We start from the raw sequence: 119,507 nt of genomic DNA, 5'->3' as shown, positions 1-119,507 counted from the left end.
ACAATTATATATCCAAATTATTAATCCGAAAAATGGCCAAGTTAATGGTAAAGTACATCGTTTAGAGCATGTGAATTTAGGATTGTGATAAACAAAATACAATAAAATTGTTAATGTTAATATGACTCATATATAATGTTAACTTGAATCTGCGTATATGTTAAATGAAATTTTAAGATCCATGATCAGAATAAATATGGGTCAAATAGGGTGAGAGAGAAATAATAGTGCAATTACAATTCGATCAAATAAGTAAGACGTAATACGGAGGGATGAATGCGAAGTGAATGAATCATGTATAGGGAGATTAATGATGTTTAACCAATAATAATAATAATAATAATAATACAAAGATTTATGAATAAAGATAACAGGAACAATTACAATTGACTACGAAAGGTCATAATCAAATTGGGTCATTCAATAGTTAAGATTACGATTGATTAATTGGCCTTGATGTTGGCCAGGGGAGGAGGAGTGGCTGAACATATTTCTTCTGTACGCATAGCTCCGGTTTCTTCATTCAAATATTAGTCTTTTAATATGACGGGGATCTGTAAATGATTTCATTGAATTAATTTGTCTTTTTTTTCAGTGATATGTCAAACAGTGAGTACAGTTGTTTTACGTTTTTCTCTTCTGAGTAGACAATAAGAAATAAATAATTGTAGTGTAAGTTTGATAAACGCAAATAGCTACGTATGACTGATCAAAAGAATGAGCATTCTAATATAAAATAACAAAACAGACGATTTCATCATTTTAAAGAAATATTTCATTCAAACATATTGTAAGTGTGTTTAACTCCGGTAGATATAAATCTATACTAATTCCGAATATATCAAAGATGATCAACATTCATTCGTGTAAACCGATGTAAGAATTAAAATTTTAAAAAAACATTTTACATTTATTCAAAATTTATTTTACATTTGCGTAATCTAACTGTCCGACTAAATATTTCCATTTAGTAGGTCATCTAAAGAAGTTTTCTGTAAAATCTAATTTATTACCCGTCATAGACAGAACATTGTTTTCTAACTTTCTTAATATTCTAAAATATAAACGACATATACTTTATAAATGTCCCATTGTCAGTAGAAACTTATATTTCACGTTTAAAGACTAGAGTTAGCTTCATTTTTATATTTCTTTCGTACTGGTACACATATTATTAACACTATAAATAACAAGGACTAGATTTACCGGGACATTATATGATTTTGTATTTCTCAGTTATAAAAAAAATGTTCTTTGAATAAAACCGATCTTTAGAAGTTCAAGAATAAACTGTGCTTTTTGTTAAAATCTTATTAGAAAAGTAACTCTAGAGCTTGTTTTTTTTCACTCAAATTATATTCTTTGATATACCTTGATTATAATAAATAAAAATCTGTTTATTCAATAAATGGTACTTAGATTCAAGTAACTTAAATTTTATAGAAAATTAAAAAAAAATTGATCCAACAAATTTCATGAGTAATCTGATCTGTATTCCAAACTGATTTTAGTATAATAGTCTATCATTTGATTATTTCATAATTTTTATTCTTTATCAAAATTAGGTAGTTGGAGGTAATCGACAGAAAACCTTGAATTTAGGTTCCGTGTTAATTGGTCGATGGAGTTCAATATTGTTATGCCCAGAAGTGAATTATCGATCGGACCAAGGACGCGTAAACCCGTATGAGCAGCCTAGAGTCCTGATTGGTCTTGCCTTCCGCCTAGCCCAACCACTTAGGTCCAGAACACCAGTTACAGCCATTGCAATATGAATCCTTATATTTCAAATATACTGAGTTTATATACCAATCAAACAGACCACAACGTACCATATAATAGAAAATTACATTTGTACAAATTTTGGACAAATGTGGCTGTGAATGTGGGAGGCAGTGAATAATAGACAGTGATTAACAGACAGGGAATAATTCAAGAATGGTAAAACGTATAATAATGGTTCATAGGTCAAAATAAAGTTTATAATAAGAGGAATATGATTATGAATAGTTTAGTTATTTAACAATTATACGATAAAAATATACGTTTAGTATTGGTCCATCAATCGATCTCAAACTTACCATTGATTATGTTTATTGGGACCTAACAAACATGTACAAGAAAGGGTTAAATAAACATAGTATTGATCACTAATTAATGGTCAGCCAATATTATGGCTGGAGATAATCTCTACACTTCCAAGTCATCTATGAATATCGTAGACATTGTAGATATTTTGGAATAATTTCTATTATGGAACTAATTTGAAGTATGCCTTTAGTATGCTGTAATTTTTCTTCTATCGTGAATGACCGTACGATGAACACATTCGTAACTTGACGGAACGGAATTTTTATCGTACAACACTCTACATCTTTCATGTACGCCAGTGGAAACAACCGAGTACGAAGCACTCGCTCCATCATGGATTACGGTAGTGGGGATAATATTTACTTCTTCATTCTGATTTGTTGCCGGATGCACGTTAAAATTGCTAATGAAAGTGGAGTTCATTTTCATCCCAACTATATTATTATCTATGAATATTTGATTATTCTACCTCATAATCAATAAATATATAAATGAAATTTTCCCTTTCATAGTAACTAAGGTACATTTTAATTGTAATTAGCATAACTATAATATAAAATCTTAAACTGAAAACACTTAACGATTTACTTATAATTCACCTTTATACTTACTGAATTCTGAATTATAATTAATTGTCAAGCCAGTGAATGGCTTATATCGTACATAAGTATTAAAATATAGTAAACATTCTTATGTATCGTTTTGTGAACAAACTCACAGGAAACTTAAATGACTCAAAATCATTAAAAATCTGACTGATTTTTACTGTTATTTGGAATTCGAATCCAAGGCTCTCAGACTCGCACGTGAATGCTTAACATACTGGACCGCTGAGTCTGGATCCAATGGTGTCAGTGTCTAGTATCAACCAGTCCACGAAATTGAGCGACCATCATCCACTGTACTGAAGTATATATATATATATATATATATATATATATATATAAATGGAAACAGAAAAGATAGATTGTATGAAAATTATAAAAGGTTGTTAAGAATTTAAATAAGATTAAAATCATTAAAAATAGACAGAAAATTTGAAGTAATGAAGTGGTGTTTGTCTAGAATTAAAAATTAGACGGTTTCATAATAGTTAGGGAAGATTTGAAGAGGTTGAAGAATTGAGTGAATGAAAAAGCTGATGAATAAGGAAAGCATGATTTTAGTGTATGTAAAATAAGAATTATATTAGCAAAGACCTCATATTAAAACAAACAATAGTAATAATCATAATAATAACAGAAATAATAATTGCATATGTTATAAGTCAAATCTGTGTCAGGAAGTAGATAGGAATCAAGTTTAGTAAATTTAAAGCTTTATTCAAATTCTCAAAGGGAATCAAATATATGAAGCAAACGATTACATTAACAATATGATGCGAGTTTTTCCTTTTGACTAATTAATACTTTTACAACAAATACATTTGTGTTTAGCAAGAAGCTAATTTTTAACAAACACTCCACAGAAATGTGCATCCACCATCCCTAGAGTGGGAATCTAACCCAAGATATTCGATTTCGTATGAGAACGCCTAACCTCCAGATCACTGAACCAGCATTCAACGGTGTTAATGTCTAACTCCAATCAGTCGATGATATTGCGACCATCCTCCATCATCTTTGGTGGTTAACTACCTCACACCGGACACGGTTGGACTCTACTGGCGATGGCTTCTGACTAGAACTCCGGGAACGACCGTTCAGTGCTCCTATATTTTCACTGATGGTCTAACATTGAGCGGTATTTCAGTGAAACTCGACAATCTCCACAAACTTATACTGATAATAAAAATTAGCTTAAACTTGTGATTTGTTTCTAATGAAAGTTAATCGCATTATGACATTATCTAAAGCATTACTTGCAAATTGTATTGCTTCAGCACGTCAAGTTATTACTTACAACTAGAGATATGAAATTTTAGTAATCAGTCATTTTTTGGTAACTACTCATCATATAATGTTTTGTCCACTTTACAAAATTCTTGATTGTATGTGTTTAGAATTTCTGCAATATATTACTACCACACATATTAGAAACAAATGAATTATTTAAGATAAATCTAACATTTACAGCACTGGTGTTATTTTTCTTTACTCATTTAATGAAACCATATTAGCGATATCATTGTAGCTTTTGTTAAAATAGAGGTTGCATCTGTGATATTGTTTGACTTGGTTCGGCGATTTTTAAATAAATTTTAATGTAAATAATGATTGACAAACTTTCGTAAACGATAAAGCATTACAAATTATTAAAGCGAAAAGTACAGCTATTAATTACGCCTGTTAACACTCATGGAGGAGAATAGGCCGACCACCAACATTTTCTATCCAACTCTGTCCTGAACAATCCTTTCCAGTTGTTTCCAGTTGCTATTCATCCTTTTCATGTTTAGTTCCAACTACTGGAGCAATGTGTTCTTTGTTCATCCTCTTTTCCGTTTGCCTTCAGGATTCCAAATGAGCTCTTGCTTCGTGATGCAGTTTGATTTTCTCAATGTGTGTCCGATCCGCTTCCAGTGTCTTTTCCTGATCTCCTCCTCAGCTGGAAGTTGAGTAGTACAACTATACTGATTTAAAATTACTTTTCTTCCCAAAATATTACTTGAAAGAGGGAGAATTTTATTTTAGTATCTACAATATATTAATAAAATACTTATAAGTATAAAATTAACAAAAGGTTTAGAATAAAAGTATTCAGAATCAATGTTTACGAATAATCTAGACCTTTTCATTAGATTTGGTATTTATTACCGATTATCGATTGATAGATTGGTATACACATTCCATGATTAAATAACTAGATGAAGACAAGTATGATGCATTTACTTAGAGATGACAAAAATATGCTTGATAATGTGTACTGAATTCTATCGTTGACCTAATTCTGAAGCTGTCAACTTGAATTAGTCTTCTGGGACTGAAATTGAAGTTCTACATGTTTAAGTGTTATTCATTATTCTAAGTACTTGAAAAGATAATCTTAGGTTCCAATTTAAGAGAAGCGATTCAATGAAATTCTTCTGCCTTAAACATGTATCCTAAAGCATAAAACATACTATAAGCTTTTAATTGGACATATTATCATTATGCAAATATCACTTTATCTTAGTGAAAATAAAGCAAATAAAAGTAATGGAATGTAGACTTGGGATTAACCTTAGTTTAACTCAAATGTCAAAACGAATATATTTTTCTATGAAATATTATAAGTACATGAAATATAAGAGGCACGAGACTACAAAATTAATTAACCTCTTGAAGAGTTTTTTTCGAAACAAGCACATTATATTTGAGTTTTTAAAATGTAAAAAGCACGTTTCTCAGTTCTAGTGAAAACAAAACAAAATTTACATACTTTATCAAGATAGGTAATAATAATTGGAAGTGTATGAATGTTCAGATATTTTAATGAATTCAATAATAACATTCGGAATGAATAGATATTTAACTAAAGTTTATGTAGATAAACTTCAACTGGAAAACTGTTATGTTCATTTTACAATCAGAATTTTTCTCGACTAAACTTGCTTGTCAACAATTTACACGAATATTCGTCAAGATTTGAACGAATAGTTTGGTAGAAATTGAGCGCCGAGTATATAGAAGTCATTATATGTGAAAATTATATTTGAAATAATCTCAGCGATTGCAATTTAAGTAATTCCAACGTTTCGTCCAGCTAACGTGTCTGGACTTCTTACCACAGTAGAAGAAGTCCAGACACGTTAGCTGGACGAAACGTTGGAATTACTTAAATTGCAATCGCTGAGATTATTTCAAATATAATTTTCACATATAATGACTTATCAACAATTTCGTAAATGATCAGTGTATTTTATTAAAGTTTTGTCTCTTACTCAAAAAAGACAATTATTTAGAAAAACTCTAGTAACTTTTACTCAATATGTTGTATTATGAATGAACTGATTTCAGTTACTACCTTACAGAAAATACCAAAGTTTGTAGGCATGGGATTTTAATCAATAGGTTTATAATATTTTAAATTACAAATCATACAAACCCCTACGAACTTGATTAATTTTTCTGTCCAAATTTTTCTTTCAAACTTTATTCAATTAATATTATTGTAGTAAGAAATGTAAAAATATTTGCACGAAAAAACGTGACGATACATTCTTATCCATCAGATGATACCATAATATTATAAATAAATAATAAATCGAAATGATTCTTCACGACTTGACAACTCAAATATATACCTACAGTTGAACAAGATCATAACAGTAGGGTATTTTTTCCAATTGATTGATCACTGGGTGGTGATCAATGTCATGTATGTCAATCCTTCGTAGTGCAGATCGAATGTTATCAGCCAATTTACAATGTAGCCACCAGTCTAGGTGACTTGGTCGATAGGATTCGATCTGCACTAAGATGGACCTGACCACCCAGTGATCAATCAATTGTAAATATATTTCAGTTCTACAGGAGGTCAGTCACGATCCGAATAGCTCAGTGGTAACGTCTCTGATTGTGAATCTGGGTGACACAAGATTGAATCCGTCATGAAGGATCAGTTCCCTCAAGATTACAGGTACACCGCGCTGACGAATGCCGAGTAGCACGAAACCTAAGTCCACGGTTTCATGTTGACTACCTCCAAACACCATCCTAGAGTTTATTTAATTTTACATTTTCATTTTACATACTGGTATATTTGAGAAACTCTCAATACACTGTGATCTTGATATTTTGATGTTTCAAATATTTTTTCCACTAAGTGAATTAAATGTATCACAAAATCTGAAGACCGTCCAAATAGAAAGTTATTTATACAACTTAATATCTGTAATAGTTAAAAATGGTAAAATAAACATAAACATTTTCTGATGATATAATAATATAATAATATATTTTACTGTAATTTATTGTTTGAATTCTTGAGTCAATTGAAGCTAGACCACCATGGAAAACCTGAAAGCACTAGACGGCCGTTTCATCCTAGTATGGGACTCCTCAGTAGCGCGTACCCACAATCCCGCGTCTCGAAATACGAACCCAGGACCTATCGGTCTCGCGCCGGAACGCCTAGACTTTAGACCACTGAGCCGGCATACAACGGTGCTAATGTCTAACTTCAACCCGGTCTGTCGTGAGATAGTAAATCACTTAAGGTAGTGCTGGACGGTGGCAACAACCTTCACTTATAATACAACGACATAAGCTTTGATCCAGATGGGTGTATTCAATCAGCATCAGCTAAATGGTAGAATGAATGTCCATTGAGGAATCATATGCAAAATACTGAGGCTATAATTTTGGAACAGTTGATACAACAAATGTGCTGACGAAAAGCAAAACGAGTTGAGTCTGAAACAGTAGTATAATACTATCATTACTATATCAGTTTCACAAAAATTGAGAAAATATTAAAAATCAAATGACTGCGCAACGTTACTTCGTTGTACGTTACCGTTGTACAGTGTCACAACAAAACTTACCGAATTTCATGAAATACTCGTCTAAAATGTAATTTGTTCCAAATATTCCAAAACGGAAGAACTACGAATATCCATTGATTAAAAGTACCTAACTATTCAAGTATCCTGTTAAATAGAAACTATTCAATAGCCTATATCCAATAAGTAACGCGAAGACATTGTTATTATTATTGATAATATATTTTATAACCCGCGGAATCGACCATGAGAATTTCTCAAATATCTCAGTCTGCATACAAATAATCATTTTGTATAAATATATCGTAGATATTTTTTCTGGCTTTCAAGTCGTTTATCATTATCTTGTGTTTTGTAACTAAAACATTATACTACTGATAATTTAAAAGTAAATAAATACTCGTTTGTAAATATCATAATTCCTAAAACGACTGCATCAATTATTATTATTATTATTATTATTATTATTATTATTATTATTATTATTAATGGCTTTATTCAATATTATATTTTGGTACAATATAGAATTCTCAGCACAGGGTATTTCAACAAGTTACTTACTGAACAACGAACAAAAAGGCAGTAGCAAATACAAAAAGAAATAAAAAAAACTACAAACTTTTAAAATTAAAGACATGTTAAGAATGTAAGTTATTGACTAGGTTAATTCTAACAACCTGTTAGTCACAGAGTATATTTGCTAGGTAAGGTATTATAGAACTTTTATACTTTTCCTTGCGTGCATGGATTTTAATGTAATTACATCTCGTTCTACCAGAAGATGCACAAGGAGAAAGATAAGAGTGAAGGGGATGGCTAGTATCTGATAAAATAACACCTGCTAGGAGTTTGCATGATTTTAAATGTCTATCCACAACCATATTAATTATGACCTCGAAAGATTCACCACACGTCTTGCTAACTGCCTTCGGCACTCTTCGCAATACAGCAAAGTCTTTTCTCAAAAGCCCGGGAAAGAATAATGGAGAACAGTAGAGAATAATAGGTAATATCCAAGAATTGACAAATTGTAAGAGTAAATGACGAGTAATTCCAAGAGCATGCAATCTCTTTATATAGTAGGTCAGACGGAAAACCTTCTTCGATAACAATAAAACGTGAGAAGACCAAGACAGATCAGAGGAAAAGGTGACACCAAAATAATTGACCTTCGACACTGAGTTTATCAAAGAGTCTCCGATGGTACAAGCACTATGGGATCTCAAAATAGTGTTTATATTCCGTTCATGTCTCATGCTAAAGTTAACAGCTTGACACTTAGACGGATTAAGTATGAGACCATTGCCAACAGACCAACAATCAATACGAGACAAAAACTCATTCATTTCTATGGGATGTGACATAGAAGAGTGTACTCTTCCCATGCTTTCCATATACTTTGGGTAGAACACGAATTATACAGTGATCCGAGCTAGACAATGGAGCACGTTTACGAGTCGCATATATACCCACATCATTAATGAAGACGAAGTCTAGATGAGCATCCACACGGGTAGGAAAATCCATTACATTTTGGTGACCTAGTGACGTAAGGAAGCTACAGTCACATGAATTGAAATCACCACACACAACTGAAAGTGAATCACTGAAGGCAGTAACAGCGAACTCAGTGAATTCATCAGCAAAAACAGATAGTGCAGATGATGTGCAATCTGGAGTAACGTAGATATTGGTAACATAAACATATTTGTATTTATTCAGATGTTTTGGACGACATCTTAGAGTTAGACAGTCGATAAAGTCATTTGAAAACTTAAACACACAAACGAAGATCGACACCAGTTTATGTTTACAAACGTAGCTACACCGCCACCACACCTCTTTTTATTGTTCGATCGATCCTGACGATAAATTTTAAAATCACGTAGTGATACAAGGCAGTCATCCTGTAAATCATTCAACCAAGATTCTTGAATTATGATGACACCACAATTACGATACATATTTTGACTAAGTAGGAATTGCAGATAGTCCACTTTGTTGATTAGTGATCGGCAGTTAGAATTTAGTAGCTCGGGAATCGACATACGATTAATGTTCATTCTCTTTAACGCATATTGTCAACCACCACGATGCCTTTTATAGTACTTTATCGTAACTTGTGCAGCGAAAGGTCGTAGGCTTTTTATAAAAGCGCCTGAATAGGTTAGGCGATTAATGGACATAATTATAAATTAAAACAAATGAAAAACAAATAAGTTGTTGAAATAATCAGATGGCAGAAACAGGTAGCCCATATATTCAAGCAGGCCGCCGTTTATATGGTTATATGAAGTGGATCGACCATTTCTCTTTAAAATACAAGCCATATGTTGATCACAGAAAAGATCTTCTAATGTCTTTGAATAGATATACTGAAACCATTTATCACGCGCTGTGCAGATTAAGTTTAAGCATTCGAACATAATACTGAGATTCTTGATTATAAAATATGCCAAAATTATCAGTAATAAATCAGATAGTTCTAACTATGATCCCATATAGAAAAAAACTATTACTTTGGTAGATTTTCTAACCAAACAGACTATTGTAGTTTTACACCTTTTCATTGAGCACACTGAAATTTAATAAATTCGTATGATGTTTCAATTTGTCAGAACAGACTACGAGTGTCGAGAATCTACAACATTGTGAGTTCATGAATAGACATATTACCACACGTTTAATAGATGAATACAAATCAAACTAGTATAATATAGCCAAAAAGATAATCAAGGTTTCTTCTTCTACGTTTATTCGGTAAAGCTTGCTTCTTGCATACATTCAAATATTCTTTTTATCCTAATAGTTACAAGTAGGTTTCAGAGTTTTATTAAATCTTCATCTAGATATTGAAGATATACATTTGTAAAGTCTTTTATCGATAACCATCTTATTCACATCTGTTTATTCACATCATTCTTATTGAGATAAAAATATTTTTTCCAGCAGTTGTTTGAATTACCTATCAATTATTAAATCTATTGACCATTTACGTTAAATTTTATTTTCCCATCTACGAAAATGAAATAAGTATGAAACATTTATTTCCTTATAAAAACATCACTCTTGAAAATTTCAACGGATTTGACACTATCTATTGTGTCCCATATAACCTTTATTTGCCTATGTAAAATAACTCTCTATATATTTTCTTTTATTCTCTATGAATTCGGTCATTTATCACCCTTTATGATTTCATATGCCTGAACTTGACAATATGGGATTAAATTTAAATTAAAAAAGAAACTTGAATAAAATCCTTCTAGATTTAATTTCCTACATTGTCCCAAGAATAAATTTTAGTATAATTATTATCAATTTGGGTTAAATAGGTCTCTAACTCTCTTTTTATTTATAACTACAAAAGTATGTTTATTAGTTAATCTTGTTTTAAGCTTTCATTAAAAAATTCATTGGCCTTAACAACACCATTTCTGAATATTGAAGATTCCGTTTGCGAATATTAAAACATAACATTAGCCTTATTTTCACATCTAGTATTTGTTTGTAATTTTCCGCCTCTTTCCGTTTGTATTCTTCACTATCTAATTATTTACACACATCTTATTACGTAATGATTTTAATGTTTTATGTTGACTATTCCAAGTCTATTTACCCACATTTGACCTTCGATTTCCAACGTTTAACTATTGATAAGACTTTTGTTATCGTATTTTATTATTGTTACTACTATCAGTACACCTGTCTTCCTACTATCAACTTGTATTTTTACTTATTGTGTGGTGGCCCATTCTATTTCATTGTGATTATTGACCTATATTTCCTTGATTGGTTTAACATTTTCGTATAATTATTCATGTATATTCGAGTAAAGCTTGATGACGATCTAATTGAAAACAATTGTTCGCTTATATATGTTATTATTTCCCATTTATAGTGTACTCAGTATTCCAAACTCATGTTGTACGATTACGGCTGTATTTCATGATGATATAGTTATTAAAAGTAGTTAAATAGTATTTTTGAACTTCCTTTTAAATTTTAAGTCTGATAAATCACTATGAAGTTTTCATTGTACTGTCGATATATGGATGATACATTTATCCTTTGTAACGAGCATACGGACTTGATAAGAACACTCGAGCAATTCAATACAGGTCACCCGTCCATAAAATTCACATGTGAGAAAGAAAATGGGGGGTAAAATAGCCTTCCTAGATGTTCTGCTTACAAGGAGAAAAGATGGATCGCTAAAAAGAAACATAAACAGGAAAATGACCTGGACGGGTCAATATACTAAATTTTTCAGTTTCGTTCCTCTACAACAAAAAAGGAACCTTATCAAGACACTACATCATAGAATCAAGACTATATGCACTATGGATACGATTGAAGATGAAACAAAGACATTGTTTACAACCCTGAAAGAAAATGGATATCCAGAGAAATTTATAAATAAAAACTTAGCCAATAAAAGACAGCTTAGAGAATGCCCAACGATAAATAGAAAGCCTCTATATATACGCTTACAATTCAGAGGCGACGCGCCGAGTGAAATGCTAAGTCTTAAGTTAATTAGATCAATTCAACGGACTTTTAACGCAGCTAAACTACAACTAGTATTCTTCACACGACCAATAATCACTCCAAGGTTGAAAGATAAATTACCTAGACTAGTCACCTCCTTCTGTATCTGTCAATTCAACTGCTCCTGTGGAGCAAGTTATATTGGCAGATGTTCTAGGAATTTGTACATTCGGGCTCGTGAGCACCTACCCGTGTGGTTAAGCAAAGGTGTTGTCAAAACTGTTAACAGCTCCATCTTAGACCATTTAGTCCAAACAGGACATACAGCCAACATGGAGCAATCTTTTGCAATAATCTATCGTGTCAACAGCAGTCTACCTAATTCCGTCAGACTGCGAATCCTACAGACGGCTGAAGCAATTGCTATTCGGATCAAAAAGCCAGAGCTTTGTATCCAAAAGAAGTATGTTCAGCCACTCCTTTTACCCTGGCCAACTAGCTAATAATCAATCTTATAATGTGGTGACGTAATCTGATTAATGTTCATTTTATGTCCCAAACTTATTATTATTACTGTTATTATTATTATTACTATTATTGTCTTTACACTTGATAACCCCTTTTTGAGGAATTTATTCAATATCCACCCCTGAATCTACTATATTTGACCTAATTATTTTACATATTACGCAATTTCCGATTTGTAATCACAATATTCTCTCTCTCTCTCTCTTACCCCATGTTGACCATATTTATTCTGATAATTTATCTCACAATTTTATTTCACTTATAAACTGATTCAAGTTAACACTTCATATTAGTTAGCCCCAACATTAACGATTTTATTTATATAACAAATAATTCCTGATTCACATATTACAATTTCCAAATGATGATGTATTTTACCTTAAATCTGGCCAATTTTATGGAATATTAATCTGGATTTATAATTGCAGAACCTGATGAGAAATTATTGAAAAGAATATTCTTCGTTCATACAATTGTGTTTTTAATATAATGGGAATTTTTCATCACTATAAAGTTCCTTAAAATAGAGTATTTAAAGCAGAAGAAAACCTATAGTTAACAGTATATTTCATATTAGTGCGATATTCGAATATCTATGAAAGTGGAATATACAAAAGTTAAATCTAGTTAATTCACAGGTGATAGTCATTATTATAACATAAGAGTAAAGTTATATTCAGTGGATTTAGTAAACATTCCATGGCCATTCAATCTACTTGTATCTTATTTAAGTAAGTGAACAATTATCTCATTTATCCAGTCATTAAAACTTGATTTTTCATCAGTGACATTTTATTTCATTAATTTGTGATATGTGTATCTAGACGATGTTTTATGCAGCATCTATGGAAGAACTAGTGGAAAACGATCAAAATTCACATAATATTGATTTTTCGAATAAATTTATATCGAAAAACAGATGTAGCAACGGAATCTCCATTTTCCTTGATTGGCGTGGTTTACTTTAGGAATTTCTTAAATGAAAATACTACCATTTAATTTAAGTTCCCAGAAAATGTCTGATCACGGTTTGTGCAAGGTACTCTGTTAATATGATAAGACAAAAGATTTAGAGCACATTTAAAACATGTAAAGTGTACAACATATGGCTTTAGTTTAACCCAGGAGATATGATATATTACTCACAAAACAACATTTGTTGACTGCTGAATTGAAAGTTACTAGAAATCTTTAAAACGAAGTTATATATTCTATCAAAGATACAGAAGACGAATAGGTTAAATGAAATTGAATCACATCTGTACTAAAGTGATTTCTTAAAGATTCTGTAGATAGAAAAATTAAAGTTGAATACAAGATAGAGTCAAAATACCAGCCATAACTTTTATTAGTACTCTCAATTCGTACAGTATAGATACACTGTAGTGAATTTTTTTATCATTGATGAGTCCGCCTTTTGTTCGCATAGTTAGTCCAAAATATTCCGAAGAACCTGAAAAAGATATATTGTTACTAATAATAAATACTTTGCATTTGAAGGATTTTTCAACTTTTGAAAAAGATTCACGTACTGAAATATTCTCAGGAATTATTTTACAAGGGAACTAAAACTAGTATTTAAAAAACTGGAGTTTCTGATTTCAGTAGACCGACTGTTACTCATAGGTGATTGAATATCGTAGAGAAAACCTTCACTTAGGAATAAATATGTCACGAAATTTCATGAAGAGACTACTGGAGAAGAAAACACTCAGAAGAATGTGTGACACGATTTTGAAGAATATAATTACTCCTAATGTTTATTCTGTATAACATATAATAAAGAAGATTACTGTGTGTTGGTTGATGTTAAACAATAACATAACTTTTGAGTCCTTTCAATAAGAGTATGAATTAATTATTCATGTAGTCAAGTTCGTTAGACATACACCGAAATAACTCATTAAACATCACGATTGTTTCAATATTTACAAATCCCTGACAATATTTTAATTGATTTGATCTCAACAAATATTTTATTCCAATTTCAATCAATAGTCACTAACTTGGGAGTAGATTTCCAACATTTCCAGTGACTAGCAGTAATTACTTCAGCTCGCCTGGCATCACGGCTGAGTGGTATTAACTGTTGATCAAACCATATCGTTAACTAACTAAAGTAAAAGTTTGAGCTAACTGGTTTAAACTTACCAGAATAAGTGTATTGCTTTCACCCAGAGATTTGGAACTTTAAGGCTCGATTCCATGTGAGATAGCATAGATACTATTAGGAAGTCCCAAGTTAAGATAGAATATTTCTCATGTTTTATTGGTCTTCTAGATTATGTTAGTCAACGACAAGTTTTTCCAGCCTAAATATGATAAATAAAATGGATATATTATGAAATTAATCTATTGGAGATTTGTCACGATTAACTCATTTCTCACAAGGTTAAAATGTATTTTGAAATAGGAATCGCAAATTTATTCGCCAAAATTTATAAATTTCATATACCTCTTATCTGATTTATTTCTTCTCATACTCCACAGGAATCTTTTACCTTATTTGATTATAAAATAGTCACAGCTTCAGAACAGAAAAAATACCGATGCCCCAGAATATTTAACGGAACTATTGTTTTTATCTTATCTTTTGAGATCCTAGGTCAATGATTAGGATAATTTTTAATGTTTCGATATTAGAAAGTAAAACCCATAGGTTCTCCAAAATGATAAATATCTGTCCTAATCGAGTAAAAGTCTACACACTTCGTCGGTGCACATATCTCAAACTTACTCTATTCATTTCACTTGTAGTCTATAGTATAGTTTTTACGAACCTGGAAATCCCCTACTGTAGTGTTTGCTACTGACATCAACAGATATAAATAGTATGTATCATCAATCGAAAGTGAAATACCTGGCAGCAGAAGGTTAAGAAGAGTGAAGAAAACAGGACGAGAACAGTGAATAATTGCTATGGAAATGAAGGAACAATAAAGTCTGTGACGATTGATTGACATTTGAAAAAGGAACAGTCAAGTTTGAGACAATTGATTAACATTTTCCCAATAAAGAACTTACTGTATGGTTCTCAGATTTTACTAAGATGTTCTGTAATTTTATGTTCAAATACATTTGGTTGTGCCCACTTATGTTCTCCTTCACTACATTACTTCTTCGGTTTGTTTGATTGGATTTACAATAATATTACGTAACAGTTTCTATGATCAAATAAGAAGTAATCAAAATATTTATTATTCCCATTGGTTATCTTTGATAGAATGTATATACTTCACCGTATATATCCTATATATTTAGGGTATAATCCTTAGAAAATATAAATATTTCCCATATCATCTTCTTTATAATTATTGAGTTATTTAATTAAATATAATCAATAATGTTGTGAGAATAGTAAAATTACGAATCGCAATTACCGATTCGCCTGTTACTGTTGAGAAAACTGAATTGTTCGTTTTTATGAACAGATGATATTCATTAAAATACTTTTTTTTAAGAAAACATTTTCATTTGTTCTTTATGATGATGAGAAATCAGTAATTTAATTAACTTTTATAAAAATTTCTTCAAGGTAGTTCCCACTGTTTATGGATAAATATTATTTGGGAAATCATTGATGATCAAGGATCTCTTATCGTTGTAAATGTTTATTTCATAGAATAGTTTCAGCAACTAATAGCTTTCCAAATATCGATAAAGCCATTTACTAATAGGATCATAGATTCACTTTTATTTAGTTTAAAATTATTTGTTGGAAACTGATAGATCAATATTTTAAATAAAATGAAGTCAGAAAATTTAGATAATGGGACTTAGTGATTTGATATTATTGTATTGATCTTAAGATTGTAAATTTGTCTTCTAGACGTATCAAATATAAACGGAAACTATGTTTACTGAGCAAAAATGGATAGTGGCTAGAAGTGGGATCCAGAACGCACATTTCGTCCTATTTGGGATTCGTCAGCTGGGTGCACCTGCATCACAGATTTGATGTTCACTTTGAGACTCGAACCCAGTACCGTTCGCTTCAAACGCCACCACGTTATTCACTTAGCTACTGAATCCTGGTAGCCACCTGCTTATGAAATGGGGTGAAGTTTAAATTCACTTGGCGTTGTTTTACTTGTGTCTTCCCAATCGCAGTCAATTGCAGCCTTAAATAACAGTGGGAAGATACAAGTAAAACAACACCAAGTGAATTTATGTTTAGTGACTTTACATCTTCACCAGGTTTTATAGATCTGATATTAACTGAGTATGGGAAACACATTCACATCGCACAAAGTTATTAAATTAAAAACAAAATCACTTTTTCATCAAAAGGTTGACCTCTAGTCTTAATTGTATGTTAGAAATTAGGTGCTTTGCTATTTATATCTTATTTGGATAAGAAGCATAGAAAACTGAAAGGATTCTCGTGCAGGTTTAGTGGGCTTAACAACAGTTGATCGTAATTCATCCAATTTTAGAGCACGAATTATAAAACATTTTGTGTAGGGAATATTTATGCATTATTACTTACGCTTGTTAATACCCATGGAGGAAGGTAGGCCAACCACCACCATTGTGTATTCAGCTCTGTTCTGGACAATCCTTCCAGGTGTTTTCAGTTGTTATTCAACCATTTGGTGCCTGCTTCCGATTCCCGATGCAGTGTACTCTTTAGTCTTCCCTGAGATTTCCGAAGAATCTCGGCTTTCAACATGAGGCGTCATAATTCTTCTGAATAATGATCCTTCAACTTCCGGGACATAACTTAAATAGTTTAAATTGTTTTTTTCTTCTGTTAAGTGTTTGTTTATCAAGGTTGTTTTCTACGGGATGGGGTTACTGACCCAATACTCAACCCTCCTTTACGCGAGCTTGGAGCCGACAGTAACCCTAGAATAGCTACGGGCGGAGTTATTTATGCAGTATAATGCATTTTAATTAAATGAAATTTAGTTACATTGTCATTTATCTCAAGACTTTTAGTTCCATAATTTTATTAAGCAGTTGATGAATAAGAAGGTTGTATAGAATATTGTGAGTAAATATGTCTAGTCATATAACGAAAGTGGACAAACTTATTCAACTGCTTTCTCTTTCACCACAGAATCCCTTCTATGCAAAATTAAATTAAAAACCATATATTCATTTTGTTTAGATCACAAATATATGACTCTATTTTTCTTACTGAGTAATAACTTAATGTTGATGTATGTGAATAAAGTACTTAATGTATCAATAAACTTTTATTAATTTAACAAATAAGGATCATTTTGAAAGGGATTATCACGAAATAAAAATAGTTTCCTGGAGTTCTAGTGGGAAGCAGTGACCAGTGGGGTTCAACCGGGTCTGTTGTGAGATAGTAAATCACTGAAGACAATAATCAACGGTGGCTCAATTTTGTGGATTAGTCGAAGTTAGACATTAACACCGTTTGATGCCAGCTCAGTAGTCTAGAGGTTAAGCGTTCGTGCGCGATACCGACAGGTACTGGATTCGAATCTCGCTGGGGGCTGGATCTTGGATGCGCACGGCTGTAAAGTCCCACAATAGGACGAAATGGCCGTCCAGTGCTTTCAGGTTTTTCATGGTGTTCTAGCTTCAATTGACTCATGATGTCAACGAATAATTTACAATAGTAAAATTTAAAGAAATCAGTGGCTTGCAATTAATTATACTTACGTTAAGTAAATATAAATGAACACTAGTCTTCAAATTTTTAACTTTTGTTATCAACTTAAATAAAAATCAAAAATAGTTTCCTTAAGATCACGACGTTTTTGCTTACATACTAACTGAATATTGTTTCCAAATGTCATTAGTTAACGGTTATATCGTTTAACAATTATTTTACTTTTAACTAATTTTTTCTTCATTTATAGTATGCATTATTTGCATATATAATAAATAAACATTACACTCTATTAACTATGTAACACTTTACATGGAGTTCTAGTGAGAAGCAGTGACCAGTGGAGTTCAATCGGGTCAGTTGCGAGATAGTAACTCACTAATGACAATGGTGGATGTGTCGCTCGATTTAGTGGATTAGGTCAAGTTAGACATTAACACCGTCGGATGCTAGCTCAGTGGTCTAGTTGGTTAAGTGCCTGGCGCGAGACCGATAGGTCCTGGGTCCGAATCCCGAGGCGGGGGCGTGGATGCGCACTGCTGAGGAGTCTCACAATAGGACGAAACGGCCGTCCAGTGCTTCCAGGTTTTTCATGGTGGTCTAGCTTCAATTGACTCATGATCTCAACTGCTGAAATTAAGTAAGTTCATTAAACTTCAATTATTCGGATGTACACATACAGATACAATAGAATCTCAGCTATTCAGCTAGCTTAAATTAGAATATATTGGCGGTGATAAATTCTCGACTTCGAACAAGGCTAGTTATTCACCAAAGAAATCTATTTTCAATAAATTTATTATCTGGTTGTGTATAATAATGTATTTATTAACCAGTTTTGAGGCTTAATTTCATTTATATATATATATATATATATATATATATATATATATATATATATATATACGAAAACTCCTTCTAAAGCCCCTCTGGGGCTACTGCCGGCTCCAAGCCCGGATAAACGAGGAGGGTTGGGTATGTGGTTAACGACCTCATCCCGTAGAAAACTAAATCGCTATAATAATGCTAACCAGAAAAAATTATTCAAGTAATATATGTATACGATTTTACAGCTTGATAATAAATTTGCTGATAGTGATATATTCTTTGAAATTTGTATTCGCTTCGATGTTCTTATGTTTCTTTTTTATACTTGATACAGTTTAGTGAAAGTAGAACACATGACATTAAAAAACACGCCTTTATGAACATTTTTTTCTAATTTTGCTTGTGAACAAGTTGACAGTTATTGGGTGTTTTTTTTAAAACACAACAAGAAAACTCTGATCTATGAAACTAGATTTTATCTAAATAATTTTGGACAATGTATGTTCATTTATTTACAAATTAGTTTAGTCTCTTCTACTCTAATAATTTTACAAATTTAACAATACAACAGTCAGAATTTGTCAGACAAGTAAACACAATTCTCTTTCAGTATACAAATAACGTGCACGTATTCAATATGAAAGTATCTACTTTTAAAGATTGAATATGCTTATTGTGTTTTTTTTAAATCAATAAATACATTCTGCATAGCAACCACATTTAATATTCACATTATGATCACCAAATAGTTTTCATCAGTAAGTTATTTTATTTCGAAAAGATACAAATTAGATAATTTAATAGGTGTCATTGACTTTTGCCATGTTAATTTTCACGTGAAAAAATGGCCAGTCAGAATATCGACATACACGACTTTATCCATGTGCAATACCAATAACGCGTTGATCAACACGTGCAGCCTAGAGTCAATTCATAATCTTTATTGGTTCTTCTTGCTTTGCTCAACACGTTGAGTTCAGAACTTAATCTCAGCCTTCACTGTATGAATCATGTATTTCAGACATACGCAGTTTACATACAAACAATTCGGATAACATCATACCATAAAATAGAAAATAACAATTATAAAATATCAAGCCCAAAGTGGTTGCGAATGTGAGAAGCTATAACTAATATATTGAGAATAACTTATGAATAATAAATTGTATAATAACAATCAATAGGTCAAATGAAAGCTTATGATCAAAGAATACTAATATATACATATATAATCTAGTTACTGAATAATTATCCAATACGGATATTTGTAATAATAGTCTGTAAATAAGTCCTAACAGTTACCATTCATTTATTTTTTGTTAAAATATAACACTAGGGAAAAACAATTCACAAATCATCATTAGAATAGGATAAATCAATGACATTTCATATAACATTTTATCCAATCACTTTAGGACAATTATATTTTTGGTATAAAATAATTCCCAAACATATGACATAATAAAACTATTTTCAGTTTCTATTTGGAAGAAACTGTGCTACCATTAAATATTTGAGAAAGGAATTTCCTCTTCTAAATTTAAAAGCTTTCATGTGAGTTTTTATTTATTTATTTATGGTTTTAAACTTATGTTAGGTTGTTTAAAATGATCAATTTCAAATTGTCCACATCTAATTTTTATTGAGAATACTTCTTTTTTTACCACGAATCAGAGTTATATGATCAGCTATTACGCTACACACAGAACAATAAGCTTTGAGTAGCTAGAAATAAATATTTTCTTTTTTCTATTGTTTTTGTATTTGATCTGATAAATCTATATAGTTATTCAGAACCTAGTAACTGAATACATAATACCAAGTTCAATCTTTACCTAAACTATCGGTTATAATTTCGTTGGCATTTTCATATATAAAGCAATGCTACTTATGTAGACATAAATAGTATACATCAGTCAGAAGTGAAATGCCTGACAGCCTGACAGGTTGGGAAAATTGTATCAAAGTGAACGAGAATGTAAACCGAGAGTAATTGTAATAACAATGAAGGAACGACAAAGTTTGAATCAAATGATGGAGAGTTTGCAAATGAAGTATTTAATTTACGGTTTTCACAGTTTATGAAAGAACTCTGTAATTTTGTATTAAAGTAGATTGGTTGACACCCTCCCCCAAATGAATGTTCATTCACTACAATCAAATGTTTATTTTACACCGTTAATAGAATAGCTTATTTTAAAAATAACTCAATGTTTTTCAATGTAAAAGTTATCAGTATTCACTAATATGCCTTGAGTCGACATAAAGTTTCTACAGATGATGCTTATATATACAATGAGCATTTTTATTACTAACGGTGTTTAATAAATAAGACGTTTATGAATGTCCATAAAAACAATGTCTAGACATCTACTGAGGTGGTTATTTTGAGAAATGTCTCGTATAGTTTTAGATAACAGTGTAAACCAGTGTTTTTAATTATTATGTTGTGATGGGGCATTTTTAAAAAATAGAATCTTTGGTCTTGTGTGTCAACATAACATGATGAACTGATCAATCACTTCACCATTGTTGTGATAACTGGTTAGAATTATCGACTAAGCATTAAATTGTAATTTAAAAATTCCTTCCACAGTGCTACGTAACTTACAGAATTCTAGTGATACTCTTCTTCAGAAACTCGATAAAACATAGAATGACCTAAAATAAAAACGTTAATTCTATTTAAAAATTCATTTTTCGTTAGAGGTTGGTTTGAAATGTTAGCTAATGTAGAAAACTGTTATCCGTAGTCGTTATATTAATTTTAAGAGTTGACTAAACTAAATTGCTAGTTTATTGAAGTCATGACATTTTCGATGAAATCATGAACAGTCCAATCCTAGACTTCTATAAAAATCTAGAAGCGATGGACGGCCATTTCATCTTAGTATGGGACTCCTCAGCAGCACAAATCCACGACTTCGCACGTAGGGATCGAACTTAGAACCTTTGGCTGCTGTTATGCTGGCTGTCTTGGCTTACATTTTTTGGTGTGTAAGGGAGAGAAGAGTTAGGCAATTCGCGAAGTTCAACTTGTCTAGGTGCAACCAAACTGCTCATTGTATTCCGTGCTTTCTCTCAGATGCCAAGGCCTTCATAATCCTGTCGACCACCAGACGAAAGAGATAGGGCGAGAGTAGGAAGCCTTGTCTGATCCCGGTCCTCACCTGGAATGCATCTCTCAGCTGTCCTACATGTACAACTTTGTAGTGTAGTGCGTCGTATGAATTTCGTATGATTTTGACGATCTTCCCAGCTACCAACTCCAAAATGTTGAAGAAGCTTCCATAAAGTCCTCCTATCCACACTATCGAATAGTTTCTGATAGTCAAGGAAGTTGATGTATGGTGAAGAATCCCATTCAATGATTACTCAACGACGATCTTTGGTGTAGTGATTTGGTCTGTACACGACTGATCTTTACGGAATCTAGCCTGTTGATCTCGAAGCTGGACGTCTACTGAATCTTTCACCTTGATTAGCAACACTGTTGAAAATGTTTCCTGATACTAACAGTATTATTGATTATAATTTATTTATTTTAATTTTTTCCATGTTCGGATTTAATAAACTCATTAAATAATTATGAGAGCAAATTAGTTCAAGTATAGGTTTTAATAAAGTCTTGATTGTTCGATTTATAATTTGACTTTAGCTGGTGTTGAAAATGTCTGACTCAGTGAATAAATGTGTTTTCTTGCATTCTTTTTCGTTGATTTACTAAAATATTTTTTTTCTGTTCTATTCCGAACTATATTTGGAAACAAATAAATTAAATGGAAACGCAAAAAAACATTCCCCGTTATAAATATTTAATTAGTTTGTGTGTAATTGTATTGAAATATATTTACTTATATTTATTAATTTAAAGAGTCAGTTACGTCAAGTTGAGACAAAGTTAGGGATCGTTCTCTGTTAACAACCAAAGCCAACTCATTTGAACAAATTTAAACGGAACTGGACGTGAATGAACATTCACTTCTTCTTCCATGACCTTTAAATACTGAGTATTATGTGCTGTACATAATCTTCAAGCCAGAAATAACTAGGGACCTAAATAATGTTTGAACCCCCATTGCCATTTGTATAGTTCAGCAATAGTGAATTGCGCTCACACTATATAAAATATTTTAAGTGTTAGGCCGATTTTTCTCTACAATAATGTGAGGTGAAATTTAAAGAAAAGTGGATTAGTTGTATAATTTGCATCAGGGGCTTCTAAGTAATGGACTTTAGAATTCACTGTTTATATTACAATACCCAACAAACTATAGATAGTTCGAGATTAAACCCCTTTTTTCTAGTAAACAGAAAATATCTCTGCCATTAATATATATCTCATCCAAAACAACTACAAATTAGTAAATCATTCTATGCCTACAACCAGCTGATGGGTTACTGTCATAAAATTTCAATAAAATATTAGAAATTTTGCACTGACAAATTAACCTTACAAGCTATAATATTATTTTCATAAATTTGTAGACAGATTTTAAAATGATTACACAGAAAATATGTCAACATTCATTTCATCTTTATTCGTTGTTTTCCTATAAACCTGGTTCAATTTATCATATGAGCATCTAAATAAATGAATAGAGATTTTAGTGGATATCATCCTAGTGTACTATATTTATGTTGTTATAGAATGTAATTTCAGCTTCCATTTTTCTCAGAGCACAACACATTGAGAAGTGAAACCGACTTTAGATCAACAGAACCATATATAGCTACATTTTTAGTAAACTAAAAACTTTAACGAAAGTGATAATTTATTTTGTATCCAAACATGACAACACTATGATATTTTGTATACACGTGTTGATTCAGTTTCTTTTCTAGTTATCGAAATCCAGTCTGTTTTAATTGTACCCTACCTAGAAAAATGGTAAAGTTTAGTAATGAATGAAATTTATGATTTTATTCAGAAATACAGAATATATTCTTTCTCATATAGTAAATGGTGAACATCACATTTGATTAGAAAAATCTCTCATGGTTTCATGTCAAATACCGAACAATCTATTAAAATTAGCATGATTAAGCATTTTCTAAATAACTGACGTTATCAGGATTAACTCCTTCCTATGTATTCAAAAAAAGCTTTATTCACCATTTCTGTTTATCACGATCTATCTGTGGGTCACCCTCTACATAAGTCATATGTTAAATGCTCTTAACTCCTAACACTTTTAAATTTATCTCTGCCCTTCTCTTATTTTGAATTGCGTGTTAACTTTCCTAATTTCAGGTGAATTACTTATGATCATTATCATAATTACACGGAAAATATTTCTCTTAATACATATTATATCTAGACGACCTTATTAATGTTATTAACATTACTACAATTATCTCAACCATCGCGATACAGATTATATTCATGTGATTTATCATATTTCACTGATTGCAATTCAACAAATTACAGCAAATTTTACTACCCCTTGCTAGAATGACATTTGTAATGAAGGCATGCTGGACATATTGAAGCATTTACATGTCCTAACTCATAACTTATTTGTGTATACGTTATTTTGTCCAATGTAATTTGATCATTTTTACTTTAAAAATTGTAAAATCTGTTGATAAATATATGGAGAACATTTGTTCAGTCAAATACTCCTTGTTATTAGAAATAGTAAATTACTTCAAAAGTGAATCAAGATTTGTGCCTGTTTTATTAATTATAAATCCTTCATTAACAAATAAATCACTCTGTAATTAAAAATCATATCTTTAAAAGGCGTTGTTACCTTAATTAGCTGTTTTCTGAAATTCTAATTGTGTGCCTATCAGGATTCAGTAGCTAAGGGAATAACGCGATGGCGTTTGAAGTGAACAGTACTGGGTTCGAATCCCATAGTGGACATCAAATCTGAGATGCAGGTGTCTCCAGCTGATGAGTCTAAAATGGGACAAAACGCGCGTTCCGGGTTCCACTTCTACCCACTATCCATCTTTGTTTATAATGCTTGTGAATTAGGGCGATAATGAAGCCATACGCATAGTATGCACATATGCCAATAAGAGACTCATCAATTACAGTCCTAAATATCAATGGGAAGATTCAAGTAAACAATACCAAGTGAATCTATTAGTGTATTTATTTACAATTTCTACATTTTATTAATTCATTCTAAGTTAACCAAAATTTTGTAGGTATTTTTAAATTAACCAGTTTTTATTTATAATTAGTTGGCAGAAATTTTAAAATTATAAGAAATTTGAATTAACCTCCCAAAATGATTAGTTATGCTTTATCAAGATTAATAAAGGCAGAAGGCACCATGGTCTTAGTTAAGTTTGAAATTTTAAAATTTGTGATTTTGATTCAGATCATGAGTAACAAGTTCACTATATTAATCCAGCATTTATCCAATCTCATTCATTTATGAAAAATGTACTTTTTTACTGGTTCGTTACTAAATAAGGCATATAGAGAGATGTAATTGCACTATGTTGTTGAAGTTACTCACTTTGTGAAGAAAAGTATTTCTATGGCAAATGTGGAGTTATATGATATCTAACTATTTATTACTAATCCTTTATAGTTTTAGTGTTACTGGTTTCCTACTTTCAGTAACTGAAAGTATTTCTTGCATAATAACTTTATTTTCCTTAAACATGCCAGTCATTTCAAGCATCCATCAAACTTTACGTGGCTTTATATCCTTTTCATAACTCATGAAAAAGTTAATTAGCATTTCGCATACTAATAAAGAAAATTCTAGAAGAACGAAACTGAAAGATTATAATATTTATTTTACTTTGTTAATTAGGTCTCAACATGTTTATAGGTTGCTGATGTTTTAGTAGATGGCAAATTATTCCTTCCGTTCATGAGTGAAGTATAATTGGTCAAGTCCTAATCACGATCGAATACATTTTTAGGAAGAATATTTGTTATACATCTCTAGAGCAATTGTAATTACACTAAGACCACATTCGAACTATGTTTAAAACTAAAAACACCATTTTTCTTAGTGTATTTTAATAATGGTACTGCCGTTTCGGTTATTATGTTAAGCCTACATACCTTATTCTGGCTTTCGGACAGGTCAACCTATTCATTCTATATGAGTCATATTTTGACCTTGTTAATTATTCGCTTACTAATCTTGACTGTTTTTGTATAAGTGCTTAGGTGTGTACACTTCCTATCCTATTCATCACATGTTAGTAGCTTATTTTTGTGTGACGATAAATATTAACACTTGACTAAATGGAGTTGGCTCATGAGCCTTCTTCATTGCGCGTCATTTCAATTCGCTCTCTTCTCTTCGCTTCTCTGATATTTTGTCTGGATCAAAGATCGTATGAAATATACGTATTCGAGATCCATTCTCGTATTTGACCTATTTAATTCCGTTATTGACTAACTCGATTTAAGTCGATGATTATATACGAGGATTGACGATATGTATATCTCAATAGCAATCAAAAATGATCAAACTGGAGTCAGATCCCTGGCCACTAAAAGACAATAGTTTTTCCATTCTTTTTGTTCCAGGAAAGGTCATGAACATACATTAGTGAAAACCCCTTCAAAATCATGTACAAATAATAATGAATGCATTGGATCACACATAACTCCCAATAATTCTACGAAAGCCTATAACACTGAAGTGAGTCTTATTAGTTTTAAAATGAGTATACTATTTAGTTTAATGCCGAATTTTAAGTTAAGTTTCGTCCTTATCACTGATAAAGTATATCAGCTGTATTGTGGAATTATTACTTTTTTATGAGTAACTCATATATTATAAAATATCATAGCTTGAAAGGGAAGAAAATTACATTATTTTTATATCAGTATAACATTTTGAGAAAGGATTAACCACAATTCATGAAAACAGGAAATTATGTATAGCAGAGAGATTACATTTTTCATTTATATAGTGAGCTTAATAAAAAAAAAAGCTACGTAATAAATACATACTGATTCTATTTGTATTTAATGATTGTTTATTTAGTTTATTGAACTAACCAGGATTATCTGGACAGGAATTGGGACAGTTGGTTCAGTAATTACAATATGCAGCATGTTAATTGCTATATTGATATATACAGTATATCCGTAAGTATTAGTGTTACGTAGGTTATATATGTTTATCTTTAATATTACTTACGGATTCCACAAAATTTTGACAAACAATTTTTTTTACAAACTACGGTTGTTAATATTAAAATTTGTCAATAGGGAATTTATGAAGATTGTTCATCTTGAATTAAGTCTTCATCACGGACTGATGTAAGTCGTAGTTTCGGATTTCCTATTAGTTTGAACTCAGGAATTCACATAGTATAGAAATCGACATAGTCAGGTCAAGCTAATGGCACATTTCTATGGAAGAATATTTAATTAATGGAGTTTAATCAGTTATACAGTGAACAGTTCATCATCAATACATTGAAATGATCTCAGTGACTGAAATTTTAAGAAATTCCGACGGTTCACCCACCAAATTTGTCTGGATTCCTTCACGGTGATAGTCAAAATCGGCATCCAACATATGTCAAACTATTCGTTTAAATATTGACAAATATTTGTATAAATTCATCATCAGTGTTCCCCAGTAATATCACGAGATGGGAATGTATACAACTGAATATCATCTGGTCTCACATTCACCGTGAGACATACATCTTTTGAGTGCTATTCTGAGTTGGATTTTTACAAAACAATAACGAAATAATTCACTCTTCCCACCTGTTTCTTAGTGGCTCTCAAGCGGATGTTTGATTGCGATTAAAAACGATATAAAATGAACCACTATTTAATCAAATTTACGTTTTAAAATGTCCTCTGAAGATAAAATACTCCGAAATTTATTTACATACGTCTTTGTGGATAAAGCGGAATGAAATTATTTGTTTTCGTTTGATATTGCTCATAAAATTCATTCGTTTTGTTTTAATTGATGAAACTGACATTACAAGGAAAATAACGCGAAGCTCCAAACGTCGTTAGCTAAGTCATGAAAGTTTCAAGTTGAGTGATCTAAGTGCGTCAACTGTTATGATAACTGCAAATGGACTAATACTATGTTCGAAAATATAAATCAAATATTTCTACTTAGACACTAGGAACACAACTTCAGGGAAGAAATATTTCTTTGTCATTTGCTCATCATCAAGGCAGAACAAAATATATTTGAAGCACTAAAATAAAGATTACTAGGTATAATTATCGTCTTACCTGAATCCATTAAAAATTGTCCGATATGGCTGCACTGTTACTTAGCTAGTTAAGTAGTAGTACTAAATACGGGATATGCTTTTCAACCTACTTGGAACGCATCAACAACAAAAAAATACTAACCCTTACAGATTAATTCATCCCCTCTGGCTCTCTGGACTCAATGCCTCAATCGATAATACATCAGAATTTAAAGTGATGGGAAATGGATTCAAGTCTCAGCTCAAGCACCAACACTGATGGAGTTATATCCAACTGACTAGTCCTAAATAAGATTAAATGCGCTTTCTGAATTCCTGTCTTAGCCAATGGATACAATTTACTGTAAATTTTTACTGTTAAATCATACACAATCGAAACTTCAAAATATCATGATAAATTTGTTCACTTTTAAAATCTGATAAATTTATTACATTTATGCATTCCACTTTCAATAGCTTTATCTTTGAATTTAAAAGTAGATAACCTTGGAGCAGAAAATCTTATTATTTCTTCATACCTCATGATTATCCGTAGTAATTATCCACCAGTAAAATCTTTTGTCATCATCACTGATATAAGTATCTTTCACAAGTATCAAAAACGATAAACATTGGAAGAAACTTCAGTCTGATGCTTAACTTTACATTCAAACGCCTAGACATATTTCGATGCAGAAACCTAAGATACTATGGTATCTCTTAGAAAATACCCCCATCTGTGGTCATCATATTGTAGTAGACGCTACTCACAAGATTATTTGTAAGTAGCATGTAATGGAATGTGACGTTGGAGTTACAGTAATTGTCAGACAGAGTAAAGAATTTAATTACATCGAAAGCATGGCGTTGACAGAAAGCTTGGAGGTTAATGGAGAAGACAATTTAGACTGCAGAACATACCGGGAAATGCCAATAAACGATTGGAAGGCTTTGTGTATATATTATGTAAACACTTTACTTGTTATCACGTTTCGCGCTATGACTAGATTCAATGTATTACAACAATAAATAAGTCATTATTGTTTTTTCCAATCCTTCACAGTCAATGCAGTTTCCATCCTTGTGAATTTAAAGGAACATAATATCTAGTACTATTTTGAAATATCTGACTCAATGAACAGAAATTCAAGAATACAGGCCCAAGGACACTGTTATCGCATCATACTAAAAAATTGAGAAAAATTCAAAAGGATTTCCTTAATGAAAAATTGTCAGAAAATGCAGCGAGACCATAATCTATGGACGGACCGATCGAATTTAAGATAACAGGTCTCGATTTTTAGCGCGAAATTCATACACTCATTTGGCTAAATACTTTAAAGCTGATGTCAGTTCGTGATGAAAACCCTAAATCTAGTTCTTAACTATCAACTGTAAATCATAATCACAATTCCTCACTGATTTATAACGCTCATTTAGTCCTAGTTAGTAGATGAACGTTCTCAAGGTCATCTTAGCGTTGCTCAAAGGTCGTCCATAAATTATAGTCTCACTGAAAAAGGTGTTAGTTTTCTTAACTGAACTAATTTTCAAGTAAAATGTTAATTTACTTGTTATTTTCAGATGTTTACGAAATTTCAGATTTAGAATACATCTTCATTTATTCTTCGCATTACTACTGGAATCTATTGCACAGCTTATATTGTCTTATCTTTTGTTAAGTAAAGTTAATCAAATAAATCTGAATAATGTTGAAAATGAAACAATACATCAACCATTTTCAAGTTCAAAAGAGATGATGTACAGTTCCAATTCACAATCAGTATGTATTTAAAATATCTTGTTAGATTTTATCATAAATAATCACTTCAAGTTTGTAAATGAATATGTATTACTACTTAAAAACACTTTACTAATATATATATTGACTAGTTTTACAATCAATTTCAAGCTTTAATGATGTTATTACCGGCAGTTGGATGATGGTAAGAGTTTTTCTGATTGAGAAATCAAGATAGATTTATTAAGTCACACAATGCAATAATTTATCAAGTGTAATAGTATACTTGTAAATATAAAAGTGAAGTACATTGCAATCTATATTATCGACCTAACCAAAAATTATACACCCACTAATATTCGTTGGGTCATTATGATTGTATATAAATATGCAGGTTCACGTTCATAAAGTAACTTATCAGAATATCTCTGAATATGGTTCATTACGTTATCCTGATGATTAACTATTTGATCAACTATCATTTTGGTTATAATGTGACTACTGCATAAAACTATTGATACGTTACTTTAAGGGCAGAATTTTAGACTACTGTCTACATTGTTTGTCTTATTTACTGGTAGAATGTAAGCCAGTATATTTACTGACTGATGACCGATCTAGAGATATTGCCAGTTGGTGATATGAAACTTAGATCAAAAGTTAAACAGTTGTCAATAATCATATTCGTCTCACAAATCCATTCATTCAGCCTCAAATATATACTTATTTTCCAAAATAATATTCAATAACATGTCTGTTAATAATGATAGTAACAATAATGTTAATAATAACAGGTTTGCTAATAATGATAACAGAAAAAAGTAAAATAAAAAAGACACAAAGAGTATGTCTTTCCGACTGTACAACTTTGAAGATGAGTCCACTGAAAAGAGAATTGTTCGTACAAAACGATTTGTTATACATCTAAAGAAAGAACAGAATTAAGTAAACATATTGAAGTAGATTATATCAGCTAATAAAGCAAATGATAAGCAATTATCAAGTAGATCACATATTTATCACGACTGAACATCAATGTATAACTTATGAGACTAAATCTTGTATTCAAAAGGGATTTGTATAACTATAACTTTCTCAGACATAATATTCAATGAAGAAGAGTAATTTACACATAACCTAAGATAATCTTTTTCAATTTTAGACATAAATACTAATGTAGAGCCATGATGTCTTGAATTCAATTCCAAATGAAATAGTTCTGTTTATAGGGATAAGGCTAATACTACAATTAGTACTTGGTGTGAATGAATGGTTGCAACTATCTGATAAAAAGCTGTTTATGTAAATAAGTTTAGTTCGAGTACGTGCTTGAATTCTATTTCTTAGGATAAATTTCATTCTCAACATCTTTTTAGCCTAAAAGAGTAAATTCCTGTCTCTTTAGGTATCCTAATAAGATCACTGATATTGATCGGAAAAATAAAATAAATAATTACATAACAAAAGGAAATAACTGTAATACTTCTGATCGTATGGCTCTGATCCGTTGCTGTACACTACAACAAATGGAATCCGATTGAACTAAATAAATTAAGTTTCAGTAATATGAATATGCTAACTTTATTGACAAAACCAAAACGTCTATCCGTATTTATAGAAAAAAATCACTACCCACGTGACAACACAATAATATATTGAATATTTGTGAGCCGCAACTAATGACATTTTAAATAAAAGACGATAAACTAGTTTTGCTAACCCTATCAACCTACATTATACATTTATCGAAAATAAGGAAACATCGGATAGTCGTTTCACTGTAGTATAGGGCACCTCGGAGACAAACACTCGCAATATTTCTATTGAGAATCGAACTCACGACCTTTGGTCTTGAGTGTGAGCGCCTAACTCGTAGACTACGGGGCTGAAATCCAGTGGTGCATATGTCTAATCTTAATCAATTCATAACATTGCGTGATCATCATTAAGGGTCTACAACTCACTTCTCTTTGAGTGGATTGTGTGTGAACACGTCGGATGAGCCACATTCTATGGAGAAACAGCTGCTCAGTATTTCTCGGTTTTTAATAGATGTATAACATTGTGATATTCATAAAACTCAACAACCTCCACAAATTTCTACACTGATACTCCTTGTTTGTACTGACTTTTCTGTCTTTTTTAACAAGTGAATGCTAAATGAAAGTCTTTATATATGAACTGATTAATTGCTACTTGTATTTAAAACAATTATTATAATTACGATTGTTACTGCTATTATTATTTCTGTTAACGAACATCAGATTAGGAAAACACATGAAAATGATTCTGATCTCTTTAAAAGACATCAAACTTTAGCTAATAATAATTATTACAGTAATAATTAAAACTTGAACATTATCTTTGCCTATCTTTAATATGCAGACTTGAATCTAATGTTTTCCTGTTTGATGATCATAAATAACCACCATTATTAGTTAAAAAGATTCAAATCTTTGTAATTTAAATCCAAGTGTGTATCAAACAAGGGTGTTCAGTTATATCACAAAGCTAAGTGATGCTTAAGTTTATTTTTCTGAAAATGAATAATAGTTTGTTGTTTTTTTCAACATGTACGGACACAAACTGAAACAATTAAAAACAACGAGTAATAACTAAACTGTTAAGTCACTCTAGTTCATCCCACTCTAATTGACTAAACTGATAGTTATGTACATCTATTCAAACTTGACAATCTTTGATCTATCTATACAATGATTACAATACCTTTTAGATCGTTAATATTGAGAGCCTTAGAGAAATGTAGTTAGTATAATAATGATAAATAACTTTCAAGTAATTTACATAATCTTATAGTTTATTTTGAGATATACTTTGTATTACTGTCAAAACTCTATGGTTTTATTTCAGAAAAAGATTCATATATAGAAATTGCAACTATTTCTAATGATTTTTGATGATACAGTTTATTAAACTGAATTTATATACTTTGAATGCTACACATTTCAAATGAATTAAATTATTCATATTAAGAAACTATGTTGTCAACTAGAACAAATCAAGTATTGTAACACACCAAGTGAAAGAATATCTCTTGTTTATTCACAATGTGATTTAGTTTCAATCTGAAATTTCTTATTACTCTATTCATGCAAAACTAAATTATATAGTAATATTGTTATCACGAGTAGCATTACCAGCTAAATCTAAAACTTCCGCAGCCAGATATTCAAGAATCGCAGCTAGATAGACTGGAGCACCAGCACCAACTCGTTCAGCGTAATTGCCCTTGCGTAGAAGACGATGTACACGACCAACAGGGAATTGGAGACCAGTACGGGCCGACTTTGTTTTAGCCTTACTACGAACTTTTCCACCTTTATCGCGTCCACTTATTACTTTATCTGCAGCAATTTGGAAGACTCTCCCGGTCTCCCACACTGTACGAGTATTCCATGCTCTGGTTGTCAGAAGGGGCATCGGCCTCGTGACTTCCGAAGGAATTCGGCTTTCATCATGAGGCGTCATAACTCTTCTAAATGAAGACCTTCTGACCCCCAGGGCAGAGTTTTTTTTTCTGGTTAGCGTTTTTTTAGGGAGTTAGTTTTCTACAGGATGGGGTCGCTAACCCCATGCCCAACCCCCCTCCTTTATCCAGGCTTGGGACCGGCAGTAGCCCCCGGAGGGACTCCAAGAGGAGTTATACAGTAATACTAATTAAACACAAATTAATATAGAAAATAAATAAATATGATTTTACATAATTTACTCAATAATAGGTATATATGTGTATGCAGAAATCTATAGAAACACATTAATCTACATTTAATTACTACCTACTCATAAAAATAAATACCATATTGTTTAGCTGTTTGAGTTCATCAAACTGTAATGTAGTTACTAGTTTCAATGATTTTATCCGATATTCGTTAGTTGAAAGTAAAAACCAGTAAGGAATGTTTATTGTAGCATTCATCAGTTGATCATTTTTCAACTACATTCTATCAAAAATATCATTCAAGTCTATGACATAGATTAAGATTACTTACTTATTGATGCCTAATATTTCTTCAATTAAAATCAAAAACTGAATATTTATAAACTTTATAGTGTAGTGAACAAGAACATGAGTGTGGACAATCGAACCCATTTAACACAAAATTACAGGACTTGCTAATAAAATCTAGCAATCATAAATTAAATGCTTACTTTGCAAAATGTCCACCAATTGTCTCAAGATGACTTAGACTTCATTGTTCTTGCATCTTCATACGAATCGCATCCTGTTTCCATTCTTTACTGTTCGATCCTCTTGTATCTCTGCTGCCAGACTTTCTGTTCACGACTAACGTCATATACTACTTATGTCAATATAAGTAGCACACACCACAATAGTAATTCCGACTTATTTTTTCAAACTAAAATGCTTGAATTACGTAAAATCTATTCTTTACGTTTTCAACAGTTTTATTCAGATTTACTTTGATTTTATAATAATCATTCCTTATTTAATATTTTTCATAATTATAATATTTAGAAGGATAATTCTTCATATCATACACTGTATAATGTTCTACTAATTTTAACTTTTGATTATTTCTTTGAAGTAGTTGTAGATTCAATTCAATAGTGAGTGATATTTAAGCAACAGAAATATCTTCTATCTAACAGGAATTTGGAAATGATCTTCAAAGAATAGATAAACGATGAATGACTTCAAAGATTATAAAGTCCTTGTGTTTTGTAATTTTATTGAAAAAAATTAAGAATATGTAAGATATACACTTTCTGTATGCAATTTACTATAGATGTGTAGTTTATTCAAGATAAATTGTATGTCTCTACATAAAACAACGATTGATGAGTACTTGTTACATTTATTGTAGACATATATAATTATACAGAATACTATGATAATTATATGGGAATTATGTCAAACTTGTGTTTTCACATGGACATTTATCGAAGGAATTCATATACACGAATTAATTGTCGTTTCAGTATTTCAACCGTCAGTGAATATGTATCCTTTGATGATTGCAGCATGGGGTAAGTAATGTAATTGGTTTCTTTAGTAATACACAAAATTACTTGATGAGATTATAATATGTTGAATAAATCAAAACAGCGCTTACATGTCCGAAAAAAGATATCGATTGTCTTTTTATAAGAACACAAATCATATTCCCATCTCTTAAAAGACACTTATCTGTAGAAAAATTTGGATGTTTTGCAATGAGTTTTCCTCTTAATAAAGCACATGATAATTTGTAGGCATTCACAGTTGTTCTCAGTGTGAACAATAAAAAAAGATTGACATTTTTGATGTTATGTAACACAAAATATAATTACTCTTTTGTTTACCGATTGAAGTTTATAACAAGGAATTTGTATCTCTATAACCTTCTGGTCTAAATACCTGTAGTTTATTATAATACATATTGAAGTATCACTAAATATATTGTAAGAAAAATACGACTTCTGCTATTTAGTTGGTCAGTGGTATCCTGAAAACACTTTTTTACACTAGTAGAAAATGAATTATTCAGTAGTTTATTCGTACCAGTATCACAGACGTACTTCATTATAGGATGTATTTTATGACAACAGCATATGTATGAACATGTGAAGCGTGTGGGTTAAAAACTGATTGATTAAAATCAAACAGGTTTTTGCATATTTAGAACTTTCTAATTTTGCTTTTTAAGAAATGACAAACTGAATGCTTCCACGCAGTTATCATTCCATTGCCTAGTATACACCTTTTTCATTTCAATAAATGCAAAATCATCTTGTTTGATTCAACACATCTAATCCTATTGATAAATTTGAACGAAACAAAACACAAGATACATATAATAAAATAGTTAAATACTATCTAAATGACTCTCATCAACTTCAAACAATTCAAAGCTATCAACAATAATATTACCGGAAACAAAATCTTGATATATTTTAGTTACTGAAATTAAGACGTTGATTTCTATTCGGATTATTGGAATTACATACAACTGACGGTATAAGAGTGGAACAAAAAGCTGATGGGATTTATTATGTGACTACTGTTCAAAATATATTGTTTAATGGGCTTGAAGTAAACGTAAACACTTATATGGATACTTTCTGGTAGATGAAAACATTACAAATTTTGTGACTGAAAGCTTAAATAATATTTTTATATATCATCCAACTTAGAGGTGACTCTCATAAATTCTTTTATAAATACACATAACAACTGGTTTCTAGACATTTAATTATTTTTCTGTTCCTTCTTACAGTTGTACCTATTTTCATAACAGGACTGTGGCTAAGTGCATGGCTGTATACAAATAAAATAGACGTGTAAGTTTAGTATTACTTAAATAAGTAATAAATTCTAAGCTTCTCTTGATTTTAATGTATTTTCGGAACAAGCTTAATAACGACTTAACAATTGTAGTTGATTTTACCTAAATAAGTCTTGACAATAACAAATATATTACCATCTATCCATTGGTTAACTTATTACTAATTCATATTATGAAAATGATATACAAAAGTCCATGCGGTTAGTTATCTAATTCTCTGATATTCACCATACTATGAAGTTTTTTATATCTCCTTCATTTCAGTGGTAGATAAATATGTTATACTACAGTGGTGTTATGGAAATCCTGTATTATTTAAAGCTAGTTTTAGTCGCGACTTGAAACAACATGAAGCACCACTAAAAAGCCGAAAGCAGTTGATCAAAATTTCGACGCATTTTAGGGATGCTCAACAGAACTGGTTTAAGAAACCAGAAATAACATTTTGCTGGACTCTCATATATAGCAATAAGAGACATAACATGCACTGACTTAATTGCAATTCAATGGTACACACTATTAGTTTAAGTCACTTCCTATGTGCCATTCTAAAACATTTTGATAATTCTGAATGAAGCACATCCCTGATACAACTATATCATTTCTAGTTAGAAATATGTTAGCGGAAAATTAGTCTCATATATCTGATATAATGGTTTCTCACAAATGACTGAACGTGTCTTATTATTAAGACTAATGTATTTGGGCATACTTAAAGCCCTGTATTAATTAAATTTACTCACTGTATATATTTCTTACCCATGGAATGATATCAATTGATTCCTTAAAGATGAAGATTTTAATTTTGACATCCCAATTAATAAGCGAAATAGAAAATGATTAATTATGCACATTATGGCATTGTTTCATACAAACAGATAATATACTGCATTAAATCTGGGAATAAATATTTACGTCATAAGCAATCTAAGACGGATGTTCAAACTTTAGTAGCAAAGTAGAAGTAAATATTAAATAGAAAACTTCAAATTGATAACTTCATCCTCAATATCTCGTACACAGATGAAAAACTGGAATTTGTCGATGTTGACAATTCGATATTTCAATGGTTAAGATCATGAGTCAGTTGAAGCTCGACCACCATGGAAAACCTGGAAGCACTGGACGGCCATTTCGATATTTCACTATTGATTCCGTGAATACAAATAAAACCTGCTTTTTATTGGATGGATTCAAAAATTTAACTAAACTACAAATTTGACCATATATCCGACCACATATATAAAATAGAACAGTGTTACAAGTCACAATTATACACAATAAATTGGAATTCTAAAGTTGTACTAATTATTCTTTTCATCGAGAACTAAGCTAATGTTTTCAAATACTGATTAGCTAATTTGCCTAAAAGTTACAGTAAAATGCACTGCATAAAATTTCCGATCATACGAATTGAATATTTCCCTTATTTGACATACTCAAATTAGTATATTGAAAAAAAACTTCATTTAAGCTTCTATTCGCAATTTCATTTAATAAAATATAATAAACAAACTGTACTGCCGTTTTCTTCATATTTATTTCGCTTATCAAGAAGCTGGTCATTTTATACATTTCATTCAACTTACTGGATTTTGAATAGTTTCAGATTAATTTTACTATCGGTAAGCTATTTTTCATATTCATCCTTGGTTAAGATACTGAATTAATTGTTTTGACAGTAATTATTCAGATATAACATACCTACTTTATAATTTATTATGCTCTTGATATATAGACCGAAATAAATTAAAAACCATGCCAAGAACCAAGAATTCTATTAAAATATTAGATTACTTTCATTTGAAAAGAAACCCTTTATAATAAGCAATAATCATTAGCATAACTAAACAACCAACAGTCAGATAAGTTTAAACAAAACAACAATAATAATATTTAAAGAATATGTTCAAGTGATTTCCTTTTAAGGACTTTGTTCATTTACAAGCAACCCAAACGTACAAAGGATCATATTATTAGAAACAAGGAATTGACATGCATTAATTAATGAGTTTAAGACGCCTCGTTTCGAAAACTTAATTGCCTAGTTACACTACAAATCTTTTTTGAAACTCAACTGACTATAATATCCAAAAGAACAAAATAATGTTTTTAGAAATTCCTTCTTTTAAACTATTCTTTTCGAATGACGCAGATAAACCTTTAATGCATTAAAGCATAAATAACCGCGATTATTCCTTCTAATATCTGTGACGTACAATTCATTTATCTATTCAAGTTATTTATTTATTTCCTGATGCACATGAGATTTTTCCTTATTTGACAAAAATTTACTAGACGAATATGGCTTTCCTTTTCAATGTAATCCGAGTTCTTGTTCGAAGACTTCAGACAAACTATGCACCGGAAATTCTGAAATTAAAGTATGTGTTTACTTTCAATTAGCTATTTAATTACGACAAATGTTTTATTTACAAAAGTCAATATCAATAAAATACCCTGAGTAAAATGGTGATATTCTAGTTAAAGATAAAACTTAAGATTTCATAGAGACTACTTCATGTCTGTTTATTACATCACATTCAGGTTTGTACGATTTGTGTCACGGAAGAACCCATGTTTTTTAGAACTACAGGTTTCTTTATCATATAAACAGTATGCAGAATCATATTAGTAGCGGTTGCAGAATAAACCTATTTGTAAAATTGCTGACAATCAGTAAGATCATTCTCAGTAGTGAGACTCATTTAAATTCCATTTTTTATTGATTCAAATAGTTAATTAACGTGATCAATAAGCAAGCGGACGATTTTCACAAGACTAAAAGCCTGTAAAATAAAAACGATTCACAGACCTTTATACACTCATGCAGAAATTACTAAGTACTAATAGCAATAAGAGAGAACTGCAGTAAAGGTACTGGAAAGGCGTGCTTTTTACTGTCGGAGACGAGCTAGTACACCATTTCAATCCATAAGTTTGTCAATTACAGATCAATAACCAAACTGTACGATTACGGACAGGTGCCGCTTCTGATATCACCATCAAATTACATGGAATATGGAAATCATAAGAACACATAATGTAACCAACCTAGCAGGAAAAAACAAGTTCTTTCAGAGGTAACCTACTATTAACAGAATGATTTCAGTTCAGTATCATTTAAAGATATTACTTTCACAGAAACAGCCCGCGTCGCTGTTTCTGATCCAAGCTTTCTACGTTTAAACTGGTTTAGCAATCTTCATTCGGTAGATATGGCCCTTATCACCGTATGTAGCAAAGTTTGATCAGCTATGTTTACAGCACAAGAACCAGATAAGCTCGATAATCAAATGATAACAAAGAAGTATCTTAATTTGCGTGAATGATGCAGTTACAAGCTGTAGACTGGAGAGAAACGTGATTTCTACAAAATCTGGAGAATATGTAAAAAAACCAAAAGTATCACCATCTTAGCGATATTATCAAACAAAGGTGCTACATCGCTTCGTGGTATTAAAATATCGAATTTTCAAATACAGATTATTAGAAAGAAGTCAAGTGAAAATAATGCACTTTTTAATTTGATTTTCGTTCATTTGACTCTAGCATTTATTCAGTGTAGCTAACAGACATTATAATATTTGCTTGACTTATTAGGATACAAAGTGGAAGTTAGTAAGAAAACTAGTAATACAATAACATCCAAATCCTTATCAAAACTTATGTAAATTAACGACGTCACAGTTATCAACACTGTCTAGAATAATGAAAAAAGACAAGTAAATATTTTGTTTGAAATTATCAGAAATTAACAGTTGATCGTAGTCTTAGTCCTACATTTAACCCAGTAGATAATTAAGAACATCGTGTAAATTGACAAGACTTTATTGATACAAAGACGAATTGAAGTAGAAAAAATCATACGGAAAAATCGTTGATTTTATACATTATATGCGTTCATCCAAATCTATTCAAGGAGATCAGAATGAGATATCAATCGACTTGACTTTTATGCATCACAATAAGACCACTGAAAGATTGCTTAAAAAATCAAAATGTAAACATTTGATTAAAAAACAATTTTTTAATTCAGAAGTAGTCCTATTTCAACAAGTTACTAATATTTGTTTTTTTCCCTTTTAGAAAGGCCGTAAAAGCTGTTATCCTTTTAATGCCGTTATTAGGAATTACTAATTTTATTGTACTTTTACCAGAACCTAAACATCCTTTGGGATTTTTTATTGTTTCTGGAATACGTCGAGTGCTGCCAACATGGCAAGGATTTATTATATCTATGATATATTATTTTATGAATAAAGATGTAAGTTTCATATTGTTTAAGATAGCAACTAACTTGAATTTCATTTGTTATCATGATGACAAACCCAGTGTATATTCTTTGGAAACGACTTGGCTACTAAATACATACGTAATATTTATGGTATAAACTGTTTAGAAGTTAGACACAATGGTCATTACTTTGAAGTACCAATGACCTCATCTCATGAATATTCGTGTGATCACACTTTTTAAATAAGCTGGTACTAGTTTAAGTGAAATATTATTCGAACAATTCTACAATTTTAATAGTCGAGATAATGAGTCAATTGGAGCTAGACCACCGTGGGAGACGTGGAAGCACTGGACGGCCATTTCGTCCCATTGTAAGACTCCTAAGCAGTGCGCATCCACGATCCCGCTTCGTGAGATTCCAACCCTTCTGATACTGATTCTATAATTCATTAACGGTTGTTGTAAAGAATTCAATAAGCCGATTGCTAATAATTCATTTCATAATGACTCATCGATTTCTTATTTAATATAGTTTCATAAATGGAATTTTCATAAAATATCCAATGTAAAACTTTGAAAAAATGACTTGTATGTCTCAAGAAAACACCAGAACTCTTGTTATAATATTTCAATATATTTTGATGTTTCGTGAACTTCTTTGTCACATATTCGTAAGTTGAGAAACCTGATCAAGTTCTACAGTTAGAAAGTGTAGTAAACTTTATTTACAACAATTTAAAATTTTATTTTCAAGTGCTTATTTGAAATAATAAAAAGTCAGTCAACTTTAAAATTTGATCAGGACCCCATGTAAGGGACAAAACATTAAAGATGACATTAAAGAACAATTTGAAATTGCTTTTATTTTATAACTCCTGTTACGACAAAAATTTACTCAGAAACAGTATTTTTCACTATCCAAAGTTAACTTTTATATATAAACTATATAAATGTCAAATGTGAGGAAATGTAAACATCTTTTTACTCAGAAACAGTTATTGTCCAAACAAATTCGACATAATTACAAAGCTTTTGAACTATAATATCATAATGACGAAACGACATTACATAGGATTATATTACCATACGCTTTAGAACTGATGAATTAGATATTCATATATATAACATATGGCTTATTTCGGTTTTCTAAAGGAAACCTACAAATAGCCTTTCATATAACAACATATTAGCATAACGAGAGATAAAATATGGACCCTTTTATTTAAGTATTAAAATAAAATAAAAATTACATATTAGTTGTTTACAACGATGTAAATCGTGTGAAAAGAATGCACTTTAAGTTACAAATTCCTCTTAATTTAAATATAATTAAACACTGGTAGTTAACCTTTAAAATTATCAGCGTATAACGACTAATGATCATGTGATATTTATTTATCCGCTGTTAATAATTATAAAAAAATGTAATTATGTAGTGATTAACCTCAATCACTCTATATTCATCAACAACTATTTTCATAATCATTTCTGGAAATAATTTGACAAATTCTCCATTAATTGATAACTTAAAAATAAAATCACCAACAGATTATTATAATTTATTTTTGAACATAATTGAAAAGTATATGATATACAAGATTAGTAAAGATTTGAAGTAATAGATTATTGTGGTGAAATTGCCCCCCCCAAATGCACTGGTACGTCCAAGGGTAGGGAGAATCCACTCTCCCTATCGAAATGCTCTCACATGGACACGTGTATACAGTCACTGACAGAGAAGTCCTGCTCACTGCCTTCTCGTGGCGGGGGTGTTGTTCACGAAATTGAGAGGACGAAAAAAGAAGGTCCGACACTTTAACCGGGTTGGTGGACATGGAGGATCCACCAAGGGGAGTTGGAAAACCCTGATTACAAACCAGTTATGCACACGAGCTCCAGGATCCTGAAGGAACCAATGGCGTATGAACCAATCGGTGGTCACCGGCTACCATCAGATTGCATCTCCTGACGTTGCTCCACTGCCTTGTGTATCAGACCCTTGGATTGAAGGCTCCGGGCAGTATCACAGCCCACACACAAATCAAGTGACTTGTGTGGTGCATATGTATTCGGCGCCCATTTGCACTATTATTTATATGATCAAATAAATAAATAAATGAGTGGTGAAATTATGAACTAAGCCATAAAATGTTACATCCAGATATTTGATAAGACAATGAATCGACACAAATATGCTACTAATAAAAATGCTAATACTCCACTTATATATACTCGTATTGTATATTAACATTTAATTGCAAATCTGGTTGTACAGATTTCCGAATAGTTATACTCATCATGTGGATTCATGAGATAAATATACTGAGCTTTATTTGGAAATATAAATTTGTTCTCGCAAATGAGAATAGAATATTTTTTGTTTTAATATTTACTGATTTTAAAACCGTTTATAATGCTACGAATATGGTGACAAATCCTGTTACAATAAAAGATCAACTTAATTAAGATATCCAAATTAAAAGCTACGGATGGCTAAAGCTTACACAATATAAATGATAGAACGGAAATTCATATGACAACTAATTAAATTCGAACAGGCATTAAACTATTCGTGGATCCATATATGCCACAAATATATACGGTTGTACAACTTTGAAAATGAACACGTTGGAAACAATTCCCTCACTGAAGAAATCGTTTCATGATTTATTCAGTATATTTAAATAGATGAAATGAGAGAGATATAAAAGGATTAAATGACAAAACCAAGGAGCTATTAGAAAATTGGATAGACCAGGAATACAAGAGAACCATACACTGAGGTTTGAGAATAGTGAGACAAGTGGGTGGTGCACTTTGAAGAGCATTTGGACAGACAAGTCCCACTGAATCCACCGGACATCGAAGCAGCATACACAGACATTTCCATAAATGTCACCTCACAAATAATAGGAGAAACTAGCAGGGTCATCAGACAAATTAGTATTTTCAAAGGAGCAGGACAAGATAGAATACCAACTAAAGTACTAAGGCCAGACATAGAAGTAACTGTAAAAAGTTCATTGTGCTCAGTAGAAAGGTTTGTAACGGAGAATAAAAACTAACTGACTGGAGAGAGAGAGACATCTAATAAACATATTAGGGAGAGGAAATTTCAGTAAATGTGAGAACCACAGAAAAGTCATACTACTGTCAGCATCAAGTTGTTTCCAAGACTGTTGCTGAACCGAACGAAAGATTCAGCTGCCGTTCAAATTTAAGGTCAGAAAGCTGAAATTTATAGGAGTCGATCAAGGACCAAATCGCGACACTGAGGATTATTGGTAAACAAATAATTGAATGGAACTCATAGTTAAAAAATCAACTTCCTTGATAATATAAAAGCTTTCAGAAATGTGGATAGGGAAAACTAATGGAGTCTTTCTCGTTCCTAAAGAGTACCTGAGACGGCTATCATTATAATACAGGACTTTTAGAACGGATAGGATTCCAGTGTCGTGCATAGGAGGTAGCTCATAGATGAATTCCAAGTGAATACGAGTTCCAGACAAAGTTGTTTACTCCTGACTTTTTTCTTGCTTCTGGTGGTCGACTGGATTTTCAAGACCTCCACACCTTGGGAGAAAAGCTGATCTTAGTAAACAACATAGTGACAGCTGGGTGAAATGAACTTTGCAGATGAGTAAGACCTACGATAACACATACGAAAACAAATATATATAAAGCAGACAGTCTAACAACGGCTACCGTGACAGTAAGCCTCAGAAGTCACAAAGGAAAGAGTAAGACGGTAAACTACAGCACAGACACCACCAAACAAATCACACTTAATGGCCAGGGTCAGTACGATATGGAGCTCTTAGCCAACAAATACAGCATGAACGACAAGCATGGGAGGTTTGATATAAATAGTAAGGTATCAGTTGGAAAAATTAAGGACACGATCCCTAAAATAAAAACATATGAGACTCAAAGCAACTGTCACTCAAGAATAAAATCAGAATTTTCAACACTTATGTTGAAATAATCCTGTCATTAGGAGCTGAAAATTGGATAACTACTACCAGTATTTATAAAAATCTGTCTACCTAAGATACACCAGATCCATTGGTCAGAGACCACCAACAATAACTTACTCTGCCAGAGAACAAGCCAGCTACCAGTTGAGGAAGAAATTAGGAAAACATAGTGGAGATGAATAGGACATGCTGAGGAAGTCACTAAACTGGATCAAAAGGCAAGCCCTGAATTGAAATTCCCAATGCTAAAGGAAGAGGCATATCAAAGAACACGTGGATCCGGGGATCGGAGTCAGACATTGAGAATATGGGAACAACTTAGCAACAACTGAAAAGGATCACAAAACAGAGATACTTGAAGCTCTCTGGTTAACAAACTATACCCCAAGAGAGGAAGCTAGTTCCAGTAACTAAGTAAGAACTTTTGAAGTGTAGTCAACGATTTAAGTTATCTGGTACACTGAAAAACTATTATTGAAGTTCAATGCACTTATACAGATGTTTTGCTTGAAAGTTTCTGTATTATCGGTAAAAATACCACATTTGGATGGGACGTTTGAAATTACATAGTTATTTCTTCAATGGTAATATCTCAATGAAACTTTCGAATCTCAGATGCAGCACCAATTCTCTGAATATGATGTGTATGACTTAGTGATGATATTTAAAAGTCATAGGTTGAAAGTAAGTGGTTTCCATCAGCTGCGATAAACCGATTTATTCATTTACTAAACGAAGCTGCTAGTGGAGAGATAGTTTAGTGATTAGGGCGTTTAGACACTAAGTCCTGAGTTCAACACTCTCTCAGCCTCTGCTTTGAGCAGTTGGATAGTATCAGTAAACTTGAAACAGAATGTGCCCCATATCCAAGCACGTGAAAAATACGTTAATATAATTCATAAGAACTAATATAACTTACAGAAAATTATGAACAATTTTACTGGAAAAATGTTTATCTTTATTTCAGGTTCAGAAATGCATACACATGTCAATCCGAAGATTCAAATCAAAATATCAACTAGAACATCATCGTTTTACTTCATCTTCTCTACCCATAACAATTATACCAACAACAAATTCCACATAAGCAATAATTAAGAAAACCTATTTCTATCAATAGAATTGAATTCAGATAATATTTATACTTCGGATAACGAATAAACACTGAACAAGAGCAGTTCAAGATACAAAACTAAGCAGACAAACACCAATGAAGACAACTTTATGAGTCGAAAGAAATATAATTAAAATAAACAAATAAAATGATGTACAGAACAAAACATGTTTAACCTTTAACCGAATATTATGACTTACATTAAAAACATTTAAACAATATTTTCTGATTTATAATGGTTCTACAAAAGGTTTCGATAGGCGGAAATTTTCTCAAAATCAATACAATATTCATAAAGAATAAAAATAAGACAATTACAAAAGACTTTTCCAGAAGCAATTTCCCGAAATGTCATGAAAAGCCGAGATCAGTAGATTTGGTAAGGTGAGACGTGAAAAGTAAAATAAAATTGAGAATCCAATGAGAATAGAGGATTAAAAAGAAATGACTGAAATTGAGAACGCATACCGTCAGATTTTGACTCAGTGACTTAATAGTATTGTGTATCCCGAAAAAACGTAAGGGTTTGGTTTCAACCTTATGTGTGATTGAAAGAGTATAGAGCTAAGATGCTTAAAGCCAGAATAGCATTCCTACAAAAGAAACATACTTGAAACTCAAAGCAACTGTCACTCAAGAATAAAATCAGAATTTTCAACACTTATGTTGAAATAATCCTGTCATTAGGAGCTGAAAATTGGATAACTACTACCAGTATTTATAAAAATCTGTCTACCTAAGATACACCAGATCCATTGGTCAGAGACCACCAACAATAACTTACTCTGCCAGAGAACAAGCCAGCTACCAGTTGAGGAAGAAATTAGGAAAACATAGTGGAGATGAATAGGACATGCTGAGGAAGTCACTAAACTGGATCAAAAGGCAAGCCCTGAATTGAAATTCCCAATGCTAAAGGAAGAGGCATATCAAAGAACACGTGGATCCGGGGATCGGAGTCAGACATTGAGAATATGGGAACAACTTAGCAACAACTGAAAAGGATCACAAAACAGAGATACTTGAAGCTCTCTGGTTAACAAACTATACCCCAAGAGAGGAAGCTAGTTCCAGTAACTAAGTAAGAACTTTTGAAGTGTAGTCAACGATTTAAGTTATCTGGTACACTGAAAAACTATTACTGAAGTTCAATGCAGAGATATTTACACATCTTTTATTACTTGACGATACACAGAAGAGAAAGATGAGTCAAATTCCAATAGCTTCTTCGTGAGGACGATTTGAAGAACAAGATTTTCCAGAGTCGTAAACAGGTCTACGACTGACGTGGCGTCCAAACCGTTATCAATCAAAGGCTCTTCTAAATCTCTTTTGATATTTACAAATACAAAATAAATAATTATTACTACAATAAAAAGTCATCCAAAAAACTAAGAACTTCTTTTGAAATCTGGTGCACTTGTTAAATGGTCCATTAACAAAATGGACAAAGGGAACCATAAAAACTTGAGAGTAGAGTGGACAAAACTACATTATAAGGAAGATATGACAAGTTTTCCCAAATCTAGTCAAAAACTATAGAATCAACCATTTGAAGTTATGTGTTGCGATCCAAAGTATGCAAAAGATACTTCGTTGACTGAAACTAAGACCAAAACCGTAAAACTTACGGGACTCTATTGTCGTCATGTTACAAGTATTGGAAACATAACGCGAAGATCAACACACGCGCTTTGACCTTATGCAAAATATCTGACTCAAATGGTTCAAATGGTTCAAATGGTTGTGGACGGAATAGAAGAAGCTTTCGCTTAACAGGCTTCCGTGTCTAGTAGCAGGGGATCACCAAATCCTCCAGGCAGGAACCTAGGTATGTTAACAATAAAAGAGGAAAAGAAATTGGTAAATCATAGTGTGATACTGTTCTTGGTTCTTAAGAGTAGGTCAAGTTGCCTCTTGAAGGACTCCTGAAAAGTCGCTTGAACTAGCTTGGCCGGCAGCGAATTCCAGCTTTTGACAACTCTTAAGGAGTAGAAGTTGTGTCTACATTCCGTCTTGCTATGTTGTGTTTCCAGTTTCTGGGTGTTACTCCTTAGGTTATTATTCGAACTAAGCTTAAGTAGGTGTTTAAGAGGATGTCCAGAAGTGTCACCTCTAAGACGCCTATACTCTATTGGGTAAAGGTCTAGTGAATGGAGGCGTTCTTCGTAAGGTTTAGATTTGAGTCCTCGGACTGATTTCGTGGCTCGCCGTTGGATACGCTCCAAAGTGACCTTGTCCTTTTGGTGTGAGGGGGGAGTACTATGTTTCCGTACTATAAATGGGGACGGATGAAACTATTGAAGATTGTGTGGAAAGTTCTTCCGTCAAACTGGCCAAAAATGCGCCTCAACGTTACCAGTGCAAGGTTTGCTCGGAAGGCACTTTTGTCACAGTTAGCGTAAGACTTTAAGTCATGGGGCACCAGGACTCCTAAATCTTTTTCGACTTGGGATACTACTAGAGAGGAGTTTCCTAAGTTGTAACTGTAGTTTGCAACATGTCGCAGATGGACTACTTTACACTTTGAAGTGTTAAAGGTAAGTCCGTTATCGTCTGCCCAACTTTGAAGTCGAGTCAGATCCTCCTGAAATGCCTGTGTATCGTCTTGGTTGCGTATCTCTCTCCAAAGTTTCACGTCGTCGGCAAAAAGTAATAAGTCTGACGTTACCTGTTGAGGAAGATCATTTATGTAGATCAAGAAGAGAAGAGGCCCTAGTACTGAGCCCTGGGGGACCCCACTAGAACATTCCATAGTCTGAGATAAAGTGAAATTAACCCTAACCTTAAAGTGTCGATTATTTAGGTATGAAGTAAGCCAATCGATTAGAGTTGGGTTGATACCTAGTTGTTTGAGCTTATTGATAAGACACAAGTGGTTAACCTTATCAAAAGCTTTTGAGAAATCAAGGTAAATGATATCAACCCTTCCCTTGCTATCGAGGATGCTTGTCCATCTGTCCACCGCAGTCAGCAGGTTGGTTATACAAGAGTAACCCTTCCTGAAACCATGCTGTTGGGGTGAGAAGAAATTTAAGGACAGTAGATAGTCGTTTAAACCGTCGCATATCAGGGACTCCATGAGTTTTGAAGGTAATGACAGAAGAGCTTTCGTGCCTTAAGGTAACCCTCGTGCTATTGATAGAAGAAACCAGAGAAGTAGTGAATAGGTCTTTATTTCGATCTTCGCGCAGTCACAGTGGAGCGTTGGATTATCTGTTCAGACAAACAAAGGCTCTCAACATTCAATATAAGATATTAGGGAATATAACGCTTATACAAAATAAGGAAGTGAATGAATACTTGAACAATACTGTTTTGGCATATGCTTGGTTGTTTGGGGTCAACTCTTAACCAACCAACCTAAGCTGTTACAGAGCCACCGGCCGATAACTTGAAGGTTCATTGCGTCGACCACCTTTGAAAATTAGTGTGATGTGAGCCAACTTCCAATTTTCCGGTAATTTGCCTTGGCTTAGCGAGTGTGAAAACATCACGCTAAGCGGCGTTGCCAGGATTAAGGCTGCCTCCCTCAGTATGGCAGGATGAACCATATCCGGGCCAGGAGAAGTATCTAGTCTTAAGTGCTGCAATTTACGGAACACCAGGTCAGCGCTTAGGTTCACTTCGGAGAGTCCTGTTGAATTGCAGATGAAACTGTCGTCAGTAAAGTTGATGTCAGCCGGTTGACATGTTTGAGAGTAATGTGCCGCCAGAAGGTTAGCGGCGTCGCCATCGTTGTTGGTCGGGCCGTTAAGACCTACCAGTTGAGAAACTCCTGTTTTGGCTTGACGAAGAGAGGCTGCATAACGGAATAGGCTTCTAGGGTTAGAGGCAAATTTGTCCATAAGCTTTGTCTGGTAATGAAGCCTGTCTTCTCTTATAGCCTTCGTGCATATGTTCCTGATATGTTTATATTGTCTATACGCTCCGTCGCTATCAGTTCGTTTGTATTCCGCCCAACAGTGCCTTTTGCGGCTTAGCAGGCGAAGGGTACGATTCTTGATTACTGTAGGTGGCTTGCAGCTTTTGGGAACCGTTTGAGGAACTGAATGGTTTGCAGCACATAAGAGCGTGTGCAGTAAGAAGTCCCGGTGACCGTCCACATCGAGTTGAGGGTGAACATCGCAAACCACCTGTTGCAGATAGTCATGCAGAGCTGGCACATTCAGACGTTTAAAGTTCTAACGCAAATTATTGTTGGGATACCATAGCATAGTTTTGATGACAAAACTGAAGGCGATGACGGCATGATCGCTCTTTCCCAGAGGAGCCAGGATTGAGTGGTTGTCAACAAGAAATTCTTCGTTTGTGAATACACAGTCAAAGCGCGATGCGGTCTGACTGTTTCTCCAACGAGTTGCCGACCTCAAATTTTCATATAAGCACAAGTCATCGATGAGGTTGAAGAACCGACCTTCAATTGAGTTGTCCCCTCCAGTATACGTGTGTTCCGCGAGAGACTATTGTTCCATGTCATTGACCTTGAGAGCAGAACACAGTTGGACAGTTTTTCTCAATCTTTAGAGCTTTTACTTCTCGTAGCGACTACAGATTCAAAACATTACCTGAGACAATGGACTCTAGAGTATTCACTCTTCTTAAAGATTTATCAGAAATGGATACTTAAACACTGAATCTTCTACGAGAGGGTGTTATAATTACACCTTTGCTTATCGCTCGTTGGTGTCCTATGATTTATATGGTTCTTCGGAAAACACTAAATAAATGAATAACGTACCTGTTCTCGTAAAGCGAGACGGCTGTATCAGATTAGTCTAATCGAAGAATTTACCTCCAGTCTGTATAGCTTATTCCGTCATTCAGCCTCTATTCGACTAGACAGAGCTGGAGTTTCCAAAGCAACAACGTTATTTATACTCCTGAGCTATTGATAAAACAGTAGTCATAGACGTTGCGGTCGTCTCATGCAGCCTACACTGACGGGAGCCCTACCTAAAACTCAACAGAAGTCTTGAAAGTGAATCTGAGCGCATAGCTGGTGTACCAAAGTCTTCAGTTCGCAAACGTGAATACGTCGACATCATCCACTCCTTTTATAGTGAGGAGCAGCCTTAATCTTGGCAACACACTCGCAATAGCTAAATAAAGGTTCAGTCTCAGAAAATTGGAAGTTCGCATACATCACACCAACTTTTAAAGGTTCCCGACCCAACGGGCCTTCGAAGTGCTGACCGGTTTCACTTCGTTCAATACCCCCAAAGGTTATGAACTTCCTGATGTGCAATGGCCCATGCGACTACTTGTTATACACATAGTTCTTTTCGCCTCTAACATTACGCTTCCAGGAAGTATCGTTTCTGCATCACTGACCCATTCAGTGCAGTGGACAGATAGACTATCATCCTCATTAGCAAAGAGAAGGTGGACATAGTTTACCTCGATTTCTTAAGTATTTGACAGGGTCGATAAAACACATCTTATCAATAAACTCGATCCAATATGTGCCAGATCTTCATCAACAGGCTGTTTCGAGTTGTTTATAGACGTTTTAGGATAATAGAAAACCTAATATTCTATCGTGCTGCAGGACGTCTTGATGGATTCTTCAGGGCTTGATACTGGGACCTCTTCTGTTTTTAATCAGTGTAAGATAAAGAGAGCACATAGAGTAATCACCCTCTTATGGCGCGTTGATGCACATATTAACTGTTACTTTATATCGAGTGTGAATAGCTTTTTCAAGGGTTTTTATAAACAGCACCGCCAACTGTCGTGATCCGACGAGCTAAATCACAACACAATTTAGATTCGATGTAGAATCTTATGAGTTAGACAGTAAGATCATAATAAGTCCACAGTATTGGACTAGTTTTATTATTGTAGTACCGTACATAAATACACTCACTATAATACTAGACGTGAATCCCACAGAAGCCTCTAAAGTACCTGAGAAACACATGTTTTACAAAGAACAGATATACGTTCACTGAAAATATTTTTTGAAACTGTGAACGTGACATGTAGATGCAAACAAAAGGACTTCGATTCTTCTTTTTGTCGTCCGAAACGAATTCTAACAGGATCTAATAGAGAACCTATTGAAAAATAGTTTGTGGGGCTCTCACCATGAGAGGTTGTGACTTGAGTAAAAGTTGACATGTCGGAACCATTTTTCCAACAGAATGTCCTGAACGTTGTCAGCATCTGGGCTCGAAATTAGCTTCAGGATTTCGATAGCGCCAACCTACGAACTTTTTTAAGGAAACTACTTATGTTTTATTTGCAATTTGCAACATATCCTAGGTGGCCTACTTTACGTTTTAAAGTGCCGAAAGTGTGTCTGTAGAATTATGGTCTACTATGATATTAGTACCGCTCTAATAATAGACTTAGTCCTAACATTGTAGATTTATCATCATATAACTGCCTAATATATATGATCTTACACGGAAGTCATATTAATATCTACACCAACTCGTCGCGTCGTAACAATCATCAATATATGATGAAGAACACACATAGGCTAGAGATAGAACAATATATTTGATATGAATAGGAGGTACATTTTAGCACTCAATAATGACCGCGCCTGTAAGGCCGAGCCATGCCATCCGATGGATTCGAACTAGTTCAATTCATTCTTCCCGACTTCTATATCGTTGGGTTTTTCTCCGCGTCAAATGTTGGATATGTATTTTCCCAGTTGTCTGGTGTTCAGCTTTAAGTATTGTATGGTTAGGGCCCAATACCACTACAAGTCCATCGTTTTCTGCCAAACATCAAAGTTAAGTCTGATTCCCCTGAGTTTCTAGTTTGTCATCCTGATTGCCCACTTTACTCTAAAAGTTTGAGATCTCCGGCGAAGGGTAGCAACTCTAACGGTACTCGCTAGATATCATTAAAATGAATGGAAAACGGAAGGTATCCTTGCACTGAACTCTGAGGGATCCCACAAGAACATCCAGTAGCGCGAGAAAATACAGCTTTTCATGACTCTAATAAGCCTGTTGCTTAGATATCCCGTATCTGATTGACTTTTTTGCTCTCGCTTTTTCTCGTTTGGACACGTATTTTGTTACATCCAATGAGCATTAAACTAGCCAACCGACTGCAGTAATTTCAGTCAGTGTGGTATTTGATCGTGGATTTGTATATCTTATAGTTAAGTGAATGTGTTTATCTCAACAGAGTAGGTTTGTGGGATACCAACCGCTATCACACTACCAGGCAGGAGGTTGCTTGGTTTCAATATGAAAGTAACAAAGTGATAGTTCGAGTGCTAGGAGAAAATAAATAATTTGAGAATAAACAAATGATTCACTTGATTGACAACATAGAAACAAAGATGGTAATGAGTGAGATGGGAAGTAGTTACTATTTAAACAGTATTTATAACCGTATTAATTTACAAGACACGCCCTAGACATAGCCAGTCTAAGGAGGGGATTGCAATCCACCGGCGAGTATGTGTTTGCCCGGCTTCTTTTTAAAGCTATTCACTGGGGGTCTTTGGCAACTTCTCTGTGAGAGTATTCCAAATAGGGGCAACTCTTAGTGAGAGACATTGAGAGTGTACTTGAGTATTCGCCTGATGATATGTAGTCTTTCGGGGTTCGCCCTAAAGAGCGTTCTAGTAATATGCTTGCGTTAGCGTGACTAGGCGTACTTAGTGTGTTGCGTGCCGTTATTCTCTTGAAGCCCGGTGAAAATAGTTCTAGATGCTAGAGTCTCTCCTCGTAATATTTGTTTTATAACTATCATCCGCTTGGATGCCTACTCGTGTACTTGAGCCAAGAGATTTATTTTTTTTAAAGAGCGAAGACGCCATGACTTTGTGGACCTTAAGGTTGGACTGTGTGTACTCCCTAAACAATGTTAAGAAAAGCTTTGGAGGGATTGTATCAAGTCATTTTCACATAAAGTGGAGTGTGCGTTTGCCTTGGTTGTATTTCTTGTGTCGTTTGGACGGATCCCCATGTCCCTTGCGGCTACGAGCCCCAAATCACGCTCTGAAGAGATAGTTGACAGTTGATTTCCGTAAAGAGTGTAAGTGCTTTATGTCATGTGAGGCAGAATGTCTATGACATGATATTTCGTCAGGTTAGATTTTAACCCATTGTCTACTACCCGTTTTTCGGTTTTTGCTATCTTGTGTTTTGTTAATAAAGGTCAACGACTGGGGTGGACCTAGGATTTTTTCTTGTGAAACGCCTGATTTTGAGACCTTTTAACTCGTGCGCACTCTATTTTCCTTGGTACGAAACATCCCGTTCTCTACATAGTTTCATAGCAAGGATGCACGTGGGTCAATGAAAACTAATGTTTGCAACCTTTTCTAAGTAAAGAACACGATGTGCTGTGTCAGACTTTTTCAGAACCAAGGGGCACTTTATGAACTATTATCTTATGGTCAAAGCAGGTCGTCAAGCTTTCCCATGCCATGAGGAGGTTAGATGCGAATGCTCTGACATTCCTGAACCCGTATTGGGCCTCATGGGGGATATTATCCTCATCCATGCATTCCTGTATTTATTCGTCGACCAGTCCTTTCATTACTTCTGACAGTATTGAGAGGAGAGCAACTCGTATGGCATGGCTCGGGAATTCATGTATGGTCAATCTGTACGACTCGTTCCTTCTCATGTTAAACATTTTATTCTACCCCCAGCTCAATTGCGTTTTTTTAGAAATGCTAAACACCATATTTCTGACTGTATGACGGGACGAATCAGTATATTAATGATGTGAGTTCCACTTAAGTTCTTATAGATCAGGTTTCCACACCATTAAAAATCTACGATTGCGAAATAGACATTATTCTAGGAACTTAGATAGGCGTACTAATATCGACTTTGACCAGAATTTTACACGTCCTTGTCCTCCTCCCTAAAATCTCGCATGTTATTACGACAAACTTGAAGGAAAAAAGGTTTAAACTAACTACTGATGCGTGGACTTTCACATCCTCAACTAGAAGCTAATCATTTGTCAGTAACTAGCTCAATTTTAAGGGCTTTCCGTCCCTGTATCATCTCGTGGTATCATCCATATGTTCAGTCAGTCTTAGACTTTTGACAGCTGTGGCAAGCTACTTATGGAACCATTCTCTACGGGTTATACCTCGCTTGTTGAAATTTAATGTTGGAGTGTTGAAGCATTTAGTTGGTAGTATTTGGTCAAAATCAAGGTGTGGTAACTTTAGTATCGCCTGTATTATCTCATCTTTTCAAGTGTTAGAACCTGTGAAGAGCCAGTATATCCCTTCAATCAAGCATTCCATGCCGTATACATTGAAGTAAAACCGGTTAATTCAGTGCTGTATGGTGCTACGGTTTTGAAGTGGCCGTTAATACATACTGCTATTCCACCTCCTATTTTGTGTACCCTATCGTATCGAATATGTTGTCTTGCAAGCACACTTATCGATGGTGTTGTGTGATGACCATGTTGCAATGAGGACTATGATCTTCAGGTCTAACTAAAAGCAAATGTTTGTGATTTCCTCTTGTCTACTCCTTAGTCTTCTTAGGTTGCTACACAGGCACTTGGTTTGTCTCATTACTTGATCCTGCACTACAGCAGCGCCTCTCTTGTAGTTTTTTTTAGCATATTGTCGTTTAAAATGCTTATCAGTTCCATGCAAACTTGCCACTGTAAGGTTTTTGGCTGCATATCGTGATGCATTAGCAAGATCGTGGTCTCTTTGTTCTGCACAGTGGGCTGCTGATCAGCGTCAACTGGCACAAAAATGTGTTTGGTCGATCTTTTCTGGAGTTCCTTTGCCGTTTTTGTTCGACTTTCACAATATCAGATGTGAACAGAGAGGGTGTTTTTGAGGTTTATTAAGACTAAACAGCCCCAGTTAAGTCCTGCAGGTTTCGGAAGTTCACACCAATTAAACGTGTAGACTTGGTGACAAACTGTATTTTCTCGCGCTACTGGATGTTCTTGTGGGATCCCTCAGAGTTCAGTGCAAGGATACCTTCCGTTTTCCATTCATTTTAATGATATCTAGCGAGTACCGTTAGAGTTGCTACCCTTCGCCGGAGATCTCAAACTTTTAGAGTAAAGTGGGCAATCAGGATGACAAACTAGAAACTCAGGGGAATCAGACTTAACTTTGATGTTTGGCAGAAAACGATGGACTTGTAGTGGTATTGGGCCCTAACCATACAATACTTAAAGCTGAACACCAGACAACTGGGAAAATACATATCCAACATTTGACGCGGAGAAAAACCCAACGATATAGAAGTCGGGAAGAATGAATTGAACTAGTTCGAATCCATCAGATGGCATGGCTCGGCCTTACAGGCGCGGTCATTATTGAGTGCTAAAATGTACCTCCTATTCATATCAAATATATTGTTCTATCTCTAGCCTATGTGTGTTCTTCATCATATATTGATGATTGTTACGACGCGACGAGTTGGTGTAGATATTAATATGACTTCCGTGTAAGATCATATATATTAGGCAGTTATATGATGATAAATCTACAATGTTAGGACTAAGTCTATTATTAGAGCGGTACTAATATCATAGTAGACCATAATTCTACAGACACACTTTCGGCACTTTAAAACGTAAAGTAGGCCACCTAGGATATGTTGCAAATTGCAAATAAAACATAAGTAGTTTCCTTAAAAAAGTTCGTAGGTTGGCGCTATCGAAATCCTGAAGCTAATTTCGAGCCCAGATGCTGACAACGTTCAGGACATTCTGTTGGAAAAATGGTTCCGACATGTCAACTTTTACTCAAGTCACAACCTCTCATGGTGAGAGCCCCACAAACTATTTTTCAATAGGTTCTCTATTAGATCCTGTTAGAATTCGTTTCGGACGACAAAAAAGAAGAATCGAAGTCCTTTTGTTTGCATCTACATGTCACGTTCACAGTTTCAAAAAATATTTTCAGTGAACGTATATCTGTTCTTTGTAAAACATGTGTTTCTCAGGTACTTTAGAGGCTTCTGTGGGATTCACGTCTAGTATTATAGTGAGTGTATTTATGTACGGTACTACAATAATAAAACTAGTCCAATACTGTGGACTTATTATGATCTTACTGTCTAACTCATAAGATTCTACATCGAACCTAAATTGTGTTGTGATTTAGCTCGTCGGATCACGACAGTTGGCGGTGCTGTTTATAAAAACCCTTGAAAAAGCTATTCACACTCGATATAAAGTAACAGTTAATATGTGCATCAACGCGCCATAAGAGGGTGATTACTCTATGTGCTCTCTTTATCTTACACTGATTAAAAACAGAAGAGGTCCCAGTATCAAGCCCTGAAGAATCCATCAAGACGTCCTGCAGCACGATAGAATATTAGGTTTTCTATTATCCTAAAACGTCTATAAACAACTCGAAACAGCCTGTTGATGAAGATCTGGCACATATTGGATCGAGTTTATTGATAAGATGTGTTTTATCGACCCTGTCAAATACTTAAGAAATCGAGGTAAACTATGTCCACCTTCTCTTTGCTAATGAGGATGATAGTCTATCTGTCCACTGCACTGAATGGGTCAGTGATGCAGAAACGATACTTCCTGGAAGCGTAATGTTAGAGGCGAAAAGAACTATGTGTATAACAAGTAGTCGCATGGGCCATTGCACATCAGGAAGTTCATAACCTTTGGGGTATTGAACGAAGTGAAACCGGTCAGCACTTCGAAGGCCCGTTGGGTCGGGAACCTTTAAAAGTTGGTGTGATGTATGCGAACTTCCAATTTTCTGAGACTGAACCTTTATTTAGCTATTGCGAGTGTGTTGCCAAGATTAAGGCTGCTCCTCACTATAAAAGGAGTGGATGATGTCGACGTATTCACGTTTGCGAACTGAAGACTTTGGTACACCAGCCATGCGCTCAGATTCACTTTCAAGACTTCTGTTGAGTTTTAGGTAGGGCTCCCGTCAGTGTAGGCTGCATGAGACGACTGCAACGTCTATGACTACTGTTTTATCAATAGCTCAGGAGTATAAATAACGTTGTTGCTTTGGAAACTCCAGCTCTGTCTAGTCGAATAGAGGCTGAATGACGGAATAAGCTATACAGATTGGAGGTAAATTCTTCGATTAGACTAATCTGATACAGCCGTCTCGCTTTACGAGAACAGGTACGTTATTCATTTATTTAGTGTTTTCCGAAGAACCATATAAATCATAGGACACCAACGAGCGATAAGCAAAGGCCGGTAGCTCAATAAAAAAAAAATTAAAAAAAATAAAAAAAAATTATTAAAAATAAAAAATAAAATTAAAAAATAAAAAAAAAAAAAAAAAAAAAAAAAAAAAAAAAAAAAAAAAAAAAAAAAAAAAAAAAAAAAAAAAAAAAAAAAAAAAAAAAAAAAAAAAAAAAAAAAAAAAAAAAAAAAAAAAAAAAAAAAAAAAAAAAAAAAAAAAAAAACCAAAAAAAGACAACCACCCCAAAAAGCAGAACAAACAAATTAAAAAAAAAAAATAAAAAAAAAAAAAAAAAAAAAAAAAAAAATAAAAAAAAAAAAAAAAAATTAATAAATCTTAATTAATAAAAATTATTATCTTAAACAAAAGAAACGCCTAGCCCGAAACAAAAAAAACAAACAAAAAAAAAAAAAAAAAAAAAAAAAATGTACCATTATAACACCCTCTCGTAGAAGATTCAGTGTTTAAGTATCCATTTCTGATAAATCTTTAAGAAGAGTGAATACTCTAGAGTCCATTGTCTCAGGTAATGTTTTGAATCTGTAGTCGCTACGAGAAGTAAAAGCTCTAAAGATTGAGAAAAACTGTCCAACTGTGTTCTGCTCTCAAGGTCAATGACCTGGAACAATATTCTCTATTGAGTCAGATATTTTGCTTAAGGTCAAAGCGCGTGTGTTGATCTTCGCGTTATGTTTCCAATACTTGTAACATGACGACAATAGAGTCCCGTAAGTTTTACGGTTTTGGTCTTAGTTTCAGTCAACGAAGTATCTTTTGCATACTTTGGATCGCAACACATAACTTCAAATGGTTGATTCTATAGTTTTTGACTAGATTTGGGAAAACTTGTCATATCTTCCTTATAATGTAGTTTTGTCCACTCTACTCTCAAGTTTTTATGGTTCCCTTTGTCCATTTTGTTAATGGACCATTTAACAAGTGCACCAGATTTCAAAAGAAGTTCTTAGTTTTTTGGATGACTTTTTATTGTAGTAATAATTATTTATTTTGTATTTGTAAATATCAAAAGAGATTTAGAAGAGCCTTTGATTGATAACGGTTTGGACGCCACGTCAGTCGTAGACCTGTTTACGACTCTGGAAAATCTTGTTCTTCAAATCGTCCTCACGAAGAAGCTATTGGAATTTGACTCACCTTTCTTTTTCTCTGTTTTGTCATTTTTTCATTGAGAGTTTTCACTTTTTTCACTCTGTTTTTAATATTGATGTTTTCGTACCTGTCGTGTTGCGAACTCGTGCATCTTTTGAAACTTATGTACAGAAAATCCAGTCGGTTTTAATTTATTCAAACTATGGTTTATCCGTTTTTTGAATTCGGTTTAAAAATATTTGTCTTTGTTCAACACTCATGACTTATTGCTTGAATCTCATAATCATTTCACATTTACGTGTCATTCGGACCAAACTTAGAAGTAGTGTTGTGAGATATCCGAGAGCTATTTATGGTCATGTCCATTTTAGAGTCTTAATATCTACCGTATTCTTTGTTTGTTACGTCATTAGGCACAATACTTGTTCATCTCTAATCTATAGTGTTTTGATACGCATATCTTGATTGTCTGCTTACTAGATGTAATTAAGTTATTGATCAGGTCATATTGCTTCAGAACTTGCTAGTATATAGTTGCCAGTAAATAAGTCTGTCTTTTGATTTCTTCTTAATAACATGTTGATTTTCTGTATTAAGGAATTCCTCGTCGGCGTGCGAATTCTGCAGAACCCAGGACAAATTATTTCGTGCGAAAACTTTCCAAATTGGTTTTAAATGAAAGCGACCTTCAAAATACTTCTCATCTCAAGGATTTTAATATGAACCGCAAATTGTCTACACAACAGCCAAAGTTTACTAATCCTTTTGCTCGTCTGGATTTTCGTAAAAAAAGGAAGAAGACTACTAAAGTCAAAGTAGTATGTAATATTTCACTCACCGGTTGTATATTGCTCTTCACAAGGTCTTTGATTTTACCACTCATCCTCTCAATATCATTATTATTGCAGATAATCTCACCATGGACTGATGACAGTGTGAAAGAGCTGCCAAGCACTCCAGACCAAAGCGTAGAACATCTTGAGTCATATCAATGTACTAAAAGTTCGATTTACTCGCCACATAACACCCACCCATCTACCTTATAGTTAGGGAGAGATATTAACTAAATAAAGCTAATAACTGTCAAGAATCATTAAAACGACAGGAAAACTAAATGGTTGAGCGTGGGATTAATAGTTGATATTCATCAAAAAGATTGCCGAACAGTCATTAACTTGTGGGTCATTCACTTTAAAAATACCACCATAATATATTAACTCCAGTTACCTGGCGATTACCTCAATGATAACAAAGTAGAATAAAATAAAAGGTATAAAAGCAAAACATCGTCCCTACTCTTTGCCAAGACTTTACTTTTAGATAAATAAATCTTTTGGCAAAAGAACTTTTATTGAGTTCAAGAGTCACTGTTGTGGCACCAATGGGTATTTTTTTGATGTGATCTTTATTTCAGAGATGAGTTCTTGGGTGCTGAGCGTTATTTAGAACAGCAATTGATTTATATCTAATCTCATGATAATTATTTTTGAGTTCTTACCGATGGCTTATATACTGACATTCATACGCAAACGTTTGGCGATTAAGAGTTGAACACTTACTTGTGCATTGGTACAGGCCAAAAAGAACTACATCATCCACTGACTGTGCTGTGTTGTGTATTAGATGCTTTATTTGTAGTGGTATGGTTTCATTATTGAAGTATTTATATTCTAGTCATGATTATATCAGTTCTTGAAAAGTCCAAAATCACATTTTGGAAACTTGATCTTGGTTGTCTTTGTCTAGAAGTCCGTATAATAAAACCTCATAATTCCAACTAACCGTGTAAAACATACTATTACCACTTATTTTCTAAATCTATTGCTCTATGATGTTTTAACTTCCTTGCAAGACTGCTAATTAATAAACCCTTAGGAAACAAAACACATATTGGTACTTAAAAACAGTCTTGATGTTGATTTTAATTCTATCTACAAGTAGTATTTCTTTTTTTATAAGCCACCATTGGATTTTCCCCAGTCGTATACTGAGTTGATTTTGGAACTTGCCTACACATCAAACTTAACACGTCAAGTTATTCGACCCTTTAATCGTTGTCATTTAATCAGTCAATTAACTGAATGTGCACGCTTGATTCGTGGACGTATCGCTTCTGGTGCTGCATGTATCCAGCTTCCGTTACTGGCCGATTCCAAAAAGGACGAACAACGTATGAGTGACAAGTGAGTTTCACTTACTTTTAAGGAAAGAAAACGTTTGGAGTCTTTCCTCATTTCCAAACTATAACAATTGATTGCTAGGTATAAAACACTGTGCCGCTCACTCTTCAGTTCTATTATTCACTCAGCCAAGTGACTAAAACCCCAATATACTTTGTGTAAGCCCAGCAGAGCATCATTTTCTTCAAAACTAAGGCATCATTGCTTAGGACGTCCTACACATCGCTTTCTGCAACATTTTATTTAACAGACTGACACAGTTTTCTGACCGCCTTATTCTTTACTCGGAATATTAGCCTACTAATTTTATTATAGGGTATAAAAGTAATGCCCATTGTATAGCTTATGGAACTCAGAAAGTGATAAGCTGTATGATCTTTGTGTTTACCATTCTTAGGCAAAAATATGCAATACCTAATTAATACTTGGCTAAAATTCCAGTGTTTATCTTTCCAAAATCCTTAAGGTATTGTTGACATCAAGTCTCAGCTCTTGAATTCCAACTGTTGAAAATTATTAGGTATTGAACACCGTTTTCTTTTCGTTGATAGGTACAGATAAATTTACCAATGATAAAACCAAAGACCGTTGAGTTCTTTATGGAATTAGCCTTTAAACTCCTAACCATGGTACCGTTTGTTGTGATTTTCATAACTAGTTTAGTAATACTTCTTTGAAGAGCACAAAATATGAAGAACTACTCATTAAACACATGAGTAGTTAGTGATTCATGTCAGGACAGTGATTAGAGGTCGAAAACATTTTCTTTTTGATTAAAATAATTTTGATTGTTAGCCCGAAATGTATGCACCATTTTTGCAGATAGAGAAAAACGAATCTGTCGAAACTTACCATTTTAATACTTAGTTATCTTTAAACAAAATCTTTAAATATATTAGCAATTTGAATATGTCGAAGATTTAGTCAAATGCTTAATGATCACCGATAATTAAAATAATCTAAAAAATTACACAACTTTTGGCATTATGGTTATATCATGAATTTATTCTAGTATTTGTCAGGTGACTGCTAATTTTCTTCACTTTTCTACGAAAAGTATTAGTTGATATTCGCATTATTCTTACTGAATCATGATTATTCTTATTACTTATCAAGAAAATTTTCTACCGGAACACACCCATGGTGATGCGGCTTATATTTACTTGCACTGTCCTGAAGATTTATTTCTTGATAAGGTACATTGCGATAGTCATATTTTCTAGCTGATGGGGAAGCTTCGACTTCTTGGAAAAAAGCATGATTAGTTTTATGGAGCAATTTATTAATTTTATGCATTTAGATACTCCTGATGTATATATGAGGTACATAAGAAAATTTCTGATATGAATAGTATCATGTCACGATTTGGGCTTAAGTCTTATTATGATGGACAATAAACTAAAATAGCGAAACATGAACAGACCACTTATATCATTGGTCTCACTCTTCTCTATTTCCCATATCTCTCTCATAAACAGAAGTATATATATTTAAGTTTGCAAGTAAGTAAATAAAATGCACTTTGTTGTTTAAATCTTATTAACTGTGATCAGAAAACTACTTTACAACTGGTTGGAGCATATGTAGTTACACTCATCATTCTTAATTGATCTAGTGTGTTATAGTGAAATGTAGATTTATGTATTGCAAGGATTATTGAAATGGTGTGCCGTTCATGACTTAGCACACTATTTTTATGTTTGTTTAGATTCAATTCCATTAATAGAATAATAAAGTGATTGGGATTATTGAGCTGCGCTTTTTAAAACCCAAACGTCAAGTAGCACTCATATGATGAATACTTCTACGAAAAATTATCTTGACCTAAGAGGTTATTCAACCTACCCTTGAATCTCTCTTTAGTTAAAGAACAAGTGCAAATTTTCTAAATAGACATAGCCTTGAGCGGATACTCGTTCAAATAAAAAACGGAGTGTGTGGTTAGACCACAATCATTTCACATTGCAACATATAGTGGATATATTCAATGGGACAGGTGTTAAAAGGAATAATATTCTGTTATATCAATTCAAAAAGTGAGTTCTATACTTCTCAGCGTGGCATATAAATAATTTGATGACTTTCCTCCTGATGGGTTGTAAATGCTTCTCAACTTATCGTTTAATAACTTTTAGATATATACACAAGGCGAATCGTTCTGATTTGCCACACCGGCCAGGTAATATGTTGATAAGTACGTTTGGGCAGTGTATAAAACTGTCAGAATCAATGTACATTTGTAATATGAAGTTATGAAGTTTTATTTGATATGGTTTTCAGCCTTAATTAACAGAGTTTAAATATTAAATCGGTTAGTATGTCGTAAATAGCATAACACTAGGCACAAATTTCCCTCGACTCGAATAGCCATGCCACATGAGAAACTTACCTACTTACGCCTGTTACTCCCAATGGAGCATAGGCCGCTGGCCAGCATTCTCCAACCCACTATGTCCTGGGCCTTCCTTTCTAGTTCTATCCCATTTTTGTTCATTCTTCTCATGTCTGTCTCCATTTGTCGGCATAATGTGTTTTTTGGTATTCCTCTTCTCCTTTGGCCTTGAGGATTCCATGTGAGGGTTTGCCTTGTAACGCAATTGGGTGCTTTCCTCAGTGTGTGTCATATCCACTTCCAGCGCTTCTTCCTGATTTCTCCTCGGCTGGGATCTGCTTTGTTCTCTCCCATAGTAGGTTGATGCTGATAGTGTCTGGCCAATGGATCTGAAGTATTTTGCGTAGATAGCTGTTAATAAACACCTGTATTTTCTGAATGATGGCTTTCGTAGTTCTCCAAGTTTCCGCCCCATACAGTAGAACTGTCTTGACATTTGTATTGAAAATTCTGACCTTGGCCACGTGAGAAAAGCGAGGTAAAATTCTAAAGATGGAAACTACAGTAGTAATATCATTGGTAGTAACAAGACTACACAAAGAGAATGGTTTACAAGTTTGGATATTAGATACTCTAATACGTAGCTTGAAGCCAGGTCACCAAAAACCAGGGATGTTATTTTATAATTTAGAATTATCTCCACTTTCGGAGTACCTGTGTAAGTTGGTGTTGCTCAAGCAGTGCTATCAGACATAAACTATGATGCAGGAATTAATAATAAAGCTACTTGCTGACATGTTTAGGACAGTTTTTGCCAGGGGTGTGCTGGTTCACTACTGAATCTGTATTATCTCCAGTTTGATATGGTAAATTATTTTACTCGCAATTTAAATTCACAGTAGCTTAGTTTGCAGTATAGTCAATAGGATCATTACGCTTATTATCACTGGAAAAAATCCAATATGTTTCTGAAGGTGAAAAATTGATTTAAAAAAATTAAAACTGTCTATTTACTTTTGTTGTTCATTTTGCTACTTATTTTGACCTAATTTATAGCTTTTATCTTCTATTAAATATTGATCAAACTGAGATACTCTAATATCAAGTGATTTAAACCTATATACTTGGTCATTTATTCTTATATTGAGTTGGCATGTGTTTCGAATCCTAATTTTCTCGGCCGGTTAACAAGTACACTAAATGTAGAACATATGACTGTGAATTAAAATCAAATCAATAAACCTTTGAAAGATACTCATTTGATTTTCGGGTCACTTTTTTACTATTTACTTGGATTCGCGATCATATTTCACATTAGTCTGTCGTGTAGATTTTTCACGCGTGTACTAGCTGTTTTCTTGAGACGGTTAATATGAGAATACAATCCTAAACAATGCTGACATCATTTCTGTTAGTGCATTCATTAGTAGAGAAGTTTAATGCCGCTTTCTGTTAACTCAGTCCTCTGATCGAATAAAAAATAGTTAATTCAGTACATAAATTTTTTTGTTTCATTTCTTCGAAAGACCCAGGGATCCGAAATGTTCTGTCAATATTGTTATTCGGAATCATTCACTAGGATGATTATTCACAAAGATCAATGAGAATATTTCAATGACTTAAATATTTTTGATATACTCCATTGTTTAAAGTCCCTTGATGAAATCAGTCATACTGCCAAATCAGTTGTCCTCTTTCTAGTCTTTAGACTAATTTCTCTTTGCTTCAGAATCCTTCGTTTATAGAGGAAGAGTGTTCATTGAACAAAATCTATGTCCATCTTCTCATATTTACATCAATCTTCATTTTATATTGAATGTCTGTGACAGAATAAACAGAGTTTGGTATCTTCAAGTTCTTTCTTCAACAATTATCGCATGTCACTTATCTTACTTGATAACTTTAGACACTTATTATGTAATTATCAGGTCAATTTTACTTTCAAGTCACAGGTTATCATTTTAAGCACCTATATGTATTTATGTAAAACTGTCGAAAACCAAATGACGTCTTGATAGGTTTATACATATCTATTAGTTAGTGTTTTTTGTGGAAATTATGATTACGAACCATGATCGCCTTGTGATGCGTGTTACTTATATTGACATAAGTAGTATATAACGCGAGTCAGGAATGTAATGTCTGACAGCAAAAGATTGGAAAGATCAAGAAAGGAAGAACGGGAGTAGAAAGCAATTAGTATGGAAATACAAGAACAATAAAGTCCGAGACAATTATTGAATATTTTGCAAATTAAGTATTATAGTATGGTTTTTCTATTTTACCAAGTAGTAACCCTGTAATTTTATTCTAAGTAATTCGGTTGTCGTCACCTGCGTTCTCCCTCACTACAACCTAAAGAACCACTAAAACCCAAAGAGCTCTGAATAAGTGTTTCACTCTAGTTTAAGAGGAGTTGGGAATATCAACCATTAGATTCCAAAGCATCGATAGGCGACAAAGTGATTCACTAAGTGATTCCGGTTTATAATGAAAATTATCTTAAATTCGTATATATTATCCTATCTAGGTTATAAACATTACAACATAACATTAATTATTGAACTTGAAATATGTCTATTTTCTTTATCTCTTACAATATGGTTTGTATCGTTCCAGTTGTGTCATTCATAATTAAAATTAGTTCTGAAAAACTATTTTGTTAATTATTATTATTATTATTATTATTATTATTATCCAGTTGACTGTATGCTTATTTAGTGTTCTCGCATTTCATGTACATGATGTTTATTTTCTTTCCTTTATATCCATTACATCCCATACTTTCATTCTATTTATTTACAAATTTCAGAGAAAATCTATCAGTTCCACCGATTTTAATGACCTTATTTTTCATGTGATTATGGATTCTGTTTCTCAGCTCTTTACTCTGATTTTTTTTTATTGTTGTAGGAATTGATTGAGTAGTTAATGTAAAGGTTATATTAAATATTCATGATTACTTATTGCTTTTACTCCTTCGTTCGCATAAAATGAACCCCGAATTGAAAAATATACATATTATTAATGCAAGTGCTAGTTTTTATATTCTCTTTAAAGTAGGTATCGTGTAAAGAAAATATCTGCTACTCCTGTATTTATTGTGTAATAAAAGTTAGGATCATCCTAATGAAGTAATTTCAATTACTTGTATACAGTGTTGATTCGCTTTTGTTCATGCATAAAGAAAAGCTTAAAATTGAATAGATAATAAATTGGTAACAATATATTTCTACTTATCGGATTACCAGCTTTCTAGATTAAATCAATAATCTCCTGTGGGGCTATGCTTGAAAAGTTCTGGTCACAACCCAACAATGTGCTCAGTCTTATTATAGGACTTGCTATCACTGAAATTATGATAGATCACTTAACTGATAAAATGTCAGAATAACTTGGATAGCCAAACCGATAATTTACTCACATGATCGATCCTTAAATCCAAATTGGATCAAGTTTTGAAGTCAGAACTACTAGTCGACCATGTAAATATATTTTTGGGAAACGGAACTATAATTTGTGGACAAAATATTCGGTCATAATATTATGACAATCACTTGTTTGTCAGTTGAGGAATGGATAACAAAAAATAAAAATCATTAAATAACCTGTGATTATTTAATTTCGTGTTTTGTGAAAGTCAGTGTTTTGAATTAACTTCCTGATCGTCATGCTTACCGACTAAATGATGATAATGTTTTCTGGAAACTAATCTTAAAAGTATTTTTCCTCAGTTATTCTCTCTCTTTGGCCCATCTTCTTTCATCTCCTTTTTGCGTATTTATTGGTAATCTCAATAGTAGTTGAATTCATGAATCGATCTAAGCTAGACCACCATTGAAAACCCAGAAGCACTGGACGGCGCGAGACCGAAGATCCTGGGTCCGAGTTCTGTGTGCGGGATCGTGGATGCGCACTACTTAGGGTAAAACGGCCATCCAGTACTTCCAGGTTTTCAGTGGTGGTCTAGCTTAGATCGACTCATGAATTCAACTATTAAAATTACTACAATCTCCACAGACCCCCATTCTGATAATCTCAATATTAAACAACTATTTAGTGAAAATTTGACTTTTCTAAAACTATTTTCAATGGTTTCTGTACGTTACTGTTATTGGAATTCAGGACGAAATTAACAAGTCCTTGTTTGAATTTGTATTTTTGTATCCGTTTATCTTCAGTGTTTCTCTCATATTCCTTTTGCTTCTTCGTAACACTTCCTGCTTTTTGAATTGTTTGAAAAAGTATTTTAATAAATAGTGTTAAAAGTATGAATTATTGCTTATAATTTCTAGTCCTACCACCGTAAGTATATTTTCTTATTACATGGAATCCTTTGTTACAAACTTTAATCACTTCATCAACATTTGTTGCTTGCATGATCATGAGTGTGTGGAATTGTTTTTGGACTGTTTTCCGATGAATGAGGTGGTTGTAAACAGGCTTAACGGTACTAGACTCAGGTATTGTCTGTTGATCAGTGTTAGAGGTAAAATTAACATGACGGTGTGCAGTATTTCATTTGTTGCATCCATTTTCCTGTCACCTAATCTAGTCGTTCTATTTTTCATCTGGATTAAAATGTTTGTATACGCGATCCCTTCTGTAGTATCTTTAACGTCTCACATTGATAGTTTACTACTTTCAAATGCTGTTCAACGGCGATATTGAATATGAATTTGTCACAAATTACAAAGTACCAGCTGTACATATATTATGCGGGTGAAAAATAAATTTCTAATGAACGATACATATATTTCATTAGTTTATTTGTCTCTTTTTGTTTTTGTTTGCTTGTTGTGCGCGAATCACATGATGTTTATGTTACGTACAGATGTTCTTTTTTTTGGCAAGAAAATATCGAAGATTAATTGGTACCATACATTTTAATCTAATCAGTTAACTTTATAATGTGAAGTCATTTTATTAATACGTTTAGATGACATTTCTCTTATCCATTTTTTTCGTCTTTCAATGACAATACTGCAAGTCAGTAATAAAACAGTTTCATTTTTAAGTAAAATTTGTATTAGTCAAGTCTATATTTCTAATTATTAAGGATTACATACCATTGTTACTGATTGTTTATATGAGTAATTCACAAGTTGTCATGTGAAAGTGATTGGCATTTCTAAAATAACTAATATAGATTTGTATTCATTTAAATCATATTTATTATACATTTTCTTTTTTAAAAGTGAGTCACTAGTTTTACAGTTTAACAACATATCCTACTTTTCCACGTTAAAACATCATTCAGAAAATGTTAAAAAATTATTTAGAAAGATGAATACGAGTATCTTTGTGATGTTAAATTCTATGCATTGTGTTCTTCAGTGAATTATTTTAGGTTATTTGGTTCTCAATACTTAGGTTTAGGCATCTCACACATCCCATGGTATTATTACTTTTCTTTACATCAAATATTTGGCTCAAAAACGTCAATCAGGCTACACTTAGTTATATTGAAGAATAAACGTCATTTGAGTTCTTATAAATCTGTTTACATCTGTACAATATGATGATACAGTGTAATAATCATTTATAGATGGTAAAATTAGATAAATTACACTCGAAGACATTAAATCATACATAATAATCCTAACATAGGCTATTGAGATAAAGTAATTTACTGTAAAAAAAGCTGGACCTGAATATTCTAATTTTGAATAAGATTAATGTTAGATTATTTGGCAGTCAGTATTATTTTTTAAATGAATGAAGCAAACAAAATTTGTAGCAAAGAATAATAAAGTAAACATCTCTAAATTAAACATTTTTTTCAACCAATATCATGCATTATTATTACAGAAGGAAGTAGATCTACCTTCATTGCGTAATAAAATCGTGATGTAAACTAACTAGATTATCAATTCATTCAATTTAACACATTTGTAAAGTAATTGTCCTCCTACTTTTTTCAACTTAAAAAGTCAGTCTTTACAATTTTTACCTTGATAACAATTTTATTGATGAGATAAAACATTTCTTGATCATGCGTTGTTTACAGTTTGTTGATATGGTTTTTTATTCTGGTTACTAATTTTTTTCATCTGATTATCTACACTCATTTTCTTTCCCTTTTGTTGTAAAAGTCGAATGATTATGGCAAAGATTAATCAGTTCAATGAAGCACATGCGTTATTTACTGATTGGATTAATAAACTTTCATCAGCTCCATTTGTAACTAACACATTTGGTCCAACAGTTGTTCAACCTTCTGATGGAAATAGTCCTACAGATCAACAGATTCTACTATCAAAATCAAATTATTCTATACAGGATGCTAATTTACTACAAGATTTACAATGTGATGGTGAATTGTTATTCTGTCAACTTCAATCATGTGCTTTGGTAATCTTTTCACATTTAATTCAATACTGGAACTGTTCTATGCAATAAACTTCATATTATGGAGTTGTTTATTTTCAATGAGAAATTTTTTTGTCATTTTTACATTCCTGTATATTGTAACCAATTAACTAATTCTATTTAAGTCTCAAAGCTGAAAAATTTAAGCTCAAGTCTTAGCATGAAAATACTAAGATGGATTTCACATATATTTAAATGTTAACTATTATGATAGCTAAGATGAAATGTAGCTTGTATTACATTGAGAACTTTTTTACTAGATACCCTCATGAAATATTTAAATTTCACTTTCATTAACTTATTGATTAAACAGAAAGACAACTGAAGTTTCTAACACAGAAATAAAGATAAACAAACATACAGATGAGTTTAGTTATCATCAATCAGATTAGTCATTATATAATTACTATCGATTAGTAAGAATAAATTATGTAAATATAATCAAAAAGTTAGAAATAATTTGGTAATTGTTTCTACCGAATAATTAATTATCAGTCTGTTTATTGCCCTCAAATTTCATTGATTAGTTAATATAACATGTAAACGCTTTATGAAGCTTTATCTTTCGCTCAATAAATTATTGAATATTTACTTATGTTATACGAATCAGTCTTAGTTCAGTTTTGATAGAGACCTAAAATCTCAGTACTCTTGCATTTAGTTAAACTGTTTGTTCTTAATATTATGCAAATGCGACGTTAACAATATATTTATATAGAATAAATGAAGTGTGAGTAATAATGGTACACAGAAAGCTCATTTTTCCCTATTCTTTATTAATTTACGTTATAATGGCTACATAAGACAATCCGCATAGGATCGACCTATGCTAACCAAGGCTGATCGAATTTCAATCAAAATAACAACGGGATAATCCAAACCATGTCGACTTGAGTACAGTTATAGTTCATCATATCGTAATAGTTCAGGCAAACTGTCATGTGTTTCACTTACTAACATTTCAAATGTAGAAAACCAAATAGTTTGTTATTTATGAACAAATTATCAGTATCATTTTTAAGTTGCTTGACGTTATCTATGTGTAAGTGTGAGAACTTGAACAAAATATCACGTGGGAAAGTTATAGTCACAAATATTTTGAGTTCGATCCAATCTGTGTAGTGTTTACTACTTAAATATAAACTTGCTGTAACAATTAACAGATAAAAAGTATATTGTAGTTTATATAAGACCCTGACTTTTTTTAAGGGACTTCTAAGCGATTCACATTAAGGTTCAATTTGCAAGGTTGCCAGATGACACTATGGGCTACATTTACACGGTACCCTTAACTGGTTTGTGGGATCTTTGTTCGTCTGACAGTACGGATTACTTTAGTACACCGTCGGTTTGTGAATATAGATTTCCATCTGTCGTTAGGACTTCTCTTCTCCTCTACTCAGTAAATGTTCTATGAAAAGCAATAATTCATTTCAATAATGGACTGCGATTGCGTAACCTCACTAGAGTAGTTCAAGAAAATGAGTGGGCTCCTTACATACTATTCATTAGACTGGACTATTCGTAGGTTTGAATAAGTTGTAGCTGTTTAGGGAATTTACTGGTGTATTTATTCTTCTCAGACTAATAGACAATAATAAATATTTGGTGTTTAAAGTTTAATAAAAGATGCAATGAGTAAAAAAGCATATACTGTATTTTTACTTAATAGAAAAAAATGTATAACCTAACAGTTGTAATTGTACACGCAACTATACTATTACCTACTTGTCGATTTATTGGCTGAAGAACTCACTTTTCAACCAGGAGGCCAGATTTTAGAACTGCAGTCTACCTACTTAAGCTTGAGCAGCCAGGTTATATCATTAGTCCTCAAAAAGAGTGTCACCTAAAATTGACTACGTAAATCTGTAATTCCTAAATGTTGTTATCGGTTGAATAGTACTACTAGTATATAAGTACATTTTTATTAATTATGATTGCAGTATTATAATTTCTAATAACTCGTTAATTTAGAATTAGTTCAATTAAAAATAAAATATGATTAAAGGAATAAATTGGTGAAGATAATGATTCTTGAATTTCCATGAATTTCTTCTTAGAAATTAAATTATACTCAATTTACTCCGTATAGTTTACCAAGACATTTATTTATGTAATGGAAATTAATTTGAGCAAAATTCCACTGCATATCACTAACTTCTGTTCCCTTTTTTCCTCTCAATTACCCTTTTAACTTTATGAAATCCTCAATGGGATCGATTCACTATGTATCATGAGAATAGCTTTCTTTCATTATCTCACTGACACACAAAATGTTTTAATTTTATCAGTCTTATTTTATTTTTGCGAAAATCTTGTTTATAATTTCTAACTGATAGTTATCAAGACAGAGAACAGAGTGTTAGAGAGGAGTAGAAGCTAAAATAATGCAAAACTAACCATTATTGAAAAAGGGGTCATAATTAATTCATACTCTAGCTAGTCCTGTCATCAAATATATATATATATATATATATATATATATATATATATATATAAGAGAGAGAGAGAGAGAGAGTTCGCCTAATTAAAAACCGGAAATACTCTATAATTATTTCGTTGTAGTGTTAAGGATTTTTATTTAGTTCACTTTCAACAATCCACTTGAGATCGAACGCTCGAATTTCCTGGTGATTTTGTAACTGTTTAGACTCACAGTTGGAAGTCAGTAATTCACATTTTCAAACTTCAGTCCATTTTTGCAGTATGACATTCATTATTACACATAACCTGTTCAATAGTAGAACGACCATACACATATCCAGTGTGCGATAGTGAGCGTGTAGGTTTCTAATATATGTCACATGAGAACAATAGCTATCGAGTGCTCCCTCGCCTTTATTAGTCCACGGCTATTGTCATTTTGGAATGTAAACTATGTTCCTTGCAAACTATTTAAGCTTATGTATGTATACTGATGGTGTTGCGTCAATTTTTGTTCTTATTGCCGAAAAAAACTCAAAATGGTCACTACATATTCATATCCTTTTTAGAAAATCCAACTGTAAAACGTTTTGTTTTCATTTTACAACTTATTTAGCCCACTGTACGACTGGTCGCTTTTAATAATTTCTTTAGGATTTCGCAAAGCTAAATCCTTTCGAAATAAAAATCCAAAGTATAGTCTTGTATTAAACATTTATGTAGGAGGCACGATTTTGTATCATTCAGTTCATTATCTGCTTAAATCGAAGGACATAAGGAAGTAAGTATATTATTCAAATAGAAAATATCATAATGGCGATGATTTGAGAGAGAACCTAGTGAACGGAATACCCCCATTAAGACACTAAATGAAAAAGATTAATTCAGCGAAGAGTTCTCTTTTCGGCGAATTCATTTTCAAAGCTGTACAATCGCAAGTATATATACTTATTTTACAGGATGATGATAATACTGGTAATAAACCTCTGTTAGATATGGTGACAGTGAGGTTAAATTAACAAAGGTATTAAATTTTTTTAAACTAGGAAAGTTTAATAATCTTCTGATTGTTAATGGTTTGAGTATTGATAAAAAGGATAGATAGGGAAATTATCATTGGGAAAGGATGACTCAGCATAATTTCGATTGCACAGCTTTGAAAATGATTCCGCAGAAAAGAGAACTCTTTGCTGAACTAATCTTTCTTATTTAAGATCCTAGTGATTCGAACTCCTGACTTCTATATATAACATAGTAAACACAATCCTCTATATCAATATCTAATGTTGCTACTGTTGTTTTCTGTGCATTGTGTATATTTTTCTCTCCAGGCTGTGTTTGAATTACTCAAAAATGTTGGCTACACCACGTTTGTTGAACCGTCATGTATGGAAGCTTCGCTGTATAAAAGTTGGTTAGTGTGTATATGTTTCACCTAAACTTACTTATTCATTTTGTACTACAACAGATAATTTTACATAAATGTGAATTTAAAAAAAAACAGTTTAACAGTAATTAGTTTCCATAAATATGTAGGTTGTTGCGGATACTCTGTTTTACTACTCTCATCATTTAAACTTCTGCTATCACTGGATGAACATATAAAATGAACATGAAGAAAAGTATTCATCTTTCTTACTTGATGTGTTCCATATTTTTTTTCTTTTCACTTTCTCTCATATACATCTCTGCTGGAAATATTTGAATTCAATATCTCGATGTTCCCATTATGTGTTACTTTAAACGGTTCTGGAATAAATAAGTGCTTTCTACGGAGTTGAACAATATTAAAATGTACATCATCTGAATGCCAAATTGTTGAATTTACAATTAGAATATAAAGACGCTGGAAAACTGGTTAATTAGAATGATTCTTAAATTGATAGCTGTTCTGTGATAAAACATGCATCAAATGTTATCTATTCCGGTTTGAGACGTAAGCACAAGGTCAATGGACAAATTAATAAGTCTACACTGAAGAATGAAAACGATTCCCCATATTTATTTCACTTTCTTTACATAGAAATATTCTTTTTATTCTTAGTTGTTATTATTGTTAGATACTTTGTCAGATATTTTTCTTGGTCTATGAAATTCGTATTCTGTTTGGAATTGAATGAATTCTTATGAAAAAAACAATAATATACACGGTTTCATATTATCTGCGATAAAAATAAGATATGACCTACTATTGGTTGTTAGCAAAAATCACATTGTCTTAGATTTTTTTTACAAACTCATGTATGGTAGATATCTTATTCTAAAGCCCTATAGTACTACAGGAGATGGGAGTAACTAAATACAGATCGAGTAATTACTTTAAGGGAGTCGAACATATTTATTGTGTTTGTAGATGTTCTTTTTGATGGAGCTTTGTTCTCTGAGCTAGATGGATTAGTCGTGAAGCTTTCATCGTTATTCTGGACGACATCATTAGCGCAAACTTCAGGTAGAAGTGAAGTGTTCGGATTTCTCCACACATGGCTCACAGCCCAACGAGAGGGAAAATAGCTGAGCAAAGTGGAAGAAAAATTGTATATTTAATGATAACTTATGCATATTACAGGATCCAGAATACCAACACGTCATAGATGATGTCATGTATGGCGATGAAAACTCCACGACCAATCCATCCAGCTCAGATAACAAAACTCCATCAAAATAATCCACCTAAGCCATAAATGTTCACCATCTCAAAATCATATGAGCGTAGATGGTCTTTATTTGAACTCTGTAAATACCTGATCTAATTGGATAGCTCCATGAAATGATTTTCTATAATGAAAAACGTAATAAATATACAACTAGTTGGTGATAGTTGCTTTTAGAGTATCATTTGTTTAGATGGTTGGTATCCTAGAGTACAGCATTTGGGTTAGTTGTAAAAGTTTGTATAACTGAGTTTAGTAATTATTAGAATAAAAAACTTTTATCCATCACACTATTTGATGTATGGTTTGGCACCATATTCAGTCACCAACTGTATTTATCTATCGTTATTATTAGGAGTAAAATTAAATTGAAAGTAACTTTCCGATAGTTAAAACACGATGTGACTATTTATTCATGTCACTAGTGCTTGGACTGTTTTGTATATATGTCTTTAGGCTTGTTATTCATAGTCTAATACACACGGGACATAGTACAATCCTTCTTATACATTAATCTTGAATGAGTCAGGAATTACGACAAATTCCATATATTTCTTCAGAAAATCTTTGACCTTGACTAATAATTCCTTTAACAGTTTTATCAAACTTTTGTTGAGTACTGTTGCTACGATAATTTTAAATAATCTTATTGATTAATTAATTAGTTGTTCTAATCAAACCACCCCCATCCTGATGTCACCACATTTTCATGCAATTTTAGTTGTTCCAAGTTGGTTAATTTTTTTCTACTTTTAAATAGCTATTTCGATATACATAAATCAATTGTTTTCTGCTTGTTTGTTATTTGGTATTATTTTTCACTAATCATTTATAGTAATAATAATAATAATTTATAGTAATAATAATAATAATAATAATAATAATAATAATAATGATCGTAATTGTTTATACTTTCACAAAGTAATTGACGTTCAATAAAATGCTTATTTTACTGAGTAACTATTGTTTATTAAGTAACCAATCGTTATACTTCTGAAATGGTGTTTTGTGTTTTCAAATTGACTATTCTTGTTTTGTACTTCGATTAATCGACAACTGCTGTCAGTAAATTATGGTCAAGTATACCTGTCGAAGCTATTAAGTTGATCAGTACTGACTAGAACGTTTTTTTCATAAAATTTAGAAAATGTTCAAACTAAAAACTTATGCCATCGTAATATAAATAGGTAACATTTGAGTAAATGGTTGATCAGATGATGAAATCTAATTACTCATTAACAACTAACTTCATGCTTACTCTTACCTACCTCTCTTCGATAACAGTGATCGACTTCCGACGTTTCGCTGTTTATATTACTCGTTTTCAATCAAAATTGACTTTACATAAGGCATTTGGCAGCCATTTCGATTGACACAACTGCCTAAACAGTTAGATCATATGGCTATTAGCCATCTTTGTCGAGGATCGGTTGAAAAATTTATATTATTCCTGAACCATTTGTGTGTATTTCGTTCATGGATTGTTACCTGCTTGAATATATCTGTAACTGAATGAGTATTCTAGTTTTAAAATGGAAATATCATTATTATCTTCAAAAGAAAGATGGTCCAAAAAGTCTGTGCAACTAGAGATTGTGGTAATTGACTGCATATAGTACTATGCTTGCATCCTGAATTTTGGTAGGCTAGTTACCGACAAAAACTTTATTGCATCTAAATGCCTGTTTAATATCTACCAAGTTGTTTCATTTATAATTCCGAGTGCCCGATATGTGGTAATATTACTACTTAACAGTCCACTATACAGTCAGGGCATAACCACTGAATTTAGGTTTTTATAAATCGGGAATTTTTATGCATGACAGTGAAATCATTGAGTGGAGATTTCTGAGTGTTTGGACAAGGTCTTGGTTAAACAAGGTGCTTCATTTAATAAACTTTACAGCTATTCTTATGGTTTCTTGGTCACTGCCTATAGAAATCCATGTGCAATGATGGCAAAGCATTTCAATTAATAATAACAATACATGTTATCATGTTAATTCAGTTGATACTAAACAGTTAATAAGTACTCAATGAAAGATTAAGAAATTGTTTTTGTGTACTAATAAATCACTTTATATCGTTGTTAATTACTCGGATTGTTGCATTTTCATTTGGTATAGCTATGCACAAAATGAATCAACCCCTACTCATTTAAACAAAAATGGTCATGAAATTAAAAACAGTGGTACCGAAATTCTTAGTCATTCTAATTCGTATAACAATACATCAATAAAAAGTTCAAGTGTGTTCACTGATGAAGATCGTGAACTTCTAGCTAAACTATGGCGTTATTTAGATCCTAACAATAGTTTATCAGGCACCAATTCACCACCACCAAAACCTCCACTACCTAATTTATGTCCTCTCAACATTCCATTCTCTGATCGTCGTACAGATTTAGTCAGCTCTAGTAATCAATCTTCTCAACTTAGTATGAACCCATTTGATGATCCAAACTTGTTAGCATATTTATGTATAATTGCTTCTACTGCTCAACAAAAGTACCCTTCAAATTCAAGTCCAATTAAGAAAAGTTCAGATTGTCAAAAAGAATTTACATTGCCAACCACCAGGTATGTTTCAATGTTGATTTTAACTAAAAACAAGCTTGATTTTACTGTCGTTTGTCTTCAGTTTTTTTGTCTCAAGTCATTTACCATACTATGCTTAATTATTTTTTTCTTTCTTTTTAATATAACTTAAAATCAGATTGGATTTAAATGCAACTGACCACTTGTGTTTCCCATTAGTCGATGAGTCGGATACTAGTGATCTAGAGTCGAATTTCAATTATCTTAATAATTCGATTAAATTAGATAATTCTTGTACAATACAAACACCTAGTTGTAAACCTAACAGCGCATTATTTTCAATTAAAGATGCCTCACATTCTGTTATCGAACAACCTAAACTGCCTACGAGACAAAAGGAAAAAGTTGATCACTTTGATGAAACATCGTTATATTCAACAAATTGTAACGGAAAGTTTTCACATGTTCATTCCAGTCGAGTAAGCTCTTTTGTATATCAGCACCATTTTATTTTTTGTAATGATAGCTTATTTTGATTTGGCATATTCATGCTACTTTATGCAGTAATATTTTCACTAGTTATGTTCAAAATATTCGTTTCAAAGTACAAACTATGAATATCCTCTATAGATTGTCACATTTTATGTAAGCTAAAAAAGAATATCTAATGAATAATGGACTTTATCAGTGGAAACCGTTAAGAGGTTAACTTAAATACCACCAACCTACTTGCCAGCAATATACATTTTTTCATAGCTAATTAAACTTAACTAGCGTTGTTTCTATATGTGTACATAATGTATTCTACCTAATGGATTTCAGTGTGTTATGATCCTACCTGCTCACATCAAGTAATCCTTTATCTTGTGTAGAAAGCGAGATTCTGTGAGTTGGATACACACTGATATCTTTGTTTTCTGTTTCCCTCCTTAAGAGTTTACCGATTTGTATTATATTACTTGCAGAAAGTGATGGTTTAATTATTAGATAAAAATTCTTAAACAAATGTATTCTCATGTTCTTGTATAAAACGTTTCTGTTGTTCGAATGCTAGATAATGATAGAAAACTTTTATTCGACCACTTACTGTGTAGTAACGAATTCCATGTTTGTCTAGTCCTTTAATGATGATTAAATCCTATCGATCGAGTTTCAGTTTGGCCACTAATCTCATTGACTGAACAACGCACACACTATGTTTTTTTGGTGTTACACTGTTAGAGGTAACCTCATAAATAATGATTCAAACCTAATAAATGAACATTAATCAATACATAATTTCTTTTATGCACCCATTGCCTTATTTTTGTGAAATTGTTCATTCAAATCGTGACAAATGTTTGTGCAAACATCGGAATGATTCACAACTAATATTTCTCACATAGATTGTATGGCTCGTGTATTGTTTAGGTTCTCAATAATAGTGTGAATAACTTTTGAATGATTATTGTATATAAAGTTTGAAATTCTGATAACGTATTATGTGAGATTATATTAACTAAACACAAATTAACACCTCTATCTAACCTATTGTCCTCCTGAGAAGTAGTTAATTTATTTCAGAGATTCTTAATTTATTGCATTGCTTCACTAGAAATTGTCAAACGCTAAATAGTTTTTTGTCAATTGTTTTTTTGTTGTGTTTGTTTATGGTTTTAATATATTCAATAAAAGTGCTTATACAAAAACCTAAATCCACCGAATGTTACCAACACCTATGAGTAGTGAAATGATTTATTTCATCTAGCTCTGAATAGATTTTTACAAAGTCTGTGTTGACTTTAGTCAAATCACTTAATAAAGAATGTATGATCAGGATTGTTCTTTTATACCGTAGTACTTTAAAACCATACAACCAAACCTAAGGAATATCCTTTGATAAACAGATAATTTTAACCTATTCGAAGCTTATTATTTTTACAAAAGCCTTCATTATAGCCTTAGTTCAACAAAGTTTTATTTACATTATTTCAATCGTTTAAAAATTAACATTATATTTCTATCAGTATTTTTTGCTATTGATTCAGCTATATACATACGACTCATTGTAACTTATCTCGGTTAAATATCTTGGCGTCACTTTTTAAACATAAAATTTAATAACGTACTTATTGATTATCTGGTCACAATGTAAAGTTGTTCGCCTCAATGTGTTGTAATGTATTGGCAGTTAACGTTTGCTGTAAATTACCAGATAAAGTTACTTCAAAAATCTGACTAAATTATTAAAACAGATTTCAGAATTGGACAATAATATATAAATGCATCACTTATTTTCTTTTTTTTACGTCCTTTTCTCCGTAACTTATAAATCATAGAGAATCGATAGTGATATAAAATATCTTGTATATACATTTAATTTCATCTAGACTGAAGTCATGTAATAATATATCAACTTCAAACAATCTAGTAACGCGAAGTTAGATAACATGCCAAGATTTATACATTAAGGTTTGAGCAATTGTTAAAGCTTCATCGACGAAACAGGATACAGTGGTTCTAAACTAGTCATGTGTTAATTGGATATACATTGAGAGACTAGTTTACTAGTTGACATCCTCACTTTACTCATGTTTATATACATTAGTTCAGATTTGAAATTAATTATCGCCTGTCAATGGATTCTTCAGGATTAAATTTCAATACTTCTCTTCTATTTCTTGAGTACAAATTGACCTGTCAGCACTTTCTTTAATGTTAGGTAGTAAAAATCCTAAAGTGAAATTCCCATTGGGTTACCGATTCGTATGTCTATTTGTATATTTGAATATTTTTCATAAATAGTTAAAAACTTTCATGAAATAACTTTAAATTTACTATTATATTCATATATTGTAATATTTAGAAATTACCATTTCAATTGAAAGACTGTAAATACTGGTCAAAATCAATGTCATCTGCAGATTCGAACAATCCACTTAGTGATAGTTTAATGCAGGAGGAAGTAGCAAAAATGGTGATGCATTTACAAGACAATGATTCGTGTACTTCACATCAGGTAATTTATAGTTCGGTGTTTCTATTTTGGTTTTTATACAACTTGTTGCTGTTTTGAATACCTATATGTTTACATATCTTACCGTCATTACTTTGATAAGGTGAAAAATGATGTAGAAAACAGTTGACATCATCTAACAAATGACCAAACTATGTAAATCACTAGGTAGCTATTTCAAAATAACTTCTTTATAATTACAAAATATGCCTTAGGACCTTCAGTTTTAAAGACCATGATGTGTCATACATGAACTGAAATCCAATGATTTATAATTTTTGACTAATGAATTGAACTGTTAAATTTCTTATTATTATTCTGCTTTATTAAGCAGACAAGTGTCTTTACCTTTTATTCCATCGATCAGTACCTCTTATTACTTCCTAAACTATTATATAGTGTAAGCTTTTGATGATTGTTGATTACTTTGTTAAATGATGCAACCTTTTTTTTATCTAATACTTGAAAACTTTAATTAAATTGAAATGGCACCCTTTCATTTACAAATTATTGTACTCAATACTTGAAAAAAAGTTTTGATAATCTTGGCTATATTACGCGACACCACTTCATTAAGTTTAACTATCTTTGATAATTTTGTAAAACCCCTCTATTTTAATATGGACTGGTACGTGTAAAAAATAATTGATAAATATATAAATGCAAAATTTCATAAGATGATATCGTTCAAACGAAAATGTCGTTTGTTGAGACATTTTATTTCTTTTCAATGAATAAAACATTTGTTTATGATATTCTCTTAGTTGATTTCAACCGTTACAATGTATATAGATCGTTAGTTTATTTTCAGTTATTTAAAAAAGACTTTATTATCGGTTGTAAAAGTTAAATAGCTTTGATGATAATTTCGACTTACACGCACTACTTTTGGGTACATACATATCCTGTATCATTTCATTCTATGTCAGTTACATATAAAATGATGTGCTACTGTATAAATTAATAAAAGCGGATCTTAAATTTGTGTGTTTACAAAATTGAACTGGTTGGGTAATTATTATCTGGCTTTTCGAACTTAGTTATCCATGTATAATCTATTTATAAACCTCAAAGAAGGGAAGTGATATCAATACAAGATGTATTTTGACATCGGTTTACTTATACCAGACAAGTCCTTTCCTTCACTGTACATCAGCGTCTTCTTGGTTAATACATTAGAACATTTATTGTAGTTAGATAGCTTTAGTAAATTGAAAGATCATACAACCTACTTATGGATATTTCCGCATTCTTCTAACAATATTGATTTGGTTGTGGTTATTTTATAAATATGTAAACGTGTTTTTTCTTGAAAATTATATCTACACTTATTAACAAATGAGTTTTTGCAAATTATTCCTTATGAGGTGTGTCGTTTATGTTTGGGTTATTTATAGAAAACAAGGAAATTTGGTAGTAGAAAACTAATAACTTTTCAGTTTTGCCTTTATACTAAATATTGTGCTGTTTGATTTATGATAAAAAAAAGAAGAAATTACATAAATTATGTGCCTGTTTTGATATTGTACGGTGCTTTTTTATTGCTTAAATTAGTTGTACTCATTTTTTATTTGCTTAGACATATCTTTTTTTGTTGTCGTAACGTATTCCATTTAATTTATTCCAAAAATTTATTTATTCTTTTCAAAGCATTTTTCTTTATGTTTAGTCACTTCTTTGCTAATTTATCTTGTTAATTTCACCTTGCTGTACTGATATGGTACAATAACTTGTATTGATATACATTTGTACCATTTCCTGTAATTATTATAATTGACTGATGTAACCTTTTTCCTGGTACTTATAAGTATATTTGTGGTCAGTAAATTGATCAACCGTTAGCTAAAAAACGCGTTATTAACAATAAAATTTATTTAAAGCATATTTTAGTGGTCATTCTTTCCTATTCTGCTCATGTTATGAATATGATTCTCAGTAATAGATTTTGTTTTCATGGCTTTGTAACTATACTACTGATAAATATAATTAAGTTTAAGGTGTGATCGCTTTTTCTTTAATAATTCAGTGTAAAGTTTAAGTTAATAACAACTCGGAAATATTTCTCAGGTGATATTCGTTTGTTATTTTCCTTTAATACAATTTATAATCGATTGAGAGGATCGATAATATCTGATCTTAGAACGTATACATAAAGCATATTATTGAATAATGTTAATAATTGACCAAGTATAATTTATATACTCAACTTTAGGCCATACTATTTTTATGAGAGCTTGTCCATACGACCTGGCTAGAATAAGTTAACCTATTCTGTTCCTGGCGATTTCGAATTAATTTTCATAGAAACCTAATGGATTTCATTGATTTAGTATTTGCTTTTAATTCATGCTATGATTGTTGTCATTATCATCACAATATAACATTCTCAACTGGAAATATTTTGTTGTGTTCGAAGAAAAAAGCATAAATGAAAAAAATGTTATGTTTGTTTAGTTAAAATAATTCATTATCATTGAAATCATGAGCCAGATTAGCTCCATTGGTCACGGCTTCTCACTAGAATACCAGAAACTTCCTCTCGTAGCTAGTCACCAGTGGCCACATGACAGTTGTCAGTATGGGGTTTCGGAGATTGTTGAACTTCATTAGAATCCGTGTCAGATATGAGGTAGTTACTCGCCAAACACAATGGAAGATGATCACTCAATGTTGTTGCGTGATTAAGGTTAGACATTAACACTGTTGAATGCTGGCTTAGTGGTTTAGAGGTTAAGCATTCGTGCGCGAGACGATAGGTTTCAGGCTCGATTCCTAGTTGCGGAGTCGTGAATGTGCACTACTGGGAAGTCTAGGAACAGAACGAAACGGCCATCTAGTGCTTTCAGGTTTTCAATCATGATCTAGCTTAGATAGGTTCATGACTTCAATGGAATTCGACAAACTCCACAACCCCATACTGAAAATAATTCATTATAACTTTTATACCGTAAAACGATTTTAACAAAACTATCAAGTGCGTAATATTCTTTTGCATAGTTTAAGTCATACCAGTTCTCAAGGAAAGAATAAATATAAAATATAGTTAGCTGACCAATAACTTCGATATTTTAGTCAACAGCAGGAAGTGTATCTAGCATCATATTAAATAGTTTGATAGAAATCACTTGTAATAATTTCAAATCCTTGTCTAGAAACTTCACAACGTAGTGTATAAACTAGATTGTAATTTTATAACACCAGGATTATGTTGAGTTACAGCTACGAGATAATATAAGTTATACAAATTATCTGAAGACTATCAAACTATAGATTTTTATTTAGTGTAAATATGGTTACACCGTCCTCATCTATGTAGTAGCCTAGTCTTATTTTTCCTAAGGTAATAAATATTACACAATGTGATTTAGCTCATCGAGTGCAGATCTATGTACTCGACTTTTCGTCACAATTTGTGTATGAGGTTTAGTGCTATTATCCGGCTACCCAAAATGAAGTAATAAAGGTGGTCTTGGACGTGCGACTTAGTTTTTGAAATTCGTACCTCTTAATTACTAAGTCACCGATCTAAAAAGAGCATTGTACAAACCAATAGGCAATTTTTTTTCTAGTAATCAGTTATTACACATTTCATGAAACATAAAATTTTCATTAATTTCATTTCACCACAGTTATAAAATTGTATTTCATATCTTTGTAGAGTTTGTGAATTTATATATGTGTGTATGTACTGCATATCACCAAATTTTAAAGAGTTTGTCTAGAAAGTCAAACTAAATTTCATACATAACGTATTTGTTCTACATAAAACATGCTTAGAAATTGGTGTTACATTTACAAAAAGAAAGAATAACTTTTGATATTTATGTAATTAAGAATTAAGCTATCATATCGCTATCGTTATGTACGGTGGTATTTGTACCTTGTGTTAGTAATAATTGTAAACAAGTGTTTGCTTTTCTTACTGTATACTAACTCCTCATTTAACAAGTTCATATCATGATTTCAATTGGCACTGTTCGTTTGTTGTTCTTTTAACCACTTTTTTTTCTCAAGAATTCATTTGCATGTTTTCAATATATCTTTGTGTATAATTTATTACGTTCAAATGTATTTGTTTACATAGTGAAATACTTATTTTTCTGTGTTTTAGATATAAATGTTGTCTTATTATAATACAATAGGTCATAAGTGTAGTCGAAATATTCTACCATATTATATATATATATAGATAGATAGATAGATAGATATAGATATATATAGTTAACGTTACAGTTTGCTTTTTTTTTCTTGTAAGGGTTTTTCTCATTATCTTTTTTCTCCACGTTCTTTGTAACCTTATACCAATTCAACTTGTTTTACTAATGTAACCATTTCTTTTTTCATTTGTTGATGATGTCATTCTTCATTACTGTTACTAGTTAGTTGCTGAATAATGATTCATCATAAAATCAAAGTGGAAATTTATCGTTGTTTACCGACTAGTATATATTTTATGCATCTTGCTTTGGTTACTTTTGGGATTTTTTTATAATACAAATCAAAGATAAGCCATGTATGTTTTATGTATTCTTTTTTTGAAGATAAAAGACTCCCTTTTCATATGATTCTGTTTATTTTACCCTTTAAGTTCATTTCCTACATTAAATGTTACGTATTGAACTTGAAACAAGTATTTCTAAGAAAATCAGGTCATTGTTAAAATAAAATAGTTTAATTAGATAAGATAAAACACTATAATCTTTTACGAAATAAGTTCAAACCTCGCACCATCTACTATGGCTTTGATTGATTGATAATATTACTATCCTTCAGATAAAAATTATGATTTAGTTTCTCTTAAGGCAACTTGTATTTACTTATCAATTTAACACGATATTTATAAATCTAACGAATATCGATTCTTTGCATTCTATGCAGATGTTTAGAACTTACTGTATAGTCGGAATGTACAGTTTCTTGTCAAACGACCACCTAATTTAATTTAGATACATTAATATTATAGTGTTTTAGAAGTACTGTTATAAAAGTATACACATTAGAATATCCAGTTTGTTGTGGTGTTCGCTTTATTTTTTTAATGATTGTTTTTACGAAAACACATAGAAACAAACTCGATACCTTATTATTTTGCTTATGTTTTGTGAGATACGTTTCCATTTATTCTCTCGTAAATTTTGATAGCTCACTTACCATTTATTGAGTTGTATTACTTATTTTGTTTATGATATAATCACTTTATTTTTAAAATTTAGAAAATAAGTTTGTTGCTCGTTAAGTAAGACTCATTTAATCCTTTTTTGGCTGATGGATTAATTCGTAAATGTATACTGATATCGATGATAAGTTCGCATTCATGTTCCAGTTTTTATTTGCACATATGCTAATCTTACTGTGTTCCACCTCATATATGTTGTTCTCAATATTCGGTTATTTTGACCACGCGATTTATATTCCATTGTGTAGGGGGTTATTGTCGCACCGTTGTGTGTCACTCTCCCGAACTCTCGAGATCGCATTGGATCCCGTTCGAATCTTTATTCTTCGTAATTAAGAATTACCGTCGGCTAGGCGGATCACAAAATATCACACCAAGTTGTCTAAAGTTTCTGTACGTAGCAGCAAACAGAAATTTCTAAGACGTTTTTTCAAATTATGATATAGTTTGTCAGTGACCTGTCCCACTAATAGCACGTCTAGAAAATAATCTAGAATGTAAACCCTATTCCGCAAATCATTGTTCTTGTAGTTTTTCAACAAACCTTGGTACACCAAAACCCTGTTATTTTCCGTCTATTTCTTTACTTTCAGTAAAACAACTGATTATTGTATATAAGTAGTTAGCTACTAGACGTCCATAATAGACGTCATTACTTTCTTGAAGAATAGTTTCCTTTCTTTGTCATGAAAAAAAAAACAAATTTTCAATCTTAACCAAATGCTTAAATAATATCATAAATGCCATCGAAATCATGGACCGATTAATATTAGACCACCATTGGAGACCCAGAAGCACGATGTCTGTTTTACTATAGCATGGGACTGCTCAACAGAGCATCCACTACCTCACACCTGAGAGTCGAATCCAGGACTTTCGGTCTTGAGCAGATGCCTACCCTTAAGACCAACGAGCTGGCATCCGACAGTGTAAATGTCTATCGTCAGCCAATTTACGAAGTTGCACGACTATCTTCTATTGTTTTCAGCGAATAATTGCCTCACACTTCATACGGTTGAACTCAGTTAGTCACGGTTTCTCACTAAAAATTCAAGAGCTACCTTTCGTAACTAATCAGTATTTAACACATGATAATTTCTGGTATGTACTTGCAAAAACTATTGAATCTCTTTTCATGGGAGTCCTACACTAGAACTAAATAGCCGTCTATTTCTTACAGGTTTCTAATGGAGGTCTAAAGTTGATCGGTTCATGATTTTGATGAAATTCTACAATCTTCACAATCTCATACTGTAAATAGTGTAAGAAAATTTCGTGTTTATCAATTCCTGATTGACGTTATTTGTTAACTTTTGTTATTGTTAAAATTTCTCCCTTTACATCTTACTTGATCATTAATAAGAATGAATGAGGATCAGCTGATGATTTAAAATAATCATTATGATTATTATCATTATTATTTTTTTAATCCATCAAAATAAATGAAATTCTTGTAGCTCATTACTTCCTATACCATATAAGCAACAATAACGATAAAATTATTTCTCTAAATATGATACTTTGGTTGTCTAAAGAATAATCTATTAATCTTCCTATGGTTTATATTTCAAGTTATTAGATGCGCTTTCTTTTTACTGATTTTTATGGTAGATTTATTGATAAGATTAGTAAGATTAAACATCATATTAAAAGTAATAAAAAACATAATAAGGGACTTATTTTATTTTAACATGCTACTCATATTTGTGTTGTTTTCTTCATTCTCATATATTATTTTTTGTTTGTTAATATTATGAATGTCCAGTTGAAAAAAAAGAGAGTTACTTTGAGTCGATCTAAGCTAGATCACAATTGAAAATCAGGTTTCCAGTGGTGATCTAATTTAGGTCGACTCATGTATCCAAATATTAAAATCACTAAAATCTCCACAAACTCCCCTTCTGATATTAAATTGTTGTTTCTATCTTGGTCTCTACATAGTGTGAAATAGTTTGATCTACGTTTTTTTTTAATCACTAGTTTTATTGACGCTTTTATTTTCTCTTCATACAGCTGGAAAATCCTCTAATTACATGCACACCAAGTGCAAGTAACTCCATTGCTACTAGTTCGTCTGATGCGACTATTACTACTACTAGCACTACACTTACTACTGTCATTCCAAATGAGCAAAACACTTCAACTTTAAATAGTGATGCCAACTGTGAATCAATGACATCCATTACTGAGGATATTGACGATCGTTCACCTAATTGTCATTCTGAAGTAAAATCCGATACAGAAGATGTTTATGAATTCATTGAAGCAAATGGTAAAAAGTATCGACGTCATTTTCAACGACGTGTTGTCATTGAACGGCATAAAGTTAGAGAAGTAAGTAAATCTCGTTATTCTTTTTCTCTTTGTTTGTTAGTTTCTTTTTCTGCATTTTACAAATTGATTAAAATTAGTTCTGAAAGATTGAAAACAATGCGTGCTTTTTTCTCTCTCTTAATATCATTCAACAATATACAACGTCAGTATAATTAAAAATCATGAATTCACTGTTGTATTTTCTAATCATCAAAAAGACATTTATTTATAATTCGTGTAGGTGTCCAATTTGAGACATTACAGTTTGCTATTGTAGCATATGTTTAATATATTGAATTTAGCTTGTCGACTAAATCTCAATATCATACCTCCTCTGCTTACAAGTTATCGAAAATTTCCATTTGACATACTAATGATAATAATAACAATAGAAAAAATGTCATGTTATAACCATTTTATAAGTTAGATATAAATAAATTGTTTCTTTTCTAAGGTATTTTTATTAGTTAAAAGTCGTAATTCATGCCTACTATTTTCCGATATTCTACACTATCGATTAACTGATACTTTAGTGGATGGAGTTGTATTGAATCTGTTAATTCTAAACTTCCGATTGATTTAGGTCTGCATTGTGTAGTACATATATACTTTACATCATTGGTTTAGTATCTGTTTTTTATTTTTTGGTTCACTCATTTGATATCTACCATATTACTCTCGCAGTTCAATGTTTTTTTTAAATCTTGAGTGATTTTCAAAAATCAGCTCTTTTCCTCTCTTCAGGTACTTGTTTGCTGACTAACTATATCATTTTAATTGTAAAAGACTTTTAGGTTGTTTTGAAATTAGTGATTTGAATTATAACTAGTTTAACATAAAGATGCAGTAATCCTTACAGTTCCTTGTACGCATGACTAAACTATGACTACAGTACTTTCTTCGGTCAACTTACATCTGTTCAGATTCTATTTTGAAGTTAATGACAATCTGCCACCATGTAACCCGAAAATATCTTCATTTGTTAATAAATTTGGCAAAATTTGTGTTCTGGATTATTCCTTGCTTTCCGTTAATCTCAGGAGCATTATCAAAACTTGAATATTTCCAAGTGTTAGCCATCTGTTTTGTGAAGTGTTATAATTCGTTGTTTTTTCGCTGTTCTAAAGTAATGTCAAATGTTTACTTCTTACAGCTTTGTGCACTACTAAGTATACATATATATATCAGTCGATAATCATTTATATAAGAATTCAACGTGACTATTTTTCAATGTTATATGGATCAATTTTTTGTCATTTTTTCCGTCAGATTATATTAGCACCATCACTTCCAGATGGTATGGGACCAGATCTTAATCGAGTTACACTCAGCCGATCTGATCAGATAGATGCTAAATCCGTCAACAACAATAGTAATAATGAAGTTATTCCACCAATTGATAAATTATCATTAAATAACTCTTGTAACTCTTCTTTAAATCATATCAATGCATCGAACTCTCCTGAATTTAAACCTCGATTCGGAAAATGGAATATTTCCTGTAATAATGCTGCTAATGAACGCAACGATTGTATGGATCATGACGATTTAGAAGAATCCCAGTTCACCACAGCTGACGCTGGACCACCTAAACCATCTTTACCGAATGAGAAACCATGTAAGAGATTATTGTATAGTTTTAAATTTTGTTTGTAAAACATCCTATTTTACTAATAAAAACTATAATCTACAAATGTCACAGTAATATATATATATATATATATATATATATATATATATATATATAACCAGAAGATTGTAATCAGTTAAAATCTAACTATGTCTGCTACACTGCCTCACAATTTCCAAACTAATAATAAATGGATACCAAGCCAACAAACCTATAATTGTTTAGATCACTTAATAACTTCATTTCTTCATTCATCTATTCAATCATAGGATAGATTGTTATCCATTTGACTATCGCATCTCAACTTATACATATGATATTGTTTTTTCAAGAATAGTATGTCATCAACTAAGTGAAATATGCTGTACATATATGTAGTTTCGTCACATCAAAATATAATTAGGTTACAATAGTATAATTATGTATTGTTTACTAGGGAAAAGTATTTCATAATTAATGTACAGAAATGTGATTGCATAATAAATGCTGATTGACTGTATAAATAAATATCATAAACACACTTAAGTAGTTTATTTGTTTTACAATTTTATTGATAAATTAAAATGTAGAAATTTATTAGCTATCATAATATGACTATTAAACCGGTTAATTCTCTATCAGTATTCGTAGTTTCGCAGTTAATTTCATTATCCATATTTGTTTAGCTTTTTACTATTAAAAAACTTACTGTATCCCTCTGATTGTATTGTTACAGCAACAAATAGAATCAGATCTGTCATACATCACAGATAATGTACGACATGCAGGAAAAAAATAGTAATTACCAGCCTGTATTTGTTTGTTCTCATTTGATATGTTGGACACTTCATTTTTCTTCATTTGGATGATATCATGAAAAGACTTAAAAATTAGTCTGTATTGAAAACCAATTTAATATATTTCCCATGTTAACTGAAAGATCACGATCTGAATAGATTTGAGTTGGATTTCCCTTAACTGTAGCTAAAATGTTTAGTTCGGTTGGATTTCAGTAGGATATTAAACATATCATCATTGATGAAATCTTTAACGTTTTTTTATGTATGCTTGAATTACTCTGCAAAGCTTATTGACAAATGTTTGCCTCCATTATATATAATCTCGTTTCAGTGATTAGTTATATGTTTCGATTCGGATCATCTGATTGTGACAATCCAGATGATGAACGACGTTTATCTGATCGATTAATTGATTTTTTCCGTGATCAATGGTTAAAAGAAGAGTCTGCAGCAGGACCACATGAACGTAAAAAAGTTATTTCTTATACACAAAGTTATACACAACCTACAACCAATGGTGATTTTATTCATAAATCAACGTGGATTCAACATACATGCACAGTTCGAATGGTGAGTTATGTAACTATTTTTCTCATAAATCTATAACCACGTTAACCACTAATCTCATTTTATTTGATATTAATTAGTTCAAATAAATGAAAAGAATGTAAATGGAATTGTGATCCGTACACTATGTACTCATTGCTTTATGAATTAACAATTTAAATCTAAAGATTAAAATGTGATGCATTTCATGTAGGTAGTTTGGTAATAAATAAAAATACGTTATGTATGCAAAGTTATTCAATATATTATATAATTTCACAAAGAAATTGTTTTAATAATATTGTTTTTATGAAGTTATCTGAATCCACTTATTTTTTTAATTTTTAGTAATCATAATAGTGAATAAGTTCAGCGGTTTGTTTACATTCTTTTTTCTCGGTTTATTTGTATTTTGAAAGAGTGACTAATCCTTACCTTCTAAAGTACATGATTTAATAGACCTCTTTATATAAGGTATCCAATTTAATGTGATTTGTTAGCATATTCTCTAGTGCTGTTAAATGTATGCCGGTGGTTTTCACATTCCGGATTGCCCACACCTTTGAAAGATAGTTTTCTTCAGGTACCTGAAAAGAAAACCGGGTTACGGGTGGTCCTGACCACCTGGCTGTATTACTGTAGAGCCTAAGGAGTTACTCGTTGAGGCTGGCCACACATGAACTCTGTACGGGTGGTTCGAGAATTGACAGCTCCGTATATTAAAGGCCTTATCTTTGGCGATGGAAACCTACGGAGAAAGGTGAGGTGTACCATCTTTAAGATCGATCTTTTTGAACCCCAACTTTCTGTTGTGAAAATATAGCATCGTATCGCATGCTGGTTGTCTGAGGGAATCACTGTACTACCATCAAACTTTGTGCAGTCATCAGAATGACTTTGATCTCGGGCCCTAACCTATTACTTTTAGTGTTACTGTTCTTCGACCAACTTATTGAAAGTGTTCCAGCCATTATATCTTAATTAGTTGATCACGATATCTAACCGCAATCAGCATGCCAGAGTAACAGCTACTGTCAGATTTGTAAGCATAATTGACTTGTTAAACAAAATCAAATTGTTGTACCCAGTCTTTCATATCACATATATTGTTTGTTACCTGTACACTGAAAAATATGTAATTGTGGCTCTACCCGAATTGTTAACTGATTTTAATACATGGTTGGTAGATCTAGATAATTGTAAATATACACTGGTACGTGCCGCTAAATAATGAGAATCTCTTTTAATATACATTTAATATACCTTTCAAAAGAATAGAATATTTCGCTCGAGATAGCATTAATACAACTTTTTATCAATACTTTGTTCTGTAACTTGTAGCCGAAAAATCTTCCGTTCATTTTAACTGATAACATAAATATCCAAACTATGAATTAGTTAATAGTTTCATAGATTTTGATTACAATATACTCATTTTTCAATCCAGAAGCATTTGCTTTTAAAGTAGAAAAAATCACCCTTCACAGTGTCTTTTTCCGAATGTGCCGTTGAATAAAAGCTGTTTTTTTTCAGGCTTCATTTCATCTAGTCATTTTATCCCGTTTCCGTGGACTTTTTACGAAAGAACTGTTATACTGGAATGATTGATGATTACAAATAGTTATTCATCGAACCAATCTTCGTATTCTGAGGGAATATTAAGAAAATAAAAGCCTTGTCTGTCTAACTGAATAGTGTATACTAATGAAATAAACCTGTCAATTATGCACAGAAAACTTAGCTTAGAAAGTATAAATTCGAATCACTTAGTTTCTAAGAAGACAATAGACTGAATACGAAAACTTGAATCATTTGGAATCTGCTAAATCTAAACTTTTGATTGAAATATTTAAATTCGTAGAAAAGTATTACTAATATTTATAAGTAATGTAATTAAGTGGTCAGTCATATAGAAGCAACTGTTTTTATGGTGAATAATCAAAATAATCCTGTTGTGATACTTTGATTACTTTGTTTCAATTTCGTTGTTTATATAAGCACACTTTACAAATAACGTTTTGGTAATTATTTTTGTTTTTATATTCTATTCCAGGTTGGAGGTCTTCAAGGATTAAAAGCTCAGGTGGGTTCAATGTATTTTGTTTATTAAAAATTTGTATTATGCTATTATAATTTCACCTTTAGGTGACCATCAGTATGTATGAGACTAAACAAGCCACACAGTTGGATGGAATAGAAAAAGATTGATAAAGTATTTCCTGTTAATCAAAATAAACAGTAAACATCTGTAGTATAAATGACTCATTACTTCGTTAAAAAAATGTGGTTAACTCCAAGGTATTTAAATCATGTTTTATATTGTTACGAGATATTTAAAAGACATAGGAGGTGTTATTCATTAAACAATCTTTTACATAGTACATTTAGTAAACAAACTATCATGCTATTATCTTTAATTTTAAGTAAGTCACGAAGTTGTGTCGTCGTTATTATTTTTCGTGCTTGTTTTTACTACTTACAACTTTTTAGTAGCGACAATTTAAAAATGAATTTTTAAAGTTGATTATATAAACTGTTAGTCGAATGATACAGGATAGTATCCTTTTCGCAGTACCTCAATCCAGCGAAACTCTGTATTGGGAAGCAGATTTTAGCTTACATTTGCTATAAATCACATATTAGATTCTCAGAGAAAGAAATATTAATCAAAAACTTTATACATATTTTGGCTTGTAGTTACCAGTGGTTGAGTCTTGTATTTCCATCCTACTATTTTTACTCAATACTCTAATACTGGAGGTAGAACAGTGCTGTTCATTTTCTCAAACTATTAAAAATTTCTTCGATATGACTAAAAGAACTCAATTCAGGGGTACATTGTTGTTATTTAGTTTTCTCCAACATCGCCTTTCTTACTGTTCTCAACAAAATATAAACTGACCGTTTCAATTATTAGTTTTCTCACAATCTGATTCATTTATTTAGTATATAGTTAATAAAGTTTATTGTATATATTTTTAATTGGCCTTACAATTGTTTCCACATTATCGCGTTTATCTTCTCTTTTCAATCAATGGCACAACTATTTTTATTGCGCCTAATTTATTTGGCTGTAATAAAAAGTATCATTGAGTGTTTCATGTATCGTATCAAATTAAAATGTAAACTGTTTTCTATCCATTTTTTATTTCATGTGCAAGTTCATCATTATTGATAGACATCTTACAATTCATTCCATCTAATTATTATTTGCTTAAATCCAGTTTTGAATAATAGCTATGTATAAAACACGTTTGTAACTGGAAAAGTAAAAGTAGTATACTGAACGATAATTCGGTAGAGAAAACCAATTTATTGTTGAATGCAAGATTACAGCGTGTTTTCGTAAAATATAAAAACCATACATTTAATACTTTATTTTCACATCTTCCTTCAGTTGATCTTTACTTGCTTCATGACTCTTTCAATTCTGTTGTTATTACAATTGCTTTTTGTTTTTCTTTCTATTCTCTTCAATTCAATTTTCTGTTGCCAGGCATTCCACTTCCAATTACTGCTACATTCTACTTTTATCTACCAGCATAAGTAGCATGCACTACAGTACAAACATACACCTAAATGTAAATCTTAATCGTCTTTTTTTCCTATATAGTAAATATTTGGTTTGTCTAATAATTTTTTTAATTTCATGCTCACAATACTTTATAATGTTTATAACAATGAAATTTATTTATTGAATAACGTATGAATGTATTTTTACGAAAATCATTATTGACTGCTTAATAAAATAATTTCATTAACTGGTATCTTAAAATACATGTAGAAAGTTCACTTAAAAGAAAATTCTGAACTTCGTGTATAAATGGTTTTTCTTTTCTTCTCAATGTTACTATAAACATATTACTGAATAAATTGTCATTTGTGTACCATAGGTTGGAATGTATATTAAAATTTCCTATAACTCTGAAGTAATCAACAATATCAGTATAGGTTTGTGAAGATTGTTGAGTTTTAATTGAGATAATGTGCCGATCAATCATGGATTGTTCGAATTTAGATATTAACACCATTGTATACCGGTTCAGTGGTCTAGACTGTATGTGTTCGAGCGCGAGACCAAAGGTCCTGGGTTCGGGTCCTGTGTGTGGGATCGTGGCTGCGCGCTGCTAAGGAGCTCCACACCAGAACGAAACGGCCCTTCAATGCATCCAAGTTTCCAATGGCAGCCTAACATTGATCGGTTCATGATTTTAATAGCCAATAATAGTTACTTTCTTCAGTTGACTATATTTTAGTGAGTTGTTTTGTAAACGTTCATTAAATCTAAAGTAAATTTTCATCGCAAATTGATACTAACTGCTGAACCATTGAAAATTCAGGGAGTAAAATATGATTCTAAGTTTTGTTCCAGTTGTTTAACTCAATCTATTGATATAAGCATAACACTAAAAAAATATTCAGTTCATATGTGTAAATGACGGTAGAGAGAGTTTGTAGTTCAGATAGATGTTTCATTGTAGTGTTTCGTTCTCCATATTTAATTCCGAATCTTACACTTTCTTTTCACATAATTTCACAAGCCCCCTCTCTTTGCAAAAACAAACCTTTTAACCTTTATCAATCTATTCCATTGGCATTGTGGTTGTAACATACAACTACATCATACAAGTAAATCAAACGTCTTACCATAAAATACATATTTTATTTTCGAAATTTGAACTTAAAAAGTTGTCACTAGATTCCATATTTCTAAAAAATTGTAATTTAATGAAATAGGAGAATATATCTTTGTCAGTTGAAATTGTCTTCTGACGAAAAGACTGCTTCTCAAATATGTCCCATTTCAGAACTCTACTTTTTTCTCGGATAAGATTTCCCGTGATTAATCTTTTCTATTAATAATAATTCCGGTACGTCTTACACTGCTCTGACATATTGTTATATAAGTGTGATGTTGCCACCTGAACCGATGCATATATGTGCCATGTCCTACATTGCGTATGATTCACTGACTAAAGGCTGTGTAGGGAATTATAGCGTTTGCCTGATTACTCTTGAAAATTTACGGTCAATTGAAATCACATACCGAGGGGTTTCTGACATGTATTTATGGTCCTAATTTTTAGTCGAAACATCAAAAGACTCTTCTGAAGCTTATTCCTTTCACCAAAGCATATTGTGCGTTTAATCTAATAGTAGACTTTTGATTGTTTAGGCAAAATAAAAAGATTACGGACATTCAAGTTTACTAGACTCATTCGTTTTCACTGATCCATAGGTAAGGAGCATAGCCTAATGGCTAGATAAGTAGATGAATATTGTAAACTATAATAGGATCAGAATATTTGTAATGGACGAGAACTCAGGTGGAAGATAACCAATTCATTATTTCATACAAAATTACAGAATATCTTGGTAAAATATGAGAACCATACATCAAATGCTTCATTTGCAAATCTTCCATCAATTGTCCTTTACATTCTTTCTGTTCATAATTATTTTCTATTTCCCTTTCTGTTTTCTTTAGTTCGATCTTCTTAGCCTTGTGCTACCAGCTATCCTATCTTTGATTGGTGTTACATACTACGTATGTAGACAGACATAAGTAGCATACACCACATATTACTTCAACAAAAAATGATTGTGTTGTATTAATTAGAATATATGAAAAAGGATATTTGAGGTCATCTGATATCAGGATGTTATATTCATCGGATCACCACTATCCTTTAAGTATTTTTCTATGAAACCATGGGATAACTCTTGTAGAAGTGGTGATCCTATGTAACGTAAATCAATCCATAGTCATCAGTGTTTTCACTATAAAAGTAAACCTTAAGTATCTCAGTTCAGTTTGTGGCATCCTTTTCTATGATGTTCATACTTCTTTTTGACGGAGATATTTTGGACTATATTGTTTGTCTGGAGTTAAAATAAGTTTCAGAATATAATTTTCTCAGTCATATTTTGCAATTATTCTCACGAGACTCGTTTAAGTGCTTTCGCTATTAAAATTTACACTGCTGTACTGATATAGTATGACAACTTGAACCTATAAACATATGTGACAGGTTCTACGTTGCTTATTACTGACCGATTCAAATCGTGATTAAAAAAATCATGTTATTCTTTAATTTCATACTTAATTTAGTTTTGATATTTCCTCTTTCATTTAAAACTCCTAATGTTGACATCTCATTCGTTGAGTGTGGCTAATAAAATTCAGTGGGTTTTTTTTCATAGAAGTGTTTGATTTTCCCTGACTTGTTTAATGATGGAATTGATATGTTTGTCATATCGTATGTCTTCGTAGAATACATAATATTTACCAGTTAACATACATTTAAAAGTAACGGACTGGATGAAATTTTCATTGAAAAAATTTAGCTTTAGTATACATAGATGATTATGTGTGTGAAGCAAAGCTTTCATGTGTAGATGTGTATAAGGGTGACTTGTTAGATTTTCTAAATTCCATTTGTAACATAGTAACAATAAAGTACTCGATATCAATGATAAATATGGTTATGATAAATCTTATGGATATTCTTGTGTAGACTTCTAAAAATAGGGTTATTTATTTCATTCAGTGTATGTGCATGAACATATGCTTACTTGGTGATATAATCTCTTACTAATTAACAAAAAGATAATTAAAATCTCGATCTATATGCATGTACATTAATTTGTCTTTTAAAAATCACCTCTATGTCACCATTCCCATCTGCAGTTGCATTACAACATGTTAATTCTGTAATCTTTTTCTGCTCACATATGTTATCTTCTCTCATTGATATTTGGTGTTAATCCACACTGAAAATTTATTCAAACTGAATACATGGTTATGTAACAGTGGATCAATAATTGCATGATAAATATTACATATGTATATATGTACTGGTGTTTCTCTATCTATCTTTATTGCTTGTCAGTACTAAAATCATGAGTGAATGCGAACTTACACAACCGTATCTTTTCAGTTTGTTATATTTAACAAGCGACTGATTATAATGATTGAAATATTGTTTATTCAGTTATTTACTATGATTCATCTGATTTACTGACTGGCAAGCGTAAGTTTAATAATCACTATATATATATATATATATATATATATATATATATATATATATATATATATATATTGCATAAACTATGGATTACTGAACAACATATCAATATGTAACTGGAGCACTACAGTATTATTTCGATTGATAACATTTTATGTTGTTAATGATTATCGTACCAATAATCTGTTTTTCGGTAAGTAAGGAAAAATATTTGATTAAACTTTATATATGTACATTTATTAGTCATCATAGAAGTCATTTAATTGTAACTCCTTAAATTTGTACTGCTCAAGAATAAAGATAATTCCAAACATCATTCATTTTGATTGGAAAGTCTTATTAAATTACTTGAGAGTTTTTGGAAAACTCTTAATGAACACCTTTATTAGTGTAAAATTAAGCTAGTTCGTAGTCAGTTTGAACATTTATAGTTTCAAGTTAAATGAATGACGTAAACAGAAAGTATTTAATTAATCAAATCTCTAATTGTTTACCAAGTATGCAGTCAGTATTTCATTTTTAATACTTTTGTTGGTACATGAGAAATACCTATTCAAATGTAGCTTAATATCTTAAATCCACTATCTCGAGTTACATATATAGGGTTCAAAGCCGTATTACCTATCCGCTGTTTATTTATCATATGTTCGCAATAGAGAGTCTGTTTGAATTCTGCTTTATATAATGTAAATAATTCACTGAATTGTCGTACATGTTGGTGATACAACTGGTTAACTAAGTACACGTTCATGTACCTGACCCAATGTTAGACTTTCATGTAAGCACTAATGATACTACATTGCTAATATAGAACCAAAATAGGCAGAATGTACTTTTTTTGTAAATGTATCTCAATGGCTAGAAGTTTAGTTACTTAGTTACTTGTGTTTTACGTGAGCTGACTTATTGTATATGCAGTTTGAAAGTGGAATATGGCTACAATTTGCACATTAAGCACTAGGTCGATTGTGAGTAATGTTTTTAAAAAAAATTCATATGATAGTTTTTGTAAAGCATTTAATGTTTGTATATACCTTAAAATAGCGAACTATTCGTATCATAAATATTGAAGTTGTTGGTACATTGTGTTTTGGTGGGTTGATTTTCAATTATTATTCACATTACATACTTGTTAACTTGATAAGTGAAAAACATACTTCTTGATATGCAAACTGAAATTAAAGCAATTTTTCTCAGTAGTACAGTCAAACTCAAGAAATAAATATTTTCTGATTTTTCGTTTTGTAACTGGGATGGTTTAATTAACAGGACTTCATTCTCATTCTGGATAAAAACAAATGTATGTAGGCGCAGATGATGTTACTTAAAACAACATTAAACGCTTCTCAATTAAACTCTGCAGTTCAGAAAACACAACACCACGAAATACATAATTCCGAGCTGAAAAATCCAGAATAAATTTTTAAAATACTCATATATCTCCACGATCTTCATCTTCCTTTAACATTCTATTCACTTTAAAAATGTTCGGGAAATAAACTTTTTCTGGGACAAATCAGCCCATCTTTATGATTGATTCATTTCATTTACACTAAGAACGATGATAGAATAAAATTCTCATAAAGGCGTTTCAAATCTAAGACAGTAAATTATCGTTCAATTCTATGTTCAGCTTTGAAAATAAACGTTCTTAAATCTTGCATTAGATATTGAACAATTGTATTTGGGTTTACGTGCATGAATTCTAATGGAATTCTGTCTTATTTCTGATAAAGAATATACAATAAGAAAAATTATTCATAGCATTTTTCCTAAGTATAAAACTGTTTTCTTTATAGGTATTTATTTATTCTTTGTTAACCATAGAATGAAATCAACTTTCTCTGTCTAATTTCAATAACCTGTTCTAAAATTTGGATAAATCAACTAGATTGCGTGCGATAGTCATGGAATGTTGAAAATACGATTTGATATTTTGAATTGTTATTAAATATAATAAAAAATATAATAGTTATCTATTTGTTTAGTTTTATACGGTTCCTGCAGGTTTTTGTTGATTTCAGTAAAGCTCGAACACTATTCATAGTAGATTCATTTCTATCATCAATTCCCGTCAGCTTCTTACAACCAACAAACAATAGTATGAATTAACAAAAAAAGAAAAAACAAATGTATACTGTCTCATTTACAGAAATTCCTAATCAAGGTAGATTAGTAGAAACTAATAAATATGTAAGAATCACAAGAGTCATTCAAATGGCCGACTGTATACACCATAACTGTATTAACATTCTGAAAGGGAAAATTGAAGGGGATGTCGATAGATTCCGAAAAACAGAAAATCAATATCATATATTACTTAATGTTATATATAAAAATGATTAATCAGTGGAAATATTCGTGAACGTGAAAGAAAAATTCAACATTTTAATTAAGGGTTTAAAATATTACGTTATGTAACAACTTCTTAAGTACTCATTCCACCAGACCAAATAATGATAGCAGCTAGTTCCGTCGGCTTTTACAAATTTGGTACGAACTCTATGAATAGTTATTTTATACTAGTTATAGTGATGTTTTTTTTTCAAATTGTTCTTATTTGAGTATAAAAGTTGCGTAATGTGTAATAACGTGATGATGTAATGTATGGTAATTATTTAGTGAAATCCCATACGTTTATCAGATGATTAAATCATAAGCGAAAGGCATTTTCATCATTTTTCTTCTACCATCATTATCCTTAGTTTATTTTAAAGTGTTTTTTTGCAGATAGTTAAAAATTACTGTAAGGAATCAATCTGTCTGATAGTTGGAAAGATTGTGCAACTAAAATAAACATTACTCAACAACTTAAATTAGATCTTATCTATTTATTTATTTTACCACATAGATATTGGTACAAGGAGGCACCAAATACATATGCGCCACACAAATCTCATTTGATATGTGTGAGGGCCGTGATACTGCCCGGGTGCCCGAACCGAAGTAGGTGGTTTTCTTAGGGGGCCACACCCGGAGAGTTTGACCTGAAGGTCTGATCCACAAAGCAGTGGAGCAACGTAAAGAGATGCAGTCCCATTGTAGCCGGTGACCAACGATTGCTTCATACGCCATTTGTTCCTTCAGAATATTGGAGCCCATGTACACCATTGGTTTGGAATTAGGGTTTTCCAACTCCCCTAGGTGGATTCTCCATGTCCATCAACCCGGATAAAGCGCCGGACATTCGCTTTGCGTCCTCTCAGTTTCGTAAACAACACCCGTGATGCGAGAAGACAGTGAGTAGGACTTCCCTGGCAGAGGCTATATACGCGTGGCCATGTGAGAGCATTTTGAGAGTAAGAGTTGACTCCCACCACTCTCGGCCGTACCAAGGCATTTGGGGGAAAATTAAATCTATTGAAAAAGAGTTTGGAATTGAAACCTTACAGTTAAATAAATAGTTTTTTCATCTTAATAAGCCACATAATATTCTGTTTCTTTGTTACCGTTCGATCAAAGTTCAATTTTCAGTATTTTTAAATAGCTTCATTTACTTCTAGTCAAGATGCGCGTCTATTTTTTTTTTGTTTCATTTTAATTAGGAAACAAACATTGTTTATTTTGACATTTCGTTGATTCCCTGCTATCCGCTATTATGTCATTACTGTTATTTCAGCTTGAAAATTTTATATACCGGCTTATTTATTGTGATTGACACAAAGTTTGACATTTGACACTAAAAGTTCAAATTATATTAATTCATCAACTTACGTTGCTGATCATTATTGTAGTTATAAACATGTGGTCAGACCTTTTTATGTAACCTGGTCATAGTGCTTCGTGTATACATGTATTCATTTAATATAAGCTTGTATTATCTTATGTGCACACAGTTTACCCTGTATATTGTTCACTATATTCACGTGTTAGTGATCTGAGTGAAGTATATACATATATGTTCACACGCACAGAGAAAATTCATGTGTCTCAGGTCGATTAAGTAATTTGTCAATAATCAAGCGAAACTGTTTGCTTGTAACTAAAACATTTCTCTTCTTTGTTTACTGAATATTATTTAGGCTGGTCGTAATGCTGAAATGAAATTACCTGAAATATTATCAGACGATGAATTTTCAGATAAAATATCTTGTAATTCACTTACTTCATCATCCAACGAAAGTAAGTTTTATTGATTGATAAAATTCTATATTTTCTTCAAACAGTAACATCATCTTTAACTGAAGAAACAGATGTATCACAACAATTAAAAGAGAATTCATCAAAGTTTAACCGTCACCAACCACAAATCATGTAAGTCATAGTATTTTTTCTCATCATTTATACCTTTTGTTTTAATTGATAGGGAGTGAAGTAGTTGAGCGTGTCGACAGCTTTACTTATCTTGTGAGTCCCACCAACCCTTGTGATTTCGTGTGTGACGAAATCTCAGCACGGATACAGAAGGTTCGACTAGCTTTTGCCAACTTGCATCATTTATGGCGTAGGCGAGATATCCGTTTACCAACCAAAGGATGGGTTTATTGCTCAGCAGTTCGTTCCATCCTACTTTATGGCTGTGTAAAATGGCCGGTAAGAGTAGAGGATGTTCGTTGGTTACTAGAATTCGACCACCGACTGCCCCAACGAGCGAGGTTTTATAGTGTAGGAGTAGGTTGGAAGAAAGCTAGAGGTGGCCAGACCAAAACATGGCACAAATCCATAAAGGCAATGGCAAGTGGACTGAGCCATGTTAGTAGGTGTAGACTACCTGGTTGGGATCCGTAAGACGATAGCAACCGATGGTTAGAGACCCTGAATGATATGGCTCAAAGTCGTTTGCAACGGTGCAGGTGTATCTACTCTTTGTGTTCTCCCATATTCTAATCTTCCGAATTCTTGATGTCCCTTTTTTCTCTTCTTAAATTTATTTCATTGGATTATACTCCTTGAATAACATCTTCAAACCCTAACCTTTCTGATTATTGTTTATACTCTAACTACCTCTACCACTATGGGATTTGAATCGACAATTGTATCTGTGTGCTAATATGGTATGACAACTTGAACTGATGTACGTACGTACATACGACGTTCTACGTTGTTGTTGACTGACTGACTAACTTAGTTTTGATAAATTAACTAATTTGTACTTAGAATACTAAATATTGCAATGAATTATATGTCAAAATTTCAAGATCCAACCGTTGATCAAACTTAGTTCATCATTAAGTATTTATTTAAATATCCTAACAATCTTATCAACAATTGGATTGTATAAATAACTCTGTAGATTTTTTCCTCATATAACTATAACTATAATCTAAGTATTTCTAATTTTATAGTCCCACCATACTCTTGTGATGGTTCGAAAATATATTTAGTAAAATAATCCTTATTGCTATAATCAGTAAAGTATCATTTTAGATTTGATAAATACAAGCTAACATGGACTGAGTTTAATGAAAAGCTGAAATATTCACAAAATAATTTGAATGAGTATGTATGTAATTATTCTTAAACTTATTGAGCTTATCTGACCGGAAGTTTTTTCACTATATTAGACTAACTAGAAATAATGATCCATTAATTTAATCATAAAATGAGTATTCTAGACTGTTATACAATCGAGTAATTGAGAATTAACTATCTATCAGAATTGTAGTTAATTTTTCTATATTGGTACACAATTTATTGTTCAGAACTGGTTTTAATTGTTTTAAAATTTTTCTTTTCGACTGTTAATATTTACTTTCGACATCTTATAGTATTACCAGTGACGAAACAGATGATGAAGAAATACGTGATAACCATATCTCTACAGTAACTCAAGAAAGAGAAATTTACACAACTCTACCTATCGTGGAAGCTACTAATATACTACCTATCCTAAGTCTTTTAAAAGCAAACGATTATTTAGTATGGGGTGATCGAAATTCTGTAAGTATCAAATAGTTCATTATTATTATTATTATTATTATTATTATTATTATTATCATAACTATATTTATTATTATTATTCACTATATACATAAAGGAACTGAATGAGAAGTTTTCTTTCTCTTGAATAAATAATAATGTAAATGATATCTCTTAGATATTAATAATTATTCAAATGATGTTCAAATGACTATTGAGAATATTCGTACCTTTGTTTCATCAATAATGAATAAGTTATTATCACAAGAGGTTTTGTGGAGATTTTAGAAATTTCATTGATTGAAATCATGAGTCAATTGAAGCTAGACCACCATGGAAAACCTGGAAGCACTGGACAGCCTTTTTTTATCCTAGTATAGGACTCCTCAGTGGAATTCAACCAAGTCTGTTGTGAGATATCAACTCACTAAAGACAATGGTGTACGGTGGCGCAACTTCGTGGATTGGTTAGACATTAACACCTTTGGATGCCGACTCAGTGGTCTAGTTGGTTAAACGCTTAGCGCAAGACTGATAGGTCCTGGAGTCGAAACTCGCGGGCTGATTCAACTGAACATTGGATCACATCTTCTACCCTTTAGAATTAACCCATAAGTGTATGTATTCTAACAAAATATTTCTGAAAACAATTAAATAATTACTCCCATTGAAACTAACCAGTTGTTGTTATCATGCTTCAAAGTATTCATCATAATGGTTACTGACTACATTTTCATGATTAAATCCATCTTTCTTCCAAATTCCAATTATCCCTCGTTGTTTTAAAGAATATAAATTATTTATATTTCTCTTTTCTTGACGTTAAAAGTGCATTGTGTTTTTTAAAAAAAAACTTTTTTTTTACTTATTTCATTCGCTTAAAATTGTTGATGCGACTTACGATTACACTTTTTTCTTTCATTTTCATTCTCTCTAATAAGTTAGTCCATTAATGTTGACCATAATATCTTTAGGACATTAACTAGCTGATAATCTAAACTTTGATAACCAGGTAAAAGATTGAATCGATTGTTCACTAACTGAAAAGTCATCCTACATTATATTGATTTAGTTTTGTAGTTTACTTAAAAGAAATATATAGTTTTATGAAGATTTCTTTTTTCTTTTTAACTATAGTGAAGCGATTAGTTTATTATTCAATGTAATTTATTTAATAAATCACTCATACATGTAAGAAATAGCTGACATAACTTATTTCTATCTTTTGAAATTAGCTCATTACATTTTTATCATTCACTAAACGTTAATTACATAATATCATAGTGATTGAATAAAAAAAACCTTAGTAAAAATTTTGCATTTGAATTAATCCTGATTAGTCATGTTGATAATTATTTCGTAAAATTTCATTACAAAAAACTTTCTCCTGTAGTGTCATTTATTATGTTAAGCCCATATAACTTATTCTGGCTTTCGGACAGGCAAATCTACTCATTCTGTAGTGAACAGAACATGGGCGGGGACAATCGAATTATATTTAGCACAAAATTACAAAGTTAATTGGTAAAATAGAAAAACCATACTATAATACTTAATTTGCAAAATGTCCAATAGTTGTTTCGAACTTCGTTGTTCTTGCATTTCCATACTAATTGGTTTCTATTCCCGTTCTTCCTTTCTTGATCTTCCCCATCTTCTGCTGCCAGATATTACATTCCTGGCTCGCGTTATATACTACTTATATCAATATAAGTAGCACGCATCACAATTCTACTTCAGTCATATTTTGACTTTGTTAATTATTCGCTTATCAACCTTGACTGTTTTTGTATGAGTGTATGTGTGTGTACATTTCTTATCCTATTCATCACATGTCTGTAACTTATTTTTGTGTAACTATAAATATTGATTAACGCTTTACTAAAGGGAATTCACTTACCCGCCATCTTCACTGCGTGCCGTTTCGCTTCGTATAAAAAATATATGTATTCAAAAGTCCATTCTCGTTATTTGAACTATTTAATTCCGTTATTGACTAACTCGATTTAAGTCGATGATTATGTACGAGAATAGGCGACATATACATTTCGACAACAATCATTCATAAGATCTACTTGAAGTCAGATCTCGGGCCACTAAAGTGGAGAGCCCGTCAACAAACATCGTCCGACCTAAATGACGAAAAAATAAAGGGTCCCACTAAACTCCTAATGGTTGAGACGATAAACTTTTAACCGTTTAATAACAAGCTCCCTATCCTTCTACATCTATTTCTGTTTCGAAGGCTAGCTGAATGTTTTTACTAGTCTCCAAATATAAAGTATAACTCAAACCCAATCACATAAAGACTTTTTTTAATGTCGGTATCTTATTTCTCCAACAGTTATTCATTTAAACATTCTTATATTTGCTGCTTTTACTGTATCTTCATTTCATTTAGTAAATTTCATTTTTAAAATGTGCAAATATTTGTTCTTTATATATTTTATTTTCTTAGCTAAATGATATTTCTGTACATGCTGGATGTATTGATGCTTTAATAGTATATATAACATCATATGGCCGTATGTCACCATCATGTAAGTTAATTTGTGTGTTTGTTTGTTTTTCATTGTTTCCAAAGTTATTTTTATTTGAGCCCTAGAGTAGTGATTTCATTTTCAATTTATAAGATAGATCATTAAAATTGAGTCAGTAATCTAAAGTTATTATGCTCGTTGCGAGACTTCAAAACCGCAAGTTTGATCCTTGAATGAATCGTACGTTTACAATTTAAAGTAATCTCAAAATAGATCGAGGAGTCATTTAATGCTCTCTTATTCCCAAAGAGTTAATGATAATTTCGGGTTGTTTCAGATTATGGTCCAACCTAACTTTGGAAACAATATATCTTTCTCTATCTCTGATCTATATATAAAAAGTAGTTATATGGAATTTATTTTTGATTAGTATCAGTTCCAAATCCATTGACGATTGTCTTCGGAAGACTGACTATAGTGTAATTGTAATATATATCCTGTCAGTTTAGTTTACTTTCATAACGAATGTCATTTCTCCATTACCGTAACAAATGTCAATAAATAAAACGCATGACATAATATTTCGATTATATGAATTTAGCATTGTACCAAGTCTCCAATAGCTGTAAAAAATATCCCAATAAACTACTAACCGTAGTGTTCGTATTTTTCTTGTTGTTAGTGTCAACTGTTTAGTACGGTAGATACTTTGCTCGTCTAGTATCATTGTGAACATCAATACTGAGATCCAGGTACAGTTGACTAATAATTTTAGCACATGAAAAAAACACAGGTTTTCCATTTTCCTACTAATCACTATCAGGGATATTATTTTCAAAATCAATGTTTCTGTATTTTGTTTTCAACAAAAAAATGAGGTTTTTACATTGTCGTTCCTTTATTGTTTGTTTGTCCGTTCTTTTCTTTTTTCTTTAATGACAGATTATTTATTTTTCGAAACATTTCTTTTTATGTATCGTTCATTTATGACATCTGATGAATTAGTGAATCGTTTGATAACGCGTTATCATTACTTTAGCCATCCTCCACGTTATTTATCACATTTGACAAATTTATCTCATGAGACCAGATCTAAAGTCTGTACGTCTACTGTGTCAATTTTAGTGACTGTGGTAAGATTTCGTTTTTGATTATTAGTTTGATATTACATTGATTTATAGCTCTATAATCTTATTGTAAGTGTTTTTTGTAGTGATTATTTACGGGATGCTCGAAGTTTTCCCGAAATCTAAGTATTTGTAACGTGATCACACTTTCTATGAATAAACTAAGTTTATAGTATTTTAATTTCTAAATTTCATCCCCCTCACATTTTGTATCTTTTAAAGTCATGTTACATTAACTTACCTCTGTCATGCATATATCTGGTCATCAAATTATCTCAATTATTTCTTCATAATAACTGATGACTTACAATTATATCAGACCGTGGTATTTTAGTATCTACGTCTAAATCATCATACTATTGCTACTGTACCAAAGAATACATATCATTTGTGTGTAATGCAATAGAAGTTAAGAGTTTTAAAACGGGTTCTTCTTATAATTATTTAAGGTAATAGTCCTAGAATATTAAGTTAATTTTATTACAATCTAACACAAATGTAAGTTTAGAAATAAAAATAGGATGCGTGAATCCTCCACACTAGGTTGTGATCATATTTAACACAAAAAAGATAGGTTAAATTATTACCAAAGCAATTGAAGGTTAACTACTTGTTTTTTTGGGTATAAAAGTTAAGTTGAAACCCAATTGCCATGGCTTCTACTAAATTCAATAACGTGGAATTGGACGTTTAATTGAAAACTTTGAATCAATTCACCACATCCAATTTGTGCCCCTTGTCTAGTGAATGACATGCTACTAAACTATGTAGGCAATTACCTCCTCGAAGGCGTAGATTTTTTGGAATATGCCCATGAAAACGTGAATTGTTTTTTTAGCGAGTTAGTTTTCTGCGGGATGGGGTCGCTAACCCCACGCCCACCCTCCTCCTTTATCCGGGCTTGAGATCTGCTGTATCCCAAAAAGGGCTTCACGCGGAGTAGATTATCTAAGTAGTTGGAGTTGCATGCACATTTAAAGTAATATATGCAATTCAAGGTAACATACTGAAGTCAATGATATGGAAGCCATCTTTTCATTAATTTTCCAGTGTGAATTTAATGTTGATATTCACTGTATTGAAAGATTCGAGTATCTTGTTTGGATAACTTACGCCGCTAAGTTAAACTAAAATATCATCGGTATTCCGTACATAAAGTGTAATCTCGTTGATAACAGTATGTAATATTTTATTTCCAAATTTTCAAGAAATATATCGTCAAGGTTTTAACCAAAGGATTGCTTGATAGCATAATTTATTATTACATTGGAACTGAACGTTCTTAGTTTATATCCTTAATAACTGTGTGATCTGTGTGTATGATGTGCATATACTTTATGAGTAATTGCTAGTGATGTCAGTTGTTTCTTTCTAAGAGATAATGGTTAAAGTTAACGATATGCCATATAAAACTATTAGCTTGTTCGATGTATTAATATGACGTATTACTTCAGTAAAATCAATTTTATACGACCAGTTTTTTTACAAATCGATCCCAGTTTCATACAATTAATTCCCTTTATGAATTTAAATAAAGCAAGAAAAAATATTATGAATTCATACTATTCTGCATCAATATTCGATCCCAGTTTGTTAGCTGACCGTTGGTCCAGTTCGTTGCAGAGAAAATTAATCTTCTTTATGATTGGTCTCATTTGTAGATTAGATTTGCGTAATTTGGCCTGCTGATACATGAGTGATAGGCATACTCCAAGTGATTCATCTCAAATAATTACAAGAAAAACCTCTTTCAAAACTTTAACTCTTAAAGTGTGTCATATTACACACAAATGATTGATTAATAATTCACTTTTAAATATTATTCCATTAAATGGAAATAAGAAAACATATAACTCTGTATGTAGTTGAAAGTAAAGCAGTCAAATACAATGAATTGATCGTATTCTGAAAATATTATCGTTCTTACTTTGTTTAGATTTATGAAGGCAATCAATTGTATAAACCTTTTTCTTTGTTTTTTCTGAATCACTTCTCTCTTGATTACAATTTCATAGTATATTAAATGGAAATTATTGAATATTTTATCCATATTTCATTCCCTTTTAAGTTTGGTCTTAGTTAAATTGTTTGCTTGGTTTTGTCTCATTTCAAAACTAGGTTACACGATTAAGACATGATTTAAATGATAAATTGCTAGAAATTCTTCAAAATTTCGAAGAAACTCTTTCACAAGACGAATATAAATCACTCAGTCGAATCTTACACATTACAATTTTTCGTCAGTCACAGGAAAACTTACAAATTCATTCTAACTCAATAAACACTGAGTTAATCAATAATAATATGCGTAAATCTGATTCATTTCTATCAAATAGTGGTCGAACCTCATCACTAGGCGATGTATCATCCGATCAATCCATGTTAAATAGAATTAATGAAACAGATCAATGCGCTGAATATAATGAAAATGTTGGATTTATTACATTACCAAAGACTAAATCTAGACGATCACATGCTTTGGAAAATGTTGATCGTTATTCAGTGATTGAATCGACAGAAAATGATTATGTCAATCCTTCTTCTGCGATAAATTCACTTCCAACTAAAAGAATCTTGTTGAGTACATCAAAAAGTAGTCTTGGCCTATTGAATTTTCCTGCAAAATCTTTAGCTGAACAACTTACCTATTTAGAATGTTTAAATTATTATAAAATTAATGTAAGAACCATTTTTTTTCGTTTATTTCGTGTTTTTATTTGTTTTAATTTGATTTTGATAAAATGAAGATTATTTGATTCATTATCGTATTACAAATAATGGTCTGTGTATTGTTATTTTTTAGTTCTTTGGATGTCAGAAAACTTACAATACTTACTACTATTAGTAGTAGTAGTAATAGTATTCTTTTAAGATTAATATTAGTGTTAATTCAAAGATTTTTTAATATAAGTTACCAACAGTCAGTACTAGCTTCAACTTTTTGCATGATGATACATGCTAATTGTATACCGGACAACGTGGTCTGAAGTATGCGGAGATTCATTATCATAAGAACTCTTAGTTACAAATTTATGATTTACTCTTTCTAACCATACAGTTTTTACTAAATGTGGGCACTCCATTGTTCTGTGGTTTTAAGTGTTACACATGCACAACGCTTGTGTACTACGATTGAGATGTACAAATATGGTTACGCGGGTTTGTGTTTAGAACAAAGTATGACATTAATCCACTATTAGGATTAACTAGATGACGATCTACAACATCAGATTCGATTTCTTTCTAATAGTCGGTCAGTTTTTAATAGTATGAACACAATATTATTACTTGGCGAAAATTCAAGCTCGACTCTCTGTTTCCTTTAATTTTCAGGTTTTTGAACTGCTTGATATTTCAAAACTAGAGCAAGGTAAAGCACCTGGTGTAGCCGCTTGTGCACATCATTTTACAATGCTTTCTAACTGGGCCACTTATCAAATTTTATCCTTGACAAGTGCATCTGATCGTGATAAGGTTGCAAATCGTTTATTGGATGTTATGGAAGTAAGTCGTTATTTAGCCTTATAATAGCTTTCAGTTTTCATTTTTGCCTAGAAATCAGTTTTAAAAAATCTCAGACAACACTAAACACTTGTCAATAAAATAGTTTTTTGTAGCGTGTAATATTTATCACTCTCCAGAATCTTTTATTGATTGTTCCCAGTACCTTACTACAAATAGTGTCTTTAAAAAATTAATGATCGATCTACTAATTGTAATTATAGTGCCGTTTACATTTGACACCATAAATTATTCATCAAATATATATTGTAAATTAGCATTACCTTGGTTTTTAATTTTTCTGTCTTCTAGCACTTGTACAAACTCCAAAATTTTAGTTCCTACCTGTCTTTACTTTGTGCATTTCTCCTAGTACCAGAAGCTTTGTTTTCTCGAAAAACACTCAGTGTAAGTCAGCTTGTTGATAAATTTCTTCTTTATATGTTACATGTTCAATGTTATTTTTGTAGTTTATAAGAATTTGTATGAAGATTTATCCTAACACTTTTAAGAAAGTTAGGTGTCGATTCAATGAGCGATATTCGATGCATAAAGAGTTCGTTATTACCTTGAAGAACCTCGATTTAGACTCGTTGATAAAACATTGGAACCGTTTATTTTCAACGATGAAATTTTCTCAAATATAATATTATATCTGTTTATCATTAGGATTTTATCTCTTATTGTGTTCCATATATTCACTCAACCGATATTTTCAGTAATCGCTAAACTTTAAATTCAAGTGATATATAATTCTTGAAATATATTTCCATTGTTTACTGTCTATTACGTGATTTGGCTGAAAAGAAATTGATCATGATGAGGTATAAATTATGTTCGACAATTTTATTAAAGGAAAGCATCATAACAGTGTTACTGAATTTTACATTGAACTAATTTCCTTGTCTATTATGAAAGATACCATTTCAATTAATGCAATTCTTTATGTCATAGTCAGTCAGTCAGCTACAACGTAGGACCAGGCACATATATGCATCGATCCAAGTTGCCATACCTCATTAACGCAACACCGAATTCATAGAAGTAGTTACTTCGATGGTAGTAATATATTAAAGAAAGATTGTGTATAAGGATATAGTACATAAAGAAAGAATTAGTTGGTAGAAAGAAAGATATAGAGCAATTTTAATCTCACAGTTTAAGGGAAAACAGTGTTTATACACCTACGCCATTGTGATCAATTCTGAGCCATGTCACCCAGAGTCTCCAACCATTGGTTACAATGGTCGTACGAACCTCAACCAAGTAGGCTGCATCTACCAACATGGCTCAGATCAGAAATTTGTGACTTTATGAACCGATGCCAAGTTTTGGTTTGACCGCCCTTAACTATCTCCCAACCGTCTCCAACACTAGTCAGCATTGCACACCATGGTTATTTTATTTAAACACATAAACATAGGTACAAGAAGGCACCTAATAGATGTGCGCCACATAAATCATCCAATTTGTGTGAGGGCTAGGATACTGCCCGGTTGCCCAAACCGGAGCAGGTGGTTTTCTTAGGGGGGCCACACCCCGAACCTTCGACATAGAGGTCTAACCCACAAGGCAGTGGAGCAACGTAAGGAGATGCGGTCCTGTGGTATCCAGTGACCAACAATTGGTTCATACAACTTTCGTTCCCTCGGAATCCTGGGGCCCATGTGCACCGGTGGTTTGGAACCAAGGTTTTCCAACCCCCCTGGATGTGCCCTCCTTGTCCACCAACCGGGTTAAAGCGCCAGACATTCGCCTCCCATCCTCTCCATTTTGAAAACAACACCCCAGCCACGAGAAGGCAGTGAGTAGGACTTCCCTCGCAGAGGCTATATACACGTGGCCATGTGAGAGCATTTCGAGAGGGAGAGTTGACTCTCCCAACTCTTGGCCCGTATCAGGGCATTTGGAGGCCACACCGTGGTAAGCAGTGGCTTTATATTATAATTCCTTCTCTATCAAAAAGATTACATAAATTTCTTCACATTACTCCTCTCAATAGCTAATACTTTTTTATGATTACCCACCTTTGTACAAAATGCACATACTCTATATATATACATATTTAATTATCACGTTTCTGTCCTTTTTTGTGTCATAGCGTCTTAGTCGGGTTACGCCGTACATGCAACCGCCTTACTTTTCAAAATATCGTCGTGACTTAGAAGCAGCCAGTCCGCCATTAATACCATATTTAGGTTTAATGCTGCAGAATTTAATTGTCCTAGATCAGGGTAATCCATTGTTTTTAAAGACTCTTCCAAGTCAATTAGTTGATAAATATCAATCATGTCATGGCCCTATTATAAACTTTTGGCGATGTTGGAAACATTTTCTGATCATACACGTTTTTGTCAAACAAGAGAAAATGGATCCTGAAAAATCGTAAGCGATCACTGTTTGTTTGTTCTATTTTAGACATAATAATATAATTATTAAATAAGATTCACACGCATACAAATGTAATAGTATTGTACAATCACCATTAGACTGACCTTGACTTCATTGCTAGAAAATAGCTGGATATTAATTTTGATATTGTAACTTATTGTAAATTATATACTGTTATACTGATTATATATAATCAACTCGGTAGAATGACAGATTTCAGTGAGAAACAAAATCTTTGGGCTCATTAACTAATATACCCTCTGAAATTTATACTTTGGCTGGAACTCCTTATTAGGTTAAACGAATAATTATCTGGATAATTACCCTGACTAGCAAGCTATTATAAACCAGTTATCATTGAAAATCTGCTTCCTTCTAGTAGTAGATTACCCTGTACAGCCCACTCACCACTTATGGCCATCATGTCTTTCAGCTCGTCAGTTACTTTTAGACCACTATGTTTGCACTCGATAATGCTTCGTTTTCTTGCTTTTATCTAACTATCTTTAAATCTGCTACTTTGGCCGAACCTTTCACCCTGATAATAAGCACGTAGCTAGCGTTTGAAGTTGAATAAGTACTAATAAAATCCTTTAGTGGCCCGAGATCTGGCTCCATTTGGATCGTATAACGATTGTGGTTGAAATATACATATCGCCAATCCTCGCTTATAATTATTGACTTAAATCGCGTTAGTGAATAACGGAATTGATATAAGTCAAATACGAGAATGTATTTTTGAATACGTATATTTTGTATAATCGTTGATCGGAAGGCGAAGCAAGACAAAACGACACGCAGTGGAGAAGGCGAGTGAGCAAACTCAATTTAACCAAGCGGAAATCTATATTGATAGTTACACAAAATTAATTTACAGATATGTGATGAGTAAAATAAGAAATGCACGTAAATACGCTCTTATAAAAACAATCAAGGTTAATAAGCCAATAAGTGACAAGGTCAAAATGCAGCTTAAGAAGAATGGATAAGTTGGTTTGTCCAGAAGCTAGAATAACTTATGCGGGCTTGACATAGGACCAACCACTACAATCTCTTTGGCCATTTATTTGAGCACATTTTCTCGTCGAATTTTTTCTCCACTTCTTCATAATTGTTTCAATAACTTCATGATTCTACCATGCTATTGTTATCGTTGCTTTCAGTATGCCGAAGTTGCTTAAATGTTGTTTGTTTACTTGATCATCGGTATCCTACTAGAATTAGTTTGAAGATGTGTGCTAATAGCTGATTATTAATACACGGTTAATCAACTTAGAAATGCTTTAAAAAGAAGGGGTTTTTAAGAGGTAATAAACTAGAGAAAAATGCTTCTCTTGAAGATGTGCATTCAGTTGAAAAAAATTTAAAATTCAAATGAATCTCAGTAGTCAATGTTAGTTAATAACAAAAATATCTGAGGAAAGATGGAAACAATTTGAGATCACAAAAACAAATTAATATTTCATTGACATACATTCATAAACTTAACAGAATTTTGAAGATAATTCTTTGGATGAGTTGTCACATACTGTTTGCAACAAACATAGTCGTCACATGTATTCTCTGTTATATGATGTTATTCATAAGTGTTATTTGTCAATAATTTCCCATAAAGCCCTTAAAATATCTTCAAAAGGCTAAAAATCTCTTTATTTCATTCAATACCTTCGGTAAATTCTGAGTGTCGATGTACCTATCTTGTCCTTCGATCTGATAACGTGAACATACAGACTATTTATTTTAGCATGTTTTCTCAATATTCTCAACCACTAAATAGCTTATTACCAAATTAATACCTAATAGATCCTCTACGTAGAACAACCTTGAAATAAAGCTTTGACTGTATTACCACCTTCATTGTTTACTGTTGAGGATTGGTAAAGCAGTTGTTTTCTAAAAGTTTGTTAGAAATACAAGCTCACTTATATATATATTATATATATAAATCGAATGGTGTATTTTCTTATTGTTTCTTATTCCTATCAAATATATAGTCGTTATTCGATCCGTCCTGATATGAAAATCTTACAATTTCTTGGCAATTTTAAAAATTCTTTACCTGAATCAGAATTACGTCTCTTAGCTAATCGTTTACGTCGAAGTATTTCATAATTTCATCATTTAATTATATTACAACATTTATGTAACCTATTGTTTGTTACTAATCAGCTCATGTGTATAAAATAACCTATAATATGTACAATAATACCATTGTTTTAATGTATCATTTTACTTTTTTTTTTTTAAAAAAAAATGCATATTTTGAGGTAATTTTTAATTGTAAATTTCAAGATTTTTTGTTGCTTATCATAATATCATTCATACTTTAGATTATTGTTATCAGTCTTTGTTTTAAATATATAATGAATATCTATTGTATACTACTCAAATCTTATTATTGAATAACTAATATTTGTTTACATTTAAGAGATTGGCTGTGTTATTTGTATACCTTTCTTTAAAAACAAAAAGACAAAACAATGACAATCACATATATTTCTCTCAGATGAGTTCCTCTATATATTATGTATTGTGTTGTATAGAAAAGAATATATATATATAATTACGTTTCGGTGCAATACATCATCATTACTATTATTTTTACTCATTATTATGCTGCTCAAAATTTGTAAATATTTCTCCATTGTTGAAAAGTGTTATTTTTTGTCAATTCATATGTACTTTAAAACCTATTAACTTTGTTCTTTTTTTATCATGAATATGTACAAACATTCACGTTGTTCCATAGTGGCAATATTATCTTTTCCTACTGTAGATTTTTACGGTAAAAAAAAAATCGTTCCTTCTGTTTATTACCTCGTCAACTAATGTATCATTAGTTTTTATCATAATATACTTATTTTATTATTATAATGATGATTATTGTTCATATATTTTGTTCATATGTCTTCTATTATTTATACCATAGATTTCTTTCTCAAAAAAGATTGTTGTAGTTAAAAATTTGTTATTTTTATTGTTTGTTTTCTTAATAAAATGACTTCAATTATTTAATTGATGCTAGTAGATAAGTAATGATTTTGGTCACTTAAGGATGCTTTAATGTTAATACAACTTCTGATACTATCAATACTACTACTACTACCACTACTACTATTACTAATAGTGGTGATAAGAGATCTAACGACAGTTGTTATTCATGTCATAATACAATTATTCCTTATATCTTTATGAGAAAATAAACATTTACATTGATTTTATTTTATATGATAATATAATCCAAACAAATACTTACGCACACTTTTGTTTCTTCTTCGAGATAAAACGGTTCCTTTTTTTATCCTTTTTTTCAAAACAAAAAAATGACAAAAAGATAATGACATAAACTTTCATGTCACTCAGTTTCACAAAACAAAAACAAAAAAATTTTTTTCTCATTTATTCTTAGCAATTTAAAGAAGTCATTCAATATATGTGTATAGAAAAACATATTTATCTTAAAAGAAAAAGAAAACTACTATGATAATAGTTTTTATAATTGATAAAAGTAATTTGACATATTCCCATAATCAATATTTCTGGTAATTTATTCATTCTACATTCTAATCACTGAATTACCAGATAAAATACCATTAGATTCAGTTAGTCGAATAGAATTGTTGGATTGTGAATTTACTCGTCAAATCGGTTAACTATTTATTTCAACAGTTGAGATCATGAGTCATTTGAAGCTAGATTACCATGAAAAGAAACCTGGAAGCACCGGACGACCGTTTCGTCTTATTGCGGGACTCCTCAGCGGTGCGCATCCACGACCCCGCCACCCTCGAGATTCGAATCCAGGACCTATCAGTCTCGCGCGCGAGCGCTTAACCAACTAGAACACTGAACCAACCGACATCCAACGGTGTTAATGTCTAACTTCAACTAACTCACGAAATTGAGTGACACATCCACCATTGTCTTCAGTGAGTTACTACCTCACAACTGACCCGTTTGAACTCAATAGACAAAACGGTCGTCCAGTGCTTCCAGGTTTTCCATGGTGGTCTAGCTTCAAATGACTCATGATCTCAGCTGTTGAAATTATTACAATCTCCCCCAAAAACCCCTTCTGAAACTATTTATTTCACTTTGGTTCATCATTAAGCATAAAGTAAATTATATTTGTTTTCACCTGAATTTTAGCGTAGTGACCAAATTTGGATTTATTTGATTATATTTAAAAAATGATAAACGTTTCGGGTTTCCTATATGTTAATACTTAGATTAAATTCAATAATTAAACATTTCATAGTTAGGGTTATGGAATTTATCAGCACTAAATATGAAATAAATGTATCAATAGTATTTTGATAAATTTTATCATATGTTCACACAGTTTTATAGTCTATATCCAATCAATTAAGAGTTGATCCTTTCAAATTTATCTTATTCATAGATATGTCACAAACTTAAGGAGGAATACTGAAGTTACAGATCCTACCAGAAAAAATAAATAACTTAGATATTTTGTCCGCTTCCATGTATGAAAATATACTTCACAGGCGCAGAATTTTAAATCAAGTCATTACTAAAGTATAACAACTAGAGAGTGCTATATTAATGTGAAAAATCACGAGTAACCTTTGTGGTATAAAGGAGTAGGTAATATGATTTAAAGAATAATAAGTCAAACATTAAAAAGACACGATTAGTCGAATGAAAGCTTTATTCACTAGACTTCTAAAAATGGAATTTATTTGACCGAATTCTTTAGTTATGAGACTTAGCAAAGTCTGTCTTATTCGTAAATCGATTACAGTTTGTTTTGTTGTTGATATATCTACTGTTTGAATCTCTCTCAAGGAGATTCTGATCTATTTTTAATTGCAGTACTTAATATAATCAGGAAAATTCATTGTGACAGATGTATCCCTTCACGTAGCTGCTTGTGTCGAGAAATTATTTATGCGGGTCTAACAACTATTAGACTGTATATACTTTGATATCACTTATTATTATGCGGTAAATCTGTTTGCAAATTTACCTGTCATTTACTGCATGGATGAGTAAATTAACATACAGATTGTCATTGGAACGTTGTAGATGCAATCCAAAGTAAACAAATTAGTGATTTTAGATAAGCACTCTGTTCTTTGTTCTACTGCTAGGTTGTTTTTGAATAACTCAGGCAGATAGTGATTGATCTTCAATACTTTTAAAGTTAGGTCACTACCGATATCTTGAAGTTTTGTGTTCACTCTCATTTAGTATGATTAGTGCGTTGTGCTAAAAAAAAATCCCAAAGTAGACCAAAGAATCTCATTAATGTTGCGCGGTTTTTCAGTTGTTTTTAACTCTTTATCTTATATAACCGGTATAAATAAAGAACATATGTTTAGCTGTTAATAAAACTCAAAAAGCAAGGAAGAAATTCAGGCGAGACTATAATTTATAGACGAATTAATCAGGTATAAGATAACAGGTCTCGGATTTTGGTTAAATATAGTTTTAAATATAGTTAAATATAGTTTTGCCATTATAGCTGATGTCAGTTCGTGATGAAAACCCTAAGTCTAATTCCTAACATTAACTATCAACTGCAAATCATAATTCTAATTCCTCACACTGCTTTATAACCCTCATTTGATCTTAGTTATTAGGTGGACACTCTCAAGGTCACCTTAGCGTCGCTCACATGTCGTCCATAAATTATAGTCTCACCGAAATTCTTCCTTCTGAAGAAACGTTATCAAGTTTATATGAATTGAAAGTTTGTACATATATATAACTACCTTCTGTTCAGTCAAGAGATGAGGAAACCTAATTTTCTTTTAGCTTATTTAATAAAAATCATTCATAAACATGATTTCCACATTTTATCCTGAACAGAATCAGTGTTTACATATGCTTTCTATCTTTATTTAATATAGTAGTTGAAAGGAAGTGTTACGAGTGAAGGAAAAAAGAAGAGAAAGATGAAGTGTTCATTTCAGACAAGAAAAAACTAGTTGATAGCAATGCTAATTTGAAAATGAGAAAAATAATATCAAAAACCATTTACGTTTTGGAATTATTTAAACAAATGAAATAAATAAACGTTAAACATTAAAAAGGAATAATGTATCTATAAAATCAAAGTGAATGAATTTGAAGTAAATCCAACGTTTCATCTAGCAATCTGGTTCAAGCTTCTTCAAGGAAATATAATTAAACATCAAAATGATCGGATCTAAATAGGTACATGGTTCTCCGGTTCACTCTATATTGAATAGATCATCCAATTAACGTTAACAATGTTTAAATTAGTGTGTATGAGATATGTAGTATGAAACGAACAATGTGTTAAGATAACAGATTGTGTGTATACATAAGTGAGAAGAATGTTAGTTTTGTTTATTAAGAAATTTCTTTATACGAAAACTTGATTCAATCTACTAACATTCAATTTATTTATTTGCTAAATAAACTTA

General features: G+C 32.0%; 1 protein-coding gene across 3 annotated transcripts; it reads left to right on the top strand.

Moving 5' to 3' along the window:
- The first annotated feature begins 20,416 nt into the window (after window positions 1-20,416).
- On the top strand, window positions 20,417-116,567 carry MS3_00001696 (uncharacterized protein). Of its 3 annotated transcripts, XM_035729616.2 has the most exons (32): window positions 20,417-20,507; window positions 26,467-26,581; window positions 26,930-27,033; window positions 29,700-29,898; window positions 34,704-34,866; window positions 36,096-36,159; window positions 37,720-37,789; window positions 38,463-38,548; window positions 40,254-40,431; window positions 45,351-47,189; window positions 58,342-58,382; window positions 59,362-59,582; window positions 60,724-60,947; window positions 69,372-69,630; window positions 73,407-73,489; window positions 76,853-77,305; window positions 77,442-77,742; window positions 80,109-80,261; window positions 87,448-87,768; window positions 89,017-89,365; window positions 90,488-90,726; window positions 92,756-92,785; window positions 101,756-101,855; window positions 101,900-101,987; window positions 103,442-103,613; window positions 106,051-106,132; window positions 107,015-107,205; window positions 109,318-109,878; window positions 110,533-110,703; window positions 111,013-111,108; window positions 112,802-113,085; window positions 115,086-116,567. In XM_035729616.2, exons 11-32 carry the CDS (start codon window positions 58,364-58,366, stop codon window positions 115,201-115,203), a joined length of 4,515 nt encoding a protein of 1,504 aa, XP_035586425.1. In that variant the 5' UTR covers window positions 20,417-20,507; window positions 26,467-26,581; window positions 26,930-27,033; window positions 29,700-29,898; window positions 34,704-34,866; window positions 36,096-36,159; window positions 37,720-37,789; window positions 38,463-38,548; window positions 40,254-40,431; window positions 45,351-47,189; window positions 58,342-58,363; the 3' UTR covers window positions 115,204-116,567. The 3 variants fall into 3 exon arrangements, with proteins under 3 accessions (XP_035586425.1, XP_051074598.1, XP_051074597.1); XM_051209166.1 differs by lacking the exons at window positions 20,417-20,507; window positions 26,467-26,581; window positions 26,930-27,033; ... (17 more) ...; window positions 90,488-90,726; window positions 92,756-92,785 and adding exons at window positions 97,716-97,778; window positions 97,810-97,926; XM_051209167.1 differs by lacking the exons at window positions 20,417-20,507; window positions 26,467-26,581; window positions 26,930-27,033; ... (20 more) ...; window positions 112,802-113,085; window positions 115,086-116,567 and adding an exon at window positions 94,199-96,889 and having other exon boundaries at window positions 76,622-77,305.
- Window positions 116,568-119,507: the final 2,940 nt, after the last annotated feature.

This window comes from Schistosoma haematobium, chromosome 1 (assembly GCF_000699445.3).
Source record: "Schistosoma haematobium chromosome 1, whole genome shotgun sequence".
Classification (NCBI taxonomy): Eukaryota; Metazoa; Platyhelminthes; class Trematoda; order Strigeidida; family Schistosomatidae; genus Schistosoma; species Schistosoma haematobium.
This window is presented reverse-complemented; position numbering and strand designations above follow the sequence as displayed.

Excerpts from the sequence above, each read along its gene's own strand:
- MS3_00001696 (XM_035729616.2), top strand. Across the intron at positions 107,206-109,317 it reads TGTCAATTTTAGTGACTGTG|GTTACACGATTAAGACATGA; the intron begins GTAAGATTTCGT and ends TTTCAAAACTAG. Across the intron at positions 113,086-115,085 it reads AAAATGGATCCTGAAAAATC|TCGTTATTCGATCCGTCCTG; the intron begins GTAAGCGATCAC and ends TCAAATATATAG.